The sequence below is a fragment of the Microtus oregoni genome, unplaced genomic scaffold (assembly GCF_018167655.1).
Source record: "Microtus oregoni isolate MIOR12 unplaced genomic scaffold, Mior012 000015F_ref0000493, whole genome shotgun sequence".
NCBI lineage: Eukaryota > Metazoa > Chordata > Mammalia > Rodentia > Cricetidae > Microtus > Microtus oregoni.
In genome coordinates this window covers 27,242,074-27,369,645 of record NW_024543074.1, presented here as the reverse complement: position 1 = coordinate 27,369,645, position 127,572 = coordinate 27,242,074, and the positions used below count along the sequence as shown (strand labels likewise).

The following is a 127,572-nucleotide window of genomic DNA, read 5'->3' as shown; positions in this document are numbered from 1 at the left end:
CTTATTCCTGCAGCTTCTTGTCAGACAGGGGGGGGGGTGCAGGATAGGCTATGACAGGAACAGGCACATGAAGCATACAGGTGAACCCAGCAACGTCCCACCCCAGAGCTGGCCTGTAGACTCTCCAAGCCTGGCTGGAGCCTGGAGCCTGGAGCCTGGAGCCTGGAGCCTGGAGCCTGGAGCCTGGAGCCTGGAGCCTGGAGCCTGGCTCTCAGGACAGGTCCCCATGTCTGCTATAGTATGCCTTAGTGCAGTCATGGCAACACTTATCTTCCCATAACTCACATTGCTTTGTGGACTCTGGTGTTTCCACTACCCACCCTACTCTTCTATGTGGCTCACTGATGTGTGCGTCCCTGGCCAAGGCTCCGCAGCTAGAAATCCTCTTCTTTGAAAGTTGAAGAGACTGGGTCCTCAGAAAATCAGGCATAAGAGACTCTGCTAGATGTTCTTCATCTGAAGGTAATGTGGAGGCTCCACATTACCCAGCTCATTTCCTCTTGAGAAATCTCTGCCTGGGATGGAGGAGGAGTCACGTTTGAGAGCTTCTTCTAGGCCTGCGGAGACCCTGCCTCCTGAGTGCAGGACTCACGTCTGAGCCTCACTTCACTCATTCTCTAAAGCGCAGCCTCCCAAGATTGCCAACAGATCCCAGTTTAGCAAAACCTCTTGCATCTCCCAGGTTTGTGCTCTGGTTCTCTGTACTTCCTCTCCTCCCTGCAGCCTGTCCAGCCCACAGACTCATTTCAGTTAGTGGCTCTCAGGTTCCAAATTCTTTGAATATTCTTGACTCTTGATGCCGGAGAGGGCAAAGCATAGCCACCCTCCCTCCACATGCAGTTCCTGAGATGTGTGAAGCAATTCCCATTGGCACTCAGTGGCAACTAAATGTCGTGGCCCGTGAGGGTCCAACATAAATTCCCTAATTCCTTCAACCGGCTGGAACGGAGTCGCGAGGAAAAGAACTGACACAGCTTACACCGTCATCATGGAAAAGGCCAGATCGCTGTTTATTCTCCAAACATTTTATATACCCACACCAAATTGAGCGGGGGGGGGGGGGGGGGGGGGGGGAGGGGGAACACATTACGCCATCACCTAGGCAACCAGGTGCCTGGGCTCAAGTCACAGCCGCATCTAGCAGTCAGGTAGGCCCTGAATTAGAATCTCTATAAGACATCCTTCCAAATTACAAAAGGAAGGAAGCACCAAATATCTGAACTCCTAAGTCATCAGCTTCAGTCAAACATCTCTTCTCAGGTAATCCACATCTTAACAAAAGAAGCTAGGAGCAGGCATCCTGGCCTTTGTTAAGGGCAGAGACAGCTTGGCTGCAGAGCTACGTGATCAACTTGGACCAGGCTAATGGCTTTTGTGCCATATCGAAATATGGGCCCACAACTAAATGAGCATGTTACTTGAGGGCCAAGGAGAAAACACCTATGTGCCCCAGGATTGCATCTATGGCATCTGCATACACATTTGGCAATGTTACAGGTGATTCTGGTTATAGCAATTCTACTAGTGTGCTTGCTCTGCATGTTCTTTTTCTCCATCCATACCAGTGCCTTCTGAAAATACAGATGGGCTGTGCGATAATATGAGCCTTCCTGATCTGCCTGAGAGGGCGGGCATTAAAGCTGTGAAGCAGGTGACAGGGAAGGTGAGCAGAATGGTAACACTCAGGACAAGCACACACAGCCTCTCAAGCCTCAAGTGCCACTGTGAGATTTGGTGAGATAGATACTTCTGGGAGATGGGTGAGTAGTGGAGACAACTGTGAATTATCATTATTTTAAAAAATTTAAAAAAGTCTGTGTGTGTGTGTGTGTGTGAAAATATGCATTTTAATGTGCTGCTGTGTGTGGGTTCCCATGGAGTCCAAAATAGTGTGCTGGTTCCCGTGGAGTTGATGTTCCATGGCTTTAGTTGTGAGCTGTCTGGTGTGAGTGCTGCTCATCACCCGGGTATCTTAGCACTGTACATCAGTTTCTTAAATTGTGAATCCCATCTCCCATAGGATGACAGAACTAAGTGCGGTTGTGATATTTTGCTAAGAACCAAAAGGTTTGTGCCTATGCAATGGCTAAGATTAATTCACACTGTTGCACTGAACCTGCAGTGCTTCATATGGTTTGTACCACGTGACTTGTGTGCACCTGTGGCTCTGGGCACACAGCATGAGTACTTGGCACTGCATGAAGTGGCACACCACACAACTCGAACGAATGTTCCTTGAACATCTCGGCTCATAGTCTAGGCTATTGCTTGCTCTGATTACATTTTCCATATAAGGGTTCGAGAATCGCTGAAGGAAGACCGCAGGCTCAAGTAGTATGTAAAAACAAAGAGCATTTATTCTGCAGAAACAACCAGCATGCAGGGTTGGCCACTCGTACAAAATGGCTAGCTACGACTGGAGGAGAATGCAGGCTCCTTTTAAGCACAGCTAGGGGAATTCCATGAACAGTTAGGTCATCTCCAACATGACAGGTCAAGCAAGCAGTATACACTAGTATACCTTTCACTGGCTGGGGTTCTCTTTGGACATATTTGGGCACATCTGGGTGTGGCGTGTAACTTGGCCCAGGTGTGTGGGTTCACGCGGGTCCTGAAATGAAGACTCAGAGACACCTTGAGTTTTCTTTTTTCTTTTCTTTTCTTTTCATTTATTTATTTATTTATTTATTTATTTATTTATTTATTTAGGATTTCTGCCTCCTCCCCGCAACCGCTTCCCATTTCCCTCCCCCTCCCCCGGTCAAGTCCCCCTCCCTCATCTGCTCGAAGAGCAATCAGGGTTCCCTGACCTGTGGGAAGCCCAAGGACCGCCCACCTCTATCCAGGTCAGAGACACCTTGAGAATGAGCTTGGCCTCTGTGTCTGCAGGGGGCTCAGTCTCGGTGAACTGAAGCATTTCCCCTTTATCTCTAGGCATCTTATTTTTTTTTGTATTTATACTTTAGCTAGTAGATTTCCATATCTCCAAACAAATTGAATGAAGCTTCCAAAAATACAATGCCAGGTGCAAATACATGATTCATGAGGTACCATGGTTTTCTGGGTTCCCTCTAAACCAGATTTTGCATAGGCTTTGTATCCATGGGAAAATCTCAGACAACATTCACATAGGGCAAAAAAAAGCTATTTGTAACACAAAGGATGGATTAGGGGCAGAGTAAAAACTTCAAAGCTAGGCCAGGTATGACCAAGGGGGCTTTCATGGATAGTGGAGGTTGCATGCTATCCTTCTGCTGCCAGGTCAGTGGGACATGTTTCAGGGGAATTACAAGAACTGCCCTTTTTGGTCACTGCCTTGAGACACTGTAGGGGCTGACTTTCTCCCTCATCCCTGCTGTCAGAGGGATGTTGTTAGGAAGGGAAATTGTTCATTCTTAGGAACTGAAACCTAAATTCAGTTGTACAAATGGTGGGAAGTTAAGTCTCTTCATTCCCTCTTGAGTTTGGTTCCATCTCAAATCCTTGAGACAGTTTTAGGGGTTAATATTGGGATTTTTAAAAGCCATTAGCTGTACTGTGGAGATTCACTCCTTAATGAATCTTATAGGGGCATTGAGAATGCAGGGACCATAGAGTAAAATGAGAAATAACAAAATCACAGTGTGTCCATTGCAGAGAGGACCATGGGGAGCCAAAAGGACCAGTTAAACAGCTGTTTGAGCTAGTATTGACCTTGATTCTCTGATTACTCTAGAGTGGTTAGCATAAAAACAGCCATGTTTCCCCCTGGCTTCACAGAGTCCCCCTTATTGGAAGAACAATAAATCTAGGCTATGATGATTTTGCAAAACAACTTTAGCCAGGGAAGAGAAGGAAGCTTCTAAGTGGATGATGGACTTCCCCAGATCTAAGAGGCCATTATCAATGGCTTCTCTTAGGGTGTTAACTTCTTGTTCTGCAATATGGGAACTGAAGTCCCTAGTCTTGCTGACCCAGCTACCCCATATCTGAGTAGAGTTGAGACCAGAACAGTGACTACTACCAGGGCTCCTTTATGCCTGGCTTGGGGGAGGGAAAGAGTCTTTCTATTTTCTCATTGGTTTAATAGAGGATGCAAGGTGTGAGTGGAACAAAGACACAGAATTTTCCCATTTGGTGCAGTATCTGGTAGTGAACACAAGAGGTGAGGCCTAAGGAGCAGGCCCTGCAGGCATGATCAGAGGTACAAGAGAGTCTGAGCTACCTTAGGGGAAGATTTGGCTCTCATTACAAAGGTGTATACCAATGAGGGGAATTTGTTTCCTTTGGCCAACAATACTGTCCATGCTGAGCGCCATTTCTAAGGTGACACCTGGGGCTTGTCCCCTATCCCATCCATAATAGGACTCTTTTGAAGTCTGCATATAGTTAGTGGACACAACTATACCCTTGGAGTAAGGAGGTTGTGCATCCAGGCAAAGTTGGTAGTCAGCGGTCCATTCAGGTGGAGAGGTGTTTAGAACCCTATAGGTTGTCTTATCAGGTCCTAAGGAGTAGATCGGGTCAGGGAAGCAAGCACGTGGACATCAGATCCAGGATGGGTGTAAGGGACTTTGTAGCAGAAATTTGTGGCCGTTGAGTAGGAACCAGCATCTGGGGTACCAACAGGAGGATGGGGTTGGGTCCCATTCCTGTTGGGGTTGGGTCCCAGTGGGATCTATTTTGGGCTAACAGTTTGGACAATGTAATATATGAATGATAATATAAATTATATTATGATAATGAATGACAACTCAAAATCTCTGACTGATAAGCATAGCATTGGCCTCCAGGTCCTTCTCTCTTCCCATTTTAGGGTATTTTTTTGGGTGAACTTTATCACAATGAGTTGAGGGGGAGACATGGGTCCTCTCTTAAGCTTCTGTTGATTGTGACAAGTCTTTTGTTGGGAAAGGAACTTGTTCATCCTTAAGGAACTGAAACCTAAATTCAATTGTATAAAGTGATGGGAAATTCAGACCCTTCACCCTGTACACACAAGATTTTCTGCTCTTATGGAAACATAATAGCTTCATTATGGAATATAAAAATTTAAATATTTTTCTATTCCGATTCTTCAGCATGTAAGAATCAAGTTGGCATATCTTTAATTGTATTATATGAGAACATTTGGTTTTAAAATTTGTATTTTGAGTTGTTGATGAGTTACATAAAGAGATGCTAAGTGAATTCTGTCCTGGGATCAGGAACAACTTTCCACCAGCTTCTGGAATGTGCACTGCACATCTGCACTAAGTACCAGGAATGCAAAATATCCACCAACTCTGTGAGACACTGAAGTTTCCCTGTGTCTGTAGCATCAACTATTCAATAGAGATTTAATTCCTTATGCAAAAATAAACAAATACATCCATTAAATTAGATTGAAAATTTGCTTTCATCTTTAACAAATGGTAAAATTATATTACTACAACGAGTTGTTTAAAAATAAATTTATTTAAGATTAATTTTTAGTAAAAATGTTTGATTTATGTACTTATATATCTAAATACCCAGAATTATATAAAAATTATTTGGGTAAAAGGAATAGGAAATGTTTAAGAAGCCCTATTCCTTTCCTTTTCACGGAAAAGTACCATCTTTTGTCTCCATTCCCATGTTCCTCAGTCCTGTTTGAATCATGGAAGATCAGGTGGGCACAAGTCTGGCCACTCAGGTCATGAGAGCAGGCTGGACAAGGCCTGAATGACTTGGTGGTCCCACTGGATGTTTACTGAGATGTCCATCCCACATGAACATATGTCTGGGGAAGGCCAAGAGGGAATATCTGGATCCCCAAGAGGTCTCTTGGAAACAATGCCACCAGAAAAGTAACTCAGGTGGTCACTGGGTTATAGATTTGGAAACTTAGGGCAGAGCAGAGCCAGGAATCACTTGAATGCTCACACCTCAGCCACTAAGATGTCAGGATCCCACGGAGACACTGCTTGACTTCTCAAGGAGGTCCATGATCAGGTAAGGATGGGTCTCCTTCAGAGCTCGGTAGACTTGGTCTTTGCAGGCCCTGCTCCAGGACCGGCTGAGACTGAACAGCTTCCGCATCTTGTCTTGGTTGGTGGCTTCAGCCCGCACTGCCTCATATTGCTCTTCACTCAGCACCAAACCATGCAGCAGCTTGTCCAAGAAAGGGTCCACTGATGTCACTCGGGCCACCAGCTGCTCCCGATGCTGGTCCACGAAGTGTACTGAGGCAGGAGCGTCTAGGGATGAAGATGAGGCTGACACTGAGCATAGAAAGGATTCTCCATGGTCTCTCTCACTGGCTGCCCACTTCTTGCTATTTTCATGCATCTCATCTGCACCCCCTGGCTCCCTTCTTCCTATGGAAGGCCATTTGAAAAATATCTGTGCCCTCCTTATGCCAGTTACTAGTTTGACAATCTTCCTGACCGGGGGAGGGCTTCATGGTGGGATATTCATATTGGGAGTAGGTGGAGTTGCTGTCAACATGGGAAGCAGCAAGGGACATGAGAGGAACTCTGTCCTGAGCATGCACCTCTTCCACCTGTACTGGTGAAGCAGCGTGATTCCCGCCTTTCTCATTGCCATTGTCTCAAGGGTCAGGTGATCTCTCAGCAGAATGCTATTGGTTTCTCTGGCCTCATAAAGTTGTTTCTTACCTTTGTGAACTGCAGGCATCATGAGCTGTGCAAGTCTGAGATCCCCTGGAAGAAAGGAGAGATGAAGCATCTGTAAGGATGTCTGTCACCAACACTCAGTGCTCTCTGTGCAACTCTCAGCCATGCCTGAGATTTTGAGAATGAGCTACAGAAGTTCTGATATAATCTGGAAGGTGAATATTTCCTTACTCACACAGGGAATCTAGTCACCAGCCCTAACAACCTTGAGAGAAAAAAACATGTTGATGAGAAATAGACATTTCTCCCACAAGATCACAGACTCAGCTTTATCCTAGACTGAATTCTTATACAGAACTAACTAAGTCCCTTGTTGGCTTAATTAATTTGACATTTGATTCTTGGTAGAAAGCTACTTGATATAGATATAAATAATTTGCATTGGTATAAATCTTGATTTATTGATATAAATTTAAGGTCAATTTTGTTATATTTATATGTATTTCTGACCTTGATTAAGATATTCTGATTGTGTAGTTCATTTAAAAATGTAATGTACAATTAAAAAATATACTTTGTTAATGGATAATCATCAATAATAGTAAGCTTGTAGTCATGTTAGATTTTCTAGATATACAGAGATATATTTGAATTAGATAGGCATTCTTCATATCTTTCAAAGACTACAGAATATGGCATTTAAAATGTTTTAATAACTTAGGGCTTTTCATGACAATGAGACACATCTGCTCCTGGCAGCACCAATCTACTTGATTATGATAGACAAGTGTACACAACAGGGAAAATATTGAGAAAGGTAAGCCAGGCCCAGAAAGAAAACCACCACATCTCTCACATGCAGTTTCTACCCTGGAGTCTTTAGTTCTGTGGGTTTAACTTGGTGAACCCCTGGAAACCAGAAAACTAGAAATATGCAGGGCCTCGGGGAGGAAAGGAATACAGTAGTGTACTGGTAAAATGAGGGTAGAGAGGGAATACTGGGGACAGAGATGTTCAAACAGCAAGAGGGGTTGGAGTGGGGGTGATGAGTAAGTCAGTGGGATGGATTCCAGAAAATGAAGGCAGTATTTAAAAGTCACAATGAAACTTATTAATTGGTAACCCAATATAAAAATCATAAAGGAGTTAGAATGGAAGACACCCTATAAGGCTTTAAATTGGAAGTCTGAGAAGTAATGTGTTTCAAAACAAAAAACCCAGTTCCAGTTGTGGGATATCTTCATAGGAGCTTTTGGTCAGGGAGGCCATGCAGGTCTCCAAGACAATATAGGTATACTCATTCTTCTCTGTTCCCCATCAGAACCAGCAAAGAAGACATTGTTGCTGAAGACACCACACATCTTGGGTATGTGGTATAGAGAATTCAAGCTGGAACTGAGTTGGAAGCTTTCTTTTGATGCCAAACTTTCATAGTGCTAAATGGTGTTATGCAGGCTGCTGAGAAGGAAAAGACATCAGCTGACCCGTCCAGCAGGCCACATAATTCGTGGGCCTCGAGTTCGGGATCACCTGGGTAGGAATGGGGGGAAAGAGAAAGGGAACCAAGCGCGTATAAAGAACGACAGAGTTAGTCTAAGATGCGTCTAGGTTCCGTTTAGTGCAGGCAGGGGTTTATTCTTATAGAGAGGTTTTGGTAGGGAGGGTAGGGTTAGAGGGGAAAGGAAACTATCGCGCCCTAGGCCAGGGAGGAAGCAATATATCTCTTGAAGCATCTTGTGGTTAGGCCGTGTTTTGGAACACCTTGTGGTCAGGTCGTTCTGAGAACTGTATCACAGCTGTTTTTGCAGCAAGCTGTTTTTGCAGAGAGGATGAGGAAGATTGGCCAGTACTTTAGGTGGGGGGGCTTCTTGGTCCCCAACAATCAGCAACCTTCCTGCCAGGCCAGATGGTCCTTTTGCTGTAGTAGTGCCACAAGTGTGACGGGAGCAACCATTAGCTACCTTATTACATTTCAGGCCCAATCACAAGATAGAATCCATCCCCACAATAGAAAGTTAGTAGGACAAACAAAACCAGGTCTTCCTAAATCTTAGTCCCTTGAGAGAAGCTACGGACATACCTGACGTGGGATTCTCCTCTGTATGCTGTGAATACCACTGGTTAATGAAGAAGCTGTTTTGGGCTTGTGATAGGGTAGAGCAGAGCTAGGCAGGGAAAACTAAACTAAATGCTGGGAGAAAGAAGGCAGATTCAAGAGAAGCCATGTAGCCCCGCTGGAGACAAAGGCTGGAATTTTACCCAGTAAGCCACAGCCTCATGGGAAACACAGTTTAATGGAGATGGGTTAAATTAATATGTAAGAGCTGGGAAAAAAAGAAGCTAGAGCTAATAGGCCAAGAAGTGTTTTAATTAATACAGTTTCTGTGTGGTTATTTCAGGTCTCAGCTGCCGGGCGGCCGGGAAACAAACAAGTGGCCTCATACTACACATAGCATGAAAGTCCTTCTAAATAACTGTGTTTGTACCACAGACAAAAGCTGCTTTCAGCGTTTCTCAGAAAAGCCTCTCAGTGCTGTGAGTGGAGGTGAATGTAGATACCTAAAGCTGTGTGGGATACTGAGAACAGGGAATGGTTGAGCACTCACCCAAATAAGTAGATATTTGTACCACACCCTGAAGGCTCTAGGAACATTGTGGAAGAGAAATTGGAAACAATGTAGGGACAGAATGTATGGAGAAGGGCTGTGAAGTGCTCTCTTCTAAGCAAGACATGACCATGGCCATCATGGACTCATAGCACCTGCACCTATTGTCTCTAGACCACACAAGTAGGGCCTGCCCATCACTCAGCTGGACATGGGGAAGAAGCTCACAAGGACAGTATCACTTACCATTAAGCTATTGGCCAATAATAGATTATGGAGACAAGGGAGGTATACATTCTATCTGTTATGTCTGCTGGTGAGCTCATTGGCTTTTACTGGATAGTGTAAAACCCATGGGCACACAATTGGTCCCAGTTAAACTCTGTGAGACGCAAAGCAAAACTTTGTGAACGTGGAAAAGAGATTTGTATTGAAGAAGAGGGGCTGGCAGGAGTAGGAGGGAGATAAAAAGGTGGGTTTAGGGTGGAGTTACTAGAATGCACTGTATGCATGTATAAAATTGTCAACAAATTTATTTTAAAAATGTATGGATTTGAGATTGAGTATCTCATGTTAGCAAAGTCCTTTCATCTTAAAACTGAGATATCACGTAAACTGGAGCCAGATGCTTTGTGCATCTCCAAATCTGTCACTTCAAGAGTAGTGGGGAGGAAATTAGGATACAAGACTGAGAAAATGAGACTTATAGTATGTGGTGATTTGGATATGATAATGCTCATGTGTTGAAGGACCAGTCCTGCAGTCCTATTAAAAGGTGATGGTCCTGAGGGCTGTGAATTTATGAATGACATCATACACTAATGCACTCATAATTGTGTGAGCACTGAGAACGTAAACTATTTAAGAGTGTACATTGGAAGAAGTAGCCCACTGGAGGCATGACCTGGAAGAGAATATTTGCATGGACTTTATTCTTTCTTGTCCTCCTTCTCGCCTCTCCTCTCCTCCCCTCCCCTTTCCTCCCCTCCCCTCCCCTCTTCTCTCCTCTCCTCCTCTTCCCCTTTTCCTCCTTTTCTCTTCATTGGTTCTTAATCTTTACTCCTGCTCTCTCCCACCTCTCTGCTTCAGAGGTACCAGATAAACAGCCTCTTCTCTCACAAGCTCCCTATCCACGATATCCTGTTTCACATTAGGTGCAAAGAGATGGAGGCAGCTGAACATGGACTGAAACTTGGTTCTAAGACCATAAATCAAAGCAAAACTTTCTATTTTTAAGTTGTTTTTCTCACACATTTTGTCAAAATTGGGAATCGCTGACTAACACAGCATCACAGATTAAACTGTGGTCAGACCCTCTGTTTTGGATCTAGCAAAAGCCACATAACTAATCTGGTCATTTCATGACACCTAGAATTAGTTGCCTTTCTTCTGCCTTTTGGGTATCTGGACCTAAACGCATTTTACCTGGTTTCAGCAAGGCTTCCCATATCAGTTTCTTACTCTTCTTGTCTCTGATTTGCAGATTAATCCCTGAACCCATGCAGTCAACATAGATCTCAGAGAAGAGCTGGGATTCCCCGGGGCTCCGGTAGCACAGCTCTAACTCCTGAAGAGAGAAAGAATTACTATGTGAGGATCAACTACTAATCCTTCAAAGGAGGGCTGTCCCCACCTCCATACTTTCACGATCTTGCTCACCACATTAGACACTGGCTGTCTTTCACACCAAGGTAACCCACAGCCTTTGCATACATATCTTTACTCAGAAGGTTGAGGACCCAACTGGGACCCCCATCCTGCTGCTTCTATTCTCATTCTGACAAAAACATGAAAGAAGCAACTTAAGGAAAGGCTGATGTTGTTTAGTTTTATAATGGGGAATGCATGGAAGTTGGGGCTCCATTCTTGGTGGCGGGAGCTTGTGGCATTGCTTGATATATCCCAGAGGATCTGCAATCCAAGGTGGCGAGCAGGGCATGGCTCTAATCCTCAAGAACAGCCACTAGTGGCCTGCTTCTGATGGTCAGGCCTAACACAATTGTTTCACGACTCCCCAGATATTAGCAGTAACTGGGAGTCAAGTGTTTAACATTTACACCTGTAGGAGACCTTTCAGATTCAAACCATGATGAGTGAGAGCTCATCCTGAAGTCCTGCTCACACATCTCAAGCAAGGACTTGCTGTCCATGTTAGGCTGGTCCCTTCTCCATACCATATTGAGTCTAATTCCTCGATTTTCCTGGCCTTCTGTATTTCTGTGTGGTCCCTTAAATTGCCTTCTACCTAATGTAGATGCATTTTTCCACATCCCAAGCCCCAATTATTTTCTCTTCAATCTCAATTTGTTGCAAAGCCCAGTAACCTGCCCCACAGAGTTCCCAAGTCTGGCATCTGATCCTGAAGAGTAGCAAACTCCTGGATGCTCACCTCAGGGATGATTTCCAGCTTCTTGGACGCAGACACTATGTAGCGGGACCCGATGTAAAGATAACCTAGTGGGGGTGGCTTGTTTATTCAAACAAACTGAAACTTCATTTCTTCATCATCAATGGCCTAGGGAACATTGCAGACAGTGATTTAGCTAGCTTTCTGGGCTATACATCTATCTGGTCTGAATAAGGTGAGGTGGAGGATCAGTAAATTTGTGTCAAGTGGAGTGGTAACACCTCCTGGGTACCCTTCTGCCTTGTGTCCTGTTATACAGTCTATTCAGTTATTGGCATCTGTCATGCTCATTGTGGGAGCAGGGGTCCCTGCCAGAGAAGGGAGTTCCTTGGGTGTGGAGCATTCCCATCCTTCTGGTGGGTGGAAAGAGGTCATGGAAGGCCTTGCGGAGATAAAGGAACATTAAAGGCAGGTGGGGGAGACTCTTGTGTGAGGGGCCCAGAAGAGGGTAGAATCATCAACACCAGTGTTCTCTTTACAGAAGTATATTCCCCCTCCAAGTGGAGAATCTATCCAAGGGGCTCAATTGTTGCATCTCAAGATTTTTGCCATCCCACCCTGGCCCCTCTTTTGTGGTCATCAGTGTCACCTTCCGAATGGTGCAGTCATTGGGGACCAGGTAGAGATGAAGGGTGACTTCCTCGACATTGATGTGATAGTAGATCAATGTGATGGGAGTGATGGGGACGAGGCTCCTGATGGTAAGGTAGATCCTCAGTAGAACTCCCACTGGGGAGAAGCTTGGGTTTTCCAAGACTGTGTAGCACTGCTCCACCCTGGCTGGAGTTTCTACGACCATCCCATGTTCTTGAAAGTGGGCCACACGGAACCAGGAGATGTCCACCTGACCCTCTGTGAAAAAACAGATTCAAAGATGGAGATTTAGTGTTTCCATTGAGCCATATTTGTCTGGAAAACTAGCATCAGAGGACTTAGAATGACTGTGGTAGTTTGAACAAAAATGGCCACCATAGTCGGTAGAACTGTTTGGGAAGGAGTAGGAGGTGTGGCCTTGCTGGAGGAGGTTTGTCACTGGGGTGGGCTTAGAAGTTTCAAAGCTTGTACCCTTTCCAATTTCCTTTCTCTCTCCTCACTGACAATAAGGATGTAAGCTCTGAGCCACTGCTTCAGTACCAAGCCTGTCTGCTTCCTGCCATGCTCCCTGGCATGATGGTCATGGTCTCACCCTCTGAAGCTATAAGCCCCAATAAATTTCTTCTTCTATAAGTTGCTTTGGTTATGATTTCTATTTAGTTTGTATTTAGTTTGATGTTTATAAGAAAAAATTTACAGCCAAAATGTAAATTTTATTAATTAACTTTCAGTTATAATACAACAGAACTATCAACTGTTTCCTCATTATCAGTTCATTATGGCAGGGAGGTAAAGGTGAGCTGCTGCCAGAGGTGACCCATGCAGACTGCCCCTCATTGGACGCAGTTTACTTCTGGCTTTGGCTAGCTTCTGTGAGCATTCCGAGTGGAGTGGAGGTTCTTGATGGTCTCATCCACAGATGCTGTAAAGAACACAGCCTCAGAGGCAACCATCAGAAACCTGACAGTCAGCAGGTCTTTGAGGTGCTGCCATCTCCAGCTGTAGGGTCTTGGGATTGGCAGTTTCCCATAAATTTTTATCTGCAGGATTGAGTTTTTCTGCTATGAAAGAGACCTAAAGGTACCTTTGTCCACTAAAGACGGGCTGGATGGATCCCTTTAATGGTTAATGCCAAATGTGGACTTAAAATCTAGAATTATCTTGAATGTATGCTTCAGGGCATGATAGATATTATCTTGATTGGACTGACTGAGTAGGGAAGACCTATCCGCTGTGTGTGTAGCATCATTCTACAAACCAGGACTCAGGACTGTGTGAAATGGAGAAGGTCACAAGCGCATAAACTTTCACTGTTCTTTCCCGTTCTATTGACAGAGGTTACCAGGTGTCACATGCTCCATGTTCTCACAGTTCCATGTCATGATGAACTGTTCCTTTGAACTGTGAGGAAAATAATTTTTTTTTTTTAAAAAAATAAAGTTCCTTTGGTCAAGTATTTTGTTGAGCTACAAGTAAAGTAACCAGGACAGAAAATTGGTATCAGGACTCAGGGTTTTGCTGTATAAACAGAATCACGTGGTTCTTAAGCCTTTGGAAATGTTTTGTGGCTGGAATGTGGAAGAGTTTTGTTCTTAGTACTAGGAAAGCCCTTCCATGCTGAGGGCAGAGCTTATGGGGCTGCAGGAAGACAAGAATGCTGAGAGAGACAGTGGAGGCTAGTCCACTGTTGCAGAGAGTAGCAAGGTTTCTATTGGGAATAGTAAAGGGATCCATTCATGCAATTTATTGCGTTAATGTCCTGAATATGAGGGAAGATGAATTTAAACATAAGGGAATACTATGGCAGAAGAAGTCTCAAGACAGAAAAATATCCAGAATAATTCTACAAAATCTCCTATATTTTTTAGAGATCAGCATCACTGCAGGGAACGCACAGTGACAATAGGAAAAAGTCTTACTCTTTGTAGGTTCATCATTTGAAGATCCGAATTTATTTAAAGGCAGAAAGCCTTAAGTGATGGTGTCCCCTGTTCCACAAATGCAAATCCCAAGGAGGTGTTCCCCCAGGTCAGCACACCATTCAGCTATGGTCCAGGGTGGGAACATCTCAAGCTGTCAACAGACCTTGGCAGAGCCATTCCTATAGTTTTTAGCCATGAAAAATGCTAGATTGATGGGCCACTGTATCATGCTGCACAGTTTCAAATAGCAGCTGAGGCCAGGAAATGTGCCTGAATCAAAGACCCCGTAAGGATTATGAGAGCTCATCCTATGGACCTTTGAAAGTGTAACCTAAGGTGGAATGGAGATGTCAGAATCACTTTTTTTTTTTTTTTTGGCTAAATTATGGTTTAGGGAAGGAGTAGAGAAATGGCCCTAGGAGTGGATATGTGTGCTTCAAGTAGAACTGGAAGGGAGTTATCTATGTCCTTTGGAGTACAGTGGATGATATCATGATCTCCATAACTGGACAGAGAGCCACAGGATATGGTGTTTCTGCTGATGGAGTTTTGTCTTGCTGTGGTCTTCTGATCAGTCCTTGGTGTGCCCTGACTCTTCTATTTTGACATGGCAATGCCTATTTTGTACCAATGTATATTATAATCTGTTTTCTATCTTACAGGGGCTCAGAGTTAAGTTTACCTTGAGTTGCTGTCGAGGGGCAGACTTTTTGGACTTTAGACTGTTGGAATTATTAAGGACTATGGAGACCTTTGAAGTTGGATTACATTTTGACTTAGGAGACAAAACTAAAATTTTGGAACATGAAGGGGAAAGTTACGAATTAAAGTGATGTGCTTGGGTGTCAAGTTGACAATGGTAGGATCATGATGATGAATCTCACCAGCCAACTTGATGTGATCCCTGTTAATGGAGGGACCACTCTGCAGCTACCATTTTCACATCCCTTCAGCACTGAGTTTGCTTCCAACTTGCACCATGACAAATAGTGCTGCAGTATGTGTCATTTATCCAAGAGCATTTCTATTTCCATAGATGCTTGTTCATTTCCTGCCTGCCCACACCCAAAATAACCACACAGAAACTATATTAATTAAATCACTGCTTGGCCTACTAGCTCTAGCTTCTTATTGGCTAGCTCTTACATCTTAAATTAACCGTTTTCTATTATTTTTTTATTTTACCATGAGGCTTGTGGCCTACCAGTAAGGTTCTGTCTGACAGCTTGCGTCTTTCTCCTACATGGCATCTCCTTGACTCTTCCTCTTTTCTCCCAGCATTCAGTTTAGTTTTCCCACCTAGCTTTATTCTGCCCTCTCATAGACCCAAGCAGCTTCTTTACTCATTAACCAATAGAAGCAACACATATACAGATGAACTTCCTGCATCATATTTCTGTTAGGTGATTGCTTTGGAATCAACAACTATGAGAAAATGAGACAATGAAATTGCTCCCATAAATGCTACCGCTTAGGATTTCTATCAATGACGTGATAGTCAATAATTTAACATGGACCTACACAGCATAAAAATGCCCTCTGTGTGACAGTTCTGGGCCTTAAACCCTGGCTCTCCCCAAGTCAGCTTCAGCTCCAGCACCAGATCCTGGCACTTACCCATGTTTTGTGCTGTGTTGATTTTTACAGAATTTCAAAAGATGTACCTCTCCAACTTCCCTTCTTGCTAGGGAAACTGGTCATGACCTTCCTAGGACTTGAGGGGAATGTATGGGGCTGTACGTTCATTGTTAAAACAAGAAATGTCCTGAGGCATCTAAGATGACTTGGTAAGTTTTGGGTTTTTGGATATAGAGATTCACTATATATCTCCTACTAGAAGTCATCTTGATCTTGCCTAGTCTTCAGAACTCTGGGATCACAGGTATGTGTCACCAACTGTCCCTGTGACTGTCCTTCCACTACATATTGTTCTTTTATAAACTTTAACAGATTCACATATATTTAATTTTCCAAAGGTGTACTATTCTGTTCTGAATGGAAGTAAGAAACAGGAAGGGCAGTGACCTTCAGGGAAGAAGCTTGAGTGGTGACTGGGAAGTGTTGTTGGGGAGACTAGGAACTCTGTGTGGACCTGCTGGACTGGCCTCCTTAGACACACTGGGAAGTCACTATCTGGGTATCAGTGCTCCTGTGTCAGGGTCTGGAGTGTAAGACCTCATGAGTTTATGAATGTAACTATTACCTTTCTTTGTTTTGTGAGTTCTTTTCAGCTGAGTCCCGCTTGCTTTCTTCATCTTCAACTGTTTTCTTCTTTGGGGCTTGGCATTAATTGCAAATATTTTTAATCTGAGGGATCTTCGCTTGTTTTCTATTCATGGTTCTCATATCAGCTGGAACTGTCTGCATTTCTTCTTCAGTTTTTATGACTTCTTCAACTGTCAGGTCATCCTCTTGGACCTACTCCTCATCTTCAACACCATGAACAAACACCATCTCCATCTAGAGTGAGCTGGATTCTTCTGGTCCCTGTGGTAGGCCCAGTGTTGTGCTCCATGAATCAAGGTGAGGAAATTGGCCTCACTTGTCACTTGTACAATACCCGATTCTCTTGCTTTCATGTTTTTTTTTTTCCTTTTATAGGCAGAATCTTGTAACATGAGGGCCAGCTTGTTGCTTGGGGTTTCTGTCCTGCCCTGTACCGCACAGCTGGCAAGGTCCCAAAGAAAATCACACAGAGATCTCCATAAGTTATAAAACTGATTGGCCCATTAGCTCAGTCTTCTTATTAGCTCTTGTAGATTATATTAACCCATTATTCTTATCTATGTTAGCCACATGGCTCTTGGTACCTTTCAGTAGGGCAGGTTACATCTTGCTTCTCGATGGTCTGGGCTGGAATGTGGGAAGAGCTTCCTTCTTCCCAGAATACTCCTGTTCTCATCGCCCCAACTCTACTTCCTGCCTGACCAATCAGCGTTTATTTAAAACGTGATTGACAGAATACAGACATTTCTCCTGCACCAGAATCTGGATGTGTAGTTTAGACTGCATTTGAATTCTAAATTCTCCCGCCTCCGTCCCAGAAGCGCTAGGATTACAGGCATATAGTAATACTTTCTTTATGAGATCTTTCACTGAGAACTTGGTATTTATTAAAACATCTTCCTTTTGGTTACAGGCTGTGCTTGTTTAGCTTGTTGTTCTTGTGTGACTCCTAACAGTGGAGTATCTCTGACTCCTTTTCTCAAGACCATTTTCCTCCTGCAGGGTTGCTTTGTCTACCCTTGATATGAGGGTTTGTGCTTAGTCTTATTGCAACTTGTTATGCTGTGTGTCTTTGATATAACTTGGGAAGCCTGCTCTTTTCTGAAGGGAAACAGAGGAGCAGTGGATCTGGAGGGGAGAGGAGGTGAGGAGGAGAACTGTGATAGCAGAGAGAGGGGTGGGTGCAGTATGTATGTACTGTATGAGAGAAGAATAAACAAAAAGAAAAAAAAAACCCTGAAGGAATCAGTTTGGAACACTTTATGAGTCCTACCCTGATTTCTTAGGAAACACATCTTCTGTTGCTCCAGTTCTCAAATAGAATCTGGTGGCCCCATTTTCTCCCTGTCTGCAGTTGTTCAATGAATTACAGTGTTGGTAGACACTGGGTAACAATGTTCCTTGTTAATTTCTTTAGTCTTACTTTGCAGCAATCTCTTCAAATTGCTCAATTTATTCTCAGTTCCCTGCTGGGCCCATGAGGGACATGGTGTGTAGAGAACATTTAATAATCACCAGCAAATATTGCTATTGAGGATATCACTTTCCACTCAGGGAAATAGTCATAAGGCTGGGAGACGTATGTTTCAAACAAGATACATCCAACAAGAGGGGATGACAAAACATCTCAGTGCCCACCTCCATAACCGGCTCTGCCCTGCTGAGGAAGCCATGAGACCTTTCCTCATCACCATCACCCTCTACTCTGCTATAGGACATGGCAGCCATCGCCACCACCCGACTCCCTATCCTTCCCTTGGTTACCTTGGAGATCCACAAAGTGAGGGAGGTACACAGCAGCCACAGCTCCCCGCTCAGCCTTGATGTCAAACAGAGGCCCAGCCACCATGTGACTGTCCGGCAAGGGCGTCTTGTCCAGGTGTTGGCTCCAACTACAGAATCCAATCTCAATGGTCACTGCCCTTGTCACCACAAAGTGGAGTCCTATGCTGGGACAGTGGTAAGAACCATTCACAGGGAACTGGACTCTGGAAGAGAGAGAGGCAGACACCAATGAACACCAGCTCTGCTCTTCCATTAGGTGCAGACCCAGGGCAGGACTGGGGACTCAGCAGACTTGAGCCAGATGGTTCTGAGTTCTGGTTCCACTTCTAGATGTATGTGGATCCCTGGCTAAGTCACTTAGCCCAGATCTGTTTACACACACACACACACACACACACACACACACACACACACACACAATGACAATGCCATCTTATAGATCTGTAAGTACTGAGTGATTTAGAGCAAAGTTTTGGGGCTCCAGCTAGGACCATGCACACTCGCCAAAGGCTCTACCACTGAGGTCCATCTTCAGTTTTTAGACTTTTTGTTCCTGAGGTATATATTTAAGGATACCTATGAGAAAGAGAAATGAAATATAATGAGGGCGTTAGTGTTGTTTCTATTATGAATAAAATAGTCTGCAGAAAACCAACAATTAAGATAATAAGCAAAGCTGAGCACAGATGTTTAGATGGAATGAAGGACTCACATCAGCTCTGTTGATGTGGTGATGGTGTGCTGGTCATGGAAGACGAGGTCCTGTCTTAAGTATGGGGGAGAAATGGTGAAGTGTTTATGAGTGAAGTCACCTCATGTCCTGGACTCACACTACTGTGATAGCGTGAAAAGGGGGAGTGTGAGTAGTTGAGACAAACTTGGAGAAATGACTGCTGGAACTGAGCACTTGGACATGGAATTCTTGTGCTCTTCCGTTTTGCACGTCAAGAAAAATTTTTATGATAAAGACCCCTATTTTCATAACAGCCCAAACTTCTTATTCCAGTCCTGACATTGCCTCCCTGGTTGGTGAGGGGAGGAGGAGACACAGTAGAGAATATACAGGTGCAATCTGTGGGGGTCCCTTGTGGAAAATGTGCTTGGTAAAGACAGCCTTCTTCCAGGCAGAGCTCACTCACCGGTACAGGTTCCTCTCTCTGTCAGTCACCTCAACAGCAACAGGCCCTGTAGGGCCCCAGAAGTCATCTTCAGTCCGCAGTGGTTCCACACACTTGTCTCTTGAAGAGGCAGGAGAATATGGATCGAAGGGAGCCAGGGATGCCAGTTGTGAGTACTCCTCCTTGCACTCCTCATCAGACTCCTTTTCTAGAAAAAGCCAGGCAATGCTCACGCAATGTCTTCCCAGCACTCCCTAGTACTGGCTCAGGGCTCAACTCTTTTCTAGGTTGCCCAGCCTAGGCCTTACCAGGAAGCGAGTCTACAGACTTTATCACTGTTCCTGAGGTTACCTACACATCCCAGGGATGATATCCCTAATGATGGTTATCCAATATTAGGCGCTCCGGAGAAGTCCTATAAAATACACACACCCACTCACCCACACACACATGAAACACTACATGAACTTAGCATGTTGCATATGTGTGTGAAAATAATAATTAAATAAAAGAGATAATGAATTTGAGAGGGAGCAGGGTGGGGCTATAAGAAAAAAGTTATCGGCCGGGCGGTGGTGGCGCATGCCTTTAATCCCAGCACTCGGGAGGCAGAGGCAGGTGGATCTCTGTGAGTTCGAGACCAGCCTGGTCTACAAGAGCTAGTTCCAGGACAGGTTCCAAAACCACAGAGAAACCCTGTCTCGAAAAACCAAAAAAAAAAAAAAAAAAAGTTATTTTAAAATATGAGAAAGAGAAAAACTTTGTTCTTAAGTTTGGTTTCTTGGGTTGGAGAGATGGCTCAGTGGTTAAGAGCATTGACTGTTCTTCCAGAGGACCTAAGTTCAATTCCCAGCAACCACATGGTGGCTCACAACCATCTATAATGAGATCTGGCACCCTCTTCTGACCTGCAGGAATACACAGAGGCAGAATGTTGTATACATAATAAATAAAATTTTAAAAAGTTTGGTTTTTCTTAGGAAATTACCTGCTCCAATGATCCTAACAAGGTTAACTTTAATACTCTCATGATTAGGGGTTAACAAACCCCACTGAAACACAGAGTCGGGGAGGGGGCGGAGAAGGGAGAGGGGGACAGAGATAGAGACAGAAACAGAGAGAGTTACTTGTCTATATTTGGCCAATGTTTGCCAACCTCAGCTGGCCACTTATTTTTTCAAGCTGAAAACAGCAGAAATAATAGTTTTGAGTGCAAATAGTTACATAAAATCAGAAAAATATACTCAAATCAAGAAGTTAAACTCACAGACCGTGTGCTGTGTGAATTTCTGAGCCACACTAGACAGATCTCGGCCTCCGATGGCTACAGAGCCAGATAAACGCAAAGGAATGGCCTTTGCGCCAGCCGCAGGCAGCAGCACAAGCAGGCAAGCAGCAGTGGCAGGGAGCAGGGCTGGAGCTGCTGCAGGAAACTGGGAGCTGGAAGGTGGTTGCGAATCTGGGAAGCAGCCAGCAGCTGAGGGAGGGGTTCTGGGCTGGATGCAAGTGCACAGGCCGGAGGGGAGCCGAAGTGTGTAATGGTTGCGAGGAGCGTGGAGATAAAATTTAATAATTGAAAAATGGGGAAACTCATGCTACCCGAGTGGAAGGTCCGAAGTCCAAAGGGGTGTGAAGTCCAAAGGGGTCCCATGGGCACCGCGCAGAGAGCACAAGCACCTATCTACTCCAGTTTATCTACCTGGGCTCCAGGCGGCCACACCCTAGCCATATATGATTGGCTGAGCTTCCCCACCAGTCAGAGACCCACAGAGCCTACAGTATCAGGTATCATGTCCCTTACTCAGTTTCTCTCCTTTCCACTTGATACATGACAAGGCATGCCATGTGGATTGAGCATTTGCTTTGAAGCTGTTGTTAGCTATTATGTTATGTTCTCAGACAAGACACCCCGTCCGTACTTAGAATCAATGACGAAAGGGGAAATGCCATGAAATATCATTTTAAGATGTGTTATATCTGTTATGCTATGGAACATTTGTTTTAATGATGCAAAGATGGGTTGAACCTTTTTTTGGTGCATTTGTTGAACTCTGTGAAGATGTGTTATTTTGTCTGTCTATAACACCCAATTGGTCTAATAAGGAGCTGAAAGGTCAATAGAAAGGCAGGAAAGAGAACAGGCAAGGCTGGCAGGCAGAGCTATAAACAGGAGAAAAAGAGCACAGAAGAAGGAACTAGAACTAAAGGAGAAGAGGACACCAGGGGTCAGCCATCTAGCTACACAGCCAGTCATAGAGTAAGAAGCAAAGAAAGTATAATAGAGTAGAGAAAGATAAAAGTCCAGGGGCAAAAGGTAGATGAGATAATTTAGGAGAAACTGGCTAGGAAGAACCCAAGCTGAGGTCAGGCATTTACAAGTAATAATAAAACTCCCTGTGATTTATTTGGGATGTAAATGGCAGGCCCTCAAAACACTCAATGACACACAGCTACATTTTAAAGAGCCAAGCGTAAAACACAACCAAACACAGAGGCTCACATGTGAAGAACCACCATCCATGTCATTAAAAGTCCCAATGCCAGCTGCCAGCTCAGCTTACCTTGGGTTTTGAATCCAGACTCCTCAGAACCCCCTGTATCATCAAACAGCTTCCTAAAGTCTGATTTCTTAATTGGTCTCCAATATACAATCGTTGAGCTCATTCGTGAAGAACCCACAGAGGAGGGCATTACTGCACCTGTAAATGATGGCCATGGGAAGGGACAGTTTTTGTGTGATTGTCAGAGAGGCAACAGTAGCAGTCAGGGCAGCAAGGCCGGGGTCCTACCTGCTTATCCACATACCCTTCTCCACATTGTTCTGGAGAGAGTGATGCTCTTACAGGTGCTGCAGGAAGTGATCCTGTGCTGGGACCATGAAGTTGACACACCTATGCTGATCTCTAGTCCTAAGTGTGAGTCTCCATTCTTCTCTGAGTCTCAATTCCCTCCCGTGGGTCTCTGAGCTTCTACCCCACGGGGATAGGTAGGCTCTTACTGTGTAGTTCAGGCTTGCCTTGAGCTCCTATTTTCCTGCATTAATTTCACACTTTCTAGGATTATAGGAATATGTCTACGACCAGTCGTTATATGTTTGAAGCCTTTTGATTTTCTTAATGTTGAATCTACAGCTTCAAGATGGATATAGTGTCCATCAGACAGAGTGGTTCAGAGATTCTTGGGGGCCCAGGAAAATATTTCAAATAACAGCTGACTTATTAAGTGATATCCTAGGGAGAAAGGTGAGAGTCTTTAAAACAAAGCTTTGATAAGCAATGAAAATGAGCGTGGAAGTGTGGGATGGAGTGGAATTGTTTTGGATACTGGTGGCAGCATAGGAGCAACCTTTCTTGGGAGAGAGATATGAACAGTAGAATATCTGATACAGTATCAGTGGAGTCTTCCTCAACCCATGTGCACCAGCCTTCTTGCGTGCAGCCTGAAGATGAGACCTGCACATGATGCTGAGTCAGCAGCAAAACATGGGCGAGCAGAGTCGATGCTCCGATACCGAAACTGAGACACAGTCTGTGCAATGTCCTTTCCTATAACATGCATTAAATGAGCTAAGGTGACAACTACAGGTGATGGCTTTTGATTCTGTATTCATCATTCTCAAGACTTTAAGTGGGATGGGAAGAATGGAATAGAAGAGGAAGACAAGGGTTAGGTGTGGGCTGGACCTTCACAGAGTAGCAGTAGGAGGAAGGAGGAATAAATCTTTCCTCAGGTCCCATTATTCTAAATTCCAGCCCTGTGTCTGTCTTTATATGCTGTGAGCTAGGCCCAAGGTAACTTCTTTCTGTAGACCTTGTGCACTAGAGAGCGGTGGCTACTTTGATGCTTGAGAAGAGGCAATGGTGTAGCCTCGCTAAGCTGAAATAAGGGAAGTCAAGCTGAAACTGAGGCAGATGCTTTCTCTCTGCTTGGAGTCCATCTTCATGGAACGTCAGGACCTGTATGACGTCTGGAATTTCAGAACCAACTTATATTTTGAGCTGAACTCTGGGTGCCATTTGGGCTAGGCTCACTGCTGACCCCTGTGGGTTCCAGTTTCTTCACATGTCAGAGCCCAGGGGCATTTCTAGCCTGTAACTCTTTGCACTCTATCATGGCTCCCCTGGTCTATTTATATTGCCTGTCCCAGGTCCCCCCATACAGGGAGAGATTCACCTGTGAAGAACCATCATCTTTGTGAACTAGAGGTCCCATTTCCAGCTGCCAGTTCCACTTACTGTCACTACAGTATCCAGACTCAGCAGATCCACATACATCATGCTCAGAATCTAAAGTCCAACTTGGTCTCCGTCGTTTATGTTCTGAACTCAGTAGTTGTGAGGATCCTTGGTGGGTATTGGTATCCACATCGGGCGTGATCGTTGAGCCTGGGGGAAATGATGAAGAAAGGGCCATGGGAAGGGGTAGTGATTGTGTGATTGTCAGAGAGGCAGCAGTAGGAGTCAGGGCAGCAAGGCTGGGATCTGACCTGCTTATCCTCACACCCTTCTCCACAGTGTTCTGGAGAGAATGCTGCAGGAAACAGTCCTGCACGGGGACATGAAGTTCACACACCTGTGCGGATCCACGCCAGTTCTGTGTGCCTGTGTCTATTCTTCCCTGACCCTCTATTCCCTCAAATGGGTCTCTGAGTTTCTATTCCACATAAATAGAATCTTACTGTACAGTTCACGCTAACCTGGAGCTCAGAATCCTCCCACATTAGTTTCATAAGTTTTGGGATTATTCTTATAATACTCCTTATGTCTGCAACCAGGTAATTTAACTTTTTTTTGTTTCATAGTGTTTGATCTACAGTTTCAGGGGGATATATGTCCATTACACAAACACATATTTTATTGCAATATTAGTTGAATGTATGTTACATTTGTTTGTGCTGTGGAATAAGTGTCTAATGATGCAAAGATGTATTGCATTCTTTTATGATGCATTTGTTTAAGACCCCTAGTCCGTACGTAGAACCAATGACAAAAGGGGGAAAGCCATGAAATATTATTTTAATGTGTTATATCTGTCATGCTATGGAACATTTGTTTTAATGATGCAAAGATGGGTTGAACCGTTTTATGGTGCATTTGTTGAACTCTGTGAAGCTGTGTTATTTTGTCTGTCTATAACACCCAATTGGCCTAATAAGGAGCTGAAAGGTCAATAGAAAAGCAGGAGAGAGAACAGGCAGGGCTGGCAGGCAGACCTATAAACAGGAGAAAAAGAGCACAGAAGAAGGAACTAGAACTAAAGGAGAAGAGGACACCAGGGGTCAGCCATCTAGCTACACAGCCAGTCATAGAGTAAGAAGTAGAGAAAGTATAATAGAATAGAGAAAGAAAAAAGCCCAGGGGCAAAGGTAAATAGGATAATTTAGGAGAAACTGGCTAGGAAGAACCCAAGCTGAGGTCAGGCATTTACAAGTAATAATAAAGCTCCCTGTGATTTATTTGGGATGTAGATGGCAGGCCCTCAAAACACTCAATGACACACAGCTACATTTTAAAGAGCCAAGCGTAAAACACAACCAAACACAGAGGCTCACATGTGAAGATCCACCATCCATGTCATTAAAAGTCCCAATGCCAGCTGCCAGCTCAGCTTACCTTGGGTTTTGAATCCAGACTCCTCAGAACCCCCTGTATCATCAAACAGCTTCCTAAAGTCTGATTTCTTAATTGGTCTCCAATATACAATCGTTGAGCGCATTCGTGAAGAACCCACAGAGGAGGGCATTACTGCACCTGTAAATGATGGCCAATGGGAAGGGACAGTGATTGTGTGATTGTCAGAGAGGCAACAGTAGCAGTCAGGGCAGCAAGGCCGGGGTCCTACCTGCTTATCCACATACCCTTCTCCACAGTGTTCTGGAGAGAGTGATGCTCTTACAGGTGCTGCAGGAAGTGATCCTGTGCTGGGACCATGAAGTTGACACACCTATGCTGATCTCTAGTCCTAAGTGTGGGTCTCCATTCTTCTCTGAGTCTCAATTCCCTCCCGTGGGTCTCTGAGCTTCTACCCCACGGGGATAGGTAGGCTCTTACTGTGTAGTTCAGGCTTGCCTTGAGCTCCTATTTTCCTGCATTAATTTCACACTTTCTAGGATTATAGGAATATGTCTACGACCAGTCGTTATATGTTTGAAGCCTTTTGATTTTCTTAATGTTGAATCTACAGCTTCAAGATGGATATAGTGTCCATCAGACAGAGTGGTTCGGAGATTCTTGGGGGCCCAGGAAAATATTTCAAATAACAGCTGACTTATTAAGTGATATCCTAGGGAGAAAGGTGAGAGTCTTTAAAACAAAGCTTTGATAAGCAATGAAAATGAGCGTGGAAGTGTGGGATGGAGTGGAATTGTTTTAGTGGAGCACCTTGGAAGAAGGGAATAGTGTGGCAAAGACGTGAAAGGAGGATACTGGTGGCAGCATAGGAGCAACCTTTCTTGGGAGAGAGATATGAACAGTAGAATATCTGATACAGTATCAGTGGAGTCTTCCTCAACCCATGTGCACCAGCCTTCTTGCGTGCAGCCTGAAGATGAGACCTGCACATGATGCTGAGTCAGCAGCAAAACATGGGAGAGCAGAGTCGATGCTCCGATACCGAAACTGAGACACAGTCTGTGCAATGTCCTTTCCTATAACATGCATTAAATGAGCTAAGGTGACAACTACAGGCAATGGCTTTTGATTCTGTATTCATCATTCTCAAGACTTTAAGTGGGATGGGAAGAATGGAATAGAAGAGGAAGACAAGGGTTAGGTGTGGGCTGGACCTTCACAGAGTAGCAGTAGGAGGAAGGAGGAATAAATCTTTCCTCAGGTCCCATTATCCTAAATTCCAGCCCTGTGTCTGTCTTTATATGTTGTGAGCTAGGCCAAGGTAATCTCTATCTCTAGACCTTGTGCAGTAGACTTGATGCTTGAGAAGAGGCAATGGTGTAGCCTCGCTAAGCTGAAATAAGGGAAGTCAAGCTGAAACTGAGGCAGATGCTTTCTCTCTGCTTGGAGTCCATCTTCATGGAACGTCAGGACCTGTATGACGTCTGGGATTTCAGAACCAACTTATATTTTGAGCTGAACTCTGGGTGCCATTTGGGCTAGGCTCACTGCTGACCCCTGTGGGTTCCAGTTTCTTCACGTGTCAGAGCCCAGAGGCATTTCTAGTCTGTAACTCTTTGCACTCTATCATGGCTCCTCTGGTCTATTTACATTGCCTGTCCCAGGTCCCCCCATACAGGGGGAGGTTCACCTGTGAAGAACCATCATCTTTGTGAACTAGAGGTCCCATTTCCAGCTGCCAGCTCCACTTACTGTCACTACAGTATCCAGACTCAGCAGATCCACATACATCATGCTCAGAATCTAAAGTCCAACTAGGTCTCCGTCGTTTATGTTCTGAACTCAGTAGTTGTGAGGATCCTTGGTGGGTATTGGTATCCACATCGGGCGTGATTGTTGAGCCTGGGGGAAATGATGAAGAAAGGGCCATGGGAAGGGGTAGTGATTGTGTGATTGTCAGAGAGGCAGCAGTAGGAGTCAGGGTAGCAAGGCTGGGGTCTGACCTGCTTATCCTCACGCCCTTCTCCACAGTGTCCTGGAGAGAATGCTGCAGGAAACAGTCCTGCACGGGGACATCAAGTTCACACACCTGTGCGGATCGACTCCAGTTCTGTGTGCCAGTCTCTATTCTTCCCTGACCCTCTATTCCCTCATATAGGTCTCTGAGTTTCTCTTCCACATTAATAGAATCTTACTGTACAGTTCACGCTAACCTGGAGCTCAGACTCCTCCCACATTAGTTTCATAAGTTTTGGGATTATAGGAGTATGTCTGCAACCAGGTAATTTAACTTTTTTTTATTTCATAGTGTTTGATCTACAGTTTCAGGGGGATATATGTCCATTACACACACACATATTTTTTTGCAACATTAGTTGAATATATGTTACATTTGTTTGTGCTGTGGAATATGTGTCTAATGATTCAAAGATGTATTGCATTCTCTTATGATGCATTTGTTTAAGACCCCTAGTCCGTACGTAGAACCAATGACAAAAGGGGGAAAGCCATGAAATATTATTTTAAGATGTGTTATATCTGTCATGCTATGGAACATTTGTTTTAATGATGCAAAGATGGGTTGAACCGTTTTATGGTGCATTTGTTGAACTCTGTGAAGCTGTGTTATTTTGTCTGTCTATAACACCCAATGGCCTAATAAGGAGCTGAAAGGTCAATAGAAAGGCAGGAGAGAGAACAGGCAAGGCTGGCAGGCAGAGCTATAAACAGGAGAAAAAGAGCACAGAAGAAGGAACTAGAACTAAAGGAGAAGAGGACACCAGGGGTCAGCCATCTAGCTACACAGCCAGTCATAGAGTAAGAAGTAAAGAAAGTATAATAGAGTAGAGAAAGATAAAAGCCCAGGGGCAAAAGGTAGATGTGATAATTTAGGAGAAACTGGCTAGGAAGAACCCAAGCTGAGGTCAGGCATTTACAAGTAATAATAAAACTCCCTGTGATTTATTTGGGATGTAGATGGCAGGCCCTCAAAACACTCAATGACACACAGCTACATTTTAAAGAGCCAAGTGTAAAACACAACCAAACACAGAGGCTCACATGTGAAGAACCACCATCCATGTCATTAAAAGTCCCAATGCCAGCTGCCAGCTCAGCTTACCTTGGGTTTTGAATCCAGACTCCTTAGAACCCCCTGTATCATCAAACAGCTTCCTAAAGTCTGATTTCTTAATTGGTCTCCAATATACAATCGTTGAGCTCATTCGTGAAGAACCCACAGAGGAGGGCATTACTGCACCTGTAAATGATGGCCATGGGAAGGGACAGTTTTTGTGTGATTGTCAGAGAGGCAACAGTAGCAGTCAGGGCAGCAAGGCCTGGGTCCTACCTGCTTATCCACATACCCTTCTCCACATTGTTCTGGAGAGAGTGATGCTCTTACAGGTGCTGCAGGAAGTGATCCTGCGCTGGGACCATGAAGTTGACACACCTATGCTGATCTCTAGTCCTAAGTGTGGGTCTCCATTCTTCTCTGAGTCTCATTCCCTCCCGTGGGTCTCTGAGCTTCTACCCCACGGGGATAGGTAGGCTCTTACTGTGTAGTTCAGGCTTGCCTTGAGCTCCTATTTTCCTGCATTAATTTCACACTTTCTAGGATTATAGGAATATGTCTACGACCAGTCGTTATATGTTTGAAGCCTTTTGATTTTCTTAATGTTGAATCTACAGCTTCAAGATGGATATAGTGTCCATCAGACAGAGTGGTTCAGAGATTCTTGGGGGCCCAGGAAAATATTTCAAATAACAGCTGACTTATTAAGTGATATCCTAGGGAGAAAGGTGAGAGTCTTTAAAACAAAGCTTTGATAAGCAATGAAAATGAGCGTGGAAGTGTGGGATGGAGTGGAATTGTTTTAGGATACTGGTGGCAGCGTAGGAGCAACCTTTCTTGGGAGAGAGATATGAACAGTAGAATATCTGATACAGTATCAGTGGAGTCTTCCTCAACCCATGTGCACCAGCCTTCTTGCGTGCAGTCTGAAGATGAGAGACCTGCACATGATGCTGAGTCTGCAGCAAAACATGGGAGAGCAGAGTCGATGCTCTGATACCGAAACTGAGACACAGTCTGTGCAATGTCCTTTCCTATAACATGCATTAAATGAGCTAAGGTGACAACTACAGGTGATGGCTTTTGATTCTGTATTCATCATTCTCAAGACTTTAAGTGGGGTGGGAAGAATGGAATAGAAGGGAAAGAGAAGGGTTAGGTGTGGGCAGGACCTTCACAGAGTAGCAGTAGGAGGAAGGAGGAATAAATCTTTCCTCAGGTCCCATTATTCTAAATTCCAGCCCTGTGTCTGTCTTTATATGCTGTGATCTAGGCCAAGGTAACCTCTATCTCTAGACCTTGTGCACTAGAGAGCGGTGGCTACTTTGATGCTTGAGAAGAGGCAATGGTGTAGCCTCGCTAAGCTGAAATAAGGGAAGTCAAGCTGAAACTGAGGCAGATGCTTTCTCTCTGCTTGGAGTCCATCTTCATGGAACGTCAGGACCTGTATGACGTCTGGAATTTCAGAACCAACTTATATTTTGAGCTGAACTCTGGGTGCCATTTGGGCTAGGCTCACTGCTGACCCCTGTGGGTTCCAGTTTCTTCACATGTCAGAGCCCAGGGGCATTTCTAGCCTGTAACTCTTTGCACTCTATCATGGCTCCCCTGGTCTATTTATATTGCCTGTCCCAGGTCCCCCCATACAGGGGGAGGTTCACCTGTGAAGAACCATCATCTATGTGAACTAGAGGTCCCATTTCCAGCTGCCAGCTCCACTTACTGTCACTACAGTATCCAGACTCAGCAGATCCACATACATCATGCTCAGAATCTAAAGTCCAACTTGGTCTCCGTCGTTTATGTTCTGAACTCAGTAGTTGTGAGGATCCTTGGTGGGTACTGGTATCCACATCGGGCGTGATCGTTGAGCCTGGGGGAAATGATGAAGAAAGGGCCATGGGAAGGGGTAGTGATCGTGTGATTGTCAGAGAGGCAGCAGTAGGAGTCAGGGTAGCAAGGCTGGGGTCTGACCTGCTTATCCTCACACCCTTCTCCACAGTGTCCTGGAGAGAATGCTGCAGGAAACAGTCCTGCATGGGGACATCAAGTTCACACACCTGTGCGGATCCACGCCAGTTCTGTGTGCCTGTGTCTATTCTTCCCTGACCCTCTATTCCCTCATATAGGTCTCTGAGTTTCTATTCCACATAAATAGTTAGAATCTGACTCTAAGAATGGCCGAGATCAAAAACACTGATGACATCTTCAACTGAAAAGGTGTAAGAGAGGTGGGGCTCTAAGGTTCACTTAGCGTTTCTGCTTGCCTTCTGGTTCCAGGCTCTCCTGGCCCTGTGAATCCTTTGGACAAGAGATTTGCCTAACCATGGAAACCCAGCAAGTGGGCTCAGTGGTTATGAAGGAGCCACAGTAGTGGTTTTGGGTCCTTGTTGTACTTACTTATCATTAATTCCTTTTCTGCTGGGGCTTTGGTCTGCTGTGGCTCCAGATCCATCTGCTTTCTCTTGGGGTCCAAGACCTGTTGACCCCTTTGCTGAGCCTCCTCTGTGCCTCTCGCCATCGGGGACTGGGCTTCTTTCATGGCCATAGAACCCTCAGAGGATGCTTGACTGTGCAGCTTGCACTGGTCCCGCTTCCGTTTTCTCTTCTGTCGCTGCTCCGTGTTTAAGAGCAGTAGATCCTTGTCTCTACCAGCCATGTCTGTGCTGGGAAAGGGTGTTTGACTGGAACTGACAGAGGAGAACTGGAAATAAAGAAAGTGTAGAGCAGTATCTACAGCGACAGATAATGCTCTGATCAGAACAATTGAAGAACTCGGGTTTCTCCTGGGGATAAAGACTGTGTGTCCTGGTGCAGTGTTTGAGCTTTATAGAGCAAAAGAAAGAACTCTGGGAGGAAGTTTTATTGGTGGATATGTTCTCTAGAGCTTCATGAATGATGCCTGTGGACGTTCTCGTTACTGCTTTGACTTTTTTATCAGGCAAGTGTGCTGTTATGCTGAATTGGAGGTTTTTCAACTTGTCTAAGGTTTGTTATTTTAGGTCATTAAGGTCATTTATCTGACCCTGAGGACCAGTAAAAGAAGGGGGGGGTATGTATTCTCTCATTGGCTGCTTCCTGCAGGAGGGGAATGATGGAGGTGGGGCTAAGCTTTATCTCTTGGGTTTAAAGGGGAATAGGTTAGGGTGACTTCATGAACCAGAAAAAGAGTTAACTTGATCTGCTACAGTAGATCATGTGATTGCTGTCATTCACTCCTGGAGAAATCTGTGAAAACAGTTAATAGACGGAGCTATAGTAAGTAATATGACACTGAAGACAGGGGACCCAGTTAGCTCCTAGTCAGGGTAGCCATTGTCCTAATATGGACCTAGTGATGGCCGTGATTTGATCCATGAGGAACTTGTGTAAAACTTTAAAGGACAGGAAAAAATGGAAGGATGAGGGTAAAGAGGAATGGAGAGATCAAGGGGAGAAAGCAGAGTGGGAGGGAACCAGAAGTCCATCTTTAGGAAGATGACTGTTACTGAATCTTTGTCTGGTACTTAATTGAGTCTTGGGGCCCTGTCAAACAGCTTGGGTTTGTTGGTGCAGAAGCAGCTGTATTCCTGGAGGAGGGCACAGTTCCCAACACTAGCAGCTGACAGCAGATCTAGGTTTCTGACTTTGGAAAATTGCAAGAGCAAAGACTTGTCTCAGGCCTAGCCGTGGTGATGGAGTCGGGGAATGGAAATGTTAGCATTTGGAGAGTGGAGGGTGGGGAAATGTAGGGATGGGGAAGTAAGAAGATGGAAGGATGCAGGACATGGAGCATGATTGCAGGGAGGATTAGAGGATGCTAATCAAGGGAGAAGGGTTGGGGATGGAGAAAAGGGTGTTGGGATTACAGGGACAGGAGCAAGAGAGGATAGGAAGACAGGGATGGAGGATCCAGGGATGGAACGTGCAGGGCACTCAATACTCTGTGTTTCTCAAATTCTTCCTTTTCTAGTGTCCCACTCTAAGATCAATCCTTCAGCCATTACTGTGACAGAGGGCAGGATGAGGAGAGGTAGCACAGAGGGGGAGTCAAGAGCTCAGTATGAGTTCAGGCTATCCCCTGTGAAGGAATTTAGAAGTCTCTTGTCCATGGGTACCACACAGGGAGAATAATCCAGAGACAACGAAGCTGGAAGGACAAATTACACAGAGAAAACCAAAGAGCCTCATGGACAAGTGTGAGGCGTTAGAGCGACCCAAGACTTTCCCAGAGGACCCCAAAAAAGGACAAAGCGAACATTAGTTCTACGACCTTGTCCAGGAGTGAAACTGGTGAGGCTGTTCTGACACTGGAGCCAGTGCCTCGGAGGAACTGAAGTTGTAGCTTCTGGGGACCTGACTCTTCTCCATGGACTGTGGTTTTCAGTCGTAAGGCAACTGTGTCTAAGGGATCCTGTGTTCTCTTAGCACATTGACAGCTCTCTTCTGACCTTGGCTGTCCCCTACCATCCCTCAAATAGCATAAATGATGCTGTACTTCCTAATAAACACGCTTGGCTTACATCATCAGTTTATGCAAGAGCTGTTGTTTCTGTCTTCTTTGTTTCTCATCCTTAGTCCTCCCACTTAACTCCTCCCCATCCATGACCCTTATTCCTGCAGCTTCATGTCAGACAGGAGAGAGGAGGGTGCAGGAAAGGCTATGACAGCAGCAGGCACATGAAGCACACAGGTGAATCCAGCAACCTCCCATCCCAGAGCTGGCCTGCAGACTCTCCAAGCAGGGCTGGAGCCTGGGCGCTGGCTCTCAGGACAGGTCCCCATGTCTGACACAGTATGCCTTAGTGCAGTTAGGCCAGCACTTATCTTTCCCACACCTCAAACGTTTCGGTGGCATCTGTCGGTCCCACTACTCACTTGTTCCTCCACTTGGCTATCTGGTGTGTGTCCCTGGCCAAGGCTCCTCAGCTAGAAATCATGCTCTTTAAAAGTGGTAGAGTCTGGCTTCTCCAGGATGCCAGGCATGAGAGGCTGCGCAGATGTTCATCCTCTGAAACCTGATAGTGGAGGTTGAGCAATGTTCAGCTCATTTCCTGTTGTAAAGTCTCTGCAGATGCCTGGGCTGAAGGAGGAGTCAGGCTTGAGAGCTTCTTCCAGGCCTGCAGAAGCCCCACCTCCTGATCCTCACTTCCCTCATCTACTGAAGCGGGGACTCCCCGGGTTTGCCAACAGGCCCCAGTTCAGCAAAAGCTCCCAATCTCCCAGATTTGTGCTCTGGATCTCTGTACTTCCTCTCCTCCCTGCAGCCTGTCCAGTTCACAAGCTCTTCATTTTAGGAAGTTGCTGGCAGGCCCCAAACCCTGGGCTTTTTTCACTCCTGGACTCTCCTAAATCTCAAATCTGGCATTTGACTCCTCCTAACATCTTTTTTTTTTGTCTGTAGGTGTGTGGAGTCTGTGCATGTTCTTATGCATGTGAAGTCATATGTATGTGCATGTGTGTGACATGAGAACGTATGAATATGGTTAGTCTAGCTACTTAGACAGCTGGAACACTTCCTGTTTCCTCCTCCTGAGCTCTGGGATCACAAGCCTGTAGCCACGCCCAGCAGGCATCTGTGAGGATGCTGTGGGTCAGAGCTCAGGTCCTCATGCTTGCATAGCGACTGCTTTACCCACTGAGCCATTGCTGCAGCCTGACACTGGCTTGTAAACAGATCTGTAATCTGATCCTTCTCACTGTGCCCAAGGAGACTGCTGGTCCAGCCAGCATCCTGGGTGTGTGCTTCAGCTTCCTACCTCTCTCTTCCTGCTGATGCTTCATGGTCTATTCTCAGTCTTGAAGCCAGAGTCACAACCTAATATGTAAATTACCTCCTTACCTCTCTCTTGCAATCCTCCCTGTCTTGCTCTGAAAAAAACCCAGGTTCTTTTCCCTGGGTCTCAAGGCTCTGCATGGCCTGACCCATCCCACCCTGCCCTATTTCTGTCATAGGATCCCACTTCTGGCTCCTCATTCACTCTGTTGTGGGCTGTCTGTTCTACCTTCCTACTGCTCAGCTTTCCTTGAACACACCAGGAACCTGCTCACCTCGGAACCTTTGCACTGGCTTCACCCTTCTCTTGGGATGACTTTCTCCTAGGCAGAAGCTCGCTACCTGCTCTCTGAAGCAGCACTGCAGTCCCAGAATTTACCCTCCTTTATGCTTCTGTTTGTCACCTGTTGCCACCTAACGGCACAAACTTGATTTCATTTGGTAATTGAATGGAAACTCTTGGAGACAGGACTTAGCTTGTTTGTTGACTGGTACGCCCCTTGGGCCCAGGCTAGTGCCTAACTGACAATATCAGCACAGAGAGGCTCACAGTCTCTAAGAAGTGATTAGTCCTTTAATATTAACATATGTGTGTGTGTGTGTGTGTGTGTGTGTGTGTGTGCGTGTGTACATGCACACACACCATTAATCACATGTGCTAGTCATAAACCATTCAGGAGTCAGTTCTTGCCTGCCACCATGTACAACCCTGTGATCCAATTCCGGACCTAAGGCTTGGTGGCAGCTGCCTGCTGTGTGAAGGTCTTCCTGGGAAAACCTGACTGATACAGGAGGGCCATGCCCACTGTGGGGTGCCACTGATTGGCAGACAGTCCTGGGTTGTATAAGAAAGCAGGCCTAGCAAGCCCTGGATAGCAAGCCAGTAAGCAGCACTTCTCTGTGGTCTCTGCTGCAGTGTTCTGCAAATGTTTTTCTTATGCACTGTAGTTTGATCATTCAGACCACTTCAACTCCCAACCACAAATATTAAGAATTCTTCTTTCTCCATATCCTCAGCAGCATTTGCTTATTTATTTATATGGATAGTCATTTTCACGGTGCTGAGACCCTGTGGTGGTTTGAGTAGAATGGCCCCCACAACTCATATATTTCAATGCTTGCCCTCAGTTTGTGCAACTATTTGGAGAGGGTTTGAAGGATGTTCTTCTTAGAGGAGGTGTGTCACTGGGGTGGCTTTGAGGATCTGAAGCCCACACAGGTCCCAGTGTTTCTAGTTCTCTCTCTGCCTGCAGCTTGTGGGTGTGAGCTCTTAGCTACTCCTCCAGCACCACGCCTGCCTGCTGCCATGCTCCCAGTCATGATGCTCATGGACTCTATCCATGATCTCCAAATGACATCCTTTCAATTTCATGTGGTCCCAATCGTCAGTTTGTCCCATTTTATTAATGCCCTTAGCTCTGCAAGCATCAGGAAGTGTTTCCCCCTATTTCCCTCTAGCAGATCCAGGGCTTCGAGTCTTGTGTTGATGTCTTTGGTGCATTTGGACTTGCGTGCTCTGCAGGGTGAGAGGAGAGGATTGTTCTTCTACCTGCAGGCGTCCGGTTTATCAGCACCACTTGTTAGCAAGGCTTTCTCTTTGCCAGTGAATAAATACTTTGTCACCAATGAGTGTTTTTGTTTGTCATTTTACTTTAGAAGAGCAACAAAAAAAAAAATCCCCTTATTTTTATCATCTGAAACTTTTTACATCCAAAACATTCTTTTCCAATGGCTTGTTTTCAAGCCAGAACTTATTTGATAAGTTATTAAAAATACATAAAAATAATTTCAAGCTGTCTTATTATAGGATGGAAACACTGCCAGGATACTTGATTAATTTACTATAAAACATCATGTTAAGATTGATAAATCTTAGTCTGTTTTGATAAGTCGTGGTCCCAGAACTCTGAAAACCACACACACGCTGCATGTTCTTTGTAGAATCATTTCTTGAACTGTTTAGACTTGGACAAGAAAAGAAACAATAAATAAAAATAAATTTCTTGAGTTTAAATAATCTGATGTTTTAAATAACACTTGGTTCTATACATTTGTACACTTAGTCTGTATCTGCACTTAGCATGTAGCCTCATTTGTGTACGCTCAAATATTTGTTGACCAACTCTTGTGTAATTTTTCTTGGGAGAGATGTAAAATTAACACTTGCCCCTAACTTCTGAACTTTCCAAAACACAAAGACTGACTCATTAGCTAATCTTATTGAATAGAAATGCATTTGTTAGAGATTCCTCATGGAGCCATGGAAGACCACAGACATTTCCATGCTGACCCCAGTTGCGTCTCCCTCTTTTCACCAAATTTTGACTCTGCCTCAGAATTAATGTAAACGTTGGTTTCTACCACCACCTAGTGTTAACATAGCAGAGCTCACAGTTTTATGTGTCTGCCTTTGACCTTGTTAGGGTTCTGCTTGTTGAGCAAATACTGACCATCTTGGGAGCATTGCCTTGTTTCCCGCAGGATGGCATGTTGGATAGCTGCATTCATCCTGCTGCAGGATGGAGATGACAAGGATTCAGAGGTCTGGGTCATTCTCCAGCTGGTCCAGAGTTCAGACCAAGCATGGCTGCTACATCTTGAAGGAAGTGTACACACTTGTTAAAACATACTTCCTGCATGGCCATGGTGGCTAACACGACTACAAACCCATTGCATCTCCTGTACAAGAGTATAGAATCAACAGCTCATAGTGTGATGAAGAATGATAAGAAATTGTTGGTACACTTCTAGAACTGGATGACCTCGTCAGTATACTGTTGGAATTACACCGGAAGAAAGAAGGGTATAAAATTATATCATATTTTACTAAACAGAAATAATGTAACAGTACTTGTTTCTGGAGAAAAAAGGGGCTGAAGAAACAATGGATTTCCTTGAAGTATGTTACATTCTGGCTTTCTAAAACCTTTAAATTTTAGATTGAATAAAGCAAAGTTTTTGTTAAAGGGAAATACTTTGAATATATATATGCCTTTTTTCTAAGCTAGTCATCGTTATTTTGGAAAAAGAACAGTTTTTTAAGACATAAAAATATAAATATGTTTATGCCATAGAAATTGAGATTTTAAGAGCCAAGTATTGTGTTTTTTAATTTTGTAATATGTGTACTGTAAGACAAAAAATGCTAAATACAAATTCTAACATTGTAGGGAAAGACCAGAATGAAAAACACAGCCAGTCCCCACTCTCCAGGCACAGAAGCAGGTTCCCTCTGCTCTCTATTGTGACTATTGGTATCAGTCACACTGACAAACAACTTTTATTGACAGCTAATCCAGAGCAGGTAAATTGACACAAATCAGTCTTCATTGATGGGCATTTGTAGAAAAAAGAAAGCCGTTCCTCCAGCAGACAGCCACTTAAGCAGATAGTTGTCATTTCCTAGCCCAATGTCAGATAAGTTTTTCTCATTCAAGCCACTGACTTAAGAGCATTTAAAAACCATGAACCTTTAATCATCTTAAAGTTCAAATTTCAGAAGTTTTTCTGTTGTAATTGTGTTTAATTATCATCAACGCAAAGGGAGTAAACTTTTTCATTGTAGAAAACCTATCTCTCCCAAATCACTGGCTCTCGTTGGATGAAAGTGTGCTTTCAAGTCTTCATTTAAATACTTGTTGTTCCTTTGAGGCTTGTTTGATGTGGGATTTCCCCTCCTAGGCTGTGAGTATGTTTTAGGGAAATGAACAAGCAGTCTCGGTTCACACTTATTACAGGATCTGAAACTCACTGTAGATTATTTATTCTTTGTGTCTTTCACATCATGCATCTCTGTCCCATTCATTCTCCATCTCTTTGTACCCATCCTTTGTATCTGCCCTTGCAACATCTCCCCACAAATAAAATAAAATAAAATTAGAGGACAAAAAAGAGAAAACAATCTTGTCATGGAAGCTGTAGTGTGACTCAGTGAGACACACAATAAACCCTTTATTCATATATTTTCACTTGCAAGTGTTCATTGTAACATCATTGATCTGGCACAAGGACTCTGGTTTCTGCTATACTATCGATCCTGGGCCCTTGCTGGACTTCTCTTGGATAGCCTGCTGTTGCCCTGTGATATGGAATTCTTGTACCTTTGGGCCTGCAGTACCGGCCCCTTCACTTGATCCAGCAGATTACAGATGGGGTTTATGTTGGGGTGGGCAAATCATACCCTGGTTCTGGGCCTGGGTAGTTGCAGGGTTGGTCAGCCCACCAGCTCTCCCTCACCCCCACCACCAGGGTGAGCTCTCCTGCACTGCCTTGGCTAGTTCACTCCTTGCAGTGATGGGCAAGGGGCAGGGCCAGTTCTCCTGCTTTATGCTCTCAGGGTTGGTTCTCCTATGCCTATATCATCAGGCACGGCTCTACTGTGTTGCCCAGACTAGATGCAGGGGCAACTCTCCAGAGTGCTGCAGCTGGTGAGAGGTAGAGACAGCTCTCTCACTCTTATGACCTCAGGGCCATCTCTCCCACCATCTCAGACACAGAGGGCTGTGGAGAGGGAATTGTTCCTCCTCCTGTGCCTAAATATGACAGATGAGGGTCAATGCCAGATCTCCCAAGCTCGCATTCTTGAGCTGTCTCACCCCAGGTCACATCAACTGGGTCAGCGCTGCTGTGCTGCCCAGATGAGGTGCAAAGTCTTCTTTCCTAAGTGCTGCAGCTGCTAAAGAAGAGAGTCAGCCACCTTGGCACTTGGAGGTGATAGAGGTGAGGGGCACCTTTTCCCCGTGCCACTGCTACACCAGAGATGAGGGAGGTGGTACCAGCTACGCCCCACTCATGGCCTCAGTGCTGGACCACCTGTGCCCCTGCTCACAGGGTTAACTCTACTATGGTGCCCAGGTGAAGCAAAGGGTTTTTTCTCCTGGGTGCCACACCTGATGAGGGCTTGATTCAGGTCTCCTACCTGCTACAGGTGGCAAGGGTAAGAGGCAAGGAGCAAGGGACAAGGGAAGGCATGTTTTCTTCACCACAAGACAGGCATGATCTGCTCCCCATTCTCACTTCCGCAAATCCAGCTCGATCTTGCCCCTCAAAACAGCCTAGCTTTATTGTGCTGCCCAGGTGAGGTGTAGGACCCACTCTCCTGAGTGCTTCAGCCAGTGATAGGCAGGACCAGTTCTACCAGGTATTTCAGGCAGTGAGAGGCAGGACCAACTCTGTACAGCCCTATCTTCTTGGCCTTTGGTGGTATCAGGAGTCACAGACATCAACACAGACCTCTGCTGCATCAGGGTCATGAACCCAGACCTGGGCCCAGGCCCAGACATCACCGTGGCCCTGGGTGACAATCAAACCAACCACATTCTCTTGGTCCTCACTGCTTTCACCTCTTTAGATATACTTCTGTCCACAAGACATGAACCATTCTGTCTTTCCTTTCTCTCCCATACCATGCCATACATTTGTATATCATAACAATGCCACATATGTTTTTTTCTACTCAGTTCATTATAGCTCTGGGCAGGACCATGTTCCCTCCTCAGAGTCTGGGGCGGTCAACCCTGGGTCTACTTGTTGTCTGACTAAGTGTAACACAATTAATAAAAACCCAGAGATAGAAATTGGGACTCAACCTGAAGATCAGAAAAGCAAAACAGCCAGTCGCTGGCTCTTATCTCAGTACAAAATGGCAGTCCTGCCTCCAGGAATCTCAGAATGAGACTGTGTGTGAGGGCTGTCTCCTCCCATTTTATAATCCTCTCTGGTGTTGGGATTAAAGGCTAGCACCACTACTGCCTGGTTTCTATGGCAAACTAGTATGGCTACTGGGACTTAAGGTGTGTGTCATCACTGCCTGGTCTGTAAGGCTGATCAGTGTGGTTGTTTTACTCTCTGAACTTCAGGAAACCTTTATTTATTAAAATACAAATGAAATATCACTACAGCTCAGACTGTCATGGCATTGGGCAGGACTCTGCTGCCAAGAATCATAATGGTGCGTGACTACCTGGTACCAGAGGACAGTGAAATTCTCCCTTCCCCAAGTCTAGAGACCTGGGGTGGACCTGTTCTTGTCCTCTGGGGTACACCAGGCCTAGACCACAAATATTTTATTAGTATTTTTGCATCTATGTTTATTAGGGAAATTGGTCTGCAATTCTCTTATTGTTAATCTTTTTTAATTTGGGTGTCATGATAACTATAGCCTCATAAAACCAGTTTGGCAAAGTTTCTTCCATTTCTAGTTTGTGGAATAGTTTGAGGAGAATTGGTATTAAAGTCTTTGTTGCAAGTTTGGTAGAATTCTACACTAAAACCACTTGGTCCTGGTCTTTTTTCGTTTGGATGGTTTTTAATGACTACCTTTATTTTTACTAGGGGTTACATATCTGTTTAAATGGCTTATCTGATCTTGATTTAACTTTGGTAAGTGGTATATATTGAGAAAATTATGCATTTCTTTTAGATTTTTCAATTTGGTGAAGTACTGGGTTTTAAAGCATGTCCTTATGATTCTCTAGATTTCCTTGGTGTCTGTTGTTATGTCCCCCCTTTTTGTTTCTGATATCATTAATTTGAATATTCTTTCTCTCTCCCTTTAGTAAATTTGGATAAGGGTTTGTCAATCTTGTTGATTTAACCAAAGAAACAACTCTTTGTTCCATTGTTGTGGAATATTCCTTTTCACTGTATGAAGACGTGTCACTGGGATTGGTTTACAAAAGGAAAGCTGAATGGTCATTAGCTAGATAGGAAGAAGTAAGGCAGGACTTCCTGGGGCAGAGAGCTCTGGGAAGAGGAAAGGCAGAGTCACCAGCCAGATGTCGAGGAAGCAGGACAGGCAATACAGAGCAAAGGTAAACAAGCTCCCTAAAAGAATGTACATTTAAGAATATGGGTTAATTTAAATTATGAGAACTTGTACGACCAGCCTAAGCTAGGGCAAAGCTTTCATAATTAATAATAAACTACTGTGTCATTTTTTGTGAACTTGCAGCCCAAAGAAAAATTTGTCTACATTTTATTGATTTTTAAAAAAAATTTTCTCTTTGTTTCTATTTTATTGATTTCAACCCTGAGTTTAATTATTTCTTGCAATCTACTCCTCTTGCATGTGATGAATTCTTTTGTTGTTCTTCTAGAGCTTTCAGGTGTTTTGTGAAGTTGCTAGAATTAGATCTCTGTAGTTTTTTTTTTTAATGTATTCACTAGCATTATGAACTGGCCTCTTAGCGCTGCTTTCATTGTATCCCATAAGTTTAGGTATACCATGTATTCATTTTCCTTGAGTTCTAGAAAGCCTTTAATTTCTTTCTTTATTTCTGTCTTGCTCTTTTTTTTTTTATTTTGGTTCTTTGATTTTCTTTTTTTTTGGTTTTTCGAGACAGGGTTTCTCTGTGGTTTTGGAGCCTGTCCTGGAACTAGCTCTTGTAGACCAGGCTGGTCTTGAACTCACAGAGATCTGCCTGTCTCTGCCTCCCGAGTGCTGGGATTAAAGGCGTGCGCCACCACCGGGCTTGCTCTGTTTTTTTTTTTTTTTTATTGAGAAGATAGTTGTTCAGTTTCCCTGAGTTTGTATGCTTTCTGTTGTTGTTGATCCAGCTGTAATTCAATGATGATCGGATAGGATGCAAGACGCTATTTCAATTTTCTTGTATCTGTTGAGACTTGCTTTGTGTTTTGAGTATTCATCAATTTTGGGAAAATTCCATGAGGCTTAGAGAAGAAGGCATATCGCTTTGTGCTAGCTGACTGCAGATCTCCTCTCCTTTTTCTCAGCTACTAGTACCCCAACCTCATCCTCAACTTGGTAACAGAACACCTGCTGTGGTCTCCTTTCACCTCTGATGCCACTTCCTTCAAATCTCAAAGATCCTCTGCTCCAACCTTCCTTCCCCCAACTCATCCCAGTCTCTCAGCCTCCAAACCAGCTGACATTCATTCCTGTGATCACACCAGCTGCCATCTGAGCAGTCAGGGAAACAGGTAAGCTAACTGAGGACCTTCACCACTCCTTCCTCTCCCCCAAACCCAATACCCCAGCCTCATCACTATATCTGCAACAGAGCACCTGTTTTTCAGCCTTCCTTCCTCCTCTGCCAACGTCTTCTGTGGATCCCACAGACCTTCGTCTCTCTGACTCCCTACCCAACTTGTGCTTTGTCTCAGCCCCCAATTCTAGCAGACACCCCCGAAAACCCACAAGCTACTCCTGCCGGGGAAGCAGGTAGATTGTGTATAGATTTTCCTTTTTCCTTCTGTTCTTCTAGATCCAATCCAGTCTTACCCCCAGTGCTATAGCCGACCTGTGAGTGACCTCTGTTCACTGTCCCTCCTGCCACACCAGCACAGCAACTGTAGTTCATCTGAGCGAGGGACGTTGGGATCAACACACAGCACAACTTCAGGTTCTGCAGACAAGCCTTTATTCCACTTTTTCACACAGTATATAAAGCCCTCAGCAGGGGAGGACAAGCCAGCAAAAGCGGGAAGCTCATCACTGTAACTCACATGGCTTAGGGGTAAACATCCTTAGAAACATTACTGAAAACAACAGTTTTTCCCTGTTTTTGTTCCTGTTTTCAACCAACCACAAGAGTGCAAAACAGATCAAGCCAGGGTGCGAAGGCCTGTCATCTAGGGACCCAACACCTCCTATTATTTAGTCTCATAGGAGACTAAAGAAGCAGGTCCTTGTAGAACACTCTGATCTCCTCCCTCCTGTGAATTCCTTCAGACTCTTAGCCTAGCCCCATTCCTAACAGCCAGCTGTCAATGATAAGAAATAAAATTTTCTGGGAAACCTCACTGACCACAAATATTAGGTGCATAAAATTTCCTACCAGGCAGCAAACACCCATCACACTCTCCTATAATCAGAATAAACAGTAAGCAAGGTACAGAACACTCACCTAACAAAAACAAATTCAGATATTAGCACCTAGACCTATAATCATTCCAATTCCAGATGCCTAGATGCCGGCATAAAAACAATCAATAACATCCATGTCAATAGGTCTCCACTAGAGCCCAGATAGCCCTGAATATTCCAACACAGTTAAAGCACAAGAAAAAAAGATCTCAAAAGCGTGTATGGAGATGATAGAGATCCTCAAAGATTAAATTAGTAAATCCCTTAAAAAAATCCAGGAGAACACAAACAGTGTGAGGAAATGAACAAATCTCTTAAAAAAAATTTTAAAAAACACTGGGTCTTGTGGAAGGCTGTTTCCTAATTTTCTGAGAAATTGCCACACTGTCATTCAAAGGGGTTATACCAACTTGCATTCCCACCAGCAATGCAGAAGTGTTCCCTTTTCCCCACAACCTCTCCAGCATAAGTTGTCATCAGTGTTTGTGATCTTGGCAACCTTCCTGAAGACCCAGTAACACCACTTTTGGGTATATATCCAAAGGATGCTCAATCGTGCCATAAGGACATGTGCTCAACTATGTTCATAGCAGCATTGTTTGTCATAACCAGGATCTTTAAACAACCTAATGCCTCTTGATTGAAGAATGGATAAGGAAAACATGGTATATTTACACTACGGAGTACTACACAGCAGAAAAAATACCGACATTTTTAATTTTGCAGGAAAATGGGTGAAGCTAGAAAACATTGAGTGAGGTAACCCAGACAATTATCACATGTACTCACTCATAGGTGGTTTTTAAACATAAAGCAAAGAAAGCCAGCCTACAAACCACAGTACCAGAGAACTTAGACAACAATGAGGAGACTAAGAGAGACTTACATAGATCTAATCTACACGGGAAGTAGAAAGTAGAAAAAGACAAGATCTCCTGAGTAAATTGGGAGCATGGGGACCTTTGGGGAGTGTTGGTGGGGAGAGAGGAGAGGCAGGGAGGGGAGCAGAGAAAAATGTAGAGCTCAATAAAAAAAACAATAAAAAATTTAAAAATACAAAGAAACAGAGGAAGAAAATTTATAAAGTTGTTCAAGACATGAAAATAGAAATAGAATCAATAAAGACAACAAAAACTGAGGGTGGGAAATATTTAAGAAGCCCCCTTCCTTTCCTATTCATAAGAATTCACTTTCCAGGGAAAGCACCATCTCATTGCCTCCATTCCCATGCTCCCAGTTCTGCTTGTATCATGGTTGGCCAGGTGGTTTTGAGACTGGACACTCAGGCCATGAAAGCCAGCTGGACAAGGCTGAATAGACTTGCTGGCTCCACTGGAAGTTTCCTGAGATGCACATCCCATATGAACAGAATGGGGAGAGCCAAGAGGGACATCTGGGTCCCCAAGAGGTGTCCTGGAAACATTGCCATTTGAAGGGCAATTCAGATGGCCACTGGTTTATAAATGGAGAAACTGGGGGCCAAAGGATGATCAGGAAGAGTCAGGAATCAAAGAAGAGTTCTCACCCCTCAGCCGCTAAGATGTCAGGATCCCACAGAGACACCTCCTGACTGCTCAAGGAGTTCCATGATCAAGTGAGGATGTGTCTCCTTCAGAGCTTGGTAGACTTGCTCTTTGCAGACCCTGGTCCAGGACCGGCTAGAGCTGAAGAGCTTCCGCATCTTCTTTTGAGTGGTGGATTCAGCTCGCACCTCCTCATACTCCTCTTCACTCAGTACCAGACCATGCAGCAGCTTGTCCAAGAGAGGGTCCACTGATGTCACTCGGGCCACCAGCTGCTCCCGATGCTGGTCCACAAAGTGTGGCAAGGTAGGAGCATCTAGGAGTGAAGACTGACACTGAGCATAGAAAGCACGGACTCTTCCACTGTCTGCTCAGTTTTTTTTTTTTAATGTATCTCATCTGAATTGTGCACCCCTGGTTCCCTCCCTCCTCTGCGAAGTCAAGAGAAAAAAATATCTGTACCCTTCCTGAGGCCAGTTATTAGTCTGATACTCTGCCTAACTAGGAAGAAGGGTTTATGGTAAGTGTTCAGTTTGGGAGTGAGTAGTATAGTAATGTATTATTTGTGTTTTAATAAACAAAGCTTGCCTGAAGATCAGAGAGAAAAGCAGTCATACTAGTTAGCCATACAGGCCAGGGAGTGATGGCACAAACCTTTAATCCCAGGACTTGAGAGACAGAGGCAGAGGGGTCTCTGGTAATTCAAGGCCAGCCTGGGCTACAGAAGATTAAATCTGTCTAAAAGAGTAATAGAGCTCACACTAAGGAGATCCCAGCCCTTGGGGTAACATATTTTAAACCCAGCACTAGGGAGGTGGAGACAGGAGTGATATGGCTGGGTAGAGAAAGGAATATAAGGGGTAAGAGACAGGAACTCAGTGTACTGTGAAGTGTGGGTTGTGGAGTTTGGGAGTTTGTAAACTCAGGATCTAGACCCATTTCAGTCTGGGGTAGAGGTAAGACCCAGTAACTGACCACTTTGCTTTTCTGATCTTCAGGTTGAACCCCAATATCAGTCTCTGGGTATTTATTATTCATGCTATAGGGTGGGGTTATTTTCAACATGGGAAGCCAAGAGGCATGAGAAAAACTCTTCCCTGGGGCAGGGACATGGCCTACCTCTCCTGGTAAGGTTTGCAAAGTGAGGCTCCCTCCTTTCTCACTGACCTTCTCTCAAGGATCAGATAATCTACCTGCGGAATGTTATTGGCTTCTCTGGCCTTGTATAAATGTTACTGACCTTTGTGAGGTGTAGGGATTATGGGCTGTGCAGGCCTGAGGTCTCCTGGAAGAAAGGAGAGATGATCATCTGTAATGATGCCTGTCACCAACAGTCAGTGCAGCTTGTGCAACTCCCAACCATGCCTGGGATTTTGAGAATCAACTAAAGAAATTCTGACATGATCTAGAAGGTGAACATTTCCTTACACAAGGACTCGTGGAACCAGACCTATCATTGAGAGAGAAGACATGTTCATGGCAATAGACATTTCTTCCACAGGATCACAGCCTCAATTTTATCCTAGATTATATTTTTTATGGAGAATTTATGAAGTCCCTTACTGGTTTAAAACATTCGACATTTATTTCTGAGTAGAAAACTATTTTTTGTCCTTGTTTGACCTTGTACACTTACATGCCACAAATATGTGTTCCTAATTCGATGGCAGATTCAAGATGATGTGAGACTGCACACCAGGAAATAGCGAGTGAATTTTCACACTCAGTGAAGGGGGTTAGTAAATTTCAGCTCATGAAATGCCAAGTGTTTGAGAAGATTCTAAGTTCACTGTGCTCTAACAGTTTAGGGAACTCAGCCCAAGGACCCAGTTTGTAGTTTTGGAAACTCTGAATCCATTTGTATGTATCTGGACCATCTTGGTGCATCTTGACTTACAGATAAACTGGAGCATCTAATGAAGAAAGTGATTTGAGTGACAATGAATTTAAAAACCCAAATGTGAGATTGGGGATACAAGTGAAGCATGATTATAATCTTCCAGTATTTGAATACTTTCCCTCATGGAAGAGAATAGAACTTAATTAATCTCAGAGAAGAGAATTAACAAATCATGAGGAAGTTGTTGGCTTAATAAAGAAAAATAGCAGCATTGCCCCCACCAGCTAAGGATCACACTGTGGCATGTGTATGAACAGCGTTTAAACTTTCCAAACATCTTACAAGGTACTCCTTCTGATCTTTGGTTTACAGGTGAGGAAGGTCAGACTCAAATAAGTTAAGTCATTTCCCAAGATCATCCAAAGAGGAAATGCTGGAGTGAGATTCGAACACTGGCTGGTGCTGGGGCAGGTCAGTTCTCCTCTGCCTCACTCAGGGAAGGCTGAGCAAAGCCTGTTCTCTGACCACATGAGGAGCCTGTTTCTAGCAGTTCAGGAGCAGCAAGCATGACTGTTTGACAGCTGTCAAGGGCTGGACATCCCCAGAGGTACTGATAATGGGTATTGGTTTTGGCATTGTGGATGCTGAACTAAGACTGCACTGTTATTTCACTCAAGAACATTTAACAATTATGTATCCAATTGTCCATGTGAGATTGAAAATATGAAAGAATTACTGGCCAACAAGTGAATAAACAAAAATACAAACTTGTGGGATAGAAACCTAACCATAGTAATGAAAGCAATCTATAAGGAAAATTTTGAGATATATATTTATATGTATATACAAATTATATATACATGTGAGGGAGAAATTAAAGAAGGCTTTAGAAGATGAAAAGACATTCTCCTCCCATACTCGTTGTTTAGAAGAATCAATTGTATGAAAAGATCTACTCTATTAAAAGCACACTACACACTCAATGCAGTCTTGATTAATATGGCAGGGACATTCTTCACATATAGCGTAGAAAAATGCTGAAATTCACATGGAACCACTAGAGACATAGGATTTCCAAGGTAATTCTGAACAAAAATGATTTTGTAGAAAACTTCATCACACCTTCTTTCTAACCAGTACTAGAGACCTAGTAGTAAAAACAGCATGGTATTGGCACAAAAAGATGTGCAGATCAATAGAATAGACTAGAAACCTAGATAAAAGTTTATACAACTATACCTACCTGGACTTTGACAAAGAACCCAAAATGTACTTTGTATAAAAGACAACCTGTTAAACAGGTGGTCCTGTAAAACTACTTAGCACTGTATGGAAGAATTAAACTAGATGCAAAGATCACACCTTTAAAAAATTAACTCAGAATGATCAAAACCCTTAATGTGGGCCCCAATACACTTAAACTTATAGAGCAAACATAGGCAGAACATTTAAACACAGCAGCATATGTCAGGATTATGTGAATAAGATTCTGGTAGCACAGGAAGTAAAACCAAAACTTGGTAAATTGGATGTCAGGACACTCAAAAAGTAATGTAGAGCAAAGGAAACTTATATGCAGCTAAAAATGGGAGGAACTATTCCCAGGTAACATCTGACAGAAGATTAGTAATAGGAATATATGTGGGTCAGAAAACCTAAATAACAAGGAAATGGCACAATGCAGAGGATTGCCATAGGAGTAACAGCAGAATTTTCAAAGGAGGAAACACACATGTCTAGAAAAAACTTAGAAAGTAGGGAAATACAGGTTAAAATTTGTTATGATTCCCTCTCATGCCTTGAGAAAGTCCAGTATCAAGAATAAAAATATTAACAAATGCTGGAGTTCACTTGGGACAGAGGAACACTTATAAACTGATGTGGGATTCCTTTCTGTACGGTATGAATGTGTTTTATTACCACTGGTTAATAAAGAAGCTCTTTTGGACTATGGCAGGGCAGAATGCCACTAGGTGGGAAAACTATATTGAATGCAGGAGGAAAGAAGGAAGAGTCAGACAGATGGCCTGTAGCCACCCAAGAAGCAAGATGTGAAGTAACAAATCAAGAGCCTTGTGGGTGAAATATAAAATAATAGAAATCAGTTAATATAAGATGCAAGAGCTAGCTATGAATATACCTGAGTGTTGGCCAGACAGTGCTGTAATTAATATAGTTTTGTGTGATTATTCGGGTCTGGGTGACTGGGAAATGAAACTTAAGTCTCTGTTTACATAATGGCTCCAATGTTCATCCATGTACTTCCACATAAAGCCTCAGAAAGCTTAAAGAAAGGGCTTCTAGCACCACAAAATGGGAGTTAATTAGAGTTTTTTGCTAGCCACTTTTTTTCAGATAGGCTTTGTTTGCTGGCAGAAAGCAGAAGCACAGTTTCTCCAAGAGACGACTTCCTGGTTCATGTTGGTGCATGAATGGCTCTGTCTCTTTTGGAAGGTCCTGCTACAGAGCACTTAAATGGAGTTTGTGAGCAGAGTGTTACAAGGTGCTTAATGTTTACATAGACCTGCTATGTCCCTGGAGCTAAGACAGACAGCATGAATCTCAGAGGCTATGAACATACCTCCTCAAAGTTTGACAGGGAGGAGTGAAGGCATAAATCGCAAACAATGCCACACCAGTTTGGAATTATGATTAATAGGGTGGTATTTATTTAAAGGGGAAAAAACTTACAGATAACCGTCCCAGACAACAGCCCTCTGCGCAATTAGGAAGGAGTCTAGTCGCCGGAAACGAAGCAGGAAGCGAAGAAGAGCGAGAAGGGAAGTAGCCGCTTTTTTAAAGGGAGAGAGACCACGCACCAATGGGCTGGTATCTCAGCGGCTATAGGCTGGAGGAGCGGAAGGATTTCCCGCAACAGAGGAGTCAACAGGCAAAGCCACATGGTTAGTCCTAGCCATGCCAGCTTAGCATTTAAATAAATTCTCCTGATCAGAAAATGATTACAGATACACAATAAGATAGGTTCAGACAAAAAAGACTTCTGAATGGGTCACAGTGTTGGATAAATGTAGATGGGCTTAGGAGAGAGAGAAGAAAGAGTTCAGTCATAGATTAAATGAGTAAAAATAATATAATAAATATTAAAAAGTAAGAGAAAAATAAACCATATAAAGATGGAAAATACACAGAGTGGATTATGTGCATGATTGAGGGTTTTTATTGTTTGCTTTGAGTTAACTGCTGAAAAACATTTGATTCTGGGACTGCTAAGTTAAACCAACATGTATCTTTTAAAGTTATCTTGACTTCAAAACTTGAGTCTAAGGATATGTTACTTTAAAAAAGAGGTTCTGCTTTTGTTTCCACAGAAGATGAGAACCTGTGGATTACTTCCAGGCTAATGTAGTTTGATGGAACAAGAGTCCCAGAAAGGTCTTCATGAACCTTAAAAATACTTCATCCAATGAACAGCAGGAAGCAATTTAGAGAAAATAATGCCCAAGTTCCCAAAGTTATTGTTTTCAGTAAAAGGGGGGTTGATTATAAGTAGTTAATGGTCACAGTCAAACTCTTTCTAAAAAAGGGGGGAGGATATGTTAGAGAAATGAATACATTTCATTGGTATGAACTTTGGTTAATTGATGTGGGAGTGTCATATATCAATCTGTTGATTTCATTGGTTAATAAACAAACTGCTTGGCCTCATAACTTAGAACATAGGTGGGTGGAGTAAACAGAACAGAATGCTGGGAGGAAGAGGAAGTGAGCTCAGAGACTCGACAGTTCTCCTCTCGGGAGCAGACGCCTCAGAAGAGACACCATGCCCCGCTCCTGGGCAGACACACGCGATGAAGCTCCCACCCAGCATGGATGTAGGCCAGAATCTTCCCGGTAAGACCGGTGCTCACAGATTATTAGAGATGGGTTGATCGAGATATCAGAATTAGCCAGTAAGGGCTAGAGCTAAAGGGCCAAGCAATGTTTAAATGAAACAATTTGTGTGTTGTTATTTCAGGGCATAAGCTAGCAGGCGGCCGGGGTGCTGGGCTCGCAGCCCCGCTGCCCTTATTAGTACAAATGGCGCCCAGACGTGTGGATAATTGAGTCCACAGAAAGCCTGAGAAAGCTTGGAAAAGAATAGAGTAAAACATGTTTCTTGTGGCAACTTCTCGGGTCTGCTCTGCTTGCTAGAGGCAAGCAAGCGCTCTCATCTAAGAGAGGCTTCCTGACTCAGCTTCAGCTGCAAAACCCTGCAGCTCTTAAGAGGTCCGACCACGAAACACTTAAATGGTATTGAGAAAAGCTGAACCCATGCTTTTTGGTTTTCAGCCGTAGCAGGAAAAAAGCTGAGCCATTTTAAAATGCCGACTTTCTGGGCTGTCCTGCCAGCGCAAACTCTGACTCTTTTACGCAGGCAGTTCGTGCGGTTTGCAAGCACAGGCTGCTGAAGCTCACTTGCTGGCAGGGACCTTGAAATGCCATAGAGTTGTGGCAGTAAACATGGCTACAGCCAGTACCTCAGCCATGAGGCTGGAAAGCTAAGGAATGAACTGGATCTAGCTGGCAAAGCCATGGCTTTAGTCCTACTGATATTGCTTGGTAAATTAAAGACTCATGTGGTCAGAAAAAGAGAGATATACAGTAAAGAGAGATCCAAAGACAAAGAAAAATTCTAAATGGTTTAAAGTATGTTAAGAATATATGCAGACTAAAAGTTTAAGTTCTTAAAGTAAAAAACAAAAAAAAAAAAGGAAGAGAGTTGTTGGGTGTGGTAGTACACACCTTAAATCCCCAAACTTGGGAGGCAGAGGGAGATTGACCTCTGTGACTTCAAGGTGTGGTAGCACACGCCTTTAATCCCAGTGCCTAGAAGGCAGAGACAAACAGATCTCTGTGAGTTCAATGTGTAGTAGCGTACACCTTTAATCCCAATGCCTGGAAGGCAGAGACAGGCAGATCTCTGAGAGTTCAAGGACAGCCTGGTCTACAGAGTTATTCCAGGTCAAAGATACAGAGAACCTGTCTCAAAAAGCAAAAAATAAAAGTAAAAATAAACAAAATAGAGGTTAAAATAAAGCGCACAGAGATGGAAAATACACAGAGAATTTTGATACTGTATGCTATTATGCTCTCTTTGAATTGTTTGAATGCTGAGGAAGGAGCAACAGATGCCAAAAGATATTTGTTTATAAATGCTGCTGAACTAATCCAACATAGATATTTTGAAAATGCCTTGAATTTGAAATTTGGATCTAAGGACATGATGCTTTGGAAAGGAGTTTCTTATTTTGTTTTCACAGAGGATGAGACCCTGTTCATTTCTTCTATTCCGATATGGTATGATGGACCACGTCCTCCTGAAGGGTTGCTGTGAACATCTTCAGAAAATTGCTTTGCTCAACTGTCAACTGAGATGAAACTAGCACACAGGTTATACCTTGAAAGACCTAATTAACGATGCCCCCATTCAGCAGGAAGCAGTTTGGAGAGAAAAAACTGTGCCCATGTTCCCAAATATGGTTTATAAACGTTCTTTTACATTTAAAGGGGGGATATAATATAGACATGAATAATTTGCATTAGTATAGATTTTGCTTTATTGATAGAGATTTAAGGTTAATTTTATTATATGTATATGTATTTCTGATATTGATTAAGGTATTGTGATTGTGTAGTTCATTTAAAAATGTAATGTATATAGGTAGTTAATAGATAATCATAATAGTCAAGTTTGTAGTCATGTTAGTTAATATTTTCTAGATGTACGTAGATATATTTTAGATAGGCATTCTTCATATCTTTCAAAACTTATAGAATATGGCATTTTAAATGTTTTAATAACTTAGGGTTTTTCATGACAATGAGACACTCTGCTCCTGGCAGCACCAATCTACTTCAGGAAGAAGATGGGCATCGAAGAGGATCCTTATGGAGTTTGATAGCCATTTGGGCAAGAAACTGCTCTTGCTTGGACTATTGCATAAACAGGACACAGATAACCCGCAGAGAGAGGACTACTAAACTTGCCTAAAGGTGAGATGATCTTTCGGGGTTCCTGAGTCATGAAAGGGTCTGCAAGACATTCTTCAGAACAAGCAGATAGTGATTGACTTTGAATTTTCCTGCTTCATGGAAATGTCTGCTGGATACTATGGGCCTGAAGGCTAAAGATTGATGCCCCAACAGTACAGAGAAACTTTGGATGACTGTCCAGGCAGTGAGATGTCTCTGCCATTTCTAGAGTTTTAAAAGTTGCTTACTTTTTGTTTGCTTAGGTAATATTGTATCTTTCTGGAGTCTTTGGAGTTGAAGAATAGATAGATAGTTATAGTTATAGTTTTCCATTGTTATGATAAAAGATAAGGTAGATATAAATATTGTAACTGTAATTCTTGCTTAATAACTGTTTTTTATATGTAATTTTGCTATGTTAAAGTTAAAGCCTTTTTTTTTGTTTAAACAGAAAAAGGGGAAGTGATGTGGGAGTGTCATATATCAATCTGTTGATTTCATTGGTTAATAAACAAACTGCTTGGCCTCATAACTTAGAACATAGGTGGGTGGAGTAAACAGAACAGAATGCTGGGAGGAAGAGGAAGTGAGCTCAGAGACTCGACAGCTCTCCTCTCGGGAGCAGACGCCTCAAAAGAGATGCCATGCCCCACTCCCGGGGAAGATACACGCTCCTGGGCAGACAAATGCAATGAAGCTCCGACCCAGGATGGACGTAGGCTAGAATCTTCCCGGTAAGCGCACCTAGCTGTGCTACATAGAATATTAGAAATGGGCTAGTCCAGGTGCGAGAGTTAGCCTAGAAGAGGCTAGATAGAAATGGACCAAGCAGTGATTAAAAGAATACAGTTTCCGTGTAATTATTTCGGGTAAAGCTAGCCATGTGGGCGACCAGGTGCCGGGGATGCAGCCCGCCGCTCCATACTACTACAATAGTTAATTGATACAAATTTAAGGTAAATTTTGTTATATGTATATTTATGTCCTTTTAAAAAAATTTATACAGCTCATTTAAAATGTAATATATAATTCAAAATTACAGATTACTAGATAGTAATTTATAATACCAAAATTATAGTCATGTTAGTTAGATTTTCTAGGTATGCAGAAGATATATTTAAGTGAGATAGATAATCTTCAACACTTCAAAAACCTACAGAATATGACATTTAGAAGAATTTAAGAACCTAGACTTTTCCCTACAGTGAAAACTTCAAGGAAATTTATGCGTATTGAAGAAATTCATTATGGAATTTGCCTTGAATATGAAAAGGTTAGTCATTTGGGCAAAAAACTGCTCTTTTCTGGACTGCCTGATGGTAATCTGAATAAACTGGACATGGTAGACCCACAGAAAAATGACTGCTGAACTTGTCAAAAAAAGATGAGCCAGTCTTTCAGGGTTGCTGCTTCATGAAGGACTCTGCTAGACATTCTGGAGGACACAGAAGAAAGTGACTGACAAACTGCCAATATAGGCAAATCAGTCTCTCAAATTTCCTGCTTCATGGAAAAGTTTGCCAGATATTATGGGCATGTAGGCTGAAGATTGATTCCCCAACATCACAGAAGAACTTTGGGTGACTGTCCAGGCAGCGAGATGTTTCTGTCAATTCTGGAGTTCTGAAAGTTGCTTACAATGAACTTCCTGTTTGCTTAGGTAATATTATATCCTTCTGGTTTCTTTGTTAGAGTTTTAGTTTTAGTAATAGTTTTAGTTTTTCTTTCTTATGATAAAACATACATTAGATATGAAGCTTTAGACTCACAAAGATAAAATAGATAGAATATTTTCTTTAATGTTTCCAGGTACAAAAAGACTAAATATTGTAATTGCAATTCTTGCTTGATACCTGTTTTGTTAAATGTAATTTTATTATGTTAAAGTTAAAACCTTCCTTTTTATTTAGACAGAAAAGGAGAGATGGTGTGGGAGTCCTATCTTTATGCTGTGAATATGTTTTTGTTTAACAATGGTTAATAAAGAAGCAGCTTTGAGCTGCCCATGGAGCAAGATGTGAGGTAAAAAGACCACAAGCCTCGTGCTAAAATATAAAATAATAGAAACGAGTTAAGATGCAACAACTAGTTAGGAATATGCTGGTGCTGCCTGCCAAACAGTGTTGTAATTAATAAAGTATTTATGTGAGTATTCGGGTCTGGATAGCTTGGAAATGAAACAGCAGTCTCTGCTTATAATACACTGCCTGTGGAAGTGTTAACTAGTGCAGCCACTGTAGTAATCACTCTGGAGACTTCTTAAGATCTAGAAGTAGAACTACCACATAACCACCCACATCACTCCTGGTAATATATTCAAAGGAATATGTATTCTATTATGGAGACATTTTCATAACCATGCTCATTAAAGTTCTGTTCACAAGAGCTAGGAAATGCAATCAGTAGCACATTGGTAAAATGAAGGAAGAGAGAGAATACTGTGGGGTCAAAATGTTCAAAGAGCAAGAGGATTGTGGACGGAGGAGATAAGGGGGTGGGTTTTAAATATTAAAGACAGTATTTAAAAGTCACAATGAAACCTATTATTTGTAACCCAATACAAAATTCATAGAAGAGTTAGAATACGAGATACCCTATGAAGATTCAAATGGGAGATCCTAGAAGCAGTGAGTTTCACAAACAAAAGTCAGCTCCAGGAGTGGGATATCTCCATAGGAGCTGTTGGGCAGGGAGGCCATGGGGGTTCCCAAGACAATGCAGGGGCATTCATTCTTCTCTGTTCCCCATCAGAACTAGTGGATAAGACCATACTGCTGAAGACAGCACACATTTTGGGTACATGGTATAGAGACTCCAAGCTGGAACTGAGTTGGAAGCTTCCTTTTGATGCTAAGTTTTTAGTGTACGATGATGTTGTGCAGGCTGACGAGGAAGAAAAGACATCAGCAACCATGCTGCCAGGTCAGATGATCCCTTGCAGCAATGTAGCATAACTGTGATGTGAGTGCCCGGTAGCTGCCTGATTACACTTCAGGCCCGCTACACAGGATAGAATCCACCATAAGCATTTTAAACTAAAACAAACAAACCCAGGTCTTTGAAGGTCTTAGGCCCTTGAGGAAAAACTACATTTACTGCCCACATAAAGGTACATAGTGTCAATTCCCTTGTAAATATCAATGTTTATACCACAGACAAAGGCTACTTTCAGTCTTCACCAGAAAAGCCTCTCTTTGCTGTGAAAGGAGGTGACTGCAGATACCTTCAGCTGTGCAGGATACTGAGAATAAGGGATGGTAGAGTACTCATCCCTATAAGTAGATGATTAATCACCCCTTGAGGCTCTAGGAACGTTGTGGAAGAGAAATTGGAAAAAATGTAGGGACAGAAGATATGGGGAAAGGCTGTGAAGATATGGAGAAAATATGGATAAGAGGTTGTGCTCTCTTCTAAGCACGACATGACCATCATGAACTCTTAGCACCTGTACCTACTGCCTCTGGACCCACACAAATAGGGCCCTAGACATGGGGAAGCAGCTCACAGGGACAGTACTACTTACTGCTTTACTATTGAAAAATAATAGATTGGAGAACAGGATATATATAATCCATCTGTACTCACTGGTGAACTCACTTGCATCTCTACTGGGTAGTTCAAAACCTACAGGCACACAGAGGATCCGATTTACTCTGTCAGACACAAGCAATAATGAATGTACAGAGGAGATTTGTAGAAAGAAGAGGGGCTGGCTGGAGCAGGAGGGAAATAAGGTTTGTTTAGGATGGAATTCTTAGAATGCATTGTATGCATGTATAAAATTGTCAAAAGACAAAAGGATTTTAAAAATATGTGTGTGGATTTAAGATTAAGAATCTCATGATGGAAAAATCCCTTCATTTTCATTGTTCACATTTAAATGTGAACTGTTACTAGATGCTTTGTGCATCTCAAAATCTGTAATTTCTAGGGCAATGGGAGTAGAAATCATGATATAGGACTGAGAAAATGGGGCTTAGGGTATGCGGTGATTTGGATGCAATGTGTTCCATGATCATAATTTGAAATATTGTTTCTGCAGCAGTAATTGGGGGTGACTGTCATGAAGACTGTGGTGTAATGAATGAACACACACACTAGTGCACTCTTATTTATTATTTGCATGGACACTCAGAATGGTATTGGAAAGCATGAGAGTGCACAGTTGGAGGAACTGGACCACTGGAGGCACATTCTAGAATAGAGTATCTTGCATGGACTTCCCACCTCCACCCTCTCCTCCTTCTCTCTTCTCTCCCTCTCCTCTCCTCTGTCCCTGGTCATCTTCTGTTCTCCTCTTATCTTTACCTTTTCCTGCTCCTCTTCTCCCCCATTGCTCTCACTCTAACTCTAACCACCTGTTTTGGTTCTAGCAAAAGCCACATAACTGATCTGACTATTTCATGACACCAAGAATTAATGACAACACACCTTTCCTGCTCAATGTCTTCTTCAACCTTTGTGGTATCTGGACCTAAATGAATTTTACCTGGTTTCAGCAAGGCTTCCCATTTGAGATTCCCATTCTTCTTGTCTGTGATTTGCAGTTTAATCCCTGAACCCATGCGGCCAACATAGATTTCAGAGAAGAGCTGGGATTCCCTGGGGCTCCGGTAGCACAGCTCCAGTTCCTGCAGGGGGTGAAGACAGATTCTGTTTCAGAAGCCTCTACTCAAGAGAACAAGCATTTTCCACACCCCTGTGCTTTCTTATTCTTGCACACCATAGTAGATACTGGCTTAGACATTGAGTGTCTTTTGCATTGAGTTAACTCATAGCTTTTGAATGCACATCTTTACTCAGAAGGCTGGAACATTGTGGAAGGGGACATAGAAAGAATATAGTAACAAGATATAGAGAATGCTAATGGGCCCAGCTTAGCCCACATACTATTCCTTTTCTCATCACTCTGACAAAAACATGGCAGGAAACAACATAAGGAAGGGCTTATGTTGTTTAGTTTCATGATGGGGAACGCATGTAAACTGGGGCTCTGTTCTTTATGGCAGGAGCTTTTTGGCACAGCTTGTTATATCAGGATCAGGAATCCAGGTCTGTGGTGAGGAGCATGTTGAGGCTACAACCCTCAAGGCCTTCCACTAGTGGCCTGCTTGTGATTGTCTGGCCTCACATGTTTGATTCAAACACTAGCACTAACTGGGGATCAATTGTTCAACATTTACACCTGTAGGAGACCTTTCAGATTCAATCCACGATGAGTGAGAGCTCATCCTGAAGTCCTTGACTTAGGACTTGCTGCATGGTAGGCTGTGCCCTTCTCTGTGATATACTAAAACTAATTTCTCCAGATCTTCTGTGTGATCTCTTAAATTGCTTTCCATTTAACTTGGAAGTTTTCTTGCTCATCCTAAAGCCCAAATCATTTCTCCCCAATCTAGGTTTGCTGTAAATCCTTGTAACCTGCCCCAAATCTGGCATCTGATCCTGTAGAATAGCAAACCCCTGGATGCTCACCTTTGGAATGATTTCCAGATTCTTGGAAGCAGACACTATGTACCGTGATCCAATGTAAAGAGAGTCTACTGGGGGTGGCTTGCGTATTTGAACAAACTGAAACCTCATTTCTTGTTCATCAATGGCCTAGGGAACATTGCAGACAGAGATTTAACTAGACTTCTGGACTACAACAGCTAACTAGTCTGAATAAGGTGAGTTGGTCGATCAATACATTTTTATGTGATGGGGTAATGTTCACCTCCCTCTTCTGAGTTGTATTCAGCCATATAGATTGCTAATTATTGGCTTCTGTCAGGTTCATTATGGCCACTGTGTCCCTGACAGAGAAGAAGGGAGTTGACTAGATGTTGGATATGGAGAATTTCCATTCTTCTGATGGGTGAAAAGAGGATGTGTAGAGATAATAAGATGTTAAAGGCAGTTGATGAACCTCTGTTGTGAAGGGGCCAAGAAGACTGCAAACCCATAAACACTAGGGCTCCCCAGGTGGAGAATCTCTCCAAGGGGATAGCTACATTTAAGCTTTCTGTCAATCCACCCTAGCCCCACATTTCTGGTACTCAGTGTTACCTTCTGAATGGTCCAGTCATTGGGGATCAGGTAGAGATGAAGGGTGACTTCCTTGAGATTGAGGTAATAGTAGATCAAGGTAACAGAAGTGATGGGGATGAAATGTCTGACAGCAGGCATAATTCTCAGTAGAACTCCCATTGGAGAGAAGCTTGGGTTTTCCAAGACTGTGTAGCACTGTTCCACTCTGGCTGGCACTTCTAGGACTATCCCATGTTCTTGAAAGTGGGCCACATGGAACCAAGAGATGTCCACCTGTCCCTCTGTGAAAGAACAGATTCAACGATGTGGATTTAGTGTTTCAACTGAACTGTGCTTGGCTGGAAAAAGAGCCACTAAGATTTCAAATGGCGGTGGAAGCTAAATAAGAAGGTGAATCCAAAGACAAACACATAGGCATCCTCCTGAATATCAACCTTCATCAGGCGATGAAAGGAGACAGAGACAGAGACCCACATTGGAGCACCGGATAGAAATCTCAAGGTCCAAATCAGGAGCAGAAGGAGACGAAGCATGAGCAAGGAACTCAGGACCGCGAGGGTTGCACCCACACACTGAGGCAATGGGGATGTTCTATCTGGAACTCACCAAGGCCAGCTGGCCTGGGTCTGAAAAAGCATGGGATAAATTTGGACTCGCTGAGCATAGCAGACAATGAGGACTACTGAGAAATCAAGAACAATGGCGATGGGTTTCTGATCCTACTGCATGTACTGGCTTTGGGGGAACCTAGGCAGTTTGGATGCTCACCTTACTAGACCTGGATAGAGGCGGGCGGTCCTTGGGCTTCCCACAGGTCAGGGAACCCTGACTGCTCTTTGAGCAAATGAGGGAGGGGGACTTGATCGGGGGAGGGGGAGGGAAATGGGAGGCGGTGGCGGGGAGGAGGCAGGAAGTCCTTAATAAATAAATAAATTAAAAAATAAAAAAAAAAGAATGAGAATGGGGGGCTGTATTTGGTGGAACTGCTTGAGAAGGAGTGAAAGGTCTGGACACTGGGTTTTGAAATTTTTCTTTTCTTTTTTAAAAAACCATCTGTCTCCAATGATATTTCTCTCTCTCTTCCTTGTCAATAAGGACGTATGCTCTACACAGTTTATCAGTCATTGCAAGCTCAATGTTCTCAGATCTCCATGCCGTGATGAACTATTCCTTTGAAGTGTATGGTAAAATAAATCTTTCCTCTAAGTTTCTTTAGTTAGATATGTTTTTTGAGCTAAAAGACTTGGATAACTTGTAATCTTGGATAGAAAATTGATACCAGGAGTTGAGTCATTGCCATAATGAACCTGGTCACATGGTTCTTAGGCATTTGAAAGTATTTTGTCGCTGGAATGTGGAAAAGTTTGGTCCATAGGACTAGGAAAACCCTTCTATGCTGAAATCAGAGCTTATGGGTACATTATTTTGGAAGCAGGGAAGGCAAGAATGCTGAGAGAGGGGGTGGTGGCCAGTCCATGACACTTTCAGAGAGGTGGAAGGTTTACCTTGAGAACTGTAAAAGGTGCCATTCATGAGACACTTTGTCCAAGAAACTAGTTTCAGTGCGTATATGCCCTGAATGTGAGTAAAGTTCAATTAAAATATAAAAGACTAATTTGGCAGGAAAAATTCTGAGACAGAAAACATTCACCGTGATTAAAAAAAAAATCCAGTTGTAAATATTAGAGATCAGCATCACTGCAGGGAAAGCACAGTGACAATAGGAAAGGTGTCCTGAGGGCAAAATCTAACTCTTCGTGGGCTCACCTTGTGAAGAACAAAATTCATTTCAAAGCAGAAAACATTAAGTGGTTGTGTTTCCTGTTCCACAAATGCAAATGCCCAAGGAAGTGTTTCCCCATGGTCAGCACATTATTCAGCTATGGGCCAGGTTAACCACACCTCAAGTTGCCATCAGAACTTGGCACTGTCTTCCCTATAGGTTTTAGGCATGAGAGATGCTGGATTGATTGGTCACTGAGTCATGTTGTGCTGGAGGAAATCCCACAGCCAGTACCCTTTATGTTACCCGCCGACTTGGGCGTGGCCTCTGATATTATTTATGCTGATGTAAAACATGCACCTGGCCTCATTTCTGGCTGCAGGATTCAGTTCCTATTCTCTGTTACAGCAGAGGATTCTGATTTGTGAGTCTACCCCTAAATAAATAATCATCTATTATTCTCAATTCTGAGCTAGCGTGGAATTTCTTTTAAGTGTTCTTTTTCAATGCTGCACAGTTTCAGATAGCAGTGAGGCGAGACAATGTGCCTGAGTCAAAGAACCTCCCAGGAGCCTGAGAGCTCATTCTATGGACCTTTGAAAATGATGCCTAAGGTGGAATGGGAATCCTTCTATCTAGTAGAAGCCAGAACAACATATTATTTCTGCTTAAGAAAGTTTTAGGCAAGGAGTAGAGAGATGGTCTAAGGAGAGGCAATGTGTGCTTCATGTGATAGAACTGGAGGGGTGGAGCTACCTATGTCCTTTGAAGACCAGTGAATGACATCATGAGCTCCACAGCTGGATACGAAGTTGCAGGATTTGGTGTTAATGCTGAAGAGTTTGTGTTGCTGTGGTCTGATAATTCCTTGGTGTGCCCTGTTTCTTCCATTTTGGTATGATGATGTCTATTCTGTGTCATTGTATGTTGAGAGTATGTAAATTCTTTTGTATTTTATTGGAGCTCATAGTAAAGACATTGCCTTGAATCTCAGATAAGAGGTGGTCTTCATAGATTTTTTTAACCCATGAATCCTTGTAATTGGATTGTACTTTGCATTATGAGGGACAACCAAATTTTCGGAGGCATGAGTCAGAAAATTAGGATTTAAAGTGATGTACCTGTGTGTCAAGTTGTCACTGGGCAGAATCACAATGTTGAATGTCACTTGTCACCCTGATGTGACCCCTGCTAAAGGAGGCACCACTCTGCCACCCACCATTTGCCTGTCCTTTCAGCACTGAGTTTGCTTCAACTTGCATCACGGCAAACAGAATTGCAATGTTTATTGTTTAGCAGAGAACATTTTCTATTTCTCTTGGGTGATTGCTTGGAATCAATAAGCAGCAAAGAATGAGACCATGACCTTGGTTATCCAGGAAGTGGTGTAGCTTGGAATTTCAATCAGTGATGCTAGGTAACAGTATCAGATGGAGCTGCCAGCACTGCAGTGTCTCCTGTGCGCTTGTTTGGGGCCTTGAAACCCTGGCTGTCCCAAAATCATATTCAGTCCCAGTGCCAGGTCCAGGCCTTACCCATGCTTTGTGCTTTGCAATTTTGACAAAATTTGGGAAGATGCTGTACCTCTCCAACTTCCCTTCTTAGGGTTGTTGTAAACTATGTCCATATTCCCAAATATTGTTTATAAATGTTTGTTTACATTTAAAGGGGGTATGGTATAGAGATGAATACTTTGCATTGGTATGGATCATGGTTAATTTTGTTATACCATGTATATGTATTTCTGCTCTTGGTTAAGGTATTGTGTTTTTTCAGCTTGTTTAAAACTGTAATGTATAATTAAAAATAGGTTAATAGAGAGTCATCTATAGTAGTCAAGCTTGTAGTCATGTTAATTAAGTTTTTTAGACATAAAGAGATATATTTCAGTTAAACAGATATTCTTCAAATCTTTCAGAGACTTTCATAATATGGCATTTAAAATGTTTTAATAACTTAGAACTTTTCATAGAGTGAATGCTAAACAGGACTTTCCTAGAACTTGTTGGTAATATGGGTGCTGCAATTTTCATTGCTTATTCCAGAAGGTTTTTTTTTTTTTCCAAGAAACTGACTTACCAAGTTCTTTCATTTCTTTTCTCATTCTGGGTTCTAGATACAGGGACCTACTGCATATTTGTAGATATAAGTCATAATTCTCCTGCCTTAGCCTTGGAAATTCTGATATCAACAGTCTGTGCCACCACATGGCCCTGGGACTGTCCTTCCCACATGTATTGTGGCTTCCATACACTGTAACAGAATCATTTCCTTACAGTATCCAGTGGGGAAATTGTCTGATCTGAGAGAGGGAGTAAGAAACAGGAAAGACTGCAGGGAAGAATTTGAGTGGAGAGTGGGGGCAAGTGTTGCTGGAAGACGAGGCGCTCGGTGTGGAGCTGAAGTGGCCATGGACACATTAGGGAGGCCCCATCCATGTAGCAGTGCTCCCCGTCAGGTTCAGGAGCTCAGGATCTTCTGTGTGTGTATGTCACTATTAATTTTATTTGCTTTTAGGTTTTCAACTTATTCCTGCTTGATTTCTTCATCTGCTTTTATTTTCTTGTGGGCTTGCTGTTAACTATGAATATCTTTAACCTGGGGATGCTTAACGTGTTTTCTATTTAATGTGCTCCTATTGGCTGGAGCCACCTGTGTTTCTATTTTACTTTTCAATACTTCTTTAGATGTTGGGTCTCCCCTCTTGTGGCTGCTCATCACCTTTATAACAAGAACATCTTTTGCTGTGAGCTGGATTCTCCTAGTGTCTATGGTGGACTTATTCCTGTGCTCCTTGTAGCCAAAGAAGTAACTGACCTCAGTAGCCACTCGTACAACACCAGGTTCCTTGATATTGTGTTTTCCTTTCTTAATCACAGTCTGGCTGTATAGTCTAATTTCCTCTTGCATTCCAAATTCTCTTGTCTCAACCTCCAGAGATCTGTAGTAAAGGTTTCCATCATGAGACCTTACACAGCAAATCTTATGTTTATCTTCTGAAAGAATCTTTCATGATGACTGAGGTTGGGACAATTCATGAGTTCCCCTCTTTCCTTAGGACACCATTATTCTGTGGCTAGAGTTCTCAAATGAAATCTAAAGACATCATTTTCTCCCTGCCTGTAGCAATGTAGTGGTAAACCTTGGGTACCAAATGATCCTTGTTATTTTTCTTTCCAACAATGTCTTCACATTGTTCAATTTATTCTGTTTCCTGCTGGACTCTTGTGAGATATGCTGTGTAAGGAGCACTTATTAATCACCAGTTAATATAGCTACTGAGAATATCACTTTTTACTCAGGGTCTCATTTAGTTAACATAAAATAAAGTATAAGGCTTGGAGACATGTGCTTCAAAGAAAATACATCATAGACAAAGGGATGACAAAACATCTCAGTGTCCGGGTTCACAACCTGCTCTGCCGTGCTAAGGAAGGCATAGACCTTTCCTCATCACCCAGCACCCTACACTGTCCTATATGACCTCTCAAGTCCTCCATTTCCATCACCCTACTCTTTTTTTTTTTTTTTTTTTTTTTTTTTTTTTTTTTTTTTTTTGAGACAGGGTTTTCTTCTGTAGCCCTGGCTGTCCTGGAACTCACTTTGCAGACCAAACTGGCCTCGACCTAATAGAGATCTGTCTGTTTCTACCTCCTGAATGCTTGGATCAAAGTCATGCACCATCACCGCCTGGCCTCCACCCTACTCCCTATCCTTCCCTTGGTTACCTTGGAGATCCACAAAGTGAGGGAGGTACACAGCAGCCACAGCTCCCCGCTCAGTCTTGATGTCAAACAGAGGCCCAGCCACCATGTGACTGTCCTGCAAGGGACTCTTGTCCAGGTGTTGGCTCCAGGCACAGAATCCAATTTCGATGGTTGCTTCCCTTGTTACCACAAAGTGGAGTCCTATGTTGGGACAGTGGTAGTAACCAGCTACAGGGAACTGAACTCTAGAAGAGGGAAAGGCAGACACCAGTGAACACCAGCTCTGTTCACCTGCAGGATGCAGACCAGGTGAAGGGTTGGGGACACAACAGACTTAAGCCAGATGACTCTGAGTTCTGTTTCCTCTGTGGTCTGTAGGTGATCCCTGACTAAATAAGTCATTTAACCCCCAAATCTGTTTCTTCATCTGTAAACAGGGGTAATGACAACACCATCTTCTAGACCTGAGAGTACTGAGTGTTCTAGAGTAAAACTACAGGTGACACACACCTGGAGCAGTTAGCTATTCCTGTGATGATGATGATGATGATGATGATGATGATGAAAGTGGTGTGTGTGAGTGTGTGTGTGTGTGTGTGTGTGTGTGTGTGTGGAGTTCTGGGGCTCAATGTAGGACCTTGTGTACACTAGGCAAGGGCTCTACCACTAAGGTACACCTTCCTTCAGATTCTAGTGTTTATATTCCTTAGGAATATATTTCCCTAAAATAAGAGTCTGTGTGCAATTATTAGTGGTAAATCCTTGGCCCTGAAACAATGCTTTACCAAGATCTTCACAGATTTTCTTCCTGCCTGGTGACTGGTGGGTGGATAGGTGTCAGAGTCTGTGGGAGGAAGTTAAAGTGACAGTTTCTCTAGCTGAGACAGTGACTGTGACAATGTTGGAGGAGGATCCAGGTTATGTCAGATACCGTGACTGTGGGTATAGTCACTCATCACTCATGAGACTATAATTCTCAGAGGTCAGGGCTGCAGTGCGCATGCATCCTCATGTTCTTAGGTCCCAGTGGGTTGTTAGTAAGCAGGAGTTGGAGGGAAATCTAAGAAACTGAAGAAACCAAATATAATGATGGCAGGGATGCTGCTTACACCATGAATAAAACAACCAGTCCACATTTCAGATAATGAGTAAAGTTGAGAACAGACCGTTTAGATGGAATGAAGGATTCAGGACAGCTCTGTTGATGTGGTAATGGTGTGCTGGTCATGGAAGACGAGGTCCTGTCTGAACTAAAATGGAGGCATAGAGATAGGGAAATGTATGTGGTAAAATCTCATGTCCTGGACTCACTCTACTGTGACAGTGATGACAAAGGAGGAATGTAAATAGTTTTTTAAAGTGTGGAAAGCGTATTGGGAAAGTCACCTTTTTCTAGGCAGAGCTCACTCACCTGTACAGATTCCTTTCTCTGTCAATCACCTCTGTGGCCACAGGTCCTGTAGGGCCCCAAAAGTCATCTTCAGTACCCTGTGCTTCCATGTGTCTGTGATCTGGAGAGGCAGGGGAAGATGGGTAAAAGGTCATTAGTGGTGTAAATGATGAACACCATTCCTCTAGAAAAGGCCAGACAGAGGTCAGTCTCATCTCCCCAGCTTTTCCCAGTGCTGGACCATGACTGAACTCTTTTCCAGGTTCTCTCGCCTAGGTATTAGCAGGAGGCATGCCTGAAGATTTTATCACTGCTCATCAGGCTACCTGCATGCTTTTCATTTACATATAATTGAATACATTAATATACATTATTTATAATAAACTATATATGTGTGTGTGTGTGTGTGTCTTTCCGCTGTGCTTCTTAAGCAACTATCCCACCATAATACCTGCCTCCATGTCAGCTGCATTGTTTCTTTCTTACTGGTCCATAAGTGTTGATTTTCCTAGTATGTCTCACTTGTATGATAAAAAATAAAAGAAGATAGCTCATAATATGGTGAGCAGGGATAGGGAGATGAGTCCCAGGCCATAGCAGCTAGGAATGAGACACAGAGCTCTGGTATAGAGCCGAATGCAAGTCACAGACTTGAGAATGGGGCATCAGCAGCCCACAAAGTCTGGGAAAGAATCAAACAGTATTTCCTCTGGTTTCTAAGTGTGCAATGTCTTGCAAGGGGTGCTGCTCTTATTGGAGAGCCTGTACGGTTCCATGCCAAAGACAGGAATACAAACGACAACTACCTCCGCAGCATCTGTTGCAGATAATTTGTTTTTGATTTGTTTTGTATATGACTGGGACAATCCACCAATGAAATCTCAGCAATATCTCTGCCTCAACAAGATCTTCACAGTGACAGAACTAGCTGACAGGCTAATGTGGATGGGGGAGATCTCATAATGCCCCACTCCTAAATGAAAATCTATAAGCATTCTTGCTAACCCCATAATGGCTCCCTCAATCAAGATGTCTCTTTCCTTGTTCTCTGTCTCTGTCCCTCCCCCATCTTGATCATCCCATTTTTTTCTAGCTCTCCTTCCTGCTCCCTTTCTCCCCTCCAACTCCCCTTCTACTTTCCCTTTTCCCCACACCCCCTGCTCCAAATTTGTCAGGAGATCTTGTCTATTTCCCCTTCCCAGGGGGAACTTATGTATGTTTCTCTTAGGGTTCTTCTTGTTACTTAGCTTCTCTGGGGTCTTAAACTATAGGTTCGTATTCTTTGCTTTACAGCTAGTCAATACCTATGAGTGGTTACACACCATGTTCATCTTTCTGGGTCTGGGTTACCTCACTCAGGGCAGTTTTTCTAGTTCCATCCACTTGCATGCAAATTTCAAGAGGTCATTGTTTTTTTTTTTCTTTTAACCTCTGAGTAGTTCTCCACTGTTTAAATGTACCACATTTTCTTTATCAATGCTTAAGTTGAAGGGTAATTCCAGGTTCTGACTATTATGAATAATTCTGCTATGAACAGTCCTTGTACTAGAGAAGGTCCCAAGAATTTATAAGGATGACCCCAGCTAAGTCCCCAACCAATTGTGGAGAGGGTACCTGAACTGGCCTTGCCCTGTAGTCAGACTGATGACTATCTTAAATGTCATCATAGAACCTACATCCAGCAACAGATGGAAGCAGATGCAATAAATCACATCAGAGCATTGGGCTGAGCTCCCAAAATCCAGTCGAAAAGAAGGAGAATTGAGAATATGAGCAAAGAGAACAAGACCCTGATGAGGATACCCTCTTACGTAACTTACCTGAGCTAATAATAAGCCTTCCAACTAAGGCCTTACAGCAAGGGATACAGCATAGATGCTCTGAATGTGGGTAACAGTTGTATGGCTGGGGCAGACTGTGGGGCCACTGGCAGTGAGACTAGGATTTATTTCTACTGAGTGTTCTGACTCTTTGGAACCCATTCTCCCTGGAGGGATACCTTGCTCAGCCTAGATACAGTGGGAAGGGCCTTGGTCCTGCCTCAAATCAATGTGCTAGATTTTGTTGACTTCTTATGGGAAGGCTTATCCTCTCTGAGGAGTGGATGGAGGGTGGAATGGGGAATAGGAGGGGGAAGGTGCAGGGAGAAGGAGGAGGGGAGGGAGTGGGAAATGAATTTTGGCATGTAAAATGAGAAGAGATAGTTTAATAAAAGAAAGCCTACAAGCAAGTAATAGCTGGTGGGAGAGGGATAAAGTCAGTCTTCTTGAGAAATAGTTTCCTAAAAGGCTATCTAGTCCAAAGTGGTCAACCTAGAACATACAAATGACCAACACTAAATGGATTCATCAAGTTGTACTTATATATACATATGCATACATGTGTAAAAACACATGTAATTAACAACAGTACTTAAGAACAGCTCATGAATTAGAGACAGAGTTTGTTGGTGGGGAACAGGAATTGTTGAAGCAGACAGAATTAGGGCTGGAAATAATGTAAATATAGTACTTGTGTATTAAATTCTAAAAAAATAAAGAAAGGAATGATGCCATCCTCCCACAGATGCTCCTTCATTTGGTAATCATGATGCTCTGGGTCTGAACCCTTCACGTACCTAATTGTGGTCTCTGTTGCTTGAATGAGGTCACTCTGTTACCCATTCCTTTTCCTTCCGGGTTTTTAGTAGGGATCATCACACGTGGTTTCCTGCATATAGATATGTTCTTTCCCTCAGATGTCAGGAGAAACCATGAAAACCAGGGCTGTGTACACAATATCCCAACATAAAATCCATCTCATCTGAATTTGAACTCAGTTCCATGATTTTTCTCTGGGCCAGAACACTATAAAGTCTCCATCCTCCCAGGCATCCATGGTGCTAGAACAGGGATCATCTCAACCACTCCTTTGCTTTGAGTGTGTTCCCCAGTGTTTATTCATTAGAAAGTTAATCCCCAGTGTCACAGTGTGACAAGATGAAGGATAAGACACAAGGAGGTCACGAGTGCTCTGCTGTCATGAAGGGGTTAATGACATCATCACAGGAGTAGACTCCTGTGCCCTGACAGGATTTGTCACAAAAGCCACCTTGGTCTCTCACTCTCAGCCCTCCCAGCTCCACAATCAGAGGGAACAGGAAGAAGGATTCTTTAGATGCAGGGTCCATGCCCTGGCTCTTCCCTGTATCCAGAACTGGAAGAAAGAATCTCAATTCTTCATGTTAAGCACCCGGTGTCAGACATTGTGTTATAGCCACATACAACAAACAAACAATCACTCACCTTGAATGCTAAGCACCTAGATAGTACCTTCTAAATCCCTCTACTTTCTGTTCACCCTCCCCCCCCAGACTCCACCCTTTTCCCTGGATAGAGTGAACATGGTTCCTATCCTCTGCAGCATCCTCTGTCAGGTGTCCCTGCTTCTGATCTGGTCCCTTCTAGTTCATTTTCTACATAGAAGATGAGCATAAATAAAGGGTGAGGATACTCCATCATGACCAAGGTGCTGAAATGAGTCTTATTTCCTTTGGGGAGTAGCAGAAGGTTCTTAGGGTGGTTCCATAGTTCCTGCTGTGGCCCCTGTCCCCCTCCAGGCCTTCCTATGTCACCCTTTCCTGCTCAAATCTAGACCAGTGGCTTTCAAATCCCTGCTTTAAAGTGTCACCTGGACAGGCTGCTAAATCAGAAAGCTCACGGAAGAAAGCTGTTCCATCTGAGATTCTGAGTCAGCATGGATGGAGTTTGGCCTGAAAACCTGCATTTCTGTGGAGGGTTCAGGTAATGTTGAGGCAGAGCTGATGGTATCCACATATGGTTTCTGTCCCTCATTGGTACTGCTCACTCTTTGCTTCCCTATCCCATGTTTCTTCCTGGAACTTTCTTCTTCTCCTATCAACCCCACAACTCTCATCTTTCAGAGCTCACCTTAGCTCATCTCAGCTTTGGATGAAGTCAGACAGACCACTTCTGCACTCATAGGGTTCCCAGTACAATTTCTTTGAACTGTGGGTAATCAAGTATCCCCTTATTGCTGGACTGAGATAATGAATGTTGAACGTGTCTGCCTTGTTATCCTGTTTCCTCAGATCCCCAAACAGTGAATGATGCACAGCGGGTCTTGCACAAATGTTTGTTCAATGAATGGATCGCTATCCTATGTAGAGACCCTCCCTGTCACATGTGGCATGGCAGCTGGGATCTTCAGCACAGATGGAATTCATGGTCATGAACTGAAATTGACTAAACTGGGAGAGCATGGGGCTTCAACACAGCCCCTGGGGGTGGAAAATGACTTTCCAGCCCTGAAGCTCTATATCCCATAGTGCAGTGTGTGTGTGTGTGTGTGTGTGTGTGTGTGTGTGTGTGTGTGACATTCATACACTCCTGTGTGTGAGTCTGAGTTTTAGGATTGGGACAGTGGTACCATGGTGGCTTTTGTTCCCTGAGAATTTCTGTATCTTTTGAAAGTATAGTTTCTGTTTTCCTTGTTCCAGTGTTTTGGTTTACTGATGCCTACCATTGTCACACTTCCTGTGCCCAGAGGACTCACCTCTAACTCACCTTTCACATTCTTTTTTCTGATCAAAGAAATTATGTAGGTGTGTTATATAATTCTATTTTTGCTGAAAGCTAAATGAAACCTTTCCACCACACAGAACCCTTCCTCACATTGGTTTCTATGGTTCCTGGTTTCTTCTTGACTCTGTTTCTCTTTCCCATCACCTCAGGATACCTGTCCCACCTCAGTCATGGACCAGCCACATGGAGGCTGAGTTGACCAGTAGGAGTTCTGTGTCCACTCCTTACCATGCGCTGGAGATGAGAAGCTGTGGATTCTCTGCCTGCAGGGCCCTGAGCTCCATAATCACTGGGTCATTGAGAGGGGCCAGGTCCAGCCTGCAAGCACAAGAAGAAGCTATATTTCCTGGGATCCACAACAAAATTATGAAACATCAGAGTCCCGGATCCTTGACTCTGCTGTCTATAGATGGAAATGAGGGGCTTTATTCAATTTATTCTTGAGCCAAATCCAGGACAAATAATGGAGAACAGCAGGCTTAGCAGACAAAGATGTGTCCATGACAAGTCCTAGCGGAACGTGGTCAGTGTACAAGGAGATCTGAAGCCAAGATGAGGATCTTGGGAACTTTCCAGAGCTGAAACGAGGGCTGGCCCTTTATCCCCCTTCCCACAGGTCAGTCACTGGAAATAGACTCTCCCAGGGATGGGAACTTGGACGTAGATGAGGGCACTCATATTGACAAGGGGTCACAGAATAGCTACCAGCATTCCCAGTAGATCAAGGTCATGGCCATATCCCCATAGAGATTCTGAACAGAGAACCACCTCAGGCTCCTGTAGTGAAACCCAATGACCCTCCAGGGCTTCAACCACTTTCTGTTCTAGAGCTTGCTCCAACTCTTCTTTTGCCCAGACTGCTGTCTCCAGGTTGGCCCAACCAAAGCTTTTTCTCTATCAGGCCTAGGGAAAGCACTCATGGGCCATCCAATAAAGCAGGCCCTCTTACAATAATACCTTCCACAATACTGTTGACTCCATAGCGTTCAGAAGAATTTGGCAATGGTGTCATGGGCTGGTGGGCGATCTTTATCTGTTTCTTCCCCCACAGCTTTAGCAGGATTGTTTGTGATTGCATCCCTAGTCCTCGACAAGTGCTTAGCACAGAGGGTCCTGATATGGATACAAGGCCATATGTATTCATGAATGAATAAATGATTGAATCACTGTCCTGGAGTAAGGCAAACCTGGGAGTCTGGTAAGATAATAGCCTTGCTAATACATATGACTGCACAGTGCCCAGCTACCTACCTGGTATTTGTTTTTATATATGTACACTTTATGTCATTAGAATCCATGAAGAGGGTGTGATATTCCACCTGATAGATGAGGAAACTGAATTTTACAGAATATGGTGACTTGCCCAAGTCTCAGGTATAAGTGGCACAGCTGGTCAGGAGCCACTCTGACTATGCATTCCCCCTCCCACTTCTTTTCCATATCCCGTATTCTTTACTCCCTCATGTCCTTTCTTTTGCCCCTGCCTAGAATAGAAATCCTGGGTTTTACTTACCACAGGATTCTGAGTTTGCAGGCAGGATTCCTGAGGCCTTTACACAGCTGCCTCACACCATGGTCTCCCAGGTCATTCAGCTGCAGGTCTAGCTCAGTCAGGCTGGAGCTGGCACTGAGCACTGAGGCCAGGTCCGCACAGTGGCTGGATGTGAGGCCACAGTTGACAAGCCTGCATGGGAGATGCTCACCATCAGATTCTCCAGGAATCACTGCTCTTGGGAACTAAGCTCAGGTCTCCCTTTGTGAGCCCTGGCATGGTGTGTAAGCAGTGCTTAGCTTTTCTAGTGCCTTTTCTATTCTGGGTGGATAATTCCATGCTTCCCACAGCTGAGCTGCAGAATCATGGAGCACAGGTTGAGACCCACTGTTCTGCTGTGACTGGCCATGACAGGGCTCCATGAGACCCAGGACAGCTCACTGATGTATTTCAAGAGTCATTTAACCAGCCATAGTATAGGGCATGATCTCACTAGTCATGTGAAATCTTAGTAAAGATGGAGTCCGTAGAAACAGAGCAGAAGGCTGGTTACAAGTGCAGAGAGCAGGAGGAAGTGGGGATGCCATTCCCTGGCCTGGAGTTTTCTTTCCCTCTGCTTCATTTAGCCTCCTCCTCTGTGCTTTTTAGTTCTCCTGCAGCCACTTCCTCAGGATGTTTGCTCCACTGGAGCCCTCATGGGCCTGTTGTTAGCAATAGTTAGTGGGGTTCCCTGATGAATGTCAGTATTTCATGATCTTTAAGAATAGAATCCATTTTCCATTTCTTTGTCATAACATTTAGGCCTCTGTTACAGGTGTGGGCAAGAGGGTGAATATGTGATTAAAAGAAAGCCTCACTGTAGGTCCAGCTTTTGCCTTTGCTTTCCTGCCATCCATATCTGCTTCAGGGAAGAACCCAGGCCAGACTCACCATAATGTCCTTAGTTGACATCCAGGGCATCTCAGTGTCCTACAGAGGCTCTGCACTGCACAGTAGCTCAGTGGATTTCTACTTAGGTCGAGCACCTCCAGACTTCCTGTGAACTCAAGAGTGGAGAAGAATATCTGCCAAGTGGAATTAGTGATTGGAGTCCACCTGGACCTGAGGGAGAGAGATATTTGGTAGACGTGATTCATGTGTGCATGGTCTCATGTGCACAGCCTCACAGGGCAGAGTAGGTTTCTATCTGTCTGAGCACCAGGCCTCAATATGCCATCCCAGGATTCACCAGCTTCGACCTGCTCCTTTGCTCCAGCATCTGGATCCTTTCCTGGGTGGTTCCTCATCTACATCCTTATCATAGCATTCAGTGTTCCCATTTTGTGTCTGTTTCTGAGTCAGTCTAGTCGTGTTGGTGCCATTGTCAAAGGAGCAGCAGATTATGGTTAATATTTAAGCTGCCAACCTACCAGAAGGAAATTCTCTACAGGGAAACCTCATTAGGCCAAGTCACGAGGCTACAGCATCTGGAATATCTTTTGCCTCTGTCTGTAAATTCACATATGCTACTGTAAATTTCCCTACAGAAAGTACTACAAGGAAATCTCCAACCCAAGGAAGCTAACTGCACCCACAAAACCACTGGCAACAGATAATCTCACAACAGCAAACCCCAAAGAAGGAAAATGCACAAACACTACCATCAAAAGTTAACAGGAATTAGCAATCACTGGTCATTAATATCTCTTAATATCAATGGACTCAATTAACATATAATAAAAGACACAGGCTAATAAATGGGTACGAAAGTAGAATGTATCCTTCAGCTATATATAAGAAACACACCTCAACCTCAAAGACAGACATTACCTCCAAGTAAAGTGTTGGAAAAAGATTTTCCAATCAAATGGACCTAAGAAACAAACAAGTGTAATTATCCTAATATCTAACAAAATAGATTTCTGTTGACAGATGTTTGTTTCTGTTCCACCCAGTCCTGTAGTCATTCAGTGCCAAAGAAACACAGAGGCCTACATTAATTATAAACTGGTTGGCCTATTAGCTCAAGATTTCTTATTGACTAGCTGTTACATCTTACATTAACCCACAGTTCTTTTCTGTGTTAGCCACTTGCCTTGATACCTTTTATCAGCAATTTATTCTCATCTTGCTTACTCTGTGTGTCGGTGTTAACTGCAGACTGATCCTTTCCTCTTTCCAGAATTCTCCTGTTCTGGTCGCCCTGCCTATACTTCCTGCCTGGCTACTGGCAAATCAGCATTTTATTTTATTTTTGCTTTTTTAAAATTTATTTTATTGAGCTCTACATTTTTCTCTGCTCTCCTCCCTGCCTCTCCCCTTCCCTTCAACTCTCTCCCATGGTCCCCAAGCTCCCAATATACTTAGGAGATCTTGTCTTTTTCAACTTCCCATGTAGATTAGATCTATGTGTGTAGGACAATAATCAACTTTATATAGAAAAACAAAAAACCCAGGATAGCCAAAACAATCCTATACAATAAAGGATTGTCTGGAGGCATTACCACCCCTGACTTCAAACTCTATTACAGAGCTACAGTGATGAAAACAGTGTGGTACTGGAATAGATCCATGTGTGTCTCTCTTAGGGTCCTCATTGTTGTTAAGGTTCTCTGGGGTTGTGATTTGTAGGCTGGTTTTCTTTGCTTTGTTTTAAAACCATTTATGAGTGAGTACATGTGATAATTGTCTTTCTGAGTCTTGGTTACCTCACTCAAAATACTGTTTTCTAGCTCCTGTTCTGGTAGTAATACATAGACTTCCTGCCTGGCTACTGGCAGATCAGCATTCTATTAAAGCAATACAAGTGACAAATCTATACAAGGTACAAGACCATTGTCTCACAGCAGACTTCAAACTAAAATCTAGAAGAAGAGATGGAGAAGGGCACATTATACCCATAACAGGAACAATCCATTAAGATGAAGTCTCAATCCCGAACATCTATGCTCCTAATACAAGAGCACCTACATATGTAAAAGAAACATTACTAAAGCTTAAATCACACATCAAAACCCACACACTAATAGCAGGAGACTTCAACACCCCACTCTCCTCAATGGACAGGTCAACCAGACAGAAACTGAACAGAGAAATAAGAGAACTAACAGATATCATGACTCAAATGGACTTTACAGATATCTACAGAACATTCTACCCAAACAAAAAAGAATATACTTTCTACTCATGTCCTCATAAAACCTTCTCTAAAGTTAAACACATACTCAGTAACAAAGCAAACCTCAACAGATATAAAAAAAAATTGTAGTAACCACCCATATCTTATCAATGGTTTAAAGTCAGAATTTAACAACAACACTGATCACAGAACGCCTACAAACTCATGGAAATTGAACAGTGCTCTATTGAACTACCCCTGGGTCAAGGAAGAAATAAAAAACTAAATTAAAGACTTCCTAGAATTCAATGAAAATGAAGGCACAATATATCCAAACCTATGGTACACTATGAAAGCAATGCTAAGAGGAAAGTTCACAGCACTAAGTGCTCACATAGAGAAAGTGGAAAAATCCACACTAGTGCAATAATACCATACCAGAAATCTCTAGAACAAAAAGAAGAAGACTCACCCAGGAGGAGTAGATGACAGGAAATAATCAAATTGGGGGCTGAAATCAATAAAATAGAAACAATATAATAGAAATATACAAAGAATCAATGAAATGAAGAGCTGGTTCTTCAAGAAAATTAACAGATAGACAAACCCTTATCCAAAATAATAAAAATCAGAGAGAGAACATCCAAATTAACAAAATCAGAAATGGAAAGGGGGGACATATCAACAGACACTGTGGAAATCCAGAGAATTATTACTAATTATTACTAGTAGGTCATACTACTAAAAACCTGTACTCCACAAAATTGGAAAATGTAAAATAAATGGACAATTTTCTGGGTCTGTACCAAATACCAAAACTAAATCAAGACCAGGTTGATAGAACTGAAATCTGCAAGGATATAGAAGCACTCATAAAAAGCCTCCCTGTGAAAAAGAGTCAAGAGTTGGATGGTTTCAGAGCTCAGTTCTACCAGAACTTCAAAGTATAGCTAATACATATAATCCTCAAATTGTTCCATAGAATAGAAACAGAAAGAATATTGCCAAACTCTTTTTATGAGTATACAGTTACCCTGATACCAAAACCACAGAAAGACTCAACCAAGAAAGAAAATTACAGACAAATTTTACTTATAAACATTGATGAAAAATACTCAAGAAAATACTGGCAACTCAAATTTAAGAACACATCAAAAAAATCATCTACCATTATCAAGTCAGCTTCATCCCAGATATGTAGGGATGGTTCTACACATCAAAATCTATCAATGTAGTCCACCATATAAATAAACTGAGGGAAACAAAAACATATGATCATCTCATTAGATGCTGAAAAGAATTCGACAAATTCCAACACTGCTTCAAGTTAAAGGCCTTGGAGAGATCAGGGATACAAGAAACATATCTAACCATAATAAAAGCAATATACAAAAAGCCAACAGCCAACATCAAATTAGATAGATCAAAACAATTCCACTAAAATCAAGAAGAAGGTAAGGCTGTCTACTCTCTCCATATCTATACAACATATTTTCTGAAGTTCTTGCTAGAGCAGTAAGACAACAAAAGAAGATCAAGGTGATTCAAACTGTAAAAAAGAAGTCAAACTTTCACTATTTGCAGATGATATGATAGTATAAATAATTGACCACAAAACTCCATTAGGGAACTTCTACAGCTGATAAATACCTTCAATAATGTTGAGCCATCAACAACAAAAACAAAACAAAACAAAACAAAAAAACCAACAACTGATGGAGGTGGGTCTTGGATCTATCTGTTGCTTTCATTGGTTAATTAATAAAGAAACTGCTTGGCCTTTAATAGGACAGAAAATTAGGTAGGTGGAGTAGACAGACAGAATGCTGGGAGAAAGAAGCCGAGTCAAGCAGTCGCCATGATTCTCCGACCCCAGACAGATGTAGGCTAGAATCCTTCCTGGTAAGACACCATATTGTGGTGTTACACAGATTATTAGAAACAGGTTAGAATCAATATATAAGAGCTAGCCAGTAAGAGGCTAGAGCTAATGGGCCAAGCAGTGTTTAAAAGAATACAGTTTCTGTGTAATTATATCGAGTAAAGCTAGCCGTGCGGAGCTGGGCAGGAACGCAGCCCACCACAGCTCCTTACAACAAACAACACTAGCACTCCTATATATAAATGATAAAGAAGCAGAGAGAGAAATCAGAGAAACATCACCCTTCACAATAGTCACAAATAATGTAAAATATCTTGGGACAACACTAATCAAAGAAGTGAAAGATCTGTTTGACATTAAGTCTTTGAAGAAAGAAATTGAAGAAGATACCAGATAATGGAAAGATCTCCCATGATCTTGGATAGTTAGGATCAATACAATAAAAATGACAATCCTACCAAAAGCAATCTTTAGATTCAAAGATTCAAAGTAATCTCCCTCAAAATCTCAACAAAATTCTTCACAGACCTTGAAAGAAAAAATAATCAACTTCATATGAAAAAAAAAAACCCAGGGTAGCCAAAACAATCCTATATAATAAAGCAACTTCTGGAGGCATCAGCATATCTGACATCAAGCTCTATTATAGAACTACAGTAATGAAAACTTCTTGGTATTGGCATAAAAACAGACAGGTTGACCAATGGAATCAAATTGAAGACTCCTACATCTATGAACACCTGAGTTTTTGACAAAGAAGCTAAAATTATACAAGGAACAAAGAATGCATCTACAACAAATGGTGCTGGCATAACTGGATATGTAGAAGTATGAAAATAGATCCATATCTATCCCCATGCACAAAACTCAAGTCCAAATAGATTAAAGACCTCAATATAAATTCAACCATACTGAACCTAATAGAAAAGAAAGTGGAAAGTAGCCTTCAATGTATGGGCACATGAGACTACTTCCTAAATATATCACCAGCATCACAGACAGTGAGAGCATCAGTAAACAAATGGGATCTCCTGAAATTGAGAAGCTTCTAAAGCAAAGGACACAGTCAATAAGACAAAAAGACAGCATACTTAATGGGAAAAGATCTTCACCAACACTACATCAGAGAGAGGGCTGATCTCCAAAATATGCAAAGAACTTAAGAAATTGGTCATCATAAGAACAAAGAATCCAATAAAAAAATATGGACTACAGACCTAAACAGAGAACTCTCAACAGAGAAATCTAAAATGGCTGAAAGACACTTACGAAAATGCTCAACATCCTTAGTCATCAGAAAAATGCAAAACAAAACAACTCTGAGATTCCATCTTACACCTGTAAGAATGGCCAAAATCAAAAATACTGATGGCAGCTTATGCTATAGAGGTTGTGGGGTAAAAGGAACACTCCTGCATTGCTGGTGGGAATGCAATCTGGTACAGCCCCTTTGGATGTTAGTGTGGTGATTTCTCAGAAAATTAGGAAACAACCTATCTCAAGAAACAATAATACCACTTTTGGGCATAGAGCCAAAGGAAGCTCAATCATGCCACAAGGACAGGTGTTCAACTATTTTCATAGTAGCATTGTTTGTCATAGCCGGAACCTGGAAACAATCTAAATGCCCTTTGACCAAAGAATGAATAAGGAAAATGTGTTACATTTACACAATGCAGTACTATACAGCAGAAAAAAATAATGACATCTTAAATTTTGTAGGCAAATAGATGGATCTAGAAAACATATTGAGTGAGGTAACCCAGACACAGAAAGAGGATTATCACATGTAATCACTCATAAAGTGTTTTTTTTATACATAAAGCAATGAAAACCAGCCCACAAGTCACAATCCCAGACAACCTAGACAACAATGAGGACACTAAGAGTGACATACATAGATCTAATCTACATGGGAAAAAAAAGACAAGATCTCCTGAGTAAGTTGGGAGCATGGGGACTTTGGGAGAGGGTTGAAGGGGAGGGGAGAGACAAGGATAGGAGGAGAGAAAAAAAATGTAGAGCTCAATAAAAATCAATTTAAAAATAGAAATAAAAATGAAATTAGACATCAAAAATCCAAATAATCCAATTTAAAAATGGGGTACAGAACTGAGCAGAAAGTTCTCAATAGAAAAATCTAAATGATTGAAAGACACTTAAAGGAATGTTCAGCATCCTTAGTCATCAGGGAAATGCAAATCAAAATGACTTTGAAATACCATCTTACACCAGTCATAATGGCTAAGATAAAAACCACCAATGATAGCTTATGCTGCAGAGAATGTGGAGTAAGGGAAACACTCCTCCATTGCTGGTGGGAATGCAAATTTGTACAACCACTCTTGGAAATCAGTATGGCAATTTCTCAGAAAATTGGAAATCAACCTACCTCAGGACCCAGAAATACCACTCTTGGGCATATACCCAAAATATGCTCAATCATACTACAAGGACATCTGTTCAACTATGTTCATAGCAGCATTATTTGTAACAGCCAGAAACTAGAAACACACACGATGTTCCTCAACTGAAGAATAAATAAAGAATATGTGGCAATTTTACACCTTAGAGTACTACTCAATGATAAAAAATAAATAAATAAATAAAATAAAATTACATCCAGAAATCTGCATGCAAATGGATGGAATTAGAACAAAACCATCCTGAGTGAGGTAACCCAAACCCAGAAAGATAAACATGCTATGTGCTCATTTATAAGCTGATACTATCTGTAAAGCAAAGGATATTGAGCCTATAGTTAATGATCCTAGAGAAGCTAAGTAACAATGAACCCTAAGAAAAACATAGATAGATCCACCTGGAAAGGGCAAATAGACAAGACAGCCTGACAAAATTGGGAGCATGGGGGTGGATATAGATGGGAGGGTAGAAGGGAAAGAGGCCTGGAGAAGGGGGGAAGAAAACTTGAGGGAATGGGATAGTCGAGATGTAGGAAGTACAGACATGAGAGCAAGAAAAGAGATATTTTATATTTTGATTGAGGTAGCCATTATGGGACTAGCAAGAAATCTGGCACTAGAGAAATTCCCAGGATTCCACAAGGATGACCCCAGTTAAGAGGGTGCCCAAACTGGCCTTGCTCTGTAGTCGGATTGAAAAATTTCTTAAATGTCACATAGAACCTTCATCCAGCAACTGATGGAAACAGAAGGCAGAGACCCGAACTGAAACAGAGCACTGGACTGATCCCCCAAAGTCCAGATGAAGAGTGGGAGGAGTGAGAATATGAGCAAAGGGATCAAGACCATGATGGGAACACCCACTGAAACAGCTTATCTGAGCTAATGGGAGCTTACCACAACTCCAGTCAGACAGGGAAGAAGCCAGCATAGGTCCATACCAGTCCCTCTAAATGTGGGTCATAGTTGTGTGGTTGGGGGCAGACTGCAGGGCAGCTGGCAGTGGCACCAGAACTTATCCCTACTGCTTGTACTGGGTTTTAGGGAACCTATTCTCTTTGGATGGATACCTTGCTCAGCCTAGATATAGTAGGGAGGGCATTGAACCTTCCCTTAGCAATGTGCCTTACCCTCTCTGAAGAACGGATGTGGGGGTGGGGGATGGGAGAAGGGTAGGGAGAGGGAACTGGGATTGGTATGTAAAATAAAAAGATATTTTTTCTTTTTAATAAATAAGAATAAAGTGAAATAAAAATAAAAAGAGTTTTCATGGTCAAAATATCTCTTCATAGCAATACAAGGCCTAAGTCTACGTTTGTATGCCGACTTGTCTGTGTGTACTCTATGCATGCAGAAACCTACAGAGACTCAAAGCAGGGCTTTGGATCCCCTGGAAGTATAGATAAAGGTGATTGTGAGCCATCTGATGTGGGTGCTGAGAATAAATCCCCACCCTTTGAAAGAGCATCAGGATCTCTTAACTGTGGCACCAGTCTCTCAGTCCCCACAGGATGGTAGTTTTGATGCGTGTTTAGTATGTGCACTGACTGAAAGTGGAACTTCAGAATGTGCTATCACGAAACAAGAGGCATCATTATAAACCACACACAGAAGTTGCTCACTATGGTAGTTAGATAGAAAATGGCCATTAAAGAGGGCTTCAATTTTAGAAGGTGTGGACTTGTTGGAGGAGCTATGGTCTTGCTGGAGGAATTGTATCATTGTAGAGGCGGGCTTTGAGGTCACATATATGCTCAAGCCATGCCCAGTGAGACAGTCTATTTCTAGCTGCCTGCTTATCAACATGTAGCAGCTACCTCTCCAGCACTGTGTCTACCTGCAAACTGCCCTATCCCACCGCGATGATAATGGGCTGAACCTCTAAACTGAAAGCGAGCCCCCACAATCAAATGTTTTCTTGTCATGATTTCTCTTTACACCAATAGGAGCCCGAAATAAGACACTCAGCCTGCCATCCTTTATCCCTTGACTTTAACCAAGGTCCACCGATTTGCCTTATGTGCAGTGGCTTCCTACTTCTCTCCCTGCCTTGACTGATTTTCCCCTCAATTTTACTTTTTCAATATTAGTCAAAGCTGGCACAGAGGTGGAGCGGCGGCGGCCAGACGCGGCGGAGCGGTGGCGGCCAGACGCGGCGGAGCAACACCGCATACAGGAAGAGGCTTTCGGGGACCAGCGCAGCGGCAGACCCAAGCGGCGGGGACAGGCATGCAATAAGGAGAGCAGATCGCCCTACTACAATTGAATCAAAGAGGTAGGCCTTTGGTTGGCCAGGTCACTGGCACAAGGGGAGCCTGGTCCTGTCCTGAAGATCCTTCGGAGGGGTGAGAGGGTTCTTGGCCTGCAGCAGGAACCACGAAAGAGAGTGAGGGCATTTTGTAAGCGGAGCCCTTGGCCAGCAGGGAAACCTGATCCGGTTTTTAAAGGACCCATTGGATAGGATCAATAGGAGGAGATGGGCAGGCGCCAAGGCAAGAATTCACCCAATAATCCGAAAAACAACATGAAAACATCAGAACCCAATGATCTTACAACAGAAGTATTTGAACAACCTAACACAGAAGAAGTGGAAAAAATTGACTTTATGAAGATAATAGAGTCCCTTAAACAACATGTAAAAAATGCCCTTATAGAAATGGATGAGAAGTATAACAAAAAGTTTGAAGAAATGAGTAAATACGTACATGATACCCTGGGAAACCAAGAAAAAACCATCAAACAGGTAATGGAAACAGTTCAAGAATTGAAAACTGAAATGAAGGCAAAGAAGAAAATACAAACTGAGGACCAGCTGGATATGGAAAATCTAGGCCAACGAGCAGAGTCTACAGAAACAAGCATAATCAATAGAATACAAGAGCTAGAAGAAAGACTCTCAGATGCTGAGGACACCATAGAGAAAATAAACGAACAGATCAAAGAAAACAGCAAAGCCAACAAATTCTCAACACAAAACATTCAGGAACTATGGGACACAATAAAAAAACCAAACCTAAGAATAATAGGAATAGAAGAAGGAGAAGAGTCACAGCTCAAAGGCCCAGAAAATATTTTCAACAAAATTATGGAAGAAAACTTTCCCAACTTAAAGAAAGATATTCATTTAAATATTCAAGAAGCATACAGAACACCAAACAGACTGGATCAAAGAAAAACATCTCCTCACCATATAATAATCAAAACACAAAATATACAGGTTAAAGAAAGAATATTAAGAGCTGCAAAAGAAAAAGGGCAAGTAACTTATAAAGGTAAACCGATCAGACTTACACCTGACTTCTCGATGGAAACTATGAAAGCCAGAAGGTCCTGGATAGAGGTTCTGCAGAAGCTAAGAGACCATGGATGCAAACCCAAACTACTATACCCAGCCAAGCTATCGTTCATTATCAATGGAGAAAACAAGACATTCCAGGATAAGAACAAATTTAAACAATACGTAGCCACAAATCCAGCCCTACAGAAAGTAATAGAAGGAAAATCACAACCCAAGGAATCCAACACTGCCAACACTGCCTACAATAACCCAGGCATCTAATGACCCTTCACGAGCACATCTCAAAGAAGGGAGACAATCTCTACTACCAAAAGCAACAAGAATAACCGGAGTAAACAACCACTGGTCATTAATATCACTTAATATTAATGGGCTCAATTCACCTATAAAAAGGCACAGGCTAAAAGATTGGATACGAAAACAGGATCCAACATTCTGCTGTTTGCAAGAAACACATCTCAACCACAAAGACAGGCACCTACTCAGAGTAAAGGGTTGGGAAAAGGTGTTTCAAGCAAATGGTCCTAAGAAAAAAGCAGGTGTGGCCATACTAATTTCTAACAAAACTGACTTCAAACTAAAATCAATCAGAAGAGACCGAGACGGTCACTTTATACTCATAACAGGAACAATTCATCAGGAGGACGTCTCAATCCTGAATATATACGCCCCCAATATAAAAGCACCTACTTATGTAAAAGAAATATTACTAGAACTCAAGGCAGACATCAAACCACACACACTAGTAGTAGGAGACTTCAACACACCTCTCTCTCCAAGGGACAGGTCAATCAGACAGAAACCTAATAGAGAATTAAGAGAATTATTGGAGGTAATGAAGCAAATGGACTTAACAGACATCTATAGAACATTCCACCCAAATAGGAAAGAATATACCTTCTTCTCTGCAGCTCATGGAACCTTCTCAAAAATTGACCACATACTCGGAAACAAAGGAAACCTCCACAGATACAAAAAAATATCAGTGTCCACCTGTGTCTTATCAGATCATCACGGATTAAAGTTAGAAGGCAACAACCACGCTGCCCCCCAAAAACCGACAAACTCATGGAAACTGAACAGTCAACTACTGAACCACACCTGGGTCAAGGAAGAAATCAAGAAAGAAATTAAAGTCTTCCTTGAATTTAATGAAAATAAAGAGACAATATACTCAAACCTATGGGACACAATGAAAGCAGTGCTAAGAGGAAAGTTCATAGCACTAAGTGCCCACTTAAAGAAAACGGAGAATGCATACATTGGGGACTTAAGAACACACCTGAAAGCTCTAGAAAAAAAAGAAGCAGACGCGCCCAGGAGAAGTAGAAGCCTGGAAATAATAAAACTGAGGGCTGAAATCAACAAAATAGAAACACAGAAAACAGTCCAAAGAATCAATGAAACAAAAAGCTGGTTCTTGGAGAAAATCAACAAGATCGACAAACCCCTATCCAAACTAATTAAACGACAGAGAGAGAACACGCAAATAAATAAGATCAGAAATGAAAAGGGGGACATAACCACAGACACAGAGGAAATTCAGAGAATCATTAGATCTTACTACAAAAGCCTGTATGCCACAAAACTGGAAAATACAAAAGAAATGGACATTTTTTTAAATAAGTATCATATACCAAAGCTAAACCAAGACCAGGTGAATGATCTAAATAGACTGGTCTCTCGCGAAGAATTAGAAATGGTTATCAAAATCTCCCTTCGAAAAAAAGCCCAGGACCAGATGGTTTCAATGCAGAATTCTACCAGAACTTCCAAGAAGAACTAATACCTATACTCCTTAATGTATTTCACAATATAGAATCAGAAGAGTCATTGCCAAATTCCTTTTATGAAGCTACAGTTACCCTGATACCAAAACCACAAAAAGACCCAACCAAGAAAGAGAATTACAGAGCGATCTCACTCATGAACATCGACGCAAAAATTTTCAATAAAATACTGGCAAACCGAATCCAAGAACACATAAGAAAAATTATCCATTATGATCAAGTAGGCTTCATCCCAGAGATGCAGGGCTGGTTCAACATACGCAAATCTATCAATGTAATCCACCATATAAATAAACTGAAAGAAAAAAACCATATGATCATTTCACTAGATGCGGAAAAAGCATTCGACAAAATTCAACACCCCTTTATGATAAAGGTCTTGGAGAGAATAGGGATACAAGGGTCCTACCTAAATATAATAAAAGCTATTTACAACAAGCCAACAGCTAACATTAAATTAAACGGAGAAAAACTCAAAGCCATCCCACTAAAATCAGGAACACGACAAGGATGTCCACTCTCTCCATACCTCTTCAATATAGTGCTTGAAATTCTAGCAATAGCAATAAGACAACATAAGGAGATCAAGGGGATTCGTATTGGAAAGGAAGAAGTTAAGCTTTCGTTATTTGCAGATGATATGATAGTGTACATAAGCGACCCCAAAAATTCTACCAAAGAACTCCTACAGCTGATAAACAGCTTTAGTAACGTGGCAGGATACAAGATCAACTCCAAAAAATCAGTTGCCTTCCTATACACTAAGGATAAGGAAGCAGAGAGGGAAATCAGAGAAGCATCACCTTTCACGATAGCCACAAATAGCATAAAATACCTTGGGGTAACCCTGACCAAGGAAGTGAAAGATCTACTTGACAAGAACTATAAGTCTTTGAAGAAAGAAATTGAAGAAGACACCAGAAAATGGAAAGACCTCCCTTGCTCTTGGATTGGGAGGACCAACATAGTAAAAATGGCAATTCTACCAAAAGCAATCTATAGATTCAATGCAATCCCCATCAAAATCCCACCAAAATTCTTCACTGATCTGGAGAAGACAATAATCAACTTTATATGGAAAACAAAAAACCCAGGATAGCCAAAACAATCTTATACAATAAAGGATTGTCTGGAGGCATTACCATCCCTGACTTCAAACTCTATTACAGAGCTACAATATTGAAAACAGCTTGGTATTGGCATAAAAACAGAGAAGTCGACCAATGGAATCGAATAGAAGACCCTGACATTAACCCACAAACCTATGAACACCTGATCTTCGATAAAGGAGCTAAAAGTATACAATGGAAAAAAGAGAGCATCTTCAACAAATGGTGCTGGCAAAACTGGATGTCAATCTGTAGAAGAATGAAAATAGATCCATATCTATCACCATGCACAAAACTCAAATCCAAATGGATTAAAGACCTCAATATCAGTCCGAACACACTGAACCTGATAGAAGAGAAAGTGGGAAGTACTCTACAGCACATGGGCACAGGAGACCACTTCCTATGTATAACCCCAGCAGCACAGACACTAAGGGCGTCATTGAATAAATGGGACTTCCTGAGGCTGAGAAGCTTCTGTAAAGCAAAGGACACTGTCACTAAGACAAAAAGACAACCCACTGACTGGGAGAAGATCTTCACCAACCCTGCAACTGACAAAGGTTTGATCTCCAAAATATATAAAGAACTCAAGAAACTAGACCGTAAAAGGCTAATCAACCCAATTATAAAATGGGGCACTGAGCTGAACAGAGAATTCTCAACAGAAGAACTTCAAATGGCCAAAAGACACTTAAGGTCATGCTCAACTTCCTTAGCGATCAGGGAAATGCAAATCAAGACAACTTTAAGATACCACCTTACACCTGTCAGAATGGCTAAAATAAAAAACACCAATGATAGCCTTTGCTGGAGAGGTTGTGGAGAAAGGGGTACACTCACCCATTGCTGGTGGGAATGCAAACTTGTGCAACCACTCTGGAAAGCAGTGTTTCGGTTTCTCAGGAAATTCGGGATCAACCTACCCCTGGATCCAGCAATACCACTCTTGGGAATATACCCAAGAGAGGCCCTATCATACAACAAAAGTATATGCTCAACTATGTTCATGGCAGCATTGTTTGTAATAGCCAGAACCTGGAAACAACCTAGATGCCCTTCAACGGAAGAATGGATGAAGAAAGTATGGAATATATACATATTAGAGTATTACTCAGCAGTAAAAAACAAGGACTTCTTGAATTTTGCATACAAATGGATGGAAATAGAAAGCACTATCCTGAGTGAGGTAAGCCAGACCCAAAAAGAGGAACATGGGATGTACTCACTCATATTTGGTTTCTAGCCATAAATAAAGGACATTGAGCTTATAATTCATGTTCCTAGAGAAGCTAAATAAGGTGAATCCAAAGACAAACACATAGGCATCCTCAGGAATATTAACCTTCATCAGGCGATGAAAGGAGACAGAGACAGTGACCCACACGGGAGCACCGGACAGAAATCTCAAGGTCCAAATCAGGAGCAGAAGGAGACGGAGCACGAGCAAGGAACTCAGGACCACGAGGGGTGCACCCACACACTAAGACAATGGGGATGTTCTATTGGGATCTCACCAAGGCCAGCTGGCCTAGGTCTGAAAAAGCATGGGATAAATCCGGACTAGCTGAACATAGCAGACAATGAGGAATACTGAGAATTCAAGAACAATTGCAGTGGGTTTTTGACCCTACTGCACGTACTGGCTTTGTGGGAGCCTAGGCAGTTTGAATGCACACCTTACGAGACCTGGATAGAGGTGGGCAGTCCTTGGGCTTCCCACAGGTCAGGGAACCCTGATTGCTCTTCAAGCAGATGAGGGAGGGGGACTTGATTGGGGGAGGGGGAGGGAAATGGGAAGCGGTTGTGGGGACGAGGCAGAAATCCTTAATAAATAAATAAATTAAAAAATAAAAAAAAATATTAGTCAAAGCCTCTCCCTATCCCATGGAGTTGTCCCCAGGCTCTGAAGGCCACTGTCCCTGTAAGCAGGCTGATGTTCCTTGTTTCTCTGACCCTATCTTGTCTCTGTACATAATTGGAATTCTTCTGAAGCTCCACACCAAGCCACTTCTATTTCCATCATCTGTATCAAGGTCCTTCAAGGCTCACTTCTTTATAACCATACACTTAGAAGCAACTTATACTGGCCAAGAGCAGGAAAAACTCATTTCACTAAGATAGTCTCTCTAGGCAATATCAGAAGATAATTCAGAATGGTGTTGTACTTGACTTTCAGTACCAGAGAAGAGTCCTGTTTCATTAAGAAAATAAACGTGAATATAAGATAACAGAAACTGTGTGGCTCAGGAATCCCATAGAAAATTATATACACAAAAGGTAAAAGGGGGTGTCATATTCCTTCTTTCATGCTGTTGATCAAACCTAGGGTCTTGCTTATTAGGTGAGGTGTTTTGAATGACAGGTCACCTAGACATGCAAATTTGAATGCTTGATCCTGAACTCTCTTTGTAGAGGCTTAGGAGGTGTGGCTTTGTGGGAGGAAATACATCATTGGGGATAGGATTGAAGATTTCAAGGCCCTGAGTCACACCCAGTACATTCTTTGTGTTTCCTGCTTGTGGTTCAAGAAATAAGCTCTCAGCTGCTGCTCCAGTCACATCCTTTCCCTCTGCCAGGATGGACCCTGATCCCTCTGGACAGAAGCCCAGATAAACTCTACTATAAGTTGCCTTGGCCATGGTGCTTTTCACAGCAACAGAAAATTATCCAACAGAGTGGGCAATCTCTGTACCAAATGAGTAACATCCTTAGTCAATGACATTTTGAGACAACATTACACTATATAGCCCAGGCCAGACTGGGACTTCTGACCTTCTTGTGTCAGCCTTCTGAGTTTGGGATGACGTGTACCCAATCAAGCTCAGTTAACACAATATTTAGTGCTGCTCTCTAAGAAATGGAATTCTGTAGGATACTAATTTTCTGTTGTTTTGATAACTGATAAATCCTCAGTCTTCTACAGCAAGTATGTTTTTATTATTCCATCCTATTAATACAAAATTAGAGTCTTTGAGGGAACTTCTATATGTATATAACACTGTTTAATAACATTTGTTTTCTTTGACCAGTTTTCCCTCCTCTCCTCATCCTCTTCCTGTTCTCTAGCCTTTGCTCCACTACTTTTAAGCTGTTTATTTTTCACATGGGCTCTTGCTGTGTTTTCAACTTGGAGTCAAAGTCCTCAACTCTAGATTACTGTTGTTTCTGATTATTTCAACAGTTACACCCTGTGTAATTAGAGTAGTTGGCTTTCTTCTCTTTCAGTTTTGAATCCTTGGGAGAAAAACTGTATTTCTCCTCTTGCTACTGATTGACAGGCCCTGGTATAAAATCAATGCTTAACTAATCATCTAAAGAGGAGAGAGACACCTACTGAAACTGGTTTACCACTTCTGCACATTCAAAGGAAACCCTGGAATACAAGGTCTGCATTGCTGCTGGGATTGGTGGACATTAGGACACCCTCAAGCTGAGTGTCAGGCTCATGCTGCCTTCACTGACACGTATAAGAAAAGCATCTGATCAGGAAAAATGTAGGAACTCTAATGCATACGCCTTCTGGGGTGGGAAGACCTCAGGTCCAATGTACTTGTCATGGGGAGAGAAGATGGTGCCTGCAGGAGTTGGATGAGGTTTCTCTCAGAGAGAAAGCATGATGAGCGAGAGGACCAGTAACTGTGGGTCATTTGAACCTTGTGAAGGGTGAAGAGGATTTGAATCAGAGAAGGTGGGTGATCCTTACCAAGCTCATACCTCAGTTGCATAATTAGGCACACAGAGGCAAACAGAGAAATGTGTTCCGATTCAGCACTTAGATCTCACCGATGACCTGGATCCTGATGACCTGAAACCAACTAAGAGTGCTTCTGGTGCTCAGAACATGTGTGCTCATGCAATCCACAGGGAAGCTGGAGAGAGGGCTGTGTCTGGATACTCACAGAACCATACTTGGGGCCGCCAGCGTGTGTCCCTCTTGTCCACAAGCGTTCAGCTGAAGCCTTTTCACATGGCGGCAGAACTTAATGCAGAAAGTGACCACCATGAGCTCCACGTCTGTCTGGACCACCAAGTGGTTAATGTTTGTCTGGAACATTGGGTGTAGCATATCTACTGAGGCATGCACCCTTGTTCCCTGAAAAATGTGCAATACATCTGTCAGGAGGCCCCCATCCTGAGTCTCATACAGACAATGGAGTAAACCCAGAGTATCTGGTTGATGGTGTTGGGTTTCCTTTAGGATGTGCCGTTGTAGGTACAACCCTGTCTCCTGAAGCAAACTGCAGGCAAAGATCTTCTGCATTTCTCTTATTCCTCTTTTACTTGAAAGACCAAATAGGAAGCGCACAGTGGGTGCCTCAAACAGGTCATGTCTTCCATAGACTTCCTTTAGTGCTTCCACAGTTCTGTAGACATTCATATAACCATGTCTTGGCACATTATTCTCCAAGACATAGAACATTGCTGCAAATAACTCCTGGAGATACAAGTGGGCAAAGCTGTAACTCAGAGATCCGGGCTGCTTTTGAAGGATGCCAATCTTCAAGAAAGTGGCAATGTCATCATCATCCAATCTTTGGATCCAAAAATCTCTCTTACTGAAGAAGGTCCTTCTTTGACAGATTCCCTCAGCAGCCAGTGAGCAGAGTGCTCTGAGCTGGTTCCTCAGGGCATAACCTGAGAGAGCCTGGGAAAGGTATTTCAGGTAGAGCTCTGTGGTGGTCTGTGAGGTCAGTGAGAGGTCTTCTCCCCGATCCATCTGCTGCTTCAGGCAGGTGCAGACCAGCCAGGACACCCAGGGTACCACACACAGTGTTGAGAGAACTGGGTTTGATTTAACCAAGTTAAAAGCTGCCATTGCTTCTCTTTTCTCTCTGAAATATTTGTAGATGTATTTCTTCCGTCCAGACTTAGAGAAGCCCAGGACTTCCACCCAACGTGGCTGCCTCAAGGAAGGAATGAGCTTCTTCAGAACTATGGTTCGAGCTGTGAGCAGCAAGGAAGCCTGAGGCAGGACAGATTTCCCCAGCAAACTGCCCAGCAGTGTGTGCACAGGTTGTGTCTGGCTCCAGTGCAGACAGAACTTGGGATTCTTATCTTCCAAGACCCATGCTGGCTCATCTATGCCATCCAGGATGAAGAGCAGCTTCTCAGGGTGAGACAGGATCTCCCTGATGGGAGCTATAGGCACAGTCTGGTCTTTTGCTATGAGCTCAGCCAGACTCAGCTGCTTGCACTGGGCCAGCTCTCTGCAGCTGAAGTAGAAGACATGCTGGAAGCGATCCCTATAGAGGTGGCCTTCCTCCCATGCTCTTCTCACCTGCCTGGCCAGTGTTGACTTTCCAGTCCCAGCAGCCCCCTCTAATACAACAAGTTGAGGCTCTTTCTGGGTATCTGGGCTTGGGCAAAATAAGTCTTGGATCTCAATCAGATGTTTTCTTTCCTCTCTTTTATATTTATGCCGTATTTTCCAAAGCAAGGTTTCCCAGCTTCTTGGGCAAGGTTTTTGTAGAAGTAGTAGCTGTGTGAAATTTTGCAGCAAATCATTTGTTTTCCAGGTCTGTGTGGGGTAAAAGTTTTCTCTTCCTTCGCTTTGATGTATTTCTGAAATGTTTAATAAATAATGGAGAGAAAGATGGAGCATAAAGGAATACATTAGAGTTGTTTATTCTTTGTTTTGTTCTTTCCACCCTTCAACAACTATGGCACCTCTCTAAGCTGTACAACATACTGGATACGGATTTTGGGTGTCAAGAATGTGAGCTTTAGAGCAGAAGAATCTAGTTCAGGTCTTCTCTTTACTACTACTACTACTACTACTACTAATAATAATAATAATAATAATAACAATAATGGTGTATGATATTCACTCATACTTCAGATATTTATTGATGTCTTACTCTGGGCCAGACCTGCTCTTGAGGCTGAGTGTAAAGGGTGAGTTCACAGACACAACTCTGTTCTCATTCTGTCTCTGGGATCCAGTAGCTCCACTGAGCTCAGCTTTCCCATTTGTAATTTGGGGCCTGTAGTCTCTCCTGTAGGAGGCCATGGAGTACTGGGGAGATTACAGACCGTGGAGTTAATGTCTGTTTTTGATATTATCCCATTGGCCCCCACCATTTTAGTACTGACAACATTATTCTGTAAGTCCTGAGATTTTGGGTCCGATGGGATGGTCTTAGGATGCCTTAGAGTCTATGTTTCAGGACGTCTACTTGGTCCCCTGTCTCTAGGCCTGGCAACTCCAGGCATATTTTATATTGCCTTCCCGATATTGGTAACAACAAGCCTTGTTTGTGACTACTGTTTGGATGTCTTTAGTTTCCACTGAAACTAGTATTGAAATTCACTTGCCAGTGTAGTAGTACATGGACAAGTTATCTAGTGTAAACGTTTGGAGTCATGGGAGTGGCCCCTTAATAGTTAACCAATTCTTTTCTTCTAAGAATAGGCAAGTTGTTGTAGACTGGGGTTCCTTTTCTGTCCTGCAGGCACCTGGTTGCCTGTATACCTTTTCCTTAAGCTGAGCACTCACAGTCTCTACTCTTGAACTTCTAGACTCCAGAGTGTAGTTAGACATACAAGTTCTAAAGAAAAGAATCCTTTAATTCATCACTCATAAGACAGGCTGGAGAATCCTGATTACAAGGCCACCATTTTTATATGGTGAGTTGGAAGCATCTTGGTCTACAATCAATCAGTCAGTCAATCAATTACACAAACAAATAAACAACAAGAATAACAAAAGTTACTCAGTCTCTGTTTTCTGTCCTGACAATGGAAAACAAACACATTTGTTCTTGATGTGACTGTTCCACTATGTGCACAGCACACTTTGCAGGCTTCCCCCATCCTGCCTTGGCCAAGGTGCTGCAGAAAATTTGGTGAGAGCACAGAATGCATGCATCACTTCACACAATCAGGTCTTGAGAGACTGACCAACTTTGGCCAACTTGCCTCTGAAATCCGGATCTATAGATCCGCTCCCATTGTCTTCTGTAGGAAGACTTCTAACATCTTCCAGGTGCAGCAGGCTGCCCACTAAGGTCTGTGGTCAAGGTCTGCCTGGCTCAGACCATGTCCTCCTAAGGTGTTAAGAGAGGACTCAGCTCTTCCTAGGCTATATTCTCCAAGACCTTCCAGCTGGAATGTATCTGTTACCATGCACACATCTAATTCTTCTTCAGTTCTTTAAAAAGTCACACTTTAAGAACATCTGGGGCTGAAAGTTAATGTTGTTAAAAAAATTATGAACTAGATACAGATCCCAAGAATCCCTGTACACACTGCACTTGCAATGTGGCCCCTGTTATTCAAGGCTCAGAAAGTTGAGTCAAGGGATCCACACAGTAAGAGGGCTAGCTAGACTTGCTCCATTGACAAACCACTGAATATGGGAGAGCAACTGATTAAGATTTCAGACTTCAATTTAGGGTGCTCACAAGCACATACACTGCAAACCCCCAAGTAAGTATGCCTGAATACACATAAAGATGCTACACACATATATGCACATCACAATACACAGAAAAAGAAGAAAAATCCAATAAAAAAATCCACGGGAAATGGATGAAAATGGGAAATATCTTACTAAGTGAGGTAATCATGCCCAGAAATACAAATGACACATTTTCGGATCATACATCATATGTTATATATTCTGCATATGATCTATCTATCTATCTATCTATCTATCTAGATATGAGTGTTTAATTTGCTATCTTTAAAGTTTCTTTTAAATAAATCTTGAGAATTTCTTATGTCCATATCATTTCTATATCATTTCAGCCTTTTTAGTCTCCTTTCTAGCTCCTCTTGTGTCTCCTCCTTCCCTCTCAAATTCACATTTTCTATTTTAATTATTGCTGCATACCTCCAAAATACATAATTACATACAGGCTCAGTCTACTTCGTGTTGCTCTTATGTATATAATGCTGAACACTTGAGATTGGAAAACTACAAGGGACTTATCTCTGGAGAAGACTGAATCTCCCTCTGTCAATAACCATCAATTGCCTGTAACTTTTTATCTAGAGGTGGGACCATGTCAGACTTATCTGGAATGTCTCTAAACATCAGGAAAAGTATGATGAGCCTAGGAGATGGATAGGTTAAAAGATCTTAAGGGGTTAAGAGAGAATAGAACCCTTTTGATGTGAAAATGTTTGAGGCTTAAGTGGCTCAAGGTTGAAGTGAGGACAGGAATTGGTGACAGAGGAGAGGAGTGGGTGGGGATGGACAAACCAAAGCTAACAATGTATGGAAGATCCTATGGCAACTCACCACTTTGTAAGCTAATAAAAAATATAGGTAAACAAGCATGGCACATTAAATTAAGGCAGAATTGAGCTCCTCCCTTTGAGTCAAGCCTGGGCAAAGTAATTCAGCATGGGGAACAGGTTACCAAAAGTCAGCTAAGCACCAGGGACAGATTCTGATCTCACTGCTGGGGACCTTACACAGAGACCAAGCTACACAACTGTCACACACATGCACAGGGCCTAGGTTGGTCCCATGATGTGTCATTCTTTGTTCAAGCTCATGGGAGGGCCTGCCCCTCTCTAAATGGAGAGGGAGGAGAAGTGGATGGGGAAGAGGATAGAGGTGAAAGGGTGTGGGAGAGAGTTAGGTGGTAGGAACATGTGGAGAGGAGAAAGGGAAAACTGTGATCTGTGTCTATAACAAAAATGTTATTAAATAAAAATTTAAAATTAGATTATAGATACATAACTTAAATAAATGCAGGCTAGTGAGCAATGGGTACACAGTGCTTTCCTCATACTGGTCAGGGAGGATGCAGGGACTCTGAAACAATTAAAACTTGTTGCTGTTGCTCTTGGTAGTTGGCCAGAACCCAGATTAAGTTCCTATTGCTGAAGACACAAAAAACTTTTGTTATAGAACTTAGAGATTCCAAGTTGGAACAGACATGAAACTTCTTACACCCTGAGTAACTTTCATAGTACTAGCAGATGATATGAGGACACTGGGGTAGAAAACCATCAATGATATTATCTCGTGGTGATTCTGAATGCTATAATACTAACCCACCGGGAAAGACATGCTTATTTATGCAACAATGACATGAGGGTTATAAACCATCTGCCTTCTGATTAGATTTGAAGAATTTCTGCTTAAATTTGAACTCTACAGGAGGGAATTGGTACCATGATCTAAATCCTATGGTTCAGGATGTTACAGCCACTAGGGAAAGATCTAGTGGTATTTTGGTAAATGGACATAGTGTTAAACTGACTTCTGAATATTTGTGCTTAGACTCATAGATTAATGTTTCTCTCAAATGTAAGTGTTTGGTTTTGTGCAGGTCCCTGGAAGAAAACAGGGTCACTTTAGGATCCCTTTTGGTTACAAGCAGCAGGGGATCCAGTTTCTGGTGAACTGATTACCATTGCTATGCAAAAGACCTTTTTAAATTGTTAATACAATTTACACCTAGAGCTAGTCCATTTCTAAATACTAAAACCTCTTATCTGTGGCTCCCTTTAGGAAACAATCCAAAGCAATCCTTAGTCACATGGTATCTTGGTTTTCCAAGTTTTTTCCAACAAAATTTCCATCCAAATTTTGCAGAGGCTGTGAAGTCTTCAGGAAGAATTCAGATAAAATTCAAACACTTCTGACAGAAGGCAGCCATAACAAAAGATGACAGCCAGGAAATTAGTTCAAAGCCCAGATGCTAATACTCAGTAATTCAAGGCAGCTGCAATGCTCTGCAGGATTTCCCTCTACACTCCTTCTTGTCCAGAGAAGCTTCTCTCTGCAGGGGGCAGTAATTAATGTAGAGACTCACTGTTAAAATGCTGGGTAAGTGTCTGTTGAGTGCTTGGCTCTAAGTGGGATATCTAAATGGAGTCACCAAGGCTCTTGGAACATTGCAAAAGAAGAGACAGAAAGAATGAATGAGCTGGAGGACAGGAAGAGGTGCTGTGTTTTTCTAAAACCAAATGGCACTGGCATAACTGGATGTCTACACACAGAAGAATGCAAATAGAACCATATCTATTCCCATGCACAAAACTCAAGTCCAAGTAGATCAAAGACCTCAACATAAATCTACCCACCCTGGACCTGATAGAAGAGAAGGCAGAAAGTAGCCTTGAATGCATTAGCAAAGGAGACCACTTCCTAAATATATTTCCAGTAGCACAGACACTGAGAGCAACAATTAAGAAATAGAAGCTCCTGAAACTGAGAAGCTTCTGTAAGGTAAAGGACATGGTCAACAATACAACACGCCTGCCTACAGAATGGGAAAAGAGCTTCATCAACCACACATCTGACAGAGAACTGATCTCCAAAATACATAAAGAACTCAAGAAATCAGCCATCAAAATACCAAATAATCCAATTAAAAATGTGGTAAAGAGCTAAACAGAATTTTCAACAGAAGAATCTAAAATGGCTAAAAAGACACTTAAGAAAATGCTTAACATCCTTAATTATCAGGAAAATGCAAATTAAAATGATTCTGAAATACCATCTTACAACTGTCAGAATGGCTAAGATCAAAACCATTGATGACAGCTTATGTTGGAGGGGATGTGGAGAAGGAGAACAGTCCTCTACTGATCATGGAAGTACAAACTTTCACAAGCATTCTAGTAATCAGTACAGCAATTTCTCAGAAAATTGGGAAGGAATCTACCTCAAGATTCAGCAATACCACCATTGGGCATCAACCCGAAAGATGCTCAATCATACCACAAGGTTTGCTCAACCATGTTCCTAGCAGCATTATTCATAATAGCCAGAACCTGGAAACAACCTTGAAACCCCTTAGTCAAAGAATGGAGAGGGAAAAGGTGGTATATTAACACAATAGAGTATTATTTAGCAGTAAGCAAAAATGATATCATGAAATTTATAGGCAAATGAATGGAACTAGAAAAAAAATCTTCCTGAGTTAACCCAGATCTGTAGTAATAGAGGCGGCGGGGCTGCATTCCCAGCACCCCGGCCGCCTGCTCGGCTAGCTTATGCCCCAAAATAATTACACAGACAATGTATTCTTTTAAGCACTGCTTGGCCCTTTAGCTCTAGCACTTACAGGCTAATTCTCACATCCCGATCAACCCATCTCTAATAATCTGTGAGAACCGGTCTTACCGGGAAGATTCTAGCCTAGTCCATCCTGGGTCGGAGCTTCATCCCGGGAGCGGGGCATGGCGTCTCTCTCAGGCGTCTGCTCCCGAGATGAGAGCTGTCGAGACTCTGACCTCACTTCCTCTTCCTCCCAGCATTTTGTTCTGTTTACTCCACCCACAGGGCCAAGCAGTTTCTTTATTGGCCAATGACCTTCCTCCATCACAGATCCAGAAAGAGAAACGTGGTATAATGTCACTCTTGAATGCAGAGCAAGAGGATAAGCAGGCTATAATCCATAACACCAGAGAAGCTAGGAAACAAAGAGGACCCCCAAAAGGACACTCATGGAGGGCTCCAGGAATGGAAAATGGCTGAGATCTCCTGGGTAAACTGAAAGGGGGAGATAGAAGTGAGTGGATGGGATGGGGGAACATGAGGGATTGAGATGGAAGAATGGGGGGAAGGATAGAGAAGGAGAACAATGGAAGAAATATCTTGGTATTGAGAACCAATATGGGTTTGGGGAGAAATCTGATGCTTGGGAAATTCCCAGGAATCCACAAGGATGACCCCAGGTAAGACTCCTAGCAACAGAGGAGACGGTGCCCGAACTGGCCTTCCCCTGTAATCAGATTAGTGTATACTCTGTCATCATAGAACCTACATACGGTAACTTATGGAAGCAGCTACTGTGATCCACAACTGGGCTGAGCTCCTGGACTTTAGTTGAAGAGGCAGAGGAGGGGTCATATGAGCAAGGGAGGTTAAGATCATGATGGAGAAAATCACAGAGGCAACCGACCAGAGTTGGTGTGAACTCAGGAGTTCTGCACTGCTAGCTGCTGAACCTGTATGGGACCAAACTAGGCCCTCTTAATGAGGGTGACATCTACATGGCTTGATGTGTTTGGGACCCTTCTGGCAGTGGGACCAGGACTTATACTGGTTATATGAAGTGGCTTTGTGGAACCCATTCCTGAGGAAGGGGTACCTTACTCAGCCTTGATATGGGGGGCTTTGTCCTGCCTCAACTTGGTATGCCAGACTTTGTTGACTCCCCAAGGGAGGTTTTACTCCTTCTGAGGAGAAGATATGGGGTGGCATGGGGGAGGTGGAGGAAGCTGGAGAAGGAAAGGAAAGGGAAACTGGGATTGGAATGTAAAATGAAAAGAAAATATTTTCAAATGAAAAAAAATCTAAATTTCACAACAAAAAAGATGTTTTTCTGGATGTTACACGGCTGTTACACTGTGAACTCACTACAGCTGTAGCTGCTTGTGCATGACTTGCACAAGACCAACTGAACAAGGTCAGTAATTATTCTATCAGGCAGCACTAATTGGATTCAGAGTCTTTAAAAAAATGAAAACAAAAACCAAACAAATCCTGGTTTATTTTCCTTCCTTTAGGACTCACTAGCCACAGACTCTTCTCCACCAGGAATCCTTTAGCCCAAGCATGCGGTACCGAGACACAGGTAAGCTACATGCGTTTCTGTGTGCTCCCTGGGACAGCCACCCCATTTTTGCTCATCAACCCATGGCTGCTAACATCACATCCATCCTTCAGGCTCATCTTGGCACACACATCATGTGCTTAGATCCAGCCTGGTGAGCCTGCCTGACCCTTTGCTGACTGTGCCTTTCCCAATCCCCAGACCTGGTACTAGTCCAGGCTTATGAGGTCCACCTGCACACTTCCTAAACTCCAGGTTGAGGTAGGGTAGCACATCCTGTAGTAATACCAACCTTCTATATTCATATTAGAAAAAGAACCAATAAAAGAAGCCTATATGGCGAGTAGTCATTGCAATAGCAAGGTGAAAGGTCAAGACAGTATTTGTTCTCACTCAATTCAATGGTCCCACAAACATGTCCTCCAGTGAAAATTACCTAGATGAACCCTAGGACAAAGAATTTAGTTGAACAATCATAAACCTCAATGAATTAATGAGTTTAAAGAAGTCAGGAACAACTAGATCAATGAACTTAAAGAGAATGAACCCAAAGAGAATAAATACCTGAGTGTTGAGCAAGAAAACACAAAGCTAAATGAAACTGAATTCAAAAATTCAGATAGAAATATTGAAGACAACTCAAGGTGAAAAGTAGATGAAATTGAAAACATTGATATCCCAATTAGAAAATTCACAGAAAAGTCTTACAAGTAGAATGGATCAATAGACAACAGAATATAAACATTCAAAGCTAAGTAGAGGAATTAGATCACATAAGCAAAGGATATTTAAAAATTGCAACAAAGAAAGAAAGAAATTAGCAAAAAACTGGATGAACTTGTAGAAGTTTGGTTTACTTTGAAAAGACCAAATCTTCTATTTATAGGCATAGATGAAGGAGAAGACTCCCAAGTCAATGCACAGACAAGATCTTAAAAAGATGATAGAAGAAAACTTCCCCCAAATTAGAAAAAAAAAGCCTGTATAGACACAAGAAGCACAGATATTACATATAGAATGGATATGGAAAAAAGTTTCCCATGATGTATTATTGTTAGAACACTAAATATTCAAAGCAAAGAGAGGGTATTAAAAGCTATAACAAAAAACAAAACAAAACAACTCTAGTCAAATATAAAGGCAAACATATCAGAATAACAGCTGATTGTTCCATGGAAACTCTGAAAGCCAGAATATCCTAGAGCAATGCACTCCATATTTTAAAAGTGGTGGATATCAGCTTTGTCTTACTGTTCCCAATCAAACCATCTGTCATAGTTGAAGTAGAAAGAAAAACTTTCCACAGTACAAACAGGTTAAAATAATTCACATCCACCAATCCATCCCTGTAGAGAATACTGGAGTCAATACTTCTACTGAAGAGAATAATAATCATAATTAAGAGACAGTAGAAGGAAAACATTATTACTGAAACACACAATGTGAATAAGAGGACCAAAAACAGATTTACTAGATCAACATACATAGCTTTCAATAGTAACTTCAACAGACTTACTGACATCTATTCTCTCATAAAAGGCCAACTTGATGGACTAAGAAAGGAAACCTGTCTTTCTGTTGTGTCTAATTACTTATCTTGGCTTTAAAGATAGGCAGCACCTTAAAGAGAAAGGATGGAAACAGTATGCCTAGCAAATGGACCAGGAATCAAGCAGGTGCTGCTCTCCTACCTGACAAAATAGACTTCAAACTAAAATGAATCAAGAGAGATAAATAACAACATTTTATTATAATCAAAGAAACAACTAGCCAAGAGGACATTACAATCCTAAAAATGCATGCAACGAAGTCTGATGGTTCCAGTTTTGTAAAAAGTGTGGTGCTAGAAGGAAAGCACAGGCTGACAATAACCTATGAACAACAGGTGATTTCATACTCTACTTTCTCTACCACACAGCTCATCTGGAAAAAAAGTGACAGAGAAACATCACAATCAAATGACACTGTACATAAAATGGACTAGACAGATATCTACAGAATATTCCACCAAAACAACAAAAAAATATACTTTCTACTTAGCAGCCCAAGGAAGTTTCTCTAAAATAAACCCGCATCCTGAGACACAAAGCAAATCTTGTTTATTTTAATTACAACACTCTTTGGCCAATGACTCAAGCAGAGTCATAGTTAGATCTTTACATCTTAAATTAACCAATTTCTACTCATCTATGTATAGCCACAAGGGTGTGGCTTACTGGTAATGTCCTGACATCTTTCTCCTTCAGCAGCTAGATGGCATCTCTTTGTCTCTGCCTACTCTCTCTCTATATCTCTGTTCAGATTTCATGCCTGGCTGTACTTTGTTAAACCATTGGCCAAAACAACTTTATTCATCAACCAATAAAATCAGTACATATACAGAAGGCCATCCCATATCATCTCCTGTTTTCTGTCTATTTAAAAAGAAAGGTTTGGCTTTAACATAGTAAAATTACATATACAAAATGGTTATCAAGCAAGAATTATTGTTACAATGTTTAGTCCATTTACATTTGGCAAATTAAGGAAAAAATCTATCATCTATCCTATCCTATCTTTGTGAGTCTAAACATTTATGTCTAATTTATCTTTTATTGTGACTAAGGAAATCTACAATTATAACTAGCTAGTCTTCAACTCCAAAGACCCCAGAAGGATATAATATTAAGTAAATAAACAGGAAGTGCATTGTAATCACCTTCCAAACTCTAGAAATGACAGAGACATTTTGTTGGATGAACAGTCAATCAAAGTTCTTCTGTAACACTGGGGCATTTATCTTCAGCGTACAGGCCCATAATAGCTGACAGACATTTCAGTGAAACAGGAAATTCAAAGATCTATTCAGCCTTGTACTGGCAAAGTTTGTCACTTGCTTTCCTCTGTGTCCTGCAGAATGTCTGGCAGTTCTTTCTGCAAAGCAAGAACCCTTAAAGACCATCCCCTCTTTTGGAAAATTCAGCAGTCACTTTTCTGTGGTCTTGTATGTCCAATTCATACAGCATGCTATCAAGGAGTCCAGGCAAGAGCAGTTCCTTACCAAAATGTTTAGCCTTGTCACAATAAAGGCATATTCCATAATGAGTTTCTTCAATACTCATTAACCTCTCTGAGGTAATTGGTGCTGCCAGAAGCAGACATGTCTCACTATTGAGAAAAGTTTAAGTTCTTAAAATGTTTTAAAGGCTATTTAAATATTCTTTTTGACTTTGGATGGTTGAAGATTATCTGTCTAAACTGAAATATATCTCTGGATATCAGAAAAACCTAATTAACTTGACTAAAAGTTTGATTATTATAGACAGCTCTTAATTAATCTGTATTTCTTAATTTCTTTAGTCTCTGCACCCACTACAGTATGTATTCTTTTTATTTGGATAGATATTGTCTATATAGCTCTGGCTGTCTAGACGGTCACTATGCAGACCAGGCTGGCACTGAACCCTCAGAGATCTGCCAGCCTCTGCTCCCTGAGTACTGGGATTACAGACGTGTGCTACCATGTCCCCTTCACCACAATATTCTTCACAGAAGTAGAAAAAAATCCTAAAATTTATAAGGAGCCAAAAAGACCCCAGATAGCCAGAGGAATCCTGAGTAAGCCAATGCTGGAGGGACTAACCTCCAGATTCCAAGATTTGTTACAGTGCTATCGATGAAATAAAAAAATTGACAAGTGAATCGATAACTAGAAAATATTAATTTAAATATGGTAAGCCAGACCTCGGAAGACACACTCATGTTCTCTCTCTTTCTCTCTTACTTGTGGTTCTTAGCTCCAAATCTCCAGATGGTATTATGTAACCTGTAGTCACAGCAGAAACCAGGAGGGGAAGAAGGACCATGGGGTAGGAAGGAGCTCTAGAGAGGGGAATAGAATGACAAGGTTCTGTGAAGGGGGAAAATGAAATGTGGGGGTATGAGGAGGGAGGATAATATTGAAGTATAGGGAGGAAGGATAAAGAACACTAAGAATATCATTTAGGGAATCACATGGTTTTATATGTACTTAAATTACATACAGTACTTCTAAGCGTATGTGTATACATACAAATATGAACACATATATGGGTACACACATTAATGAAGATATTCCTTTTGGGACAATATTGCTTAACCCAAAGACACAGACTGTCTACTACAACCTCTAGTGACAGGCATGAGAAGCCTTCTTTTGAGTTGTTAATCAAGGGAGTTCAGGGGTCTCTCAAATAATAGAGGCTATTGCTATTGCCCTTGTTTGCCCCTTAGAATTATGAGGGAAGTCGTTATTGCTGAAATCATCTCACACTTTGACACAGGACTTGGAGGATTCAAGGTCTTTCTGATCCAGAAGCCTTTTCCCTGATGACTAGCTTTCTTAGTTCTGGAAGAAACCATGTGAATTGCCAAGGGTGGAAAGCAACCAATAGTTTTACTGTATTGGCTAGTTTTATATCAATTTTACAAAAGATAGAGTCATCAGAGAGGAGGGAGCCTCTGTTAAGAAAATGCCTGTGGAACATTTTCTTAATTAGTGATTGATTGGGGAGTTTCCAGCACATTACATATGGTGCCATGCCTGGGTTAGTATCCAGTGTTTTTTAAGAAAGCAGGATGAGCAAGTTAAGAGGAGCAAGCCAATGAGCACAATTCTATGGCTTCTGTATCAGCTCTTAATTTCAGGTCACAGTCCTGCTTGAGTTCTTATCCTGGCTTCCTTTGAGGATGAATTGTGATGTGGAAGTATAAGTTGAATAGCACCTCCCAATAGGGTTTCTGGGGGTAATGGTGTTTCATCACAGTAATAGTAACCCTAACTAAGATACATACCTAGCTGTGAGACCGATGCACTACAACAATCAGCATGACAAGGTATCTCCAAGGTACAATGGTGGCACTTATATCTTGGTGGTAATCAATAGTTTTCTAACTGGACTTAAAAGTCACTCAACAGGAAATAATGCCTTGTACTGTAGACCTAGCCAACCACACATGGCTAGTGATGTCATGGATCTTAGAGGAGACGCTGCTACTGTCATTTTACTAAACCATTGCAATCCCTCACTGCATTTGAAAGACTCGTCCTTACACCCACAGATAAGTGTAGCTCTTTCCCATCATGAATCAACTTCTTTTGAGGTAGATGGAGACCATTATATAATGTCACATCTGGTTAAGTTGATTGGTGAGATAAACATCTCCAATTGATACATCAACTACACAACCCCTACACTTAATACTTAGGAAACATTGTGGAAGAAGAGGAGGAGGAGAAAGAGGAAGAGGAGGAGAAGGAAGAAGGAGGAGAAGAAGAAGGGAAGGGAGAAAGGAAGGAAGAAAGGAAGGAAGGAAGAAGGAAGGAAGCAAGGAAAGAAAGAAGAAAGAAATAATTTAAGAGCCAGAAAACTAGGAAGTCTGCTATAGGAGTGTGTCTAAAGATAGGGCAGGGAAGTTGTACTCATGATATCTCAACACTATGGCTGCTTAAAGGAGACATAACCAATGACAACAGTTGGCATGCCATTTTGGATGAGGTATCTCACAGGACCCCATCACTGGATGAAAGCTGTGGTCACTTAATGACTGCTGACAGGAGCATTAGTCTTTCTCAGGGATGATGTCCTAATGGTTATCCAGTATTAAGTGGTCTTGAGAAGCCCTATAATCCTATACATACAAGCAATACTATGTGAACTCAGAAGTTGTGCTTAAATATTTCTTTGAATATTTACACATACGTGTGTGTGTGTGTGTGTGTGTGTGTGTGACTGTAACAATTAAAACAAAAGAGGCCATGAATTTATGAGGGAACAGGATGGGGCCATCAAAAAAAATTCTTCTGAAAAATGGGAAAAAGCAGAACCTGGGTTTCCTAAGCTTGGTTTTCCTTAGAAAATTCCTTGCTTCAATGTTTCCAATGAGATTTGTTTTAATATTCTAATGACCATGGTTTAACAAACTTCATTGAAACACACTCACTCAGTCACAGAGGTACTTGGTTATATTTGGCTAATGTTTGCCAACCTCTCTGACCACTTGCTTTTGAAAGCTGAGAATGGTGGTTATGAATATAAATAGTTAGATAAAATCAGAAGAATATTTCATGTTTGTAAATATATGAAATTCAAATTTTAAGGTTTGGTGTAAGAGGACTGACCATGAAAGAAAGGAAAAATTCTGAAGGGAGGGGGAGGGAACAAAAAAGGGTAAAAGAGCTCACACGTGTGTTATGAAGGGAGGAAGGGTATTTTTGGGTAAGGAAGGGAGTAGGAAGAGAAGGAAGGGCATAGAAGAGGACAGCAGAAGCAAAATAAGAACAAATTTTGATGATGTATATATATGAAAATGTCATGGATCCCATCTCTGGATGCTGAAGAAAAAAAGTAAGAAAATCCATGGCATTGCCCAGTACTACAGTATAACATCAAGACAAAGGAAAATGTAGTGTCCATGAACACAGCATTGTTGGAGAAAAGCATGGCTGTCTGTTGTTCTGCCATCTTATGCCTTTGAGACTGTGTCAGCAGAGCTGGGCAGATGACAGAGATCCACAAAGCCTACAGTATCAGCTATCAAGTCTTTTACTCAGTTTACCACATTTCCTCTTGATATGTTACAAACCATGTCATGTTGATTGAGCATTTACTATGAAGTTGTTATTAGTTATAACGTTATTTATGATCTCAGATGAGACATCCCATCGGGACTTAGAATCAATGAAAACTGTCTTTCTCTTCAATTGGTCTTTGTTCCACAGTTGATAATATCTAATACAGAACCTCCTTCCCCATCACCCTGCCTGCCAGGGTCCTCTAATCCATGGGCTGTTCAGTTACAGCAACTCTTTAGTCCTCGTGGCTTCACACTTGCTATTGTCATTCCTAAGGTTGCTGCACTGCATGGATGTTACTGCGTTTGTATGTGTCTATAGACGCCTCAAGTCCTTCCTGTTTTCTTCTTCCCTGTCTTTCCGTTTTGAATGGGATGTGGTGGGACTGATTAAGTCAGTTGTTGCTCTTTAAGCCTGGGTCATATTTTAAGACCCTGGATTCTACAAGTTTACTGCAAGCTGGCAATAGAAGGAATGCTTTTCTTTGAGTGTAGCTCAGATTTCAAAGGTGGCATCTCCTAGCACAGAGAAGCAGTATCGCTCAAGGTCAGGCCATTGGCACCCAGACCCTATACTTCCCTGTCTTTGGTGTGACTGTCTTCATTGCCTTGATGTCAGAGAGAAGGAGAGAGGGGTGTTAAATGTAAATCGTGACAGTGAAGGCTGAATACAGTTCTTCAACTGTGAGCCTTCACTTCTCTAAGCCTCGCTCTTCTTATGGCCAAGGTGGAACATTAGCAGCCTCCCTCCCAAGAGTGTCATAAGATTTAAGTGCAATTCATGTGCACGTGAAGCCCTGGGTACCAGGCCTGACATCAGGTGGGTGCCCAACAAACATCTGATGACCCCTTGGCCACCTGGGAAAGTCAGTGATGTGGAATCCTGGGGTAATGGATTCTCCTGTCAATCAGGTCTCTGACCAGAAAGCCAGTTGTGTTCTTGTGTCTGAGACCACACTGTCCTTAATTCCAAGAGCTTCGTAGGAGCAGTACTGAGTCCAACAGCGGGACTCTAGGAACAGGACCTCTAGGCTGCTTTCGAGGGTTCATCGGGTCCTGGGTGCTATGCTGGCACTTTGCCCAGGGGATTGATCTTTGCTCATGTCTTTGTGTCACCTTAAGAAGCTCATCTCATGTGAGCAGAGAATTAGACCTTCCACCAGTAGCCACATAATCCCAGCAGTTTCTTAATTACTGTGCTATGGGTTAGAAGGAGGTTCCCAGTTCTCAGACACACCCTCTGATATTGGAAGATTGGGTGACTCTTGACCCGGAAACTCATGGTCTGGGTGTGCCTGGATAAGTTTAGTGAAAGTTTGATTAGGGCTGTCCTAGGGAGAAACAACAGTGAAGAATCAGTTTCTTCCCCAGTTTCCACTGTACTTCAGACACAAATTCTGAACTCTTAGAATGATCCTGTGAGATGGGGCAATGGCTAACATCATCAACACCATAGGATGTAGAATCACTCAGCTGACAAGTCCCAGGTAACACTTGTGAGCAATAGGTTAGGCTAACCGAGGTGCCACCTTTATTGTAGGTGGCAACAGTCCAAGGGCTGGAGTCCTGGACTGAATAAAAAGGAGAAACTGAGCTGAGCACCAGCAATCATCTCTGCTTCCCGACAAAACACAATGTGAGCAGCTGTTTCTGTCTCTTGCAGTTACGGCTTTCCTGCTAAAATGTACTGAATTCTCAATCTGTGAGCCAAATAAACCCTTTCTTTTTAAAATTGCTTTGGTCAGATGTTTCATTCCAAAAACATGCCAAGCAACTAATACCTCTGAGGCACTAAATTTAATAGGATCTCACTATGTAGCTCAAGTTATCTTGAGCTCAGGTTCCTCCTGTCTCTGTTTCCCCCGTTCTAGAATTACAAGAATATGTCTGTGCATAGTTAATAATATTACTTTTAAGTCATATGATCTTTCTTAGTTTTTTTTCTAAAACTTCTAGGTAGAAATAGTGTACAGAAGGCAGAGAGATTCTGGTGGAGGTCCTAGGACTGAGGTCCATATTTCAAATAATAGCTGACAGTTACTAAGTGGCATCCTAAGGTGGGTGGACATCTTTACCCTCAGGCACAGTTTCATAGCCAACAAAACTTGAGCACAGAAGTTTGAGATGCAATGGAATTGCTTTAAATGGAATAACTGGGCAGCTGGGAACAGCGAGGGAAAGGGCAAGAAAGAGAAAAATGCTAGTGGAAGAATAAGAGGAACCCTTGTGGAAACAGTGTAGCCTCTGCTACAATACCATCAGTGGAGTCTTCCCAAAGTCCACGTGCAGTGGGCTTGTGCGGAGCATAAAGATGTGAGATCTGGACTTGTTATAGAGGTGGCAGTGGAGCAAACTGTGAGCAGCGTGAAGGCTCAGATGGTGACGACTGGATACAGATGGATAGAGTGACTTGTTCCATGTCATCCAGGAGGTGAAATATGGGCGACTACTGAGGGTAACGGAGTTTGACTCTGTGGCTGACATTTGCAAAGCTTAATGTGGGGTTGAGTAAGAATGGACTTTGAAGGGAAAAACAAGGGTTATGTGTGGGCAGGACTTTCACAGAGCAGCAACACAATGAAGGAGGAAGTCATTTCTCAGGCTCCACAACTGTTTCTATGTACTGTAAGCTTGGACAAGTTAACCTCTCTCTCTAGGCCCTGTGCACCGGAGAGAGGTGGCTACTTTGATGCCTGAGAAGGGGAAGAAGTGAGGGTCTGGCCTGTGTAAGTGAGACTGAAATAAGGGGGTCAGTAGAAGAACCTGGCTGAAGCTGAGGCAGGAGCCTACCCCTTTCACAGGCTCCATTTCAAAGGAAGAGACCTTCTTAGAGCTTCAAGACCTTTGTGACCTCTGGGATTTCAGTGCCTACTCAGATTCTGAGCTGAATTCTGGGTGTCAATTGGTTGGCTCACTGATGATCCACAGGGTTCTAGTCCCCCATCTGTCAACGCAACTTAGCACTGCAGAGCCCAGAGGGTCATTTCTATCCTGTGACTCTTAGCACTCCACCATGGCTCCTCTGCGCTTCCATTTAAGTCCTTCACCCTGGGTTCCCATAGAGTTGGAGTCTCACCAGTCAAGAAAAATCATCAATGTGGACTTGAAGTCCAATCCACAGACCTCAGCTCAGCTTACCTTTGCGTCTGAATCCAGATTTGTCAGGTTTAACAAGTTTCTTTTTTGACATTTCAGAGAGTCTCCCAGATTCAAAGCATAAGCCCTGTGATTCTGCGAAGTAGGGCAGGATAGGGGACCCAAAGTGAACAAAAGAGGAAGAATGTCCTGTGGAAAGGAGAAAAGTGGTTGAGTGTTTGTCAGAGCAGCAGAGGTACGAGCCAGAGGAGCAAGGGTTGGTTTTACCTACTTACTCTCCACCCTTCTCCATAGTCTCATAGGGGAGAACGACCCTCTCACAAGTGCTGAGAAATGGTTCTTCAGTGGGTTCTTGAAGTTCACACACCTACCCCTAATCTCTGTTCCTCAAATTATAACAATAACAGTAGCAGCAATTTCAGGGGCTTGTCCTTACAATTCTTGAACATTTATTGAATACCAGACTGTTTAATAATCAATGTGGATTATTACTTTACTGCCACAGACCAGGGAGACAAATGTCTGCTCTCCCATTTCCCAGGTGAAGACCTGGAATCAGAGGGTTATAAAGTGACTTGCTCATTGAGGTAAAGCCAGGACTGGAGTCTACCTCTGCCCAGATCCAAGGTCTGGCTTTGTAACATCAGTGTCACCAAGCACCCCTTTCGGGATTTGGCTTGAACCGTGTGTTCACCCGTCTCAGTGCCCCTCTGAATGCCGGCCTCTCCCCACTATAGCTCCTGAGTGCTCCTTCCCAGGGGCTGCAAGCATCACATGGGGGCATGAGAAAGCAGGTGTACAAGAGGGTATGGCTTTAGGTTTCATTTGGGGCATCTGTAAGCCTTCCTATTCCAGCCTTTCCTGGACCTGGGACTCTTGACAAAAGGTTAGCCTGCCCATAGAAACTCTGGCAGGAGAGCTCAGTGGTGATGAAGGGGTCATAGCAGTGGTGGCCTGGGGTCTTTGGTGTACTTACTTAGCATTAAGTCCTCCTCTGACAGAAAAGAGGGACCCTGGAGTTGGAAGATCATCTGTTGACCCACATTCTGAGGCATCTCTGTGGCATATCCCGACTGTGCCTGAATTGCTACTGTTCTACGAGGTCTCGCACATTCCTTGAGGTGGTGCAGCTCCCTCTGGTCCTGCTCCATGTCTCCCTTCTGTTGTTGTTTCAAGGAGGAGACCTGTGGATTCTTGTCTCTGCTGGACTTTTCAGCTCTGGAAAAAGGTATTTGATTGGAAATGATGGAGGAAAGCAGGAAATAGAAGAAAGAACACAGAAACCTCTCCAGGGACAGATGGTCCTCTGATCAGAGCAACTGAAGGACTCCAGTCCCTCCTGGGGATTGAGCCTGTGGCCAGGTGCAGGGACTTGTGCTTTATTGGGCAGAAAAGGAACCCTGGGAGGAAGGTTTATGTGTGGATGTGTTTTCCACAGTTTTCTGAATGATGCCATCAAACGTTCTTACTGTGTTGGCTTTCCTATCAGGCAGGCATGCTTATCATTAGGCCGAGACAGGGGCTTCACAGCTTCTCTAAGGTTTCTTCTTTAATGTTTAACCCTTCATTCCAGACCCTGAAGACAGATAAAAAGAAGTGCAGGAAGGTTTATCTCTCACTGACTGTTTTCTGTGGGAGGGGGATGATGGAGGTGGGGCTAGGATCTGTCCCTACAGTTTAAGGGGGCAGAAATTAGGGTGACTTCATGTAGCAGGAAAAGAGTTTTGACTTGATCTGCTGAAGTGGATCCTGTGATCGCTGCCATTCACTCCTGGAGAAACCTGTGAACACAGTTAATAGTCAGGGGCTATAGTGAGCAAGATGAGACCGAAGACAGGGGACCCAGTAACTCCCCTAGCCAGGGTAGCCATTGTCCTACTGTGGACATAGTGATGACAGTGATTTGATTCAGAAGGAACTCGCATGAAACTTGTAAAGTGCAGGGAAAAACTGAAAGAATGAGGATAAGAAGGAATGGAGAGATCAAAGGAAGAAGCCAGAGTGGGACAGAACCAGAAGTCCATCCTTAGGAAGATGACTGTCAATGAATATTTGTCTATTTTTAAAATAAGACAAATTGGGCCCTCTCTACTAGTTGGGTTTGTTGGTGCAGAAGCAGCGCTGTCCCTGAAGGAGGGCACAGTTTCCACCACCAGCAGCAGACAAGACATCTAGGCCTCTAACTTTGGAGAACCACAGCAGCAAAGACTTGGCCCAGGCCTAACTATAGAACGTAATGTAGTGAGGGAGTGGCATCTGGAGAGTGGAGGGTGGGGAAATGTAGGGATGGGAAAGCAAGAGGATGGAAGGATGCAGGACATGGAGCATGGCAGCTGGAAGGATTAGAGGATGGGAATCAAGGGAGAAGGCTTGGGGATGGAGGAAAGGGTGTTGTGATTACAGGGATAGGAGCTGAGAGGATAGGGATACATGGATGGAGGATGCAGGGATGGAACGTGCAGGACACTCACTACTTTCCTCTTCCTTTGCTAGTGTCCCACTCTAAGGAAATTAATCCTTCAGTCATGACTGTGACAAAGGGTGAGGTGGGGAGATCTGGCACAGAGGGGGACTCAAGAGTTCAATCAAGTTCAGGCTAGGCCCTATGAAGGAATTTAGAAGTCTCCTGTCCCTGGGCACCACAAGGAGGAACAATGCAAAGCCAACTAAGCTGGAAGAATAAATTACCCAGAGAAAACCAAAGAGCCGTATGGACAGTGTTGTGGCTTAGAGTCACCCAAAGACTTTCCCAGAAGTCCCGACAAAAGGAAAAATGTAACTTTATTTCTGTGTCCTTGTCCAGGAGTGGACTTGGTGAGATCTATCTGACACTGGAGCCAGTGCTTTGGAGGAATTGAAGTTGTAGCTTCTGGGGATCTAACCGTTCCCCCTGGGCTGTGGTTATCAATGTGTTTGAGGGGTCTTGTATTTTTTGCACATTTTCTGACTAAGTTCTTTGTTGACCTTGGTTTTCTGCCCCTGCCCCCACCTCCCCACTATACTTCTTTTTTTTTTCCCACTATACTTCTTAATAAACTTGCTTAGCTTAATAAATCTGCTGGTTCCAGCTGCTGCTTTTATCTTCTCTATTTCTTCTCCCTAGTCTTTCTGTTTAATATGTCCCCATTCGTGACCCTTAATCTTGCAAGTTCAGGTCAGACAGGAGAGAGGAGGGTGCAGGATAGGTTATGACGAGAGCAGGCACATGAAGCATACTGGTGAATGCAGCGACCTCCCACCCACCAGAGCTGGCCTGCAGACTCTCCAAGCAGGCTGAAGCCTGGGTCCTGGCTCTCAGGACAGGTCCCCCATGTCTGCCACAGTATGCCTTAGTGCAGTTAGGCCAACACTTATCAAACACAAATGATTTGGTGAACTCTTGTTCTTACTACTCACCCAGCTCTTGTAAGGGGCCACTAATGTGTGAGTCCCTCGACGAGGTTGCTCAGCTAGGAAACCGTTGTTTGAAAGTGAAAGGGACTCTGGCTCCTCCAGGAAGTCAGGCATTAGAGAGTCGGCACAGCTGGTCTTCCTCTGAACCCTGGGAGTGTTGTTTGAACATTATCTAGCTCATTTCCTGTTGTGAAGTCACTGCAGGTGCCTGGGCTGGAGGAGTCAGGTTTAAGAGCTTCATTCAGGCCTGCAGAAGCCCCGTCTCCTGGGTGCAGAACTCATGTCTCAGCCTTACTTCATTTATCTTCTAATGCAGTGTATTCCAGTTTCGCCAGCAAGTCCCAACTCAGCAAAAGGTCCTTGATTGTGGTGAAATTCTGTTTGTGATCTAACAAATAAAGCTTGCCTGAAGATCAGAGTATGGAGCTAGCCAGCAGTTAGCCATAGAGGCCAGGTATTGGTGGCACAAACTTTTAATTCCAGTACTCAGGAGACAGAGGAAGATGGATCTTTGTGAGTTCAAGGCTACCCTTGTCTATGTGAAAATTGATTCAGTCTAGAAGAGAAACTGAGACAGCCAGTGATGGCTCCCAGCTTTTATTCCAGTACTTGGGAGTCACACACCTTTAATCCCTGCACTAGGGAGGTGGAAACAGGAAGGGATATGACTGAACAGAGACAGGAATATAAAGTAGGAGGAGACAGGAGCCGGGATCTAGTCTGAGGATATGCTGTGTAGTACTCCATTGTGTAAATGCACCACATTTCCATTCTTTGGTCAAAGGGCATTTAGGTTGTTTCCAGGTTCTGGCTATGACAAACAATGCTGCTATGAACATAGTTGAGCACATGTCCTTGTGGTATGGTTGAACATCCTTTGAGTATATACCCAAAAGTGGTATTACTGGGTTTTAAGAAAGGTTGTTTCCTAATTTTCTGAGGAATCACCATACTGATATTCGAAGTGACTGTACCAGCTTGCACTCCCACCAGCAGTACAGGAGTGTCTCCTGTACACCACATCCTCTCCAGCATAAGTTATCTTCAGTGTTTTTGATCTTGGCCATTTTTACAGGTGTTAGATGGAATCTCAGAGTTCTTTTGATTTGCATTTCTCTGATGGCTAAGAATCTCATAAGTGGTTTTAAACATAAAGCAAAGATAACCAGTCTGCAAATCACAATCCCAGAGAACCCAGACAACAATGAGAACCCTAAAAGAAACATACATGGAGCTAATCTACATGGGAAGTAGAAAAAGACAAGATCTCCTGAGTAAATTGGGAGCATAGGGACCATGGGAGAGGGCAGAAGGGGAGGGGAGAGGAAGGGAGGAAAGCAGAGAAAAATGTATAGCTCAATAAAAACAATAAAAAAATTTTAAACACAGAATAACAAGGTTTATCTCAGCTTCTTGGTAGTCACATTTTTTTTTTTTTCAGATGGGCTCAGTCTGCTGGTGGCAAGTATGGATCTTGGTTTATTGATACAAATTTAAGGTCAATTTTGTTATACATATATTTGTGCTCTTGATTAAGGTATTTTGTTTGTGCAGCTCATTTAAAAATGTAATGTATAATTAAGACATACAGGTTAATAGATAGTCATCTATAACAGTCAAGCTTGTAGTCATGTTAGTTATGTTTTCTAGATGTACACACACACACACACACACACACACACATTTCAGATGGATAGGTATTCTTCAAACCTTTCAAAGACTCAAGGAATATGGCATTTAAAATGTCTTAAAAACTTAGGACTCTTTATGACAATGAGACATGTCTGCTTCTGGTAGCACTAATCTACTTTAAGAGGATAATGGGTATTGAAGAAGCTCTTTATGGAACTGGTTAGCCATTTGGGCAAGAAATTGCTCTTTCCTGGACTTCTTGATGGTATGCTGTATGAACTGGACATGCAGGACTCACAGAAAATTGACTGATGAACTTGATTAAAAGTAAGACAGTTCTTCAGTGTTCCTGCTTCATGAAAGAGTCTGCCAGACATTCTACAGGACACAGAAGAAAATGACTTACAAACTGCCAATGTAGGTGGAACTGTCTTTGAAATTTCCTGCTTCATGACAAAGTCTGCCAGATGCTATGGGACTGTAGGCTAAAGATGGATGTCCCAATGTTACAAAAGAACTTTGGATGACTATCCAGGCAACAAGATGTCTCTATCAATTCTAGAGTTTTGAAAGTTGCTTACAATGCACTTCCTGTTAACTTAGGAATATTATATCCTTCTGTGGTCTTTGATGAAATCAAAGAATAGATAGTTATAATCATAGCTTTCCTTAGTTATGATAAAAGACAAAATAGATAAAAATATTGTATTTGTAATTCTTGCTAGATAACTTTGTTATATGTAATTTTACTGTGTTAAAGTTAAAACTTTCAATTTTATTTGGACAGAAAAGGGGAAATGGTATGGGAAGTCCTTCTGTATATATATATTGCTTTTTATTGTTTAATGAATAAGGCTGTTTTCATCCACAGCAGGGCAGAATAGAGAAAGGAGGGAATTCCAAGCAGATAAAGGAGAGAAGAAGGCAGAGACAGAAGGACATCATGTAGCTACCAAAGGAGAGTGATACTCGCCCTCAGGAAAATTACCAGTAAAATACAAGCCTCGTGGTAAAATACAAAATAATAGAAAAACATTAATTAAGATGAAAGAGTTAGTTAATAAGAAGCCTGAGCTAATATGCTGAGTAGTGTTTTAATTAATGCAGTTTCCGTGTGATCATGTGGGGCTGGCTAGTCAGGAAATGAACAAGAAGACTCTACCTACAAATATGCCAGCTTCTCAGAAAAATGGGACTTAATCTACCTCAAGACCCAGCTGTACCAATCTTGGGCATATACCTAAAGGATGATCAATCATTCCACAAGGACACTTGCTCAACTGTGTTCTTAGCAGCTTTATTCGGAACAGCCGTAACCTGGAAGGAACCAGATGTACCTCAATTGAAGAATAGATAAGGAAAATCTGGTACATTTAAACAATGGAATACTACTCAGTAATAAAAAAAACAATGACCCCCATGAAATTTGCAGGAAAATCATGGAATTAGAGAAAATCATCCTGAGTAAGGTAAACCAGAAATATATAAACAAACATGGTATGTTCCCACTCATAAGTGGATATTAGGAGTAAAGTACAGGATTACCAACCTACAATTCACAGCCCCAGAAAGGCTAGATAACAAAAGGACCCAAAGAGGGATATATGGTTTTCCTTGGGAAGGAGAAATAGAAGTGATCTCCTGGGTAAACGGGTGGTGGGGTAATGGGAACTTGAGGGGCAGGTTGGGCATGTTATCAGCGGAAGGTGATTTGGGGACTGGACAGAGGGGAAGCCTTTGGGGGGGTTAGGGAGAAACATGATGCTGGGGAAACATTCCAAGGATGACCCCAGCTAAGACTCCCAGCAATAGTGGAGAAGGTGCCTGAACTAACCATCTACTCTAATCAGATTGGTGACTACCCTGATTGTCTTCAGAAAGCCTTTATCCAGTAACTGATGGAGAGATCCATAGCCAAGCACTGGACCAAGCTCTGGGAGTCCTCTTGAAGAAAGGGAGGAGGGATTGTACAAGTCAGGAGAGTCAAATTCATAATTTGGGGAATCCACAAAGAAGCTGATCTGAGCACACAGCAGCTGATGGACTCTGGATCAACAGTTAGGGAGCCTGCATGGGACCAACCTGGGCCCTCTGCATGTGTGACAGTTGTGTAGATTGGTATGTTTGCAAGGCGTCTAGCAGTGAGATCAGTACCTGTCCCTGGTGCTTAGCTGGCTTTTGTAAACCTATTCCCCATGCTGGATTACTTTGCCCAGCCTTGATACAGGGGGGCGGGGGGAGCTTGGTCCTACCTCAATTTGATGTACAATGCTTTGTTCAAGACCATGGGAGACCTGTCCCTTTCTGAATGGAGTAGATGGGAAGGAGGTAGATGGGAGTCCAGGGAAGGAGAGGAGTGGGAGAAAACTGTGGTTGGTATGTAAAATAAATGAAAAAATGTTAATTAAATAAAGTTTTAAAACAAGAAAAAAAAAGAAATAAACTGGGATCTCCATCAATTATCCAGTCTTAGATATTCGCTGAGAACATGCAGAATGAAGTGAAATCTTTCCTCCTGACAGGTAACACATTGACAGTACTCCCAACACTCTCCTTTCGGTTTCCACTCTCCACCTGTGTCCTCTATCCTGGTCACAGGGCTGGGCATCTGTAGCCTGCACCACTGCATTGCCTTCCCAGAGGTTCCTCTATTTGTGTGCTTTCATTGCAGCCAATTGCTTACATAGCAGCTACTCTTAAAATCTGAGTCCAGCCAGGCTGTGGTGGCACACACTTTTAATCCCAGCACTCGGGAGGCAGAAATAGGTGGATCTCTGTGAGTTCAAGGCCAGCCTGGACTACAGAGTGAGTTCCAGGACAACCCTGTCTCAAAAAAGCATAAATCAAGCCGGGCGGTGGTGGCGCACGCCTTTAATCCCAGCACTCGGGAGGCAGAGGCAGGCGGATCTCTGTGAGTTCGAGGCCAGCCCGGTCTACAAGAGCTAGTGCCAGGACAGGCTCCAAAGCTACAGAGAAACCCTGTCTCGAAAAATTAAAAAAAAAAAAAGCATAAATCAAAACAAAACAAAACAAAAAAGCAAAACAATAAAACCTCCTGAGTCCAATTTATACTTTCTCTGCTCAAGGCCTTTAATGTCTTTCCATTTATTTATAGCTAGAGATAAACATGGTCTAAAGGGCTTTGCTGTGGCCCCTGGCATCTTCTAACCTTCCTGCATCACTCTCTCTGCTCACTGGAGGCCAGTGGCTCTCAAACCCAGTGTACTCAAATATCACGCAGATTCCATTAAACGGAGCTAGTGGCACTTGAGAGATTCTTTCTTCTGATTCGACAAAGGAGTGACACCAATAAGCTACATTTCCAGGGAGCTTCTTAGTAATTCTGAAGTTGTGGATTCATTTCCAAGGAGCTTCTTGGTAACTCTAACGTTGTGGATTCATGAGAAGCACTGCTGCACACACAGCGGGCTTCCTGATCCCCAGAGGAGCTGAACTCCCTCTTACGTTACAGTCTCTACCTCTGCCTGGAACGAATATACATGTCTATGTTCAGACAGGCTGGTCTTGGGAGTACAGAAATATATTGTAACTCTGCTTGTAAGTACTTATCTAGTCCCAAGACCTGGGAAGAATTAGGGGATGTGGCCTAGTTGGAGGACTGTGTGCTACTGGGTGTAGGCTTTGGGGTTTAAAGAACCCATGCCATTTCCTGGTTCTCTCTCTCTCTCTCTCTCTCTTTCATATTTCTGGAACAGATGTAAACTCTCAGATACTCTTAGGCTCTAGTCCATGCCTGCCTGCCTGCTACCATGCTTCCCGTCATGGTGGTAATGGACTCTCACCCATTGTAACTGTGAGTACCAAATTAAATTATTTTTTAACAAGTTCCCTTGATCATGGTGTCATTTAAATATAAACATAAATAAATAGTAAAACACCCCATCTTTGTTTATTTCTCAATCTTCAAGGATTTGCGACTTCTTGTCATCTTGATGTTTATTACTTGATTGGTGCATGGATTTCATTAGGGACATTTGAATTGTGTCAGTAAATAAAACTCAGACGTCCGAGCCTGGGAGAATCATCATTATAAATTGTAGAGTGAAATATAACAGGGAGTCATACTCAGAAACACCCAATTAAATCAGTCATGTAGGGAGTCTCTCCTTTCTCAGAGTTTCTACGGGTATACTACTACTATATACTTTCTCTAAGGGGTGAACCCTGATCAAATGCATGAGTGCCATCTAGTGGTAGCAAAGCAGGATGGAAAAAAAGCAGGAAATTAAGGTGATAAAGGTTTTTTTTTTTTTTTAAATTTATTTATTTATTAAGGATTTCTGCCTCATCCCCACAACCGCTTCCCATTTCCCTCCCCCTCCCCCGATCAATTCCCCCTCCCTCATCTGCTCGAAGAGCAATCAGGGTTCCCTGACCTGTGGGAAGCCCAAGGACTGCCCACCTCTATCCAGGTCTCGTAAGGTGAGCATCCAAACTGCCTAGGCTCCCACAAAGCCAGTACGTGCAGTAGGATCAAAAACCCACTGCAATTGTTCTTGAATTCTCAGTATTCCTCATTGTCCGCTATGTTCAGCTAATCCGGATTTATCCCATGCTTTTTCAGACCTAGGCCAGCTGGCCTTGGTGAGATCCCAATAGGACATCCCCATTGTCTTAGTGTGTGGGTGCACCCCTCGTGGTCCTGAGTTCCTTGCTCGTGCTCCGTCTCCTTCTGCTCCTGATTTGGACCTTGAGATTTCTGTCCGGTGCTCCTGTGTGGGTCTCTGTCTCTGTCTCCTTTCATCGCCTGATGAAGGTTAATATTCCTGAGGATGCCTATGTGTTTGTCTTTGGATTCACCTTCTTATTTAGCTTCTCTAGGAACATGAATTATAAGCTCAATGTCCTTTATTTATGGCTAGAAACCAAATATGAGTGAGTACATCCCATGTTCCTCTTTTTGGGTCTGGCTTACCTCACTCAGGATAGTGTTTTCTATTTCCATCCATTTGTATGCAAAATTCAAGAAGTCCTTGTTTTTTACTGCTGAGTAATACTCTAATATGTATATATTCCATACTTTCTTCATCCATTCTTCCGTTGAAGGGCATCTAGGTTGTTTTCAGGTTCTGGCTATTACAAACAATGCTGCCATGAACATAGTTGAGCATATACTTTTGTTGTATGATAGGGCCTCTCTTGGGTATATTCCCAAGAGTGGTATTGCTGGATCCAGGGGTAGGTTGATCCCGAATTTCCTGAGAAACCGAAACACTGCTTTCCAGAGTGGTTGCACAAGTTTGCATTCCCACCAGCAATGGGTGAGTGTACCCCTTTCTCCACAACCTCTCCAGCAAAGGCTATCATTGGTGTTTTTTATTTTCGCCATTCTGACAGGTGTAAGGTGGTATCTTAAAGTTGTCTTGATTTGCATTTCCCTGATCGCTAAGGAAGTTGAGCATGACCTTAAGTGTCTTTTGGCCATTTGAAGTTCTTCTGTTGAGAATTCTCTGTTCAGAACAGTGCCCCACTTTATAATTGGGTTGATTAGCCTTTTACGGTCTAGTTTCTTGAGTTCTTTATATATTTTGGAGATCAAACCTTTGTCAGTAGCAGGGTTGGTGAAGATCTTCTCCCAGTCAGTGGGTTGTCTTTTTGTCTTAGTGACAGTGTCCTTTGCTTTACAGAAGCTTCTCAGCCTCAGGGAGTCCCATTTATTCAATGATGCCCTTAGTGTCTGTGCTGCTGGGGTTATACATAGGAAGTGGTCTCCTGTGCCCATGTGCTGTAGAGTACTTCCCACTTTCTCTTCTATCAGGTTCAGTGTGTTCGGACTGATATTGAGGTCTTTAATCCATTTGGATTTGAGTTTTGTGCATGGTGATAGATATGGATCTATTTTCATTCTTCTACAGATTGACATCCAGTTTTGCCAGCACCATTTGTTGAAGATGCTCTCTTTTTTCCATTGTATACTTTTAGCTCCTTTATCGAAGATCAGGTGTTCATAGGTTTGTGGGTTAATGTCAGGGTCTTCTATTCGATTCCATTGGTCGACTTCTCTGTTTTTATGCCAATACCAAGCTGTTTTCAATACTGTAGCTCTGTAATAGAGTTTGAAGTCAGGGATGGTAATGCCTCCAGACAATCCTTTATTGTATAAGATTGTTTTGGCTATCCTGGGTTTTTTGTTTTTCCATATAAAGTTGATTATTGTCTTCTCCAGATCTGTGAAGAATTTTGGTGGGATTTTGATGGGGATTGCATTGAATCTATAGATTGCTTTTGGTAGAATTGCCATTTTTACTATGTTGATCCTCCCAATCCAAGAGCAAGGGAGGTCTTTCCATTTTCTGGTGTCTTCTTCAATTTCTTTCTTCAAAGACTTATAGTTCTTGTCAAGTAGATCTTTCACTTCCTTGGTCAGGGTTACCCCAAGGTATTTTATGCTATTTGTGGCTATCGTGAAAGGTGATGCTTCTCTGATTTCCCTCTCTGCTTCCTTATCCTTAGTGTATAGGAAGGCAACTGATTTTTTGGAGTTGATCTTGTATCCTGCCACATTACTAAAGCTGTTTATCAGCTGTAGGAGTTCTTTGGTAGAATTTTTGGGGTCGCTTATGTACATTATCATATCATCTGCAAATAACGAAAGCTTAACTTCTTCCTTTCCAATACGAATCCCCTTGATCTCCTTATGTTGTCTTATTGCTAGTGCTAGAATTTCAAGCACTATATTGAAGAGGTATGGAGAGAGTGGACATCCTTGTCGTGTTCCTGATTTAAGTGGGATGGCTTTGAGTTTTTCTCCGTTTAATTTAATGTTAGCTGTTGGCTTGTTGTAAATAGCTTTTATTATATTTAGGTAGGACCCTTGTATCCCTATTCTCTCCAAGACCTTTATCATAAAGGGGTGTTGAATTTTGTCGAATGCTTTTTCAGCATCTAGTGAAATGATCATATGGTTTTTTTCTTTCAGTTTATTTATATGGTGGATTACATTGATAGATTTGCGTATGTTGAACCAGCCCTGCATCTCTGGGATGAAGCCTACTTGATCATAATGGATAATTTTTCTTATGTGTTCTTGGATTCGGTTTGCCAGTATTTTATTGAAAATTTTTGCGTCGATGTTCATGAGTGAGATCGGTCTGTAATTCTCTTTCTTGGTTGGGTCTTTTTGTGGTTTTGGTATCAGGGTAACTGTAGCTTCATAAAAGGAATTTGGCAATGACTCTTCTGATTCTATATTGTGAAATACATTAAGGAGTATAGGTATTAGTTCTTCTTGGAAGTTCTGGTAGAATTCTGCATTGAAACCATCTGGTCCTGGGCTTTTTTTCGAAGGGAGATTTTTGATAACCATTTCTAATTCTTCGCGAGAAACCGGTCTATTTAGATCATTCACCTGGTCTTGGTTTAGCTTTGGTATGTGGTACTTATTTAAAAAAATGTCCATTTCTTTTGTATTTTCCAGTTTTGTGGCATACAGGCTTTTGTAGTAAGATCTAATGAGTCTGTGAATTTCCTCTGTGTCTGTGGTTATGTCCCCCTTTTCATTTCTGATCTTATTTATTTGCGTGTTCTCTCTCTGTCGTTTAATTAGTTTGGATAGGGGTTTGTCGATCTTGTTGATTTTCTCCAAGAACCAGCTTTTTGTTTCATTGATTCTTTGGACTGTTTTCTGTGTTTCTATTTTGTTGATTTCAGCCCTCAGTTTTATTATTTCCAGTCTTCTACTTCTCCTGGGCGCGTCTGCTTCTTTTTTTTCTAGAGCTTTCAGGTGTGTTGTTAAGTCCCCAATGTATGCATTCTCCATTTTCTTTAAGTGGGCACTTAGTGCTATGAACTTTCCTCTTAGCACTGCTTTCATTGTGTCCCATAGGTTTGAGTATGTTGTCCCTTTATTTTCATTAAATTCAAGGAAGACTTTAATTTCTTTCTTGATTTCTTCCTTGACCCAGGTGTGGTTCAGTCGTTGACTGTTCAGTTTCCATGAGTTTGTCGGTTTTTTGGGGGCAGCGTGGTTGTTGCCTTCTAATTTTAATCCGTGATGATCTGATAAGACACAGGTGGACACTGATATTTTTTTGTATCTGTGGAGGTTTCCTTTGTTTCCGAGTATGTGGTCAATTTTTGAGAAGGTTCCATGAGCTGCAGAGAAGAAGGTATATTCTTTCCTATTTGGGTGGAATGTTCTATAGATGTCTGTTAAGTCCATTTGCTTCATTACCTCCAATAATTCTCTTAATTCTCTATTAGGTTTCTGTCTGATTGACCTGTCCCTTGGAGAGAGAGGTGTGTTGAAGTCTCCTACTACTAGTGTGTGTGGTTTGATGTCTGCCTTGAGTTCTAGTAATATTTCTTTTACATAAGTAGGTGCTTTTATATTGGGGGCGTATATATTCAGGATTGAGACCTCCTCCTGATGAATTGTTCCTGTTATGAGTATAAAGTGACCGTCTCGGTCTCTTCTGATTGATTTTAGTTTGAAGTCAGTTTTGTTAGAAATTAGTATGGCCACACCTGCTTTTTTCTTAGGACCATTTGCTTGAAACACCTTTTCCCAACCCTTTACTCTGAGTAGGTGCCTGTCTTTGTGGTTGAGATGTGTTTCTTGCAAACAGCAGAATGTTGGATCCTGTTTTCGTATCCAATCTTTTAGCCTGTGCCTTTTTATAGGTGAATTGAGCCCATTAATATTAAGTGATATTAATGACCAGTGGTTGTTTACTCCGGTTATTCTTGTTGCTTTTGGTAGTAGAGATTGTCTCCCTTCTTTGAGATGTGCTCGTGAAGGGTCATTAGATGCCTGGGTTATTGTAGGCAGTGTTGGCAGTGTTGGATTCCTTGGGTTGCGATTTTCCTTCTATTACTTTCTGTAGGGCTGGATTTGTGGCTACGTATTGTTTAAATTTGTTCTTATCCTGGAATGTTTTGTTTTCTCCATTGATAATGAATGATAGCTTGGCTGGGTATAGTAGTTTGGGTTTGCATCCATGGTCTCTTAGCTTCTGCAGAACCTCTATCCAGGACCTTCTGGCTTTCATAGTTTCCATCGAGAAGTCAGGTGTAAGTCTGATCGGTTTACCTTTATAAGTTACTTGCCCTTTTTCTTTTGCAGCTCTTAATATTTTTTCTTTAACCTGTATATTTTGTGTTTTTATTATTATATGGCGAGGAGATGTTTTTCTTTGATCCAGTCTGTTTGGTGTTCTGTATGCTTCTTGAATATTTAAGTGAATATCTTTCTTTAAGTTGGGAAAGTTTTCTTCCATAATTTTGTTGAAAATATTTTCTGGGCCTTTGAGCTGTGACTCTTCTCCTTCTTCTATTCCTATTATTCTTAGGTTTGGTTTTTTTATTGTGTCCCATAGTTCCTGAATGTTTTGTGTTGAGAATTTGTTGGCTTTGCTGTTTTCTTTGATCTGTTCGTTTATTTTCTCTATGGTGTCCTCAGCATCTGAGAGTCTTTCTTCTAGCTCTTGTATTCTATTGATTATGCTTGTTTCTGTAGACTCTGCTCGTTGGCCTAGATTTTCCATATCCAGCTGGTCCTCAGTTTGTATTTTCTTCTTTGCCTTCATTTCAGTTTTCAATTCTTGAACTGTTTCCATTACCTGTTTGATGGTTTTTTCTTGGTTTCCCAGGGTATCATGTACGTATTTACTCATTTCTTCAAACTTTTTGTTATACTTCTCATCCATTTCTATAAGGGCATTTTTTACATGTTGTTTAAGGGACTCTATTATCTTCATAAAGTCGATTTTTTCCATTTCTTCTGTGTTAGGTTGTTCAAATACTTCTGTTGTAAGATCATTGGGTTCTGATGTTTTCATGTTGTTTTTCGGATTATTGGGAGAATTCTTGCCTTGGCGCCTGCCCATCTCCTCCTATTGATCCTAACCAATGGGTCCTTTAAAAACCGGATCAGGTTTCCCTGCTGGCCAAGGGCTCCGCTTACAAAATGCCCTCACTCTCTTTCGTGGTTCCTGCTGCAGGCCAAGAACCCTCTCACCCCTCTGAAGGATCTTCAGGACAGGACCAGGCTCCCCTTGTGCCAGTGACCTGGCCAACCAAAGGCCTACCTCTTTGATTCGATTGTAGTAGGGCGATCTGCTCTCCTTATTGCACGCCTGTTCCCGCCGCTTGGGTCTGCCTCTGCGCTGGTCCCCGAAAGCCTCTTCCTGTATGCGGTGTTGCTCCGCCGCCGCTCCGCCTCTGTGCGTCTGGCCGCCGCCGCTCCGCCTCTGTGCGTCTGGCCGCCGCCGCTCTGCCTCTGTGCGTCTGGCCGCAGCCGCTCCGCCTCTGTGCGTCTCTGATAAAGGTTTTGAATTGGGCTTCTTTTGAGTCTGGTAAAGTCCATTTCACCAGCTAAAAGTAAAAAAAAAAAAAAGTGATAGTAACAAAATTCACTGTGAAGGTTGCTTCTATCAAACCAACATTCCTTTTGTCTACAGATAATTTGAATAAGAGTGTCAAAATAACACCAAATCATGCTTAAAGCCTAAGCATGAAAGACCTTTGAGTAGGGCCTTCGTATTTTCCTTTTCTAAACTTTCATCTGGGAATATCACAGACAAAATCATGAACTTTGCAGAAAAAAAAAGTCAACTGCCTTGTGCAGCCCTTGTGATCTGTGGTTTTACCTTGTCAGCTGTAGTCCTGTTCAATGCACCCCCAAACCAACCTATGATCTCATTTTACTGGGAGCAGGGTAAGAGGGAGAAAGGGATAGAAAGAGAGAGAGAGAGACTGACTTTAAGTCATGAAAATTGTATATTGACCTTTGTTCATCCATGCAGGCGTTGTCACTATTGCTGAAATGAAACACCATGACACCTGGCCAATTTGTTATCAGTATATGTAATAAAAAAAACTGTCTGCTGGCTTCTGTATATTGACTTTGTATGTTTTTACTTTGCTGGAAGTGTTTATCAGACTTGAAAGTTTTCTGGTGGGGGATTTAGAGACTTTCAAGTAAGAGATTGTATCACCTACAAGTAGAAATAATTTGACTTGTTTGTTTCTTTGCTTGTATCCCTTTTGTTTATTTTTATTACCTTCCTCTTGTAGCTCAGACTGTGAGTATTATACTGAATGAGAGCAGAGAGTATGAGCACACTTGTCACCTTCTTGATTTTCCTGGAAAGTTACCACCTAGACCAGTGATTGTCAACATGTGGGCTGGCTACAAGCCCTTTGGGGTCACATATCAAATACCAAATATTTACATTATGATTCATAACAATAGCAAAATTACAATAACGTATAACAGTAGTAAAATTACAGTTGTGAAGTGGCAAAAAAAATAATGTTATTGTTGGGGTCACCACAACATGAAGAACTGTTTTATTAAAGGATCACAGCATTCTGAGGGTTGAGAACCACTGCTCTAGAGGATCACTTCCTTGGGTTAAGGGATGCTCCTTATGTTCCTGGTTTTTCAGACCTTTCCTCATGAAGACATACTGAGTTCTGTCAAATGCCTTTTATTTGTTTATTGAGATTATCATATATTTTCTGACCTTAACTCTGGACTGTATTAGATTTATTAATTTTCAAATGATAAACTATCCTTGCACTCTGAGAATGAAGCTAACTTGGTTGTGGTAGCTGATAACCTTAATGCATTTTCAAACTTTGTATGTAAGTATTTTATTGATATCTGTGCCTTGTGTTTCTTTTGGAAACTTATCTATAGTTTCTTTTTTTGTCCTTCCTTTTTGGGTTCTTATTAGGTTTTGACATTAGGGTAAAGCTGGCTTTGTGGAATGAATTTGGTAATATTCCTTTCTGTTTTACAGAACAGATCAAGAAGTGAAATCAGAGGTGATACCTCTAGAAGTTCTTTTACTGTTCAGGGCTATTTTTGCTATCTTTAGTGCTTTGTGTTTCAGGATGAAAATTAATATTATTTTGCCAATTTCTGTAAAGAATTGCACTGGAATTTTTATGGTACTGTGTTGAATCTGTAAATTGCTTTCAGTAGGATGGACATTACCACAATATTAATCTTATTATTTCATGAGCATGGGAGGTCTTTCCATCTCCTCGTATCTTCTATAATTTATCTCTTTGGTGTCTTTAAGATTTCATTGTACAAGTCTTTCATTCCCTTGTTAGAATTATTATTTATTTCAAGGTATTTTCACTTTTAAGTCTCCTGTGGATAAGATTATTTTCCTGGTTTCTTCCTCAGTGAATTTATTGTTGGTGTATAGGCAGGCTATTGGTTTTGTTTGTTAATTTTTCTATTCTGCCACTTTGCAGGATATGTTTGTCAGCTGTAAGAGTTTTCTGGTGGAGTCTTTAGGGCCTTTTGTGTACAGGATCGTATCATCTGCAAATGAGGACATTTTGACTGCTTTATTATTTGTAACCCCTTTAGGTCCTTGCCTTATTGCCCCAGCTAAGACTTGAAGCACTATATCCACCAGGAATGGAGAAAACAGACATCCTTGTTTTATTCTTGAATTTAGAGGAAGTGCTGTGAGTTCTTCTCCATTTAGCATGGTCTTCACCATGAGTCTTTTTGTTTTATTTTGAAATATATCTGTAGTATCACTAGATTCTCTAGGACTTTCATCATCAAGGGATGTTAGATTTTTTAGAGACCTTTTCTGCCTATAATAAGATGACCACATGATTTCTATCTTTCAGTGTATTTATGTGGTGAATTGTTGCTGGGCCCTAAAGTCTTCTTCAGGGGAGGGGATAAGAAGGTGTGATATCAACAAACACAGGATCCAGGAGTCAGGCAAAAGGCTTACAGAAGACTTGTTTGTTTAACAACTGAGAAAACCTTATAAACCCTCCCAGAACCCAGGCATTCTGACCTGTTGATAGTTGACATCACATGGTTGTCCCTCATTGACTAGGCATTGTCAGGACCTCTGAGAACACCAGGCAGACTCCATGTTGGCTCCTTTAGACCTGATAGGCCTTAACTTCTACATATCCACATTTTTTTTTATTTATTACATAGGGTGCACAGCAGGAGCCAGAGTTCTTTGCTCAGGCCTTGTTGATCCTGCCTCAGAGAGATGGTGGGGACTAGGCAGTAACCTTTTGAATTATGAATAACCAGGCATGCATACCTTTTGCAGAGGACTGTGAGAAGGATGCCTGAGAGCCGTTAACACTGAAGAGTCACCTTAGTTGCTGTCTGCTGGTGTTGGATCTGCTGCATGAGACCAGCTTCTAATGTGGGTTCTGGGGATTAGACTCAGGTCATTAGGCATGTGTTGCAAATGTACACTCAGCTGAGCCATTTCCTTGTGTTCCCTGTTTTTATATGATATAAGAACATGATCCTTCTCATTGTGCCTGAAGAGATCGCTGGTCCAGCCAGCTTCCCATATCTCTGCTTCCAGCTTGCTACCCCGTCTTGCTGATGCTGCACTGTCTTTGATTAATCTTATGATCAGAACCGGTTCAGGTCACCATAGTCCAAACCCTCCATTCTTTTACTACTGAATGCCTTTTACTACTCCATGCCTTTTACTACTGAAGAAATAAAAAAGTTATGGGAAGACAATGAACCATGGCAAAGAGCTTGTGCTAATTTTTTGGGAGAAATTAATAGCAACTATCCCCAAAGTGGTAGACTTAACCTCATAAAAAGAACTTCTTGGATTCTTCCTAGAATTGTATGTGATGCTCCAATAACTGGAGCCCATACGTTCTATACTGATTGATGCAAATAAATCAGGGAAAGCAGGTTACAAGTCAGATGAATTGAGTAAGGTGGAACGAAGCCCTTATAATTCTGTCCAGAAGGCAGAATTATATGCCATTCTTATGGTGCTAAGGGATTTTAAAGAACCTCTTAATATAGTTACAGATTCACAATATGCAGAAAGAGTTATCTTGCATATTGAAACCACTGAATTTATACCAGATGACACAGAGTTGACTTCATTGTTTATCCAGGTTCAAGACATAATCAGGAACAGGCTTTGTCCGATGTACATAACACACATCCAGTCCCATACAGGTCTGCCTGGTCCTCTAGCCCAAGGCAATGCTGAGATTGATCAATTATTGATTGGAAGTGTGTTGCAGGCCTCAGAATTTCACAAAAAGCATCATGTCAATAGTAAAGGCCTAAAGAAAGAATTTTCCATTACTTAGCAACAAGCTAAGGACATTATAAAGAGATGTCCTACTTGTTCTTTCTATAATCAAACAGCGTTGCCTGCAGGGAGTAACCCAAAGGGTACTAAGACAAATGAAATCTGGCAGATGGATGTGTTCCACTTTATGGAATTTGGTAAATTAAAATATGTACACCACACCATAGACACGTATTCAGGTATTCAATGGGCTACTGCCCTGAGCTCAGAAAAGGCTGATTCAGTAATCACACATTTATTGGAAGTTATGGCCATCATGGGTATACCTGCACAAATAAAGACAGATAATGGTCCAGCATATGTATCTAAGAAAATGAAACGCTTTTTTGATTATTATAATATAAAACACATTACAGGTATACAAAATAATCCTACAGGTCAGGCAGTTATAGAAAGATCAAATCGTACTATAAAGGATATGCTGAACAAACAGAAAGGGACCGAAAATACCCCCAGAAATAGATTACATAATGCTTTATTAACCTTGAATTTTCTTAACGCTAAAGAGAAAGGAACGACAGCAGCAGAAAGACACTGGATAATGGAAAAGTCTGCTGAACTAAATCAACCGATTTATTTCAAAGATGTGCTGACCTCTCAATGGAAGCCAGGAGATGTGCTACGTTGGGGAAGGGGTTTTGCTCTTGTTTCCACAGGAGAAGAAAAATTGTGGATACCATCAAAATTAATAAAGTTTCAATTTGAAGAGGAGAAACCTCTTGGAAAGGAGAAATGACAACTCATCCACAATGATGATATTCATACAGGTGGTAAGAAAAACATAAAATGGGGGCAGGGTTCTGTTCTTATCTCCACAGGAAAACACTCATCTTTGAAAAATTCAAGGGACCCTGGATGTTTGGATACTGACAGATGGAAAAATACCCTGCCCAATAGGAAATATCAAGAAAACTGAATGAGTTGTGTAAGTAAAATATATTAAACCATATTTCTAAATTTATAAAGCTGGTTTTGAAGTTGGACTCTGGCTCAGTCCCTCTCCAATTCCAAGCCTGTTAGTAAGAGAAAAAGCCAGAGTTTCTGGAGTTTCTGTCTCATGTCAAGAGCCATGATATGGGACAGAAAGAAATATGAGTTTAGAAAACATCTTTGCTTTTCTTCATATCTATCATACTTTTCATTGAATATATCTATCATGCCTTTCAGTGAATATATATATATATATACATATATATGTATATATATTACATATATATATATATATATATATGATTAATGTTTAAGTTTTTCACAATGAACAATGAGTTTTTCCTGAAGTGACATTTGAAGTTTCCAGGGAGAAGATGGGGCCCCATAACAACAACTCCACCTGGTTGATATGATGTCATGATACTGATAGTGCTACTACAAGACCTGCTTTGGGTACCAGCTGCACAAGACAGTTCTAACTTGGTTAGCTGAGCTACTACAGGACCTGCTTTGGGTACCAGCTGCACAAGACAGTTCCAACTTGGTTAGCTGAAATGGTGCACATCTTATACAACATTTTGGCCAGACCTGCACAAAATACTCAGAGACTATTGGCAATTTTAAAAGACACTGATCTTGAAATTTAACCATCATTTTACTTTCACAGGATCCCCCAGAAAGAACGTTGCCCCCATGAGAGCTGGAAGTAATTCTAGAGGACGACGTCCCCTCTCCCAGTAAAGTTTGCCCTTGGATTTAGGGACATCATTTAGGGTTTGATTATAATTAGTATACGATTGAGGGTTGGGGGAGGAATTTTATAAGCTCAGGGATCATTTTGAAAAAAAAAGAGGGATGATGGGATAATAGATTTGTAATTGTGAGTTACTGTTTTTAGACAAATATATTGGTATAGATTCTTGTATATTGATACAAAGTTAAATTATATTGACTATTGTATGCATGCATGTTTCTACCTCTGT

The 127,572-nt window shown here is 42.4% G+C and overlaps 2 protein-coding genes and 1 long non-coding RNA gene across 3 annotated transcripts; all 3 read right to left on the bottom strand.

Annotated features, from left to right (window-relative positions):
• Positions 1-11,582: 11,582 nt before the first annotated feature.
• Positions 11,583-24,951, bottom strand: LOC121456337 (NACHT, LRR and PYD domains-containing protein 1a-like). The gene is made up of 7 exons (XM_041664422.1): positions 24,849-24,951; positions 23,472-23,621; positions 21,798-21,935; positions 19,258-19,444; positions 18,098-18,321; positions 12,181-12,443; positions 11,583-11,699 (listed from the first exon to the last, which is right to left on the bottom strand). Exons 1-7 carry the CDS (start codon positions 24,949-24,951, stop codon positions 11,661-11,663), a joined length of 1,104 nt encoding a protein of 367 aa, XP_041520356.1. The 3' UTR covers positions 11,583-11,660.
• Positions 24,952-26,641: 1,690 nt separating this feature from the next.
• LOC121456309 lies at positions 26,642-29,644 on the bottom strand. Its single transcript, XR_005975628.1, has 3 exons — positions 29,603-29,644; positions 27,928-28,065; positions 26,642-26,708 (listed from the first exon to the last, which is right to left on the bottom strand). It is a non-coding gene; the product is annotated as an uncharacterized LOC121456309 (long non-coding RNA).
• Positions 29,645-43,472: 13,828 nt separating this feature from the next.
• LOC121456308 (NACHT, LRR and PYD domains-containing protein 1a-like) lies at positions 43,473-107,700 on the bottom strand. The gene is made up of 14 exons (XM_041664371.1): positions 107,512-107,700; positions 106,578-106,724; positions 88,224-89,886; positions 71,653-71,823; positions 70,744-70,914; positions 69,459-69,548; positions 67,265-67,356; positions 64,669-64,768; positions 63,279-63,502; positions 57,846-58,108; positions 57,273-57,398; positions 56,287-56,428; positions 45,225-45,269; positions 43,473-44,300 (listed from the first exon to the last, which is right to left on the bottom strand). Exons 1-14 carry the CDS (start codon positions 107,684-107,686, stop codon positions 44,005-44,007), a joined length of 3,705 nt encoding a protein of 1,234 aa, XP_041520305.1. The 5' UTR covers positions 107,687-107,700; the 3' UTR covers positions 43,473-44,004.
• Between the last annotated feature and the right edge of the window lie 19,872 nt (positions 107,701-127,572).

Bases quoted from the DNA above. Each gene is read 5' to 3' on its own strand.
- LOC121456337 (XM_041664422.1), bottom strand. From the start codon at position 24,951: ATGCGCTCAACGATTGTATATTGGAGACCAATTAAGAAATCAGACTTT. The intron at 18,322-19,257 runs GTGAGTGAGCTC...TCTCTCTTCCAG, and splicing joins AGAGAGAGGAACCTGTACCG to AGTCCAGTTCCCTGTGAATG. The intron at 12,444-18,097 runs GTAACCAAGGGA...GTTTTTTCACAG, and splicing joins TCACTTTGTGGATCTCCAAG to AGGGTCAGGTGGACATCTCC.
- LOC121456308 (XM_041664371.1), bottom strand. From the start codon at position 107,686: ATGGAGCAGGACCAGAGGGAGCTGCACCACCTCAAGGAATGTGCGAGA. The intron at 89,887-106,577 runs GTAAGCTGAGCT...TAAACATTTCAG, and splicing joins ATCTGGATTCAGACGCAAAG to AAATACATCAAAGCGAAGGA. The intron at 63,503-64,668 runs GTGAGTGAGCTC...TCCCTCTTCTAG, and splicing joins AGAGAAAGGAATCTGTACAG to AGTTCAGTTCCCTGTAGCTG.